The sequence below is a fragment of the Mesoplodon mirus genome (assembly GCF_964341445.2).
Source record: "Mesoplodon mirus genome assembly, chromosome: 12".
Classification (NCBI taxonomy): domain Eukaryota; kingdom Metazoa; phylum Chordata; class Mammalia; order Artiodactyla; family Ziphiidae; genus Mesoplodon; species Mesoplodon mirus.
The window spans coordinates 60264688-60408866 of NC_138988.1; the positions used below are offsets into that span (position 1 = coordinate 60264688).

General features: G+C 44.9%; 1 pseudogene across 1 annotated transcript; it reads left to right on the top strand.

Moving 5' to 3' along the window:
* The first annotated feature begins 120065 nt into the window (after positions 1 to 120065).
* Positions 120066 to 120614, top strand: LOC309813776 (malignant T-cell-amplified sequence 1-like; annotated as a pseudogene). The gene has a single exon. The product of its transcript is annotated as a malignant T-cell-amplified sequence 1-like (transcript).
* Positions 120615 to 144179: the final 23565 nt, after the last annotated feature.

Here is a 144179-nt window from a genome sequence, read left to right on the forward strand (position 1 = left end):
TCTCTTTTCCAGAGGGAACACAGAGCATTCTCCCTGCACTTTCCCTTTGAGTTTTGTACTTCCCAGGTGCCGTAGAAGGGAGATACTTTTGCTGTTCACATTTACACGTTCTAGTGGCTTAAGGAAAGAAGGCCTCCATTGCCCTTCTTTTGGCATATATATTGTCCTCTAGTGAATGTGCCTTACAGGTCCCAGTAGTGTCAGGCAGTCCGTCGTTTACATGTTGCATCCTAGTGCAGAGGCTCATGGCCTAAGACACCGTAAAAGCTTCCTGCATTTAAAGAACTGCTTTGACACACGCTGCCTTGGACCTGCGGCCTGCCCCTCTGTGTGATGAGAAACAGAGAGCTTGAGCTCGATGCAAGTTGTCCCATGTGCTTTACCTATTCACTAACAATCCTTAGTGAATCCCTTCAAACCCTGTTTTCCAAAGGGACCACAAAGCACTCTCCCTTTGCCTTCCTGCGGTCTTTGGGGCTTCCCGGTGCTGTAGAAGGTAGATATTTCTGTTGTTCACATTGACACCTTCTAGTGGCTTCCGAAAACGCTGAACGTTTTCAGGTCAGTTTTCAAGCCCTATTCTCCACAAGGACCACAGTGCATTCCCCCTGCGCCTTCGTTCTGTGTTTTGTACTTCCCAGGTGCGGTAGAAGGGAGATACATCTGCTGTTCACATTTAGAGCTTCTAGTGGCTTAAGAAAAGAAGGTCTCCATTGCCCTTCTTTTGGCATATAGTTCTTCTCAACTGAACGTGGCTTACCGGTCCCAGAAGTGTCGGGCACTCCGTCGCCTACATCTTAGAATCTAGTGCACAGCATACTGGCCTATGACATCATAAACGCATGCTGCAGTTTAAGCACCACTTTGAAACAGGCTGCCTTGGACCTGGGGCCTGCCTCTTTCTGGGACGAGAAATGGATTGTGTTAAGAAGAGAAGATATGGCACAACAGTGATTCCCTGCCACAATTGAGCCTGCAACGCTCTAAATCCCAGTGAGGAAAAAATGTTTCCCTTCAAGCTCTCTTTTCCATAGGGAACACAGAGCATTCTCCCTGCACTTTCCCTTTGAGTTTTGTACTTCCCAGGTGCGGTAGAAGGGAGATACTTTTGCTGTTCACATTTACACGTTCTAGTGGCTTAAGGAAAGAAGGCCTCCATTGCCCTTCTTTTGGCATATATATTGTCCTCAACTGAAAGTGGCTTATAGGTCCCAGTAGTGTCAGGCAGTCCGTCGTTTACATGTTGCATCCTAGTGCAGAGGCTCATGGCCTAAGACACCGTAAAAGCTTCCTGCTTTTAAAAAACTGCTTTGACACACGCTGCCTTGGACCTGTGGCCTGCCTCACTGTGTGACGAGAAACAGAGAGGTTGAGCTCGATGCAAGTCGTCCCATGTGGTTTACCTATTCACTAACAATCCTTAGTGAATCCCTTCAAACCCTGTTTTCCAAAGGGACCACAAAGCACTCTCCCTTTGCCTTCCTGCGGTCTTTGGGGCTTCCCGGTGCTGTAGAAGGTAGATACATCTGTTGTTCACATTGACACTTTCTACTGGCTTCCGAAAATGCTGAACGTTTTCAGGTCAGTTTTCAAGCCCTATTCTCCACAAGGACCACAGAGCATTCCCCCTGCGCCTTCGTTCTCTGTTTTGTACTTCCCAGGTGCGGTAGAAGGGAGATACATCTGCTGTTCACATTTAGAGCTTCTAGTGGCTTAAGAAAAGAAGGTCTCCATTGCCCTTCTTTTGGCATATAGTTCTCCTCAACTGAACGTGGCTTACCGGTCCCAGAAGTGTCGGGCACTCCGTCGCCTACATCTTAGAATCTAGTGCACAGCCTAGTGGCCTATGACATCATAAACGCATGCTGGAGTTTCAGCACCGTTTTGAATCAGGCTGCCTTGGACCTGGGGCCTGCCTCTTTCTGGGACGAGAAATGGATTGTGTTAAGAAGAGGATATGGCACAGCAGTGTTTCCCTGCCACAATTGAGCCTGCAACGCTCTAAATCCCAGTGAGGAAAAAAAGGTTCCCTTCAAGCTCTCTTTTCCAGAGGGAACACAGAGCATTCTCCCTGCAATTTCCCTTTGAGTTTTGTACTTCCCAGGTGCGGTAGAAGGGAGATACTTTTGCTGTTCACATTTACACGTTCTAGTGGCTTAAGGAAAGAAGGCCTCCATTGCCCTTCTTTTGGCATATATATTGTCCTCAACTGAAAGTGGCTTACAGGTCCCAGTAGTGTCAGGCAGTCCGTCGTTTACATGTTGCATCCTACTGCAGAGGCTCATGGCCTAAGACACCGTAAAAGCTTCCTGCATTTAAAAAACTGCTTTGACACACGCTGCCTTGGACCTGTGGCCTGCCTCTCTGTGTGACGAGAAACAGAGAGCTTGAGCTCGATGCAAGTCATCCCATGTGGTTTACCTATTCACTAACAATCCTTAGTGAATCCCTTCAAACCCTGTTTTCCAAAGGGACCACAAAGCACTATCCCTTTGCCTTCCTGCTGTCTTTGGGGCTTCCCGGTGCTGTAGAAGGTAGATACTTCTGTTGTTCACATTGACACTTTCTAGTGGCTTCCGAAAATGCTGAATGTTTTCAGGTGTTTTCAAGCCCTATTCTCCACAAGGACCACAGAGCATTCCCCCTGCGCCTTCGTTCTGTGTTTTGTACTTCCCAGGTGCGGTAGAAGGGAGATACATCTGCTGTTCACATTTAGAGCTCCTAGTGGCTTAAGAAAAGAAGGTCTCCATTGCCCTTCTTTTGGCATATAGTTCTCCTCAACTGAACGTGGCTTACCGGTCCCAGGAGTGTCGCGCACTCCGTCGCCTACATCTTAGAATCTAGTGCACAGCCTAGTGGCCTATGACATCATAAACGCATGCTGGTGTTTCAGCACCGCTTTGAAACAGGCTGCCTTGTACCTGGGGCCTGCCTCTTTCTGGGACGAGAAATGGATTGTGTTAAGAAGAGAAGATATGGCACAGCAGTGTTTCCCTGCCACAATTGAGCCTGCAACGCTCTAAATCCCAGTGAGGAAAAAAAGGTTCCGTTCAAGCTCTCTTTTCCAAAGGGAACACGGAGCATTCCCCCTGCACTTTCCCTTTGAGTTTTGTACTTCCCAGGTGCGGTAGAAGGGAGATACTTTTGCTGTTCACATTTACACGTTCTAGTGGCTTAAGGAAAGAAGGCCTCCATTGCCCTTCTTTTGGCATATATATTGTCCTCAACTGAAAGTGGCTTATAGGTCCCAGTAGTGTCAGGCAGTCCGTCGTTTACATGTTGCATCCTAGTGCAGAGGCTCATGGCCTAAGACACCGTAAAATCTTCCTGCTTTTAAAAAACTGCTTTGACACACGCTGCCTTGGACCTGTGGCCTGCCTCACTGTGTGACGAGAAACAGAGAGGTTGAGCTCGATGCAAGTCGTCCCATGTGGTTTACCTATTCACTAACAATCCTTAGTGAATCCCTTCAAACCCTGTTTTCCAAAGGGACCACAAAGCACTCTCCCTTTGCCTTCCTGCGGTCTTTGGGGCTTCCCGGTGCTGTAGAAGGTAGATACATCTGTTGTTCACATTGACACTTTCTACTGGCTTCCGAAAATGCTGAACGTTTTCAGGTCAGTTTTCAAGCCCTATTCTCCACAAGGACCACAGAGCATTCCCCCTGCGCCTTCGTTCTCTGTTTTGTACTTCCCAGGTGCGGTAGAAGGGAGATACATCTGCTGTTCACATTTAGAGCTTCTAGTGGCTTAAGAAAAGAAGGTCTCCATTGCCCTTCTTTTGGCATATAGTTCTCCTCAACTGAACGTGGCTTACCGGTCCCAGAAGTGTCGGGCACTCCGTCGCCTACATCTTAGAATCTAGTGCACAGCCTAGTGGCCTATGACATCATAAACGCATGCTGGAGTTTCAGCACCGTTTTGAATCAGGCTGCCTTGGACCTGGGGCCTGCCTCTTTCTGGGACGAGAAATGGATTGTGTTAAGAAGAGGATATGGCACAGCAGTGTTTCCCTGCCACAATTGAGCCTGCAACGCTCTAAATCCCAGTGAGGAAAAAAAGGTTCCCTTCAAGCTCTCTTTTCCAGAGGGAACACAGAGCATTCTCCCTGCAATTTCCCTTTGAGTTTTGTACTTCCCAGGTGCGGTAGAAGGGAGATACTTTTGCTGTTCACATTTACACGTTCTAGTGGCTTAAGGAAAGAAGGCCTCCATTGCCCTTCTTTTGGCATATATATTGTCCTCAACTGAAAGTGGCTTACAGGTCCCAGTAGTGTCAGGCAGTCCGTCGTTTACATGTTGCATCCTACTGCAGAGGCTCATGGCCTAAGACACCGTAAAAGCTTCCTGCATTTAAAAAACTGCTTTGACACACGCTGCCTTGGACCTGTGGCCTGCCTCTCTGTGTGACGAGAAACAGAGAGCTTGAGCTCGATGCAAGTCATCCCATGTGGTTTACCTATTCACTAACAATCCTTAGTGAATCCCTTCAAACCCTGTTTTCCAAAGGGACCACAAAGCACTATCCCTTTGCCTTCCTGCTGTCTTTGGGGCTTCCCGGTGCTGTAGAAGGTAGATACTTCTGTTGTTCACATTGACACTTTCTAGTGGCTTCCGAAAATGCTGAATGTTTTCAGGTCAGTTTTCAAGCCCTATTCTCCACAAGGACCACAGAGCATTCCCCCTGCGCCTTCGTTCTCTGTTTTGTACTTCCCAGGTGCGGTAGAAGGGAGATACATCTGCTGTTCACATTTAGAGCTCCTAGTGGCTTAAGAAAAGAAGGTCTCCATTGCCCTTCTTTTGGCATATAGTTCTCCTCAACTGAACGTGGCTTACCGGTCCCAGGAGTGTCGCGCACTCCGTCGCCTACATCTTAGAATCTAGTGCACAGCCTAGTGGCCTATGACATCATAAACGCATGCTGGTGTTTCAGCACCGCTTTGAAACAGGCTGCCTTGTACCTGGGGCCTGCCTCTTTCTGGGACGAGAAATGGATTGTGTTAAGAAGAGAAGATATGGCACAGCAGTGTTTCCCTGCCACAATTGAGCCTGCAACGCTCTAAATCCCAGTGAGGAAAAAAAGGTTCCGTTCAAGCTCTCTTTTCCAAAGGGAACACGGAGCATTCCCCCTGCACTTTCCCTTTGAGTTTTGTACTTCCCAGGTGCGGTAGAAGGAAGATACTTTTGCTGTTCACATTTACACGTTCTAGTGGCTTAAGGAAAGAAGGTCTCCATTGCCCTTTTATTGGCATATAGTTGTCCTCAACTGAAAGTGGCTTACAGGTCCCAGTAGTGTCAGGCAGTCCGTCGTTTACATGTTGCATCCTAGTGCAGAGGCTCATGGCCTAAGACACCGTAAAAGCTTCCTGCATTTAAAGCACCGCTTTGACACACGCTGCCTTGGACCTGCAGCCTGCCTCTCTGTGTGTCGAGAAACAGACAGCTTGAGCTCGATGCAAGACGTCCCATGTGGTTTACCTATTCATTAACAATCCTTAGTGAATCCCTTCACACCCTGTTTTCCAAAGGGACCACAAAGCACTCTCCCTTTGCCTTCCTGCGGTCTTTGGGTCTTCCCGGTGCTGTAGAAGGTAGATACTTCTGTTGTTCACATTGACACCTTCTAGAAGCTTCCGAAACGCTGAACGTTTTCAGGTCAGTTTTCAAGCCCTATTCTCCACAAGGACCACAGAGCATTCCCCCTGCGCCTTCGTTCTGTGTTTTGTACTTCCCAGGTGCGGTAGAAGGGAGATACATCTGATGTTCACATTTAGAGCTCCTAGTGGCTTAAGAAAAGAAGGTCTCCATTGCCCTTCTTTTGGCATATAGTTCTCCTCAACTGAACGTGGCTTACCGGTCCCAGAAGTGTCGGGCACTCCGTCGCCTACATCTTAGAATCTAGTGCACAGCCTAGTGGCCTATGACATCATAAACGCATGCTGGAGTTTAAGCACCGCTTTGAAAGAGGCTGCCTTGGACCTGGGGCCTGCCTCTTTCTGGGACGAGAAATGGATTGTGTTAAGAAGAGAAGATATGGCACAGCAGTGTTTCCCTGCCACAATTGAGCCTGCAACGCTCTAAATCCCAGTGAGGAAAAAAAGGTTCCCTTCAAGCTCTCTTTTCCAAAGGGAACACGGAGCATTCTCCCTGCACTTTCCCTTTGACTTTTGTACTTCCCAGGTGCGGTAGAAGGGAGATACTTTTGCTGTTCACATTTACACGTTCTAGTGGCTTAAGGAAAGAAGGTCTCCATTGCCCTTCTATTGGCATATTGGTGTCCTCAACTGAAAGTGGCTTACAGGTCCCAGTAGTGTCAGGCAGTCCGTCGTTTACATGTTCCATCCTAGTGCAGAGGCTCATGGCCTAAGACACCGTAAAAGCTTCCTGCATTTAAAGCACCGCTTTGACACACGCTTCCTTGGACCTGCGGCCTGCCTCTCTGTGTGTCAAGAAACACAGAGCTTGAGCTCGATGCAAGACGTCCCATGTGGTTTACCTATTCACTAACAATCCTTAGTGAATCCCTTCAAACCCTGTTTTCCAAAGGGACCACAAAGCACTCTCCCTTTGCCTTCCTGCGGTCTTTGGGGCTTCCCGGTGCTGTAGAAGGTAGATACTTCTGTTGTTCACATTGACACCTTCTAGTGGCTTCCGAAAACGCTGAACGATTTCAGGTCAGTTTTCAAGCCCTATTCTCCACAAGGACCACAGAGCATTCCCCCTGCGCCTTCGTTCTGTGTTTTGTACTTCCCAGGTGCGGTAGAAGGGAGATATATCTGCTGTTCACATTTAGAGCTTCTTGTGGCTTAAGAAAAGAGGGTCTCCATTGCCCTTCTTTTGGCATATAATTCTCCTCAACTGAACGTGGCTTACCGGTCCCAGAAGTGTCGGGCACTCCGTCGCCTACATCTTAGAATCTAGTGCACAGCCTAGTGGCCTATGACATCATAAACGCATGCTGGAGTTTAAGCACCGCTTTGAAACAGGCTGCCTTGGACCTGGGGCCTGCCTCTTTCTGGGACGAGAAATGGATTGTGTTAAGAACAGAAGATATGGCACAGCAGTGTTTCCCTGCCACAATTGAGCCTGCAACGCTCTAAATCCCAGTGAGGAAAAAAAGGTTCCCTTCAAGCTCTCTTTTCCAGAGGGAACACAGAGCATTCTCCCTGCACTTTCCCTTTGAGTTTTGTACTACCCAGGTGCGGTAGAAGGGAGATACATTTGCTGTTCACATTTACACGTTCTAGTGGCTTAAGAAAAGAAGGCCTCCATTGCCCTTCTTTCGGCATATTGTTGTCCTCAACGGAAAGTGGCTTACAGTTCCCAATAGTGTCAGGCAGTCCGTCCTTTACATGTTGCATCCTAGTGCAGAGGCTCATGGCCTAAGACACCGTAAAAGCTTCCTGCATTTAAAGCACCGCTTTGACACACGCTGCCTAGGACCTGCGGCCTGCCTCTCTGTGTGATGAGAAACAGAGAGCTTGAGCTCGATGCAAGTCGTCCCATGTGGTTTACCTATTCACTAACAATCCTTAGTGAATCCCTTCAAACCCTGTTTTCCAAAGGGACCACAAATCTCTCTCCCTTTGCCTTCCTGCGGTCTTTGGGGCTTCCCGGTGCTGTAGAAGGTAGATACTTCTGTTGTTCACATTGACACTTTCTCCTGGCTTCCGAAAATGCTGAACGTTTTCAGGTCAGTTTTCAAGCCCTATTCTCCACAAGGACCACAGAGCATTCCCCCTGCGTCTTCGTTCTGTGTTTTGTACTTCCCAGGTGCGGTAGAAGGGAGATACATCTGCTGTTCACATTTAGAGCTCCTAGTGGCTTAAGAAAAGAAGGTCTCCATTGCCCTTCTTTTGGCATATAGTTCTCCTCAACTGAACGTGGCTTACCGGTCCCAGGAGTGTCGCGCACTCCGTCGCCTACATCTTAGAATCTAGTGCACAGCCTAGTGGCCTATGACATCATAAACGCATGCTGGTGTTTCAGCACCGCTTTGAAACAGGCTGCCTTGTACCTGGGGCCTGCCTCTTTCTGGGACGAGAAATGGATTGTGTTAAGAAGAGAAGATATGGCACAGCAGTGTTTCCCTGCCACAATTGAGCCTGCAACGCTCTAAATCCCAGTGAGGAAAAAAAGGTTCCGTTCAAGCTCTCTTTTCCAAAGGGAACACGGAGCATTCCCCCTGCACTTTCCCTTTGAGTTTTGTACTTCCCAGGTGCGGTAGAAGGGAGATACTTTTGCTGTTCACATTTACACGTTCTAGTGGCTTAAGGAAAGAAGGTCTCCATTGCCCTTTTATTGGCATATAGTTGTCCTCAACTGAAAGTGGCTTACAGGTCCCAGTAGTGTCAGGCAGTCCGTTGTTTACATGTTGCATCCTAGTGCAGAGGCTCATGGCCTAAGACACCGTAAAAGCTTCCTGCATTTAAAGCACCGCTTTGACACACGCTGCCTTGGACCTGCAGCCTGCCTCTCTGTGTGTCGAGAAACAGACAGCTTGAGCTCGATGCAAGACGTCCCATGTGGTTTACCTATTCATTAACAATCCTTAGTGAATCCCTTCACACCCTGTTTTCCAAAGGGACCACAAAGCACTCTCCCTTTGCCTTCCTGCGGTCTTTGGGTCTTCCCGGTGCTGTAGAAGGTAGATACTTCTGTTGTTCACATTGACACCTTCTAGAAGCTTCCGAAACGCTGAACGTTTTCAGGTCAGTTTTCAAGCCCTATTCTCCACAAGGACCACAGAGCATTCCCCCTGCGCCTTCGTTCTGTGTTTTGTACTTCCCAGGTGCGGTAGAAGGGAGATACATCTGATGTTCACATTTAGAGCTCCTAGTGGCTTAAGAAAAGAAGGTCTCCATTGCCCTTCTTTTGGCATATAGTTCTCCTCAACTGAACGTGGCTTACCGGTCCCAGAAGTGTCGGGCACTCCTTCGCCTACATCTTAGAATCTAGTGCACAGCCTAGTGGCCTATGACATCATAAACGCATGCTGGAGTTTCAGCACCGCTTTGAAACAGGCTGCCTTGGACCTGGGGCCTGCCTCTTTCTGGGACGAGAAATGGATTGTGTTAAGAAGAGAAGATATGGCACAGCAGTGTTTCCCTGCCACAATTGAGCCTGCAACGCTCTAAATCCCAGTGAGGAAAAAAAGGTTCCCTTCAAGCTCTCTTTTCCAGAGGGAACACAGAGCATTCTCCCTGCACTTTCCCTTTGAGTTTTGTACTTCCCAGGTGCCGTAGAAGGGAGATACTTTTGCTGTTCACATTTACACGTTCTAGTGGCTTAAGGAAAGAAGGCCTCCATTGCCCTTCTTTTGGCATAGATATTGTCCTCAACGGAAAGTGGCTTACAGGTCCCAGTAGTGTCAGGCAGTCCCTCTTTTACATGTTGCATCCTAGTGCAGAGGCTCATGGCCTAAGACACCGTAAAAGCTTCCTGCATTTGAAGCACCGCTTTGACACACGCTGCCTTGGACCTGCGGCCTGCCTCTCTGTGTGACGAGAAACAGAGAGTTTGAGCTCGATGCAAGACGTCCCATGTGGTTTACCTATTCACTAACAATCCTTAGTGAATCCCTTCAAACCCTGTTTTCCAAAGGGACCACAAAGCACTCTCCCTTTGCCTTCCTGCGGTCTTTGGGGCTTCCCGGTGCTGTAGAAGGTAGATACTTCTGTTGTTCACATTGACACCTTCTAGTGGCTTCCGAAAACGGTGAACGTTTTCAGGTCAGTTTTCAAGCCCTATTCTCCACAAGGACCACAGAGCATTCCCCCTGTGCCTTCGTTCTGTGTTTTGTACTTCCGAGGTGCGGTAGAAGGGAGATACATCTGCTGTTCACATTTAGAGCTTCTAGTGGCTTAAGAAAAGAAGGTCTCCATTGCCCTTCTTTTGGCATATAGTTCTCCTCAACTGAACGTGGCTTACTGGTCCCAGAAGTGTCGGGCACTCCGTCGCCTACATCTTAGAATCTAGTGCACAGCCTGGTGGCCTATGACATCATAAACGCATGCTGGAGTTTCAGCACCGCTTTGAAACAGGTTGCCTTGGACCTGGGGCCTGCCTCTTTCTGGGACGAGAAATGGATTGTGTTAAGAAGAGAAGATATGGCACAACAGTGTTTCCCTGCCACAATTGAGCCTGCAACGCTCTAAATCCCAGTGAGGAAAAAAAGGTTCCCTTCAAGCTCTGTTTTCCAGAGGGAACACAGAGCATTCTCCCTGCACTTTCCCTTTGAGTTTTGTACTTCCCAGGTGCCGTAGAAGGGAGATACTTTTGCTGTTCACATTTACACGTTCTAGTGGCTTAAGGAAAGAAGGCCTCCATTGCCCTTCTTTTGGCATATATATTGTCCTCTAGTGAAAGTGGCTTACAGGTCCCAGTAGTGTCAGGCAGTCCGTCGTTTACATGTTGCATCCTACTGCAGAGGCTCATGGCCTAAGACACCGTAAAAGCTTCCTGCATTTAAAAAACTGCTTTGACACACGCTGCCTTGGACCTGTGGCCTGCCTCTCTGTGTGACGAGAAACAGAGAGCTTGAGCTCGATGCAAGTCGTCCCATGTGGTTTACCTATTCACTAACAATCCTTAGTGAATCCCTTCAAACCCTGTTTTCCAAAGGGACCACAAAGCACTATCCCTTTGCCTTCCTGCTGTCTTTGGGGCTTCCCGGTGCTGTAGAAGGTAGATACTTCTGTTGTTCACATTGACACTTTCTAGTGGCTTCCGAAAATGCTGAATGTTTTCAGGTCAGTTTTCAAGCCCTATTCTCCACAAGGACCACAGAGCATTCCCCCTGCGCCTTCGTTCTGTGTTTTGTACTTCCCAGGTGCGGTAGAAGGGAGATACATCTGCTGTTCACATTTAGAGCTCCTAGTGGCTTAAGAAAAGAAGGTCTCCATTGCCCTTCTTTTGGCATATAGTTCTCCTCAACTGAACGTGGCTTACCGGTCCCAGGAGTGTCGCGCACTCCGTCGCCTACATCTTAGAATCTAGTGCACAGCCTAGTGGCCTATGACATCATAAACGCATGCTGGTGTTTCAGCACCGCTTTGAAACAGGCTGCCTTGTACCTGGGGCCTGCCTCTTTCTGGGACGAGAAATGGATTGTGTTAAGAAGAGAAGATATGGCACAGCAGTGTTTCCCTGCCACAATTGAGCCTGCAACGCTCTAAATCCCAGTGAGGAAAAAAAGGTTCCGTTCAAGCTCTCTTTTCCAAAGGGAACACGGAGCATTCCCCCTGCACTTTCCCTTTGAGTTTTGTACTTCCCAGGTGCGGTAGAAGGGAGATACTTTTGCTGTTCACATTTACACGTTCTAGTGGCTTAAGGAAAGAAGGTCTCCATTGCCCTTTTATTGGCATATAGTTGTCCTCAACTGAAAGTGGCTTACAGGTCCCAGTAGTGTCAGGCAGTCCGTCGTTTACATGTTGCATCCTAGTGCAGAGGCTCATGGCCTAAGACACCGTAAAAGCTTCCTGCATTTAAAGCACCGCTTTGACACACGCTGCCTTGGACCTGCAGCCTGCCTCTCTGTGTGTCGAGAAACAGACAGCTTGAGCTCGATGCAAGACGTCCCATGTGGTTTACCTATTCATTAACAATCCTTAGTGAATCCCTTCACACCCTGTTTTCCAAAGGGACCACAAAGCACTCTCCCTTTGCCTTCCTGCGGTCTTTGGGTCTTCCCGGTGCTGTAGAAGGTAGATACTTCTGTTGTTCACATTGACACCTTCTAGAAGCTTCCGAAACGCTGAACGTTTTCAGGTCAGTTTTCAAGCCCTATTCTCCACAAGGACCACAGAGCATTCCCCCTGCGCCTTCGTTCTGTGTTTTGTACTTCCCAGGTGCGGTAGAAGGGAGATACATCTGATGTTCACATTTAGAGCTCCTAGTGGCTTAAGAAAAGAAGGTCTCCATTGCCCTTCTTTTGGCATATAGTTCTCCTCAACTGAACGTGGCTTACCGGTCCCAGAAGTGTCGGGCACTCCGTCGCCTACATCTTAGAATCTAGTGCACAGCCTAGTGGCCTATGACATCATAAACGCATGCTGGAGTTTAAGCACCGCTTTGAAAGAGGCTGCCTTGGACCTGGGGCCTGCCTCTTTCTGGGACGAGAAATGGATTGTGTTAAGAAGAGAAGATATGGCACAGCAGTGTTTCCCTGCCACAATTGAGCCTGCAACGCTCTAAATCCCAGTGAGGAAAAAAAGGTTCCCTTCAAGCTCTCTTTTCCAAAGGGAACACGGAGCATTCTCCCTGCACTTTCCCTTTGACTTTTGTACTTCCCAGGTGCGGTAGAAGGGAGATACTTTTGCTGTTCACATTTACACGTTCTAGTGGCTTAAGGAAAGAAGGTCTCCATTGCCCTTCTATTGGCATATTGGTGTCCTCAACTGAAAGTGGCTTACAGGTCCCAGTAGTGTCAGGCAGTCCGTCGTTTACATGTTCCATCCTAGTGCAGAGGCTCATGGCCTAAGACACCGTAAAAGCTTCCTGCATTTAAAGCACCGCTTTGACACACGCTTCCTTGGACCTGCGGCCTGCCTCTCTGTGTGTCAAGAAACACAGAGCTTGAGCTCGATGCAAGACGTCCCATGTGGTTTACCTATTCACTAACAATCCTTAGTGAATCCCTTCAAACCCTGTTTTCCAAAGGGACCACAAAGCACTCTCCCTTTGCCTTCCTGCGGTCTTTGGGGCTTCCCGGTGCTGTAGAAGGTAGATACTTCTGTTGTTCACATTGACACCTTCTAGTGGCTTCCGAAAACGCTGAACGATTTCAGGTCAGTTTTCAAGCCCTATTCTCCACAAGGACCACAGAGCATTCCCCCTGCGCCTTCGTTCTGTGTTTTGTACTTCCCAGGTGCGGTAGAAGGGAGATATATCTGCTGTTCACATTTAGAGCTTCTAGTGGCTTAAGAAAAGAGGGTCTCCATTGCCCTTCTTTTGGCATATAGTTCTCCTCAACTGAACGTGGCTTACCGGTCCCAGAAGTGTCGGGCACTCCGTCGCCTACATCTTAGAATCTAGTGCACAGCCTAGTGGCCTATGACATCATAAACGCATGCTGGAGTTTAAGCACCGCTTTGAAACAGGCTGCCTTGGACCTGGGGCCTGCCTCTTTCTGGGACGAGAAATGGATTGTGTTAAGAAGAGAAGATATGGCACAGCAGTGTTTCCCTGCCACAATTGAGCCTGCAACGCTCTAAATCCCAGTGAGGAAAAAAAGGTTCCCTTCAAGCTCTCTTTTCCAGAGGGAACACAGAGCATTCTCCCTGCACTTTCCCTTTGAGTTTTGTACTACCCAGGTGCGGTAGAAGGGAGATACATTTGCTGTTCACATTTACACGTTCTAGTGGCTTAAGAAAAGAAGGCCTCCATTGCCCTTCTTTCGGCATATTGTTGTCCTCAACGGAAAGTGGCTTACAGTTCCCAATAGTGTCAGGCAGTCCGTCCTTTACATGTTGCATCCTAGTGCAGAGGCTCATGGCCTAAGACACCGTAAAAGCTTCCTGCATTTAAAGCACCGCTTTGACACACGCTGCCTTGGACCTGCGGCCTGCCTCTCTGTGTGATGAGAAACAGAGAGCTTGAGCTCGATGCAAGTCATCCCATGTGGTTTACCTATTCACTAACAATCCTTAGTGAATCCCTTCAAACCCTGTTTTCCAAAGGGACCACAAATCTCTCTCCCTTTGCCTTCCTGCGGTCTTTGGGGCTTCCCGGTGCTGTAGAAGGTAGATACTTCTGTTGTTCACATTGACACTTTCTCCTGGCTCCCGAAAATGCTGAACGTTTTCAGGTCAGTTTTCAAGCCCTATTCTCCACAAGGACCACAGAGCATTCCCCCTGCGCCTTCGTTCTGTGTTTTGTACTTCCCAGGTGCGGTAGAAGGGAGATACATCTGCTGTTCACATTTAGAGCTCCTAGTGGCTTAAGAAAAGAAGGTCTCCATTGCCCTTCTTTTGGCATATAGTTCTCCTCAACTGAACGTGGCTTACCGGTCCCAGGAGTGTCGCGCACTCCGTCGCCTACATCTTAGAATCTAGTGCACAGCCTAGTGGCCTATGACATCATAAACGCATGCTGGTGTTTCAGCACCGCTTTGAAACAGGCTGCCTTGTACCTGGGGCCTGCCTCTTTCTGGGACGAGAAATGGATTGTGTTAAGAAGAGAAGATATGGCACAGCAGTGTTTCCCTGACACAATTGAGCCTGCAACGCTCTAAATCCCAGTGAGGAAAAAAAGGTTCCGTTCAAGCTCTCTTTTCCAAAGGGAACACGGAGCATTCCCCCTGCACTTTCCCTTTGAGTTTTGTACTTCCCAGGTGCGGTAGAAGGGAGATACTTTTGCTGTTCACATTTACACGTTCTAGTGGCTTAAGGAAAGAAGGTCTCCATTGCCCTTTTATTGGCATATAGTTGTCCTCAACTGAAAGTGGCTTACAGGTCCCAGTAGTGTCAGGCAGTCCGTTGTTTACATGTTGCATCCTAGTGCAGAGGCTCATGGCCTAAGACACCGTAAAAGCTTCCTGCATTTAAAGCACCGCTTTGACACACGCTGCCTTGGACCTGCAGCCTGCCTCTCTGTGTGTCGAGAAACAGACAGCTTGAGCTCGATGCAAGACGTCCCATGTGGTTTACCTATTCATTAACAATCCTTAGTGAATCCCTTCACACCCTGTTTTCCAAAGGGACCACAAAGCACTCTCCCTTTGCCTTCCTGCGGTCTTTGGGTCTTCCCGGTGCTGTAGAAGGTAGATACTTCTGTTGTTCACATTGACACCTTCTAGAAGCTTCCGAAACGCTGAACGTTTTCAGGTCAGTTTTCAAGCCCTATTCTCCACAAGGACCACAGAGCATTCCCCCTGCGCCTTCGTTCTGTGTTTTGTACTTCCCAGGTGCGGTAGAAGGGAGATACATCTGATGTTCACATTTAGAGCTTCTAGTGGCTTAAGAAAAGAAGGTCTCCATTGCCCTTCTTTTGGCATATAGTTCTCCTCAACTGAACGTGGCTTACCGGTCCCAGAAGTGTCGGGCACTCCGTCGCCTACATCTTAGAATCTAGTGCACAGCCTAGTGGCCTATGACATCATAAACGCATGCTGGAGTTTCAGCACCGCTTTGAAACAGGCTGCCTTGGACCTGGGGCCTGCCTCTTTCTGGGACGAGAAATGGATTGTGTTAAGAAGAGAAGATATGGCACAGCAGTGTTTCCCTGCCACAATTGAGCCTGCAACGCTCTAAATCCCAGTGAGGAAAAAAAGGTTCCCTTCAAGCTCTCTTTTCCAGAGGGAACACAGAGCATTCTCCCTGCACTTTCCCTTTGAGTTTTGTACTTCCCAGGTGCCGTAGAAGGGAGATACTTTTGCTGTTCACATTTACACGTTCTAGTGGCTTAAGGAAAGAAGGCCTCCATTGCCCTTCTTTTGGCATAGATATTGTCCTCAACGGAAAGTGGCTTACAGGTCCCAGTAGTGTCAGGCAGTCCCTCTTTTACATGTTGCATCCTAGTGCAGAGGCTCATGGCCTAAGACACCGTAAAAGCTTCCTGCATTTGAAGCACCGCTTTGACACACGCTGCCTTGGACCTGCGGCCTGCCTCTCTGTGTGACGAGAAACAGAGAGTTTGAGCTCGATGCAAGACGTCCCATGTGGTTTACCTATTCACTAACAATCCTTAGTGAATCCCTTCAAACCCTGTTTTCCAAAGGGACCACAAAGCACTCTCCCTTTGCCTTCCTGCGGTCTTTGGGGCTTCCCGGTGCTGTAGAAGGTAGATACTTCTGTTGTTCACATTGACACCTTCTAGTGGCTTCCGAAAACGGTGAACGTTTTCAGGTCAGTTTTCAAGCCCTATTCTCCACAAGGACCACAGAGCATTCCCCCTGTGCCTTCGTTCTGTGTTTTGTACTTCCCAGGTGCGGTAGAAGGGAGATACATCTGCTGTTCACATTTAGAGCTTCTAGTGGCTTAAGAAAAGAAGGTCTCCATTGCCCTTCTTTTGGCATATAGTTCTCCTCAACTGAACGTGGCTTACTGGTCCCAGAAGTGTCGGGCACTCCGTCGCCTACATCTTAGAATCTAGTGCACAGCCTGGTGGCCTATGACATCATAAACGCATGCTGGAGTTTCAGCACCGCTTTGAAACAGGTTGCCTTGGACCTGGGGCCTGCCTCTTTCTGGGACGAGAAATGGATTGTGTTAAGAAGAGAAGATATGGCACAACAGTGTTTCCCTGCCACAATTGAGCCTGCAACGCTCTAAATCCCAGTGAGGAAAAAAAGGTTCCCTTCAAGCTCTGTTTTCCAGAGGGAACACAGAGCATTCTCCCTGCACTTTCCCTTTGAGTTTTGTACTTCCCAGGTGCCGTAGAAGGGAGATACTTTTGCTGTTCACATTTACACGTTCTAGTGGCTTAAGGAAAGAAGGCCTCCATTGCCCTTCTTTTGGCATATATATTGTCCTCTAGTGAAAGTGGCTTACAGGTCCCAGTAGTGTCAGGCAGTCCGTCGTTTACATGTTGCATCCTACTGCAGAGGCTCATGGCCTAAGACACCGTAAAAGCTTCCTGCATTTAAAAAACTGCTTTGACACACGCTGCCTTGGACCTGTGGCCTGCCTCTCTGTGTGATGAGAAACAGAGAGCTTGAGCTCGATGCAAGTCGTCCCATGTGGTTTACCTATTCACTAACAATCCTTAGTGAATCCCTTCAAACCCTGTTTTCCAAAGGGACCACAAAGCACTCTCCCTTTGCCTTCCTGCGGTCTTTGGGGCTTCCCGGTGCTGTAGAAGGTAGATACTTCTGTTGTTCACATTGACACTTTCTAGTGGCTTCCGAAAATGCTGAATGTTTTCAGGTCAGTTTTCAAGCCCTATTCTCCACAAGGACCACAGAGCATTCCCCCTGCGCCTTCGTTCTGTGTTTTGTACTTCCCAGGTGCGGTAGAAGGGAGATACATCTGCTGTTCACATTTAGAGCTCCTAGTGGCTTAAGAAAAGAAGGTCTCCATTGCCCTTCTTTTGGCATATAGTTCTCCTCAACTGAACGTGGCTTACCGGTCCCAGGAGTGTCGCGCACTCCGTCGCCTACATCTTAGAATCTAGTGCACAGCCTAGTGGCCTATGACATCATAAACGCATGCTGGTGTTTCAGCACCGCTTTGAAACAGGCTGCCTTGTACCTGGGGCCTGCCTCTTTCTGGGACGAGAAATGGATTGTGTTAAGAAGAGAAGATATGGCACAGCAGTGTTTCCCTGCCACAATTGAGCCTGCAACGCTCTAAATCCCAGTGAGGAAAAAAAGGTTCCGTTCAAGCTCTCTTTTCCAAAGGGAACACGGAGCATTCCCCCTGCACTTTCCCTTTGAGTTTTGTACTTCCCAGGTGCGGTAGAAGGGAGATACTTTTGCTGTTCACATTTACACGTTCTAGTGGCTTAAGGAAAGAAGGTCTCCATTGCCCTTTTATTGGCATATAGTTGTCCTCAACTGAAAGTGGCTTACAGGTCCCAGTAGTGTCAGGCAGTCCGTCGTTTACATGTTGCATCCTAGTGCAGAGGCTCATGGCCTAAGACACCGTAAAAGCTTCCTGCATTTAAAGCACCGCTTTGACACACGCTGCCTTGGACCTGCAGCCTGCCTCTCTGTGTGTCGAGAAACAGACAGCTTGAGCTCGATGCAAGACGTCCCATGTGGTTTACCTATTCATTAACAATCCTTAGTGAATCCCTTCACACCCTGTTTTCCAAAGGGACCACAAAGCACTCTCCCTTTGCCTTCCTGCGGTCTTTGGGTCTTCCCGGTGCTGTAGAAGGTAGATACTTCTGTTGTTCACATTGACACCTTCTAGAAGCTTCCGAAACGCTGAACGTTTTCAGGTCAGTTTTCAAGCCCTATTCTCCACAAGGACCACAGAGCATTCCCCCTGCGCCTTCGTTCTGTGTTTTGTACTTCCCAGGTGCGGTAGAAGGGAGATACATCTGATGTTCACATTTAGAGCTCCTAGTGGCTTAAGAAAAGAAGGTCTCCATTGCCCTTCTTTTGGCATATAGTTCTCCTCAACTGAACGTGGCTTACCGGTCCCAGAAGTGTCGGGCACTCCGTCGCCTACATCTTAGAATCTAGTGCACAGCCTAGTGGCCTATGACATCATAAACGCATGCTGGAGTTTAAGCACCGCTTTGAAAGAGGCTGCCTTGGACCTGGGGCCTGCCTCTTTCTGGGACGAGAAATGGATTGTGTTAAGAAGAGAAGATATGGCACAGCAGTGTTTCCCTGCCACAATTGAGCCTGCAACGCTCTAAATCCCAGTGAGGAAAAAAAGGTTCCCTTCAAGCTCTCTTTTCCAAAGGGAACACGGAGCATTCTCCCTGCACTTTCCCTTTGACTTTTGTACTTCCCAGGTGCGGTAGAAGGGAGATACTTTTGCTGTTCACATTTACACGTTCTAGTGGCTTAAGGAAAGAAGGTCTCCATTGCCCTTCTATTGGCATATTGGTGTCCTCAACTGAAAGTGGCTTACAGGTCCCAGTAGTGTCAGGCAGTCCGTCGTTTACATGTTCCATCCTAGTGCAGAGGCTCATGGCCTAAGACACCGTAAAAGCTTCCTGCATTTAAAGCACCGCTTTGACACACGCTTCCTTGGACCTGCGGCCTGCCTCTCTGTGTGTCAAGAAACACAGAGCTTGAGCTCGATGCAAGACGTCCCATGTGGTTTACCTATTCACTAACAATCCTTAGTGAATCCCTTCAAACCCTGTTTTCCAAAGGGACCACAAAGCACTCTCCCTTTGCCTTCCTGCGGTCTTTGGGGCTTCCCGGTGCTGTAGAAGGTAGATACTTCTGTTGTTCACATTGACACCTTCTAGTGGCTTCCGAAAACGCTGAACGATTTCAGGTCAGTTTTCAAGCCCTATTCTCCACAAGGACCACAGAGCATTCCCCCTGCGCCTTCGTTCTGTGTTTTGTACTTCCCAGGTGCGGTAGAAGGGAGATATATCTGCTGTTCACATTTAGAGCTTCTAGTGGCTTAAGAAAAGAGGGTCTCCATTGCCCTTCTTTTGGCATATAGTTCTCCTCAACTGAACGTGGCTTACCGGTCCCAGAAGTGTCGGGCACTCCGTCGCCTACATCTTAGAATCTAGTGCACAGCCTAGTGGCCTATGACATCATAAACGCATGCTGGAGTTTAAGCACCGCTTTGAAAGAGGCTGCCTTGGACCTGGGGCCTGCCTCTTTCTGGGACGAGAAATGGATTGTGTTAAGAACAGAAGATATGGCACAGCAGTGTTTCCCTGCCACAATTGAGCCTGCAACGCTCTAAATCCCAGTGAGGAAAAAAAGGTTCCCTTCAAGCTCTCTTTTCCAGAGGGAACACAGAGCATTCTCCCTGCACTTTCCCTTTGAGTTTTGTACTACCCAGGTGCGGTAGAAGGGAGATACTTTTGCTGTTCACATTTACACGTTCTAGTGGCTTAAGAAAAGAAGGCCTCCATTGCCCTTCTTTCGGCATATTGTTGTCCTCAACGGAAAGTGGCTTACAGTTCCCAATAGTGTCAGGCAGTCCGTCCTTTACATGTTGCATCCTAGTGCAGAGGCTCATGGCCTAAGACACCGTAAAAGCTTCCTGCATTTAAAGCACCGCTTTGACACACGCTGCCTTGGACCTGCGGCCTGCCTCTCTGTGTGATGAGAAACAGAGAGCTTGAGCTCGATGCAAGTCGTCCCATGTGGTTTACCTATTCACTAACAATCCTTAGTGAATCCCTTCAAACCCTGTTTTCCAAAGGGACCACAAAGCACTCTCCCTTTGCCTTCCTGCGGTCTTTGGGGCTTCCCGGTGCTGTAGAAGGTAGATACTTCTGTTGTTCACATTGACACTTTCTCCTGGCTTCCGAAAATCCTGAACGTTTTCAGGTCAGTTTTCAAGCCCTATTCTCCACAAGGACCACAGAGCATTCCCCCTGCGCCTTCGTTCTGTGTTTTGTACTTCCCAGGTGCGGTAGAAGGGAGATACATCTTCTGTTCACATTTAGAGCTTCTAGTGGCTTAAGAAAAGAAGGTCTCCATTGCCCTTCTTTTGGCATATAGTTCTCCTCAACTGAACGTGGCTTACCGGTCCCAGAAGTGTCGGGCACTCCGTCGCCTACATCTTAGAATCTAGTGCACAGCCTAGTGGCCTATGACATCATAAACGCATGCTGGAGTTTCAGCACCGCTTTGAAACAGGCTGCCTTGGACCTGGGGCCTGCCTCTTTCTGGGACGAGAAATGGATTGTGTTAAGAAGAGAAGATATGGCACAGCAGTGTTTCCCTGCCACAATTGAGCCTGCAACGCTCTAAATCCCAGTGAGGAAAAAAAGGTTCCCTTCAAGCTCTCTTTTCCAGAGGGAACACAGAGCATTCTCCCTGCACTTTCCCTTTGAGTTTTGTACTTCCCAGGTGCCGTAGAAGGGAGATACTTTTGCTGTTCACATTTACACGTTCTAGTGGCTTAAGGAAAGAAGGCCTCCATTGCCCTTCTTTTGGCATAGATATTGTCCTCAACGGAAAGTGGCTTACAGGTCCCAGTAGTGTCAGGCAGTCCCTCTTTTACATGTTGCATCCTAGTGCAGAGGCTCATGGCCTAAGACACCGTAAAAGCTTCCTGCATTTAAAGAACTGCTTTGACACACGCTGCCTTGGACCTGTGGCCTGCCTCTCTGTGTGATGAGAAACAGAGAGCTTGAGCTCAATGCAAGTCGTCCCATGTGGTTTACCTATTCACTAACAATCCTTAGTGAATCCCTTCAAACCCTGTTTTCCAAAGGGACCACAAAGCACTCTCCCTTTGCCTTCCTGCGGTCTTTGGGGCTTCCCGGTGCTGTAGAAGGTAGATACTTCTGTTGTTCACATTGACACTTTCTACTGGCTTCCGAAAATGCTGAACGTTTTCAGGTCAGTTTTCAAGCCCTATTCTCCACAAGGACCACAGAGCATTCCCCCTGCGCCTTCGTTCTGTGTTTTGTACTTCCCAGGTGCGGTAGAAGGGAGATACATCTGCTGTTCACATTTAGAGCTTCTAGTGGCTTAAGAAAAGAAGGTCTCCATTGCCCTTCTTTTGGCATATAGTTCTCCTCAACTGAACGTGGCTTACCGGTCCCAGAAGTGTCGGGCACTCTGTCGCCTACATCTTAGAATCTAGTGCACAGCCTACTGGCCTATGACATCATAAACGCATGCTGGAGTTTCAGCACCGCTTTGAAACAGGCTGCCTTGGACCTGGGGCCTGCCTCTTTCTGGGACGAGAAATGGATTGTGTTAAGAAGAGAAGATATGGCACAGCAGTGTTTCCCTGCCACAATTGAGCCTGCAACGCTGTAAATCCCAGTGAGGAAAAAAGGGTTCCCTTCAAGCTCTCTTTTCCAGAGGGAACACAGATCATTCTCCCTGCACTTTCCCTTTGAGTTTTGTACTTCCCAGGTGCGGTAGAAGGGAGATACTTTTGCTGTTCACATTTACTCGTTCTAGCGGCTTAAGGAAAGAAGGCCTCCATTGCCCTTCTTTTGGCATATATATTGTCCTCAACTGAAAGTGGCTTACAGGTCCCAATAGTGGCAGTCAGTCCGTGGTTTACATGTTGCATCCTAGTGCAGAGGCTCATGGCCTAAGACACCGTAAAAGCTTCCTGCATTTGAAGCACCGCTTTGACACACGCTGCCTTGGACCTGCGGCCTGCCTCTCTGTGTGACGAGAAACAGAGAGTTTGAGCTCGATGCAAGACGTCCCATGTGGTTTACCTATTCACTAACAATCCTTAGTGAATCCCTTCAAACCCTGTTTTCCAAAGGGTCCACAAAGCACTCTCCCTTTGCCTTCCTGCGGTCTTTGGGGCTTCCCGGTGCTGTAGAAGGTAGATACTTCTGTTGTTCACATTCACACCTTCTAGTGGCTTCCGAAAATGCTGAACGTTTTCAGGTCAGTTTTCAAGCCCTATTCTCCACAAGGACCACAGAGCATTCCCCCTGCGCCTTCGTTCTGTGTTTTGTACTTCCCAGGTGCGGTAGAAGGGAGATACATCTGCTGTTTACATTTAGAGCTTCTAGTGGCTTAAGAAAAGAAGGTCTCCATTGCCCTTCTTTTGGCATATAGTTCTCCTCAACTGAACGTGGCTTACTGGTCCCAGAAGTGTCGGGCACTCCGTCGCCTACATCTTAGAATCTAGTGCACAGCCTGGTGGCCTATGACATCATAAACGCATGCTGGAGTTTCAGCACCGCTTTGAAACAGGTTGCCTTGGACCTGGGGCCTGCCTCTTTCTGGGACGAGAAATGGATTGTGTTAAGAAGAGAAGATATGGCACAACAGTGTTTCCCTGCCACAATTGAGCCTGCAACGCTCTAAATCCCAGTGAGGAAAAAAAGGTTCCCTTCAAGCTCTGTTTTCCAGAGGGAACACAGAGCATTCTCCCTGCACTTTCCCTTTGAGTTTTGTACTTCCCAGGTGCCGTAGAAGGGAGATACTTTTGCTGTTCACATTTACACGTTCTAGTGGCTTAAGGAAAGAAGGCCTCCATTGCCCTTCTTTTGGCATATATATTGTCCTCTAGTGAAAGTGGCTTACAGGTCCCAGTAGTGTCAGGCAGTCCGTCGTTTACATGTTGCATCCTAGTGCAGAGGCTCATGGCCTAAGACACCGTAAAAGCTTCCTGCATTTAAAGAACTGCTTTGACACACGCTGCCTTGGACCTGCGGCCTGCCCCTCTGTGTGATGAGAAACAGAGAGCTTGAGCTCGATGCAAGTCGTCCCATGTGGTTTACCTATTCACTAACAATCCTTAGTGAATCCCTTCAAACCCTGTTTTCCAAAGGGACCACAAAGCACTCTCCCTTTGCCTTCCTGCGGTCTTTGGGGCTTCCCGGGGCTGTAGAAGGTAGATACTTCTGTTGTTCACATTGACACTTTCTAGTGGCTTCCGAAAATGCTGAATGTTTTCAGGTCAGTTTTCAAGCCCTATTCTCCACAAGGACCACAGAGCATTACCCCTGCGCCTTCGTTCTGTGTTTTGTACTTCCCAGGTGCAGTAGAAGGGAGATACATCTGCTGTTTACATTTAGAGCTTCTAGTGGCTTAAGAAAAGAAGGTCTCCATTGCCCTTCTTTTGGCATATAGTTCTCCTCAACTGAACGTGGCTTACCGGTCCCAGAAGTGTCGGGCACTCCGTCGCCTACATCTTAGAATCTAGTGCACAGCCTAGTGGCCTATGACATCATAAACGCATGCTGGAGTTTAAGCACCGCTTTGAAAGAGGCTGCCTTGGACCTGGGGCCTGCCTCTTTCTGGGACGAGAAATGGATTGTGTTAAGAAGAGAAGATATGGCACAGCAGTGTTTCCCTGCCACAATTGAGCCTGCAATGCTCTAAATCCCAGTGAGGAAAAAATGGTTCCGTTCAAGCTCTCTTTTCCAAAGGGAACGCAGAGCATTCTCCCTGCACTTTCCCTTTGAGTTTTGTACTACCCAGGTGCGGTAGAAGGGAGATACTTTTGCTGTTCACATTTACACGTTCTAGTGGCTCAAGAAAAGAAGGTCTCCATTGCCCTTCTTTTGGCATATAGTTCTCCTCAACTGAACGTGGCTTACCGGTCCCAGAAGTGTTGGGCACTCCGTCGCCTACATCTTAGAATCTAGTGCACAGCCTAGTGGCCTATTACATCATAAACGCATACTGGAGTTTAAGCACCGTTTGGAAACAGGCTGCCTAGGACCTGGAGCCTGCCTCTTTCTGGGACGAGAAATGGATTGTGTTAAGAAGAGAAGATATGGCACAACAGTGTTTCCCTGCCAAAATTGAGCCTGCAACGCTCTAAATCCCAGTGAGGAAAAAAAGGATCCCTTCAAGCTCTCTTTTCCAGAGGGAACACAGAGCATTCTCCCTGTACTTTCCCTTTGAGTTTTGTACTTCCCTGGTGCCGTAGAAGGGAGATAATTTTGCTGTTCACATTTACACGTTCTAGTGGCTTAAGGAAAGAAGGCCTCCATTGCCCTTCTTTAGGCATATATATTGTCCTCAACTGAAAGTGGCTTACAGGTCCCAGTAGTGTCAGGCAGTCCGTCGTTTACATGTTGCATCCTAGTGCAGAGGCTCATGGCCTAAGACACCGTAAAAGCTTCCTGCATTTAAAGCACTGCTTTGACACACGCTGCCTTGGACCTGCGGCCTGCCCCTCTGTGTGATGAGAAACAGAGAGCTTGAGCTCGATGCAAGTCGTCCCATGTGCTTTACCTATTCACTAACAATCCTTAGTGAATCCCTTCAAACCCTGTTTTCCAAAGGGACCACAAAGCACTCTCCCTTTGCCTTCCTGCGGTCTTTGGGGCTTCCCGGTGCTGTAGAAGGTAGATACTTCTGTTGTTCACATTGACACTTTCTAGTGGCTCCCGAAAATGCTGAACGTTTTCAGGTCAGTTTTCAAGCCCTATTCTCCACAAGGACCACAGAGCATTACCCCTGCGCCTTCGTTTTGTGTTTTGTACTTCCCAGGTGCAGTAGAAGGGAGATACATCTGCTGTTTACATTTAGAGCTTCTAGTGGCTTAAGAAAAGAAGGTCTCCATTGCCCTTCTTTTGGCATATAGTTCTCCTCAACTGAACGTGGCTTACCGGTCCCAGAAGTGTCGGGCACTCCGTCGCCTACATCTTAGAATCTAGTGCACAGCCTAGTGGCCTATGACATCATAAACGCATGCTGGAGTTTAAGCACCGCTTTGAAAGAGGCTGCCTTGGACCTGGGGCCTGCCTCTTTCTGGGACGAGAAATGGATTGTGTTAAGAAGAGAAGATATGGCACAGCAGTGTTTCCCTGCCACAATTGAGCCTGCAATGCTCTAAATCCCAGTGAGGAAAAAATGGTTCCGTTCAAGCTCTCTTTTCCAAAGGGAACGCAGAGCATTCTCCCTGCACTTTCCCTTTGAGTTTTGTACTACCCAGGTGCGGTAGAAGGGAGATACTTTTGCTGTTCACATTTACACGTTCTAGTGGCTCAAGAAAAGAAGGTCTCCATTGCCCTTCTTTTGGCATATAGTTCTCCTCAACTGAACGTGGCTTACCGGTCCCAGAAGTGTTGGGCACTCCGTCGCCTACATCTTAGAATCTAGTGCACAGCCTAGTGGCCTATTACATCATAAACGCATACTGGAGTTTAAGCACCGTTTCGAAACAGGCTGCCTAGGACCTGGAGCCTGCCTCTTTCTGGGACGAGAAATGGATTGTGTTAAGAAGAGAAGATATGGCACAACAGTATTTCCCTGCCAAAATTGAGCCTGCAACGCTCTAAATCCCAGTGAGGAAAAAAAGGATCCCTTCAAGCTCTCTTTTCCAGAGGGAACACAGAGCATTCTCCCTGTACTTTCCCTTTGAGTTTTGTACTTCCCTGGTGCCGTAGAAGGGAGATAATTTTGCTGTTCACATTTACACGTTCTAGTGGCTTAAGGAAAGAAGGCCTCCATTGCCCTTCTTTAGGCATATATATTGTCCTCAACTGAAAGTGGCTTACAGGTCCCAGTAGTGTCAGGCAGTCCGTCGTTTACATGTTGCATCCTAGTGCAGAGGCTCATGGCCTAAGACACCGTAAAAGCTTCCTGCATTTAAAGCACTGCTTTGACACACGCTGCCTTGGACCTGCGGCCTGCCCCTCTGTGTGATGAGAAACAGAGAGCTTGAGCTCGATGCAAGTCGTCCCATGTGCTTTACCTATTCACTAACAATCCTTAGTGAATCCCTTCAAACCCTGTTTTCCAAAGGGACCACAAAGCACTCTCCCTTTGCCTTCCTGCGGTCTTTGGGGCTTCCCGGTGCTGTAGAAGGTAGATACTTCTGTTGTTCACATTGACACTTTCTAGTGGCTCCCGAAAATGCTGAACGTTTTCAGGTCAGTTTTCAAGCCCTATTCTCCACAAGGACCACAGAGCATTACCCCTGCGCCTTCGTTTTGTGTTTTGTACTTCCCAGGTGCAGTAGAAGGGAGATACATCTGCTGTTTACATTTAGAGCTTCTAGTGGCTTAAGAAAAGAAGGTCTCCATTGCCCTTCTTTTGGCATATAGTTCTCCTCAACTGAACGTGGCTTACCGGTCCCAGAAGTGTCGGGCACTCCGTCGCCTACATCTTAGAATCTAGTGCACAGCCTAGTGGCCTATGACATCATAAACGCATGCTGGAGTTTAAGCACCGCTTTGAAAGAGGCTGCCTTGGACCTGGGGCCTGCCTCTTTCTGGGACGAGAAATGGATTGTGTTAAGAAGAGAAGATATGGCACAGCAGTGTTTCCCTGCCACAATTGAGCCTGCAATGCTCTAAATCCCAGTGAGGAAAAAATGGTTCCGTTCAAGCTCTCTTTTCCAAAGGGAACGCAGAGCATTCTCCCTGCACTTTCCCTTTGAGTTTTGTACTACCCAGGTGCGGTAGAAGGGAGATACTTTTGCTGTTCACATTTACACGTTCTAGTGGCTCAAGAAAAGAAGGTCTCCATTGCCCTTCTTTTGGCATATAGTTCTCCTCAACTGAACGTGGCTTACCGGTCCCAGAAGTGTTGGGCACTCCGTCGCCTACATCTTAGAATCTAGTGCACAGCCTAGTGGCCTATTACATCATAAACGCATACTGGAGTTTAAGCACCGTTTGGAAACAGGCTGCCTAGGACCTGGAGCCTGCCTCTTTCTGGGACGAGAAATGGATTGTGTTAAGAAGAGAAGATATGGCACAACAGTGTTTCCCTGACAAAATTGAGCCTGCAACGCTCTAAATCCCAGTGAGGAAAAAAAGGATCCCTTCAAGCTCTCTTTTCCAGAGGGAACACAGAGCATTCTCCCTGTACTTTCCCTTTGAGTTTTGTACTTCCCTGGTGCCGTAGAAGGGAGATAATTTTGCTGTTCACATTTACACGTTCTAGTGGCTTAAGGAAAGAAGGCCTCCATTGCCCTTCTTTAGGCATATATATTGTCCTCAACTGAAAGTGGCTTACAGGTCCCAGTAGTGTCAGGCAGTCCGTCGTTTACATGTTGCATCCTAGTGCAGAGGCTCATGGCCTAAGACACCGTAAAAGCTTCCTGCATTTAAAGCACTGCTTTGACACACGCTGCCTTGGACCTGTGGCCTGCCTCTCTGTGTGACGAGAAACAGAGAGCTTGAGCTCGATGCAAGTCGTCCCATGTGCTTTACCTATTCACTAACAATCCTTAGTGAATCCCTTCAAACCCTGTTTTCCAAAGGGACCACAAAGCACTCTCCCTTTGCCTTCCTGCGGTCTTTGGGGCTTCCCGGTGCTGTAGATGGTAGATACTTCTGTTGTTCACATTGACACTTTCTAGTGGCTTCCGAAAATGTTGAACGTTTTCAGGTCAGTTTTCAAGCCCTATTCACCACAAGGACCAGAGAGCATTCACCCTGCGCCTTCGTTCTGTGTTTTGTACTTCCCAGGTGCGGTAGAAGGGAGATACATCTGCTGTTCACATTTAGAGCTTCTAGTGGCTTAAGAAAAGAAGGTCTCCATTGCCCTTCTTTTGGCATATACTTCTCCTCAACTGAACGTGGCTTACCGGTCCCAGAAGTGTCGGGCACTCCGTCGCCTACATCTTAGAATCTAGTGCACAGCCTAGTGGCCTATGACATCATAAACGCATGCTGGAGTTTAAGCACCGCTTTGAAACAGGCTGCCTTGGACCTGGGGCCTGCCTCTTTCTGGGACGAGAAATGGATTGTGTTAAGAAGAGAAGATATGGCACAGCAGTGTTTCCCTGCCAGAATTGAGCCTGCAACGCTCTAAATCCCAGTGAGGAAAAAAAGGTTCCCTTCAAGCTCTCTTTTCCAGAGGGAACACAGAGCATTCTCCCTGCACTTTCCCTTTGAGTTTTGTACTTCCCAGGTGCGGTAGAAGGGAGATACATTTGCTGTTCACATTTACACGTTCTAGTGGCTTAAGAAAAGAAGGCCTCCATTGCCCTTCTTTTGGCATATTGTTGTCCTCAACGGAAAGTGGCTTACAGTTCCCAATAGTGTCAGGCAGTCCGTCCTTTACATGTTGCATCCTAGTGCAGAGGCTCATGGCCTAAGACACCGTAAAAGCTTCCTGCATTTAAAGCACCGCTTTGACACACGCTGCCTTGGACCTGCGGCCTGCCTCTCTGTGTGATGAGAAACAGAGAGCTTGAGCTCGATGCAAGTCGTCCCATGTGGTTTACCTATTCACTAACAATCCTTAGTGAATCCCTTCAAACCCTGTTTTCCAAAGGGACCACAAAGCACTCTCCCTTTGCCTTCCTGCGGTCTTTGGGGCTTCCCGGTGCTGTAGAAGGTAGATACTTCTGTTGTTCACATTGACACTTTCTCCTGGCTTCCGAAAATGCTGAACGTTTTCAGGTCAGTTTTCAAGCCCTATTCTCCACAAGGACCACAGAGCATTCCCCCTGCGCCTTCGTTCTGTGTTTTGTACTTCCCAGGTGCGGTAGAAGGGAGATACATCTGCTGTTCACATTTAGAGCTTCTAGTGGCTTAAGAAAAGAAGGTCTCCATTGCCCTTCTTTTGGCATATAGTTCTCCTCAACTGAACGTGGCTTACCGGTCCCAGAAGTGTCGGGCACTCCGTCGCCTACATCTTAGAATCTAGTGCACAGCCTAGTGGCCTATGACATCATAAACGCATGCTGGAGTTTCAGCACCGCTTTGAAACAGGCTGCCTTGGACCTGGGGCCTGCCTCTTTCTGGGACGAGAAATGGATTGTGTTAAGAAGAGAAGATATGGCACAGCAGTGTTTCCCTGCCACAATTGAGCCTGCAACGCTCTAAATCCCAGTGAGGAAAAAAAGGTTCCCTTCAAGCTCTCTTTTCCAGAGGGAACACAGAGCATTCTCCCTGCACTTTCCCTTTGAGTTTTGTACTTCCCAGGTGCGGTAGAAGGGAGATACTTTTGCTGTTCACATTTACACGTTCTAGTGGCTTAAGGAAAGAAGGCCTCCATTGCCCTTCTTTTGGCATAGATATTGTCCTCAACGGAAAGTGGCTTACAGGTCCCAGTAGTGTCAGGCAGTCCGTCTTTTACATGTTGCATCCTAGTGCAGAGGCTCATGGCCTAAGACACCGTAAAAGCTTCCTGCATTTAAAGAACTGCTTTGACACACGCTGCCTTGGACCTGTGGCCTGCCTCTCTGTGTGATGAGAAACAGAGAGCTTGAGCTCAATGCAAGTCGTCCCATGTGGTTTACCTATTCACTAACAATCCTTAGTGAATCCCTTCAAACCCTGTTTTCCAAAGGGACCACAAAGCACTCTCCCTTTGCCTTCCTGCGGTCTTTGGGGCTTCCCGGTGCTGTAGAAGGTAGATACATCTGTTGTTCACATTGACACTTTCTACTGGCTTCCGAAAATGCTGAACGTTTTCAGGTCAGTTTTCAAGCCCTATTCTCCTCAAGGACCACAGATCATTCCCCCTGCGCCTTCGTTCTGTGTTTTGAACTTCCCAGGTGCGGTAGAAGGGAGATACATCTGCTGTTCACATTTAGAGCTTCTAGTGGCTTAAGAAAAGAAGGTCTCCATTGCCCTTCTTTTGGCATATAGTTCTCCTCAACTGAACGTGGCTTACCGGTCCCAGAAGTGTCGGGCACCCCGTCGCCTACATCTTAGAATCTAGTGCACAGCCTACTGGCCTATGACATCATAAACGCATGCTGGAGTTTCAGCACCGCTTTGAAACAGGCTGCCTTGGACCTGGGGCCTGCCTCTTTCTGGGACGAGAAATGGATTGCGTTAAGAAGAGAAGATATGGCACAGCAGTGTTTCCCTGCCACAATTGAGCCTGCAACGCTCTAAATCCCAGTGAGGAAAAAAGGGTTCCCTTCAAGCTCTCTTTTCCAGAGGGAACACAGATCATTCTCCCTGCACTTTCCCTTTGAGTTTTGTACTTCCCAGGTGCGGTAGAAGGGAGATACTTTTGCTGTTCACATTTACTCGTTCTAGCGGCTTAAGGAAAGAAGGCCTCCATAGCCCTTCTTTTGGCATATATATTGTCCTCAACTGAAAGTGGCTTACAGGTCCCAATAGTGTCAGTCAGTCCGTGGTTTACATGTTGCATCCTAGTGCAGAGGCTCATGGCCTAAGACACCGTAAAAGCTTCCTGCATTTGATGCACCGCTTTGACACACGCTGCCTTGGACCTGCGGCCTGCCTCTCTGTGTGACGAGAAACAGAGAGCTTGAGCTCGATGCAAGACGTCCCATGTGGTTTACCTATTCACTAACAATCCTTAGTGAATCCCTTCAAACCCTATTTTCCAAAGGGACCACAATACACTCTCCCTTTGCCTTCCTGCGGTCTTTGGGGCTTCCCGGTGCTGTAGAAGGTAGATACTTCTGTTGTTCACATTGACACCTTCTAGTGGCTTCCGAAAATGCTGAACGTTTTCAGGTCAGTTTTCAAGCCCTATTCTCCACAAGGACCACAGAGCATTCCCCCTGCGCCTTCGTTCTGTGTTTTGTACTTCCCAGGTGCAGTAGAAGGGAGATATATCTGCTGTTCACATTTAGAGCTTCTAGTGGCTTAAGAAAAGAAGGTCTCCATTGCCCTTTTTTGGCATATAGTTCTCCTCAACTGAACGTGGCTTACTGGTCCCAGAAGTGTCGGGCACTCCGTCGCCTACATCTTAGAATCTAGTGCACAGCCTGGTGGCCTATGACATCATAAACGCATGCTGGAGTTTCAGCACCGCTTTGAAACAGGCTGCCTTGGACCTGGGGCCTGCCTCTTTCTGGGACGAGAAATGGATTGTGTTAAGAAGAGAAGATATGGCACAACAGTGTTTCCCTGCCACAATTGAGCCTGCAACGCTCTAAATCCCAGTGAGGAAAAAAAGGTTCCCTTCAAGCTCTCTTTTCCAGAGGGAACACAGAGCATTCTCCCTGCACTTTCCCTTTGAGTTTTGTACTTCCCAGGTGCCGTAGAAGGGAGATACTTTTGCTGTTCACATTTACACGTTCTAGTGGCTTAAGGAAAGAAGGCCTCCATTGCCCTTCTTTTGGCATATATATTGTCCTCTAGTGAAAGTGGCTTACAGGTCCCAGTAGTGTCAGGCAGTCCGTCGTTTACATGTTGCATCCTAGTGCAGAGGCTCATGGCCTAAGACACCGTAAAAGCTTCCTGCATTTAAAGAACTGCTTTGACACACGCTGCCTTGGACCTGTGGCCTGCCTCTCTGTGTGATGAGAAACAGAGAGCTTGAGCTCGATGCAAGTCGTCCCATGTGCTTTACCTATTCACTAACAATCCTTAGTGAATCCCTTCAAACCCTGTTTTCCAAAGGGAGCACAAAGCACTCTCCCTTTGCCTTCCTGCGGTCTTTGGGGCTTCCCGGTGCTGTAGAAGGTAGATACTTCTGTTGTTCACATTGACACTTTCTAGTGGCTTCCGAAAATGCTGAACGTTTTCAGGTCAGTTTTCAAGCCCTATTCTCCACAAGGACCACAGAGCATTCCCCCTGCGCCTTCGTTCTGTGTTTTGTACTTCCCAGGTGCGGTAGAAGGGAGATACATCTGCTGTTCACATTTAGAGCTTCTAGTGGCTTAAGAAAAGAAGGTCTCCATTGCCCTTCTTTTGGCATATAGTTCTCCTCAACTGAACGTGGCTTACCGGTCCCAGAAGTGTCGGGCACTCCGTCGCCTACATCTTAGAATCTAGTGCACAGCCTACTGGCCTATGACATCATAAACGCATGCTGGAGTTTAAGCACCGCTTTGAAACAGGCTGCCTTGGACCTGGGGCCTGCCTCTTTCTGGGACGAGAAATGGATTGTGTTAAGAAGAGAAGATATGGCACAGCAGTGTTTCCCTGCCGCAATTGAGCCTGCAATGCTCTAAATCCCAGTGAGGAAAAAATGGTTCCGTTCAAGCTCTCTTTTCCAAAAGGAACGCAGAGCATTCTCCCTGCACTTTCCCTTTGAGTTTTGTACTACCCAGGTGCGGTAGAAGGGAGATACTTTTGCTGTTCACATTTACACGTTCTAGTGGCTCAAGAAAAGAAGGTCTCCATTGCCCTTTTTGTGGCATATAGTTCTCCTCAACTGAACGTGGCTTACCGGTCCCAGAAGTGTCGGGCACTCCGTCGCCTACATCTTAGAATCTAGTGCACAGCCTAGTGGCCTATTACATCATAAACGCATACTGGAGTTTAAGCACCGTTTGGAAACAGGCTGCCTAGGACCTGGAGCCTGCCTCTTTCTGGGACGAGAAATGGATTGTGTTAAGAAGAGAAGATATGGCACAACAGTGTTTCCCTGCCAAAATTGAGCCTGCAACGCTCTAAATCCCAGTGAGGAAAAAAAGGTTCCCTTCAAGCTCTCTTTTCCAGAGGGAACACAGAGCATTCTCCCTGCACTTTCCCTTTGAGTTTTGTACTTCCCAGGTGCCGTAGAAGGGAGATAATTTTGCTGTTCACATTTACACGTTCTAGTGGCTTAAGGAAAGAAGGCCTCCATTGCCCTTCTTTAGGCATATATATTGTCCTCAACTGAAAGTGGCTTACAGGTCCCAGTAGTGTCAGGCAGTCCGTCGTTTACATGTTGCATCCTAGTGCAGAGGCTCATGGCCTAAGACACCGTAAAAGCTTCCTGCATTTAAAGCACTGCTTTGACACACGCTGCCTTGGACCTGTGGCCTGCCTCTCTGTGTGACGAGAAACAGAGAGCTTGAGCTCGATGCAAGTCGTCCCATGTGCTTTACCTATTCACTAACAATCCTTAGTGAATCCCTTCAAACCCTGTTTTCCAAAGGGACAACAAAGCACTCTCCCTTTGCCTTCCTGCGGTCTTTGGGGCTTCCCGGTGCTGTAGATGGTAGATACTTCTGTTGTTCACATTGACACTTTCTAGTGGTTTCCGAAAATGTTGAACGTTTTCAGGTCAGTTTTCAAGCCCTATTCACCACAAGGACCAGAGAGCATTCCCCCTGCGCCTTCGTTCTGTGTTTTGTACTTCCCAGGTGCGGTAGAAGGGAGATACGTCTGCTGTTCACATTTAGAGCTTCTAGTGGCTTAAGAAAAGAAGGTCTCCATTGCCCTTCTTTTGGCATATATTTCTGCTCAACTGAAAGTGGCTTACCGGTCCCAGAAGTGTCGGGCACTCCGTCGCCTACATCTTAGAATCTAGTGCACAGCCTAGTGGCCTATGACATCATAAACGCATGCTGGAGTTTAAGCACCGCTTTGAAACAGGCTGCCTTGGACCTGGGGCCTGCCTCTTTCTGGGACGAGAAATGGATTGTGTTAAGAAGAGAAGATATGGCACAGCAGTGTTTCCCTGCCAGAATTGAGCCTGCAACGCTCTAAATCCCAGTGAGGAAAAAAAGGTTCCCTTCAAGCTCTCTTTTCCAAAGGGAACACAGAGCATTCTCCCTGCACTTTCCCTTTGAGTTTTGTACTTCCCAGGTGCGGTAGAAGGGAGACACTTTTGCTGTTTACATTTACATGTTCTAGTGGCTTAAGGAAAGAAAGTCTCCATTGCCCTTCTATTTGCATATAGTTGTCCTCAACTGAAAGTGGCTTACAGGTCCCAGTAGTGTCAGGCAGTCCGTCGTTTACATGTTGCATCCTAGTGCAGAGGCTCATAGCCTAAGACACCGTAAAAGCTTCCTGCATTTAAAGCACCGCTTTGACACACGCTGCCTTGGACCTGCGGCCTGCCTGTCTGTGTGACGAGAAACAGAGAGCTTGAGCTCGATGCAAGACGTCCCATGTGGTTTACCTATTCACTAACAATCCTTAGTGAATCCCTTCAAACCCTGTTTTCCAAATGGACCACAAAGAACTCTCCCTTTGCCTTCCTGCGGTCTTTGGGGCTTCCCGGTGCTGTAGAAGGTAGATACTTCTGTTGTTCACATTGACACCTTCTAGTGGCTTCCGAAAATGCTGAACGTTTTCAGGTCAGTTTTCAAGCCCTATTCTCCAAAAGGACCACAGAGCATTCCCCCTGCGCCTTCGTTCTGTGTTTTGTACTTCCCAGGTGCGGTAGAAGGGAGATACATCTGCTGTTCACATTTAGAGCTTCTAGTGGCTTAAGAAAAGAAGGTCTCCATTGCCCTTCTTTTGGCATATAGTTCTCCTCAACTGAACGTGGCTTACCGGTCCCAGAAGTGTCGGGCACTCCGTCGCCTACATCTTAGAATCTAGTGCACAGCCTAGTGGCCTATGACATCATAAACGCATGCTGGAGTTTCAGCACCGCTTTGAAACAGGCTGCCTTGGACCTGGGGCCTGCCTCTTTCTGGGACGAGAAATGGATTGTGTTAAGAAGAGAAGATATGGCACAGCAGTGTTTCCGTGCCACAATTGAGCCTGCAACGCTCTAAATCCAAGTGAGGAAAAAAAGGTTCCCTTCAAGCTCTCTTTTCCAGAGGGAACACAGAGCATTCTCCCTGCACTTTCCCTTTGAGTTTTGTACTTCCCAGGTGCGGTAGAAGGGAGATACTTTTGCTGTTCACATTTACACGTTCTAGTGGCTTAAGGAAAGAAGGCCTCCATTGCCCTTCTTTTGGCATATATATTGTCCTCAACTGAAAGTGGCTTACAGGTCCCAGTAGTGTCAGGCAGTCCGTCGTTTACATGTTGCATCCTAGTGCAGAGGCTCATGGCCTAAGACACCGTAAAAGCTTCCTGCATTTAAAGAACTGATTTGACACACGCTGCCTTGGACCTGTGGCCTGCCTCTCTGTGTGATGAGAAACAGAGAGCTTGAGCTCGATGCAAGTCGTCCCATGTGGTTTACCTATTCACTAACAATCCTTAGTGAATCCCTTCAAAACCTGTTTTCCAAAGGGACCACAAAGCACTCTCCCTTTGCCTTCCTGCGGTCTTTGGGGCTTCCCAGTGCTGTAGAAGGTAGATATTTCTGTTGTTCACATTGACACTTTCTACTGGCTTCCGAAAATGCTGAACGTTTTCAGGTGAATATTCAAGCCCTATTCTCCACAAGGACCACACAGCATTCCCCCTGCGCCTTCGTTCTGTGTTTTGTACTTCCCAGGTGCGGTAGAAGGGAGATACATCTGCTGTTCACATTTAGAGCTTCTAGTGGCTTAAGAAAAGAAGGTCTCCATTGCCCTTCGTTTGGCATATAGTTCTCCTCAACTGAACATGGCTTACCTGTCCCAGAAGTGTCGGGCACTCCGTCGCCTACATCTTAGGATCTAGTGCACAGCCTAGTGGCCTATGACATCATAAACGCATGCTGGAGTTTAAGCACCGCTTTGAAACAGGCTGCCTTGGACCTGGGGCCTGCCTCTTTCTGGGACGAGAAATGGATTGTGTTAAGAAGAGAAGATATGGCACAGCAGTGTTTCCCTGCCACAATTGAGCCTGCAACGCTCTAAATCCCAGTGAGGAAAAAAAGGTTCCCTTCATGCTCTCTTTTCCAAAGGGAACGCAGAGCATTCTCCCTGCACTTTCCCTTTGAGTTTTGTACTACCCAGGTGCGGTAGAAGGGAGATACTTTTGCTGTTCACATTTACACGTTCTAGTGGCTTAAGGAAAGAAGGCCTCCATTGCCCTTCTTTTGGCATATAGTTGTCCTCATCTGAAAGTGGCTTACAGGTCCCAGTAGTGTCAGGCAGTCCGTCTTTTACATGTTGCATCCTAGTGCAGAGGCTCATGGCCTAAGACACCGTAAAAGCTTCCTGCATTTAAAGCACCGCTTTGACACACGCTGCCTTGGACCTGCGGCCTGCCTCTCTGTGTGACGAGAAACAGAGAGCTTGAGCTCGATGCAAGTCGTCCATGCAGTTTACCTATTCACTAACAATCCTTAGTGAATCCCTTCAAACCCTGTTTTCCAAAAGGACCACAAAGCACTCTCCCTTTGCCTTCCTGCGGTCTTTGGGGCTTCCCGGTGCTGTAGAAGGTAGATACTTCTGTTGTTCACATTGACACTTTCTAGGGCTTCACAAAATGCTGAACGTTTTCAGGTCAGTTTTCAAGCCCTATTCTCCACAAGGACCACAGAGCATTCACCCTGCGCCTTCGTTCTGTGTTTTGTACTTCCCAGGTGCGGTAGAAGGGAGATACATCTTCTGTTCACATTTAGAGCTTCTAGTGGCTTAAGAAAAGAAGGTCTCCATTGCCCTTCTTTTGGCATATAGTTCTCCTCAACTGAACGTGGCTTACCGGTCCCAGAAGTGTCGGGCACTCCGTCGCCTACATCTTAGAATCTAGTGCACAGCCTACTGGCCTATGACATCATAAACGCATGCTTGAGTTTAAGCACCGCTTTGAAACAGGCTGCCTTGGACCTGGGGCCTGCCTCTTTCTGGGACGAGAAATGGATTGTGTTAAGAAGAGAAGATATGGAACAACAGTGTTTCCCTGCCACAATTGAGCCTGCAACGCTCTAAATCGCAGTGAGGAAAAATGGTTCCCTTCAAGCTCTCTTTTCCAAAGGGAACGCAGAGCATTCTCCCTGCACTTTCCCTTTGAGTTTTGTACTACCCAGGTGCGGTAGAAGGGAGATAGTTTTGCTGTTCACATTTACACGTTCTAGTGGCTTAAGTAAAGAAGGCCTCCATTGCCCTTCTTTTGGCATATAGTTGTCCTCAACTGAAAGTGGCTTACAGGTCCCAGTAGTGTCAGGCAGTCCGTCGTTTACATGTTGCATCCTAGTGCAGAGGCTCATGGCCTAAGACACCGTAAAAGCTTCCTGCATTTAAAGCACCGCTTTGACACACGCTGCCTTGGACCTGCGGCCTGCCTCTCTGTGTGACGAGAAACAGAGAGCTTGAGCTCGATTCTAGTCGTCCCATTTGGTTTACATATTCACTAACAATCCTTAATGAATACTTAAACCCTCTTTTCCAAAGGGAACACAAAGCACTCTCCCTTTGCCTTCCTGCTGTCTTTGGGGATTCCCAGTGCCGTAGAATGTAGATAGTTCTGTTGTTCACATCGACACTTTCTAGTGCCTTCCGAAAACGCTGAACGTTTTCAGGTGAATATTCAAGCCCTATTCTCCACAAGGACCACAGAGCATTCCCCCTTCCCCTTCGTTCTGTGTTTTGTACTTCCCAGGTGCGGTAGAAGGGAGATACATCTGCTGTTCACATTTAGAGCTTCCAGTGGCTTAAGAAAAGAAGGTCTCCATTGCCCTTCTTTTGGCATATACTTCTCCTCAACTGAACGTGGCTTACCGGTCCCAGAAGTGTCGGGCACTCCGTCGCCTACATCTTAGAATCTAGTGCACAGCCTAGTGGCCTATGACATCATAAACGCATGCTGGAATTTAAGCACCGCTTTGTCACAGGCTGCCTTGGACAGGAGGCCTGCCTATTTCTGTGACGAGAAATGGATTGTTTTAACAAGAGAAGATATGGCACAACAGTGTTTCCCTGCCACAATTGAGGCTGCAACGCTCTAAATCCCAGTGAGGAAAAAAAGTTTCCCTTCAAGCTCTCTTTTCCAAAGGGAACACAGAGCATTCTCCCTGCACTTTCCCTTTGAGTTTTGTAATTCCCAGGTGCGGTAGAAGGGAGATAAACATCTGCAGTTCACATTTACACGTTCTAGTGGCTTAAGGAAAGAAGGCCTCCATTTCCCTTCTTTTGGCATATAGTTCTCCTCAACTGAACGTAGCTTAGAGGTCCCAGAACTGATGGGCAGTCCTTCGCCTACATCTTAGAATCCAGTGCACAGCCTTGTGGCCTATGACACCATAAACGCTTGCTGGAGTTTACGCACCGCATTGACACAGGCTGCCTTGGATCTGGGGCCTGCCTATTTCTGTGACGAGAAATGGATTGTGTTAAGAAGAGAAGATATGGCACAACAGTGTTTCCCTGCCACAATTCAGCCTGCAACGGTGTAAATCCCAGTGAGGAAAAAAAGGTTCCCTTCAAGCTCTCTTTTCCAAAGGGAACACAGAGCATTCTCCCTGTAATTTCCCTTTGAGTTTTGTACTTCCCAGGTGCGGTAGAAGGGAGATAATTTTGCTGTTCACATTTACACGTTCTACTGGCTTAAGGAAAGAAGGCCTGCATTGCCCTTCATTTGGCATATTGTTGTCCTCAACTGAAAGTGGCTTACAGGTCCCAGTAGTGTCAGGCAGTCCGTCGTTTACATGTTGCATCCTAGTGCAGAGGTACATGGCCTAAGACACCGTAAAAGCTTCCTGCATTTAAAGCACCGCTTTGACACACGCTGCCTTGGACCTGCGGTCTGCCTCTCTGTGTGTCGAGAAACAGAGAGCTTGAGCTCGATGCTAGTCGTCCCATGTGGTTTACCTATTCACTAACAATCCTTAGTGAATCCCTTCAAACCCTGTTTTCCAAAGGGACCACAAAGCACTCTCCCTTTGCCTTCCTTCGGTCTTTGGGGCTTCCCGGTGCTGTATAAGGTAGATATTTCTGTTGTTCATATCGACACCTTCTAGTGGCTTCCGAAAATGCTGAACATTTTCAGGTCAGTTGTCAAGCCCTATTCTCCACAAGGACCACAGAGCATTCCCCCTGCGCCTTCGTTCTGTGTTTTGTACATCCCAGGTGTGGTAGAAGGGATATACATCTGCTGTTCACATTTAGAGCTTTTAGTGGCTTAAGAAAAGAAGGTCTCCATTGCCCTTCTTTTGGCATATACTTCTCCTCAACTAAACGTGGCTTACCGGTCCCAGAAGTGTAGGGCACTCCGTCACCTACATCTTAGAATCTAGTGCACAGCCTAGTGGCCTATGACATCATAAACGCATGCTGGCATTTAAGCACCGCTTTGAAACAGGCTGCCTTGGACCTGGGCCCTGCCTCTTTCTGTCAAGGGAAATGGGTTGTGTTAAGAAGAGAAGATATGGAACAACAGTGTTTCCCGGCCACAATTGAGCCTGTAATGCTCGAAGTCCCAGTGAGGAAAAAATGTTTCCCTTCAAGCTCTCTTTTCCAAAGGGAACACAGAGCATTCTCCCTGCACTTTCACTTTGAGTTTTGTACTTCCCAGGTGCGGTAGAAGGGAGATACATCTGCTGTACACATTACACGTTCTAGTGGCTTAAGAAAAGAAGGCCTCCATTGCCCTTCTTTTGGCATATAGTTGTCCTCAACTGAAAGTGACTTACAGGTCCCAGAAGTGTCAGGCAGTCCGTCGTTTACATGTTGCATCCTAGTGCAGAGGCTCGTGGCCTAAGACACCCTAAAAGCTTCCTGCATTTAAAGCACCGCTTTGACACACGCTGCCTTGGACCTGCGGCCTGCCTCTCTGTGTGACGAGAAACAGCGAGCTTGAGCTCCATGCTAGTCGTCCCATGTGGTTTACCTATGCACTAACAATCCTTAGTGTATCCCTTCAAACCCTGTTTTCCCAAGGGACCACAAAGCACTCTCCCTTTGCCTTCCTGCGGTCCTTGGGGCTTCCCGGTGCTGTAGAAGGTAGATACTTCTCTTCTTCACCTTGACACCTTGTAGTGGCTTCCGAAAACGCTGCACATTTTCAGGTCAGTTTTCAAGCCCTATTTTCCACAAGGAGCACAGAGCATTCCCCCTGCGCCTTCGTTCTGTGTTTTGTACTTCCCAGGTGCGGTAAAAGGGAGATACATCTGCTGTTCACATTTAGAGCTTCTAGTCGCTTAAGAAAAGAAGGTCTCCATTGCCCTTCTTTTGGCATATAGTTCTCTTCAACTGAACGTGGCTTACCGGTCCCAAAAGTGTCGGGCACACCGTCGCCTACATCTTAGAATCTAGTGAACAGCCTAGTGGCCTATGACATCATAAACGCATGCTGGAATTTAAGCACTGCTTTGACACAGGCTGCCTTGGACCTGGGGCCTGCCTCTTTCTGGGACGAGAAATGGATTTTGTTAAGAAGAGAAGATATGGAACAACAGTGTTTCCCTGCCACAATTGAGCCTGCATCGCTCTAAATTCCAGTGAGGAAAAAAAGTTTCCCTTCAAGCTCTCTTTTCCAAAGGGAACACAGAGCATTCTCCCTGCACTTTCCCTTTGAGTTTTGTACTTCTCAGGTGCGGTAGAAGGGAGATACATCTGCAGTTCACATTTACACGTTCTAGTGGCTTAAGGAAAGAAGGCCTCCATTGCCCTTCTTCTGGCATATAGTTCTCCTCAACCGAAGGTACCTTAGAAGTCCTAGAACTGACGAGCACTCCTTCGAATACATCTTAGGATCTAGTGCAGAGCCTACTGGCCTATGACTCCATAATCGCATGCTGGTGTTTAAGCACCGCTTTGACACAGGCTGCCTTGGATCAGGGGCCTGCCTATTTCTGTGACGAGAAATGGATTCTGTTAAGAAGAGAAGATATGGAACAACAGTGTTTCCCTGCAACAATTGAGCCTGCAACGCTCTAAATCCCAGTGAGGGAAAAAAAGTTTCCCTTCAAGCTCTCTTTTCCAAAGGGAACACAGAGCATTCTCCCTGCAATTTTCTTTTGAGTTTTGTACTTCCCAGGTGCGGTAGAAGGGAGATACTTTTGCTGTTCACATTTACACATTCTATTGGCTTAAGGAAACAAGGCCTCCATTGCCCTTTTTTGACATATAGTTGTCCTCAACTGAAAGTGGCTTACAGGTCCCAGTAGTGTCAGGCTGTCCGCCGTTTACCTGTTGCATACTAGTGCAGAGTCACATGGCCTAAGACACCGTAAAAGCTTCCTGCATTTAAAGCACCGCTTTGACACACGCTGCCTTGGACCTGCGGCCTGCCTCTATGTGTGATGAGAAACAGAGAGCTTGAGCTCGATGCTAGTCGTCCCATGTGGTTTACCTATTCACTAACAATCTTTAGTGAATCCCTTCAAATCCTCTTTTCCAAAGGGACCACAAAGCACTCTCCCTTTGCCTTCCTTCGGTCTTTGGGGCTTCCCGGTGCTGTAGAAGGTAGATACTTCTGTTGTTCACATTGACACCTTCTAGTGGCTTCCGAAAACGCTGAACGTTTTCAGGTCAGTTTTCAAGCCCTATTCTCCACAAGGACCACAGAGCATTCCCCCTGCGCCTTCGTTCTGTGTTTTGTACTTCCCAGGTGTGGTGGAAGGGAGATACATCTGCTGTTCACATTTAGAGCTTCTAGTCGCTTAAGAAAAGAAGGTCTCCATTGCCGTTCTTTTGGCATATAGTTCTCCTCAACTGAACGTGGCTTACAGGTCCCAGAAGTGTCGGGCACTCCGTCGCCTACATCTTAGAATCTAGTGCACAGCCTAGTGGCCTATGACATCATAAACGCATACTGGAGTTTCAGCACCGCTTTGAAACAGGCTGCCTTGGACCTGGGGCCTGCCTCTTTCTGGAACGAGAAATGGATTGTGTTAAGAAGAGATGATATGGCACAGCAGTGTTTCCCTGCCACAATTGAGCCTGCAACGCTCTAAATCCCAGTGAGGAAAAAAAGGTTCCCTTCAAGCTCTCTTTTCCAAAGGGAACACGGAGCATTCTCCCTGCACTTTCCCTTTGAGTTTTGTACTTCCCAGGTGCGGTAGAAGGGAGATACTTTTGCTGTTCACATTTACACGTTCTAGTGGCTTAAGGGAAGAAGGTCTCCATTGCCCTTTTATTGGCATATAGTTGTCCTCAACTGAAAGTGGCTTACAGGTCCCAGTAGTGTCAGGCTGTCCGTCGTTTACATGTTGCATCCTAGTGCAGAGGCTCATGGCCTAAGACACCGTAAAAGCTTCCTGCATTTAAAGCACCGCTTTGACACACGCTGCCTTGGACCTGCGGCCTGCCTCTCTGTGTGACGAGAAACAGAGAGCTTGAGCTCGATGCAAGTCGTCCCATGTGCTTTACCTATTCACTAACAATCCTTAGTGAATCCCTTCAAACCCTTTTTGCCAAAGGGACCACAAAGCACTCTCCCTTTGCCTTCCTGTGGTCTTTGGGGCTTCCCGGTGCTGTAGATGGTAGATACTTCTGTTGTTCACATTGACACCTTCTAGTGGCTTCCGAAAACGCTGAACGTTTTCAGGTCAGTTTTCAAGCCCTATTCTCCACAAGGACCACAGAGCATTCCCCCTGCGCCTTCGTTCTGTGTTTTGTACTTCCCAGGTGCGGTAGAAGGGAGATACATCTGCTGTTCACATTTAGAGCTTCTAGTGGCTTAAGAAAAGAAGGTCTCCATTGCCCTTCTTTTGGCATATAGTTCTCCTCAACTGAACGTGGCTTACCGGTCCCAGAAGTGTCGGGCACTCCGTCGCCTACATCTTAGAATCTAGTTCACAGCCTAGTGGCCTATGACATCATAAACACATGCTGGAGTTTAAGCACCGTTTTGAAACAGGCTGCCTTGGACCTGGAGCCTGCCTCTTTCTGGGACGAGAAATGGATTGTGTTAAGAAGAGAAGATATGGCACAACAGTGTTTCCCTGCCACAATTGTGCCTGCAACGCTCTAAATCCCAGTGAGGAAAAAAAGGTTCCCTTCAAGCTCTCTTTTCCAGGGGGAACACAGAGCATTCTCCCTGCACTTTCCCTTTGAGTTTTGTACTTCCCAGGTGCGGTAGAAGGGAGATACTTTTGCTGTTCACATTTACACGTTCTAGTGGCTTAAGGAAAGAAGGCCTCCATTGCCCTTTTTTTGGCTTATATATTGTCCTCAACTGAAAGTGGCTTACAGGTCCCAGTAGTGTCAGGCAGTCCGTCGTTTACATGTTGCATCCTAGTGCAGAGGCTCATGGCCTAAGACACCGTAAAAGCTTCCTGCATTTAAAGCACTGCTCTGACACACGCTGCCTTGGACCTGCGGCCTGCCTCTCTGTGTGACGAGAAACAGAGAGCTTGAGCTCGATGCAAGTCGTCCCATGTGCTTTACCTATTCACTAACAATCCTTAGTGAATCCCTTCAAACCCTGTTTTCCAAAGGGACCACAAAGCACTCTCCCTTTGCCTTCCTGCGGTCTTTGGGGCTTCCCGGTGCTGTAGAAGGTAGATACATCTGTTGTTCACATTGACACTTTCTAGTGGCTTCCGAAAATTTTGAAAGTTTTCAGGTCAGTTTTCAAGCCCTATCCTCCACAAGGACCAGAGAGCATTCCCCCTGCGCCTTCGTTCTGTGTTTTGTACTTCCCAGGTGCGGTAGAAGGGAGATACATCTGCTGTTCACATTTAGAGCTTCTAGTGGCTTAAGAAAAGAAGGTCTCCATTGCCCTTCTTTTGGCATATAGTTCTCCTCAACTGAACGTGGCTTACCGGTCCCAGAAGTGTCGGGCACTCCGTCGCCTACATCTTAGAATCTAGTGCACAGCCTAGTGGCCTATGACATCATAAACGCATGCTGGAGTTTAAGCACCGCTTTGAAACAGGCTGCCTTGGACCTGGGGCCTGCCTCTTTCTGGGACGAGAATTGGATTGTGTTAAGAAGAGAAGATATGGCACAGCAGTGTTTCCCTGCCACAATTGAACCTGCAACGCTCTAAATCCCAGTGAGGAAAAAAAGGTTCCCTTCAAGCTCTCTTTTCCAGAGGGAACACAGAGCATTCTCCCTGCACTTTCCCTTTGAGTTTTGTACTTCCCAGGTGCGGTAGAAGGGAGATACTTTTGCTGTTCACATTTACACGTTCTAGTGGCTTAAGGAAAGAAGGCCTCCATTGCCCTTCTTTTGGCATATATATTGTCCTCAACTGAAAGTGGCTTACAGGTCCCAATAGTGTCAGTCAGTCCGTCGTTTACATGTTGCATCCTAGTGCAGAGGCTCATGGCCTAAGACACCGTAAAAGCTTCCTGCATTTAAAGCACCGCTTTGACACACGCTGCCTTGGACCTGCGGCCTGCCTCTCTGTGTGATGAGAAACAGAGAGCTTGAGCTCGATGCAAGTCGTCCCATGTGGTTTACCTATTCACTAACCATCCTTAGGGAATCCCTTCAAACCCTGTTTTCCAAAGGGACCACAAAGCACTCTCCCTTTGCCTTCCTGCTGTCTTTGGGGCTTCCCAGTGCTGTAGAAGGTAGATATTTCTGTTGTCACATTGACACTTTCTACTGGCTTCCTAAAATGCTGAACGTTTTCAGGTCAGTTTTCAAGCCCTATTCTCCACAAGGACCACAGAGCATTCCCCCTGCGCCTTCGTTCTGTGTTTTGTACTTCCCAGGTGTGGTAGAAGGGAGATACATCTGCTGTTCACATTTAGAGCTTCTAGTGGCTTAAGAAAAGAAGGTCTCCATTGCCCTTCGTTTGGCATATAGTTCTCCTCAACTGAACGTGGCTTACCGGTCCCAGAAGTGTCGGGCACTCCGTCGCCTACATCTTAGAATCTAGTGCACAGCCTAGTGGCCTATGACATCATAAACGCATGCTGGAGATTAAGCACCGCTTTGAAACAGGCTGCCTTGGACCTGGAGCCTGCCTCTTTCTGGGACGAGAAATGGATTGTGTTAAGAAGAGAAGATATGGCACAGCAGTGTTTCCCTGCCACAATTGAGCCTGCAACGCTCTAAATCCCAGTGAGGAAAAAAAGGTTCCCTTCAAGCTCTCTTTTCCAAAGGGAACACAGAGCATTCTCCCTGCACTTTCCCTTTGTCTTTTGTACTACCCAGGTGCGGTAGAAGGGAGATACTTTTGCTGTTCACATTTACACTTTCTAGTGGCTTAAGGAAAGAAGGCCTCCATTGCCCTTCTTTTGGCATATAGTTGTCCTCAACTGAAAGTGGCTTACAGGTCCCAGTAGTGTCAGGCAGTCCGTCGTTTACATGTTGCATCCTAGTGCAGAGGCTCATGGCCTAAGACACCGTAAAAGCTTCCTGCATTTAAAGCACCGCTTTGACACACACTGCCTTGGACCTGCGGCCTGCCTCTCTGTGTGACGAGAAACAGAGAGCTTGAGCTCGATGCAAGTCGTCCATGCGGTTTACCTATTCACTAACAATCCTTAGTGAATCCCTTCAAACCCTGTTTTCCAAAGGGACAACAAAGCACTCTCCCTTTGCCTTCCTGCGGTCTTTGGGGCTTCCCGGTGCTGTAGATGGTAGATACTTCTGTTGTTCACATTGACACTTTCTAGTGGCTTCCGAAAATGTTGAACGTTTTCAGGTCAGTTTTCAAGCCCTATTCACCACAAGGACCAGAGAGCATTCACCCTGCGCCTTCGTTCTGTGTTTTGTACTTCCCAGGTGCGGTAGAAGGGAGATACATCTGCTGTTCACATTTAGAGCTTCTAGTGGCTTAAGAAAAGAAGGTCTCCATTGCCCTTCTTTTGGCATATACTTCTCCTCAACTGAACGTGGCTTACCGGTCCCAGAAGTGTCGGGCACTCCGTCGCCTACATCTTAGAATCTAGTGCACAGCCTAGTGGCCTATGACATCATAAACGCATGCTGGAGTTTAAGCACCGCTTTGAAACAGGCTGCCTTGGACCTGGGGCCTGCCTCTTTCTGGGACGAGAAATGGATTGTGTTAAGAAGAGAAGATATGGCACAGCAGTGTTTCCCTGCCAGAATTGAGCCTGCAACGCTCTAAATCCCAGTGAGGAAAAAAAGGTTCCCTTCAAGCTCTCTTTTCCAGAGGGAACACAGAGCATTCTCCCTGCACTTTCCCTTTGAGTTTTGTACTTCCCAGGTGCGGTAGAAGGGAGATACATTTGCTGTTCACATTTACACGTTCTAGTGGCTTAAGAAAAGAAGGCCTCCATTGCCCTTCTTTTGGCATATTGTTGTCCTCAACGGAAAGTGGCTTACAGTTCCCAATAGTGTCAGGCAGTCCGTCCTTTACATGTTGCATCCTAGTGCAGAGGCTCATGGCCTAAGACACCGTAAAAGCTTCCTGCATTTAAAGCACCGCTTTGACACACGCTGCCTTGGACCTGCGGCCTGCCTCTCTGTGTGATGAGAAACAGAGAGCTTGAGCTCGATGCAAGTCGTCCCATGTGGTTTACCTATTCACTAACAATCCTTAGTGAATCCCTTCAAACCCTGTTTTCCAAAGGGACCACAAAGCACTCTCCCTTTGCCTTCCTGCGGTCTTTGGGGCTTCCCGGTGCTGTAGAAGGTAGATACTTCTGTTGTTCACATTGACACTTTCTCCTGGCTTCCGAAAATGCTGAACGTTTTCAGGTCAGTTTTCAAGCCCTATTCTCCACAAGGACCACAGAGCATTCCCCCTGCGCCTTCGTTCTGTGTTTTGTACTTCCCAGGTGCGGTAGAAGGGAGATACATCTGCTGTTCACATTTAGAGCTTCTAGTGGCTTAAGAAAAGAAGGTCTCCATTGCCCTTCTTTTGGCATATAGTTCTCCTCAACTGAACGTGGCTTACCGGTCCCAGAAGTGTCGGGCACTCCGTCGCCTACATCTTAGAATCTAGTGCACAGCCTAGTGGCCTATGACATCATAAACGCATGCTGGAGTTTCAGCACCGCTTTGAAACAGGCTGCCTTGGACCTGGGGCCTGCCTCTTTCTGGGACGAGAAATGGATTGTGTTAAGAAGAGAAGATATGGCACAGCAGTGTTTCCCTGCCACAATTGAGCCTGCAACGCTCTAAATCCCAGTGAGGAAAAAAAGGTTCCCTTCAAGCTCTCTTTTCCAGAGGGAACACAGAGCATTCTCCCTGCACTTTCCCTTTGAGTTTTGTACTTCCCAGGTGCGGTAGAAGGGAGATACTTTTGCTGTTCACATTTACACGTTCTAGTGGCTTAAGGAAAGAAGGCCTCCATTGCCCTTCTTTTGGCATAGATATTGTCCTCAACGGAAAGTGGCTTACAGGTCCCAGTAGTGTCAGGCAGTCCGTCTTTTACATGTTGCATCCTAGTGCAGAGGCTCATGGCCTAAGACACCGTAAAAGCTTCCTGCATTTAAAGAACTGCTTTGACACACGCTGCCTTGGACCTGTGGCCTGCCTCTCTGTGTGATGAGAAACAGAGAGCTTGAGCTCAATGCAAGTCGTCCCATGTGGTTTACCTATTCACTAACAATCCTTAGTGAATCCCTTCAAACCCTGTTTTCCAAAGGGACCACAAAGCACTCTCCCTTTGCCTTCCTGCGGTCTTTGGGGCTTCCCGGTGCTGTAGAAGGTAGATACATCTGTTGTTCACATTGACACTTTCTACTGGCTTCCGAAAATGCTGAACGTTTTCAGGTCAGTTTTCAAGCCCTATTCTCCTCAAGGACCACAGATCATTCCCCCTGCGCCTTCGTTCTGTGTTTTGAACTTCCCAGGTGCGGTAGAAGGGAGATACATCTGCTGTTCACATTTAGAGCTTCTAGTGGCTTAAGAAAAGAAGGTCTCCATTGCCCTTCTTTTGGCATATAGTTCTCCTCAACTGAACGTGGCTTACCGGTCCCAGAAGTGTCGGGCACCCCGTCGCCTACATCTTAGAATCTAGTGCACAGCCTACTGGCCTATGACATCATAAACGCATGCTGGAGTTTCAGCACCGCTTTGAAACAGGCTGCCTTGGACCTGGGGCCTGCCTCTTTCTGGGACGAGAAATGGATTGCGTTAAGAAGAGAAGATATGGCACAGCAGTGTTTCCCTGCCACAATTGAGCCTGCAACGCTCTAAATCCCAGTGAGGAAAAAAGGGTTCCCTTCAAGCTCTCTTTTCCAGAGGGAACACAGATCATTCTCCCTGCACTTTCCCTTTGAGTTTTGTACTTCCCAGGTGCGGTAGAAGGGAGATACTTTTGCTGTTCACATTTACTCGTTCTAGCGGCTTGAGGAAAGAAGGCCTCCATAGCCCTTCTTTTGGCATATATATTGTCCTCAACTGAAAGTGGCTTACAGGTCCCAATAGTGTCAGTCAGTCCGTGGTTTACATGTTGCATCCTAGTGCAGAGGCTCATGGCCTAAGACACCGTAAAAGCTTCCTGCATTTGATGCACCGCTTTGACACACACTGCCTTGGACCTGCGGCCTGCCTCTCTGTGTGACGAGAAACAGAGAGCTTGAGCTCGATGCAAGACGTCCCATGTGGTTTACCTATTCACTAACAATCCTTAGTGAATCCCTTCAAACCCTATTTTCCAAAGGGACCACAATACACTCTCCCTTTGCCTTCCTGCGGTCTTTGGGGCTTCCCGGTGCTGTAGAAGGTAGATACTTCTGTTGTTCACATTGACACCTTCTAGTGGCTTCCGAAAATGCTGAACGTTTTCAGGTCAGTTTTCAAGCCCTATTCTCCACAAGGACCACAGAGCATTCCCCCTGCGCCTTCGTTCTGTGTTTTGTACTTCCCAGGTGCAGTAGAAGGGAGATATATCTGCTGTTCACATTTAGAGCTTCTAGTGGCTTAAGAAAAGAAGGTCTCCATTGCCCTTTTTTGGCATATAGTTCTCCTCAACTGAACGTGGCTTACTGGTCCCAGAAGTGTCGGGCACTCCGTCGCCTACATCTTAGAATCTAGTGCACAGCCTGGTGGCCTATGACATCATAAACGCATGCTGGAGTTTCAGCACCGCTTTGAAACAGGCTGCCTTGGACCTGGGGCCTGCCTCTTTCTGGGACGAGAAATGGATTGTGTTAAGAAGAGAAGATATGGCACAACAGTGTTTCCCTGCCACAATTGAGCCTGCAACGCTCTAAATCCCAGTGAGGAAAAAAAGGTTCCCTTCAAGCTCTCTTTTCCAGAGGGAACACAGAGCATTCTCCCTGCACTTTCCCTTTGAGTTTTGTACTTCCCAGGTGCCGTAGAAGGGAGATACTTTTGCTGTTCACATTTACACGTTCTAGTGGCTTAAGGAAAGAAGGCCTCCATTGCCCTTCTTTTGGCATATATATTGTCCTCTAGTGAAAGTGGCTTACAGGTCCCAGTAGTGTCAGGCAGTCCGTCGTTTACATGTTGCATCCTAGTGCAGAGGCTCATGGCCTAAGACACCGTAAAAGCTTCCTGCATTTAAAGAACTGCTTTGACATACGCTGCCTTGGACCTGTGGCCTGCCTCTCTGTGTGATGAGAAACAGAGAGCTTGAGCTCGATGCAAGTCGTCCCATGTGCTTTACCTATTCACTAACAATCCTTAGTGAATCCCTTCAAACCCTGTTTTCCAAAGGGAGCACAAAGCACTCTCCCTTTGCCTTCCTGCGGTCTTTGGGGCTTCCCGGTGCTGTAGAAGGTAGATACTTCTGTTGTTCACATTGACACTTTCTACTGGCTTCCGAAAATGCTGAACGTTTTCAGGTCAGTTTTCAAGCCCTATTCTCCACAAGGACCACAGAGCATTCCCCCTGCGCCTTCGTTCTGTGTTTTGTACTTCCCAGGTGCGGTAGAAGGGAGATACATCTGCTGTTCACATTTAGAGCTTCTAGTGGCTTAAGAAAAGAAGGTCTCCATTGCCCTTCTTTTGGCATATAGTTCTCCTCAACTGAACGTGGCTTACCGGTCCCAGAAGTGTCGGGCACTCCGTCGCCTACATCTTAGAATCTAGTGCACAGCCTTCTGGCCTATGACATCATAAACGCATGCTGGAGTTTAAGCACCGCTTTGAAACAGGCTGCCTTGGACCTGGGGCCTGCCTCTTTCTGGGACGAGAAATGGATTGTGTTAAGAAGAGAAGATATGGCACAGCAGTGTTTCCCTGCCGCAATTGAGCCTGCAATGCTCTAAATCCCAGTGAGGAAAAAATGGTTCCGTTCAAGCTCTCTTTTCCAAAAGGAACGCAGAGCATTCTCCCTGCACTTTCCCTTTGAGTTTTGTACTACCCAGGTGCGGTAGAAGGGAGATACTTTTGCTGTTCACATTTACACGTTCTAGTGGCTCAAGAAAAGAAGGTCTCCATTGCCCTTTTTGTGGCATATAGTTCTCCTCAACTGAACGTGGCTTACCGGTCCCAGAAGTGTCGGGCACTCCGTCGCCTACATCTTAGAATCTAGTGCACAGCCTAGTGGCCTATTACATCATAAACGCATACTGGAGTTTAAGCACCGTTTGGAAACAGGCTGCCTAGGACCTGGAGCCTGCCTCTTTCTGGGACGAGAAATGGATTGTGTTAAGAAGAGAAGATATGGCACAACAGTGTTTCCCTGCCAAAATTGAGCCTGCAACGCTCTAAATCCCAGTGAGGAAAAAAAGGTTCCCTTCAAGCTCTCTTTTCCAGAGGGAACACAGAGCATTCTCCCTGCACTTTCCCTTTGAGTTTTGTACTTCCCAGGTGCCGTAGAAGGGAGATAATTTTGCTGTTCACATTTACACGTTCTAGTGGCTTAAGGAAAGAAGGCCTCCATTGCCCTTCTTTAGGCATATATATTGTCCTCAACTGAAAGTGGCTTACAGGTCCCAGTAGTGTCAGGCAGTCCGTCGTTTACATGTTGCATCCTAGTGCAGAGGCTCATGGCCTAAGACACCGTAAAAGCTTCCTGCATTTAAAGCACTGCTTTGACACACGCTGCCTTGGACCTGTGGCCTGCCTCTCTGTGTGACGAGAAACAGAGAGCTTGAGCTCGATGCAAGTCGTCCCATGTGCTTTACCTATTCACTAACAATCCTTAGTGAATCCCTTCAAACCCTGTTTTCCAAAGGGACAACAAAGCACTCTCCCTTTGCCTTCCTGCGGTCTTTGGGGCTTCCCGGTGCTGTAGATGGTAGATACTTCTGTTGTTCACATTGACACTTTCTAGTGGTTTCCGAAAATGTTGAACGTTTTCAGGTCAGTTTTCAAGCCCTATTCACCACAAGGACCAGAGAGCATTCCCCCTGCGCCTTCGTTCTGTGTTTTGTACTTCCCAGGTGCGGTAGAAGGGAGATACGTCTGCTGTTCACATTTAGAGCTTCTAGTGGCTTAAGAAAAGAAGGTCTCCATTGCCCTTCTTTTGGCATATATTTCTGCTCAACTGAAAGTGGCTTACCGGTCCCAGAAGTGTCGGGCACTCCGTCGCCTACATCTTAGAATCTAGTGCACAGCCTAGTGGCCTATGACATCATAAACGCATGCTGGAGTTTAAGCACCGCTTTGAAACAGGCTGCCTTGGACCTGGGGCCTGCCTCTTTCTGGGACGAGAAATGGATTGTGTTAAGAAGAGAAGATATGGCACAGCAGTGTTTCCCTGCCAGAATTGAGCCTGCAACGCTCTAAATCCCAGTGAGGAAAAAAAGGTTCCCTTCAAGCTCTCTTTTCCAAAGGGAACACAGAGCATTCTCCCTGCACTTTCCCTTTGAGTTTTGTACTTCCCAGGTGCGGTAGAAGGGAGACACTTTTGCTGTTTACATTTACATGTTCTAGTGGCTTAAGGAAAGAAAGTCTCCATTGCCCTTCTATTTGCATATAGTTGTCCTCAACTGAAAGTGGCTTACAGGTCCCAGTAGTGTCAGGCAGTCCGTCGTTTACATGTTGCATCCTAGTGCAGAGGCTCATAGCCTAAGACACCGTAAAAGCTTCCTGCATTTAAAGCACCGCTTTGACACACGCTGCCTTGGACCTGCGGCCTGCCTGTCTGTGTGACGAGAAACAGAGAGCTTGAGCTCGATGCAAGACGTCCCATGTGGTTTACCTATTCACTAACAATCCTTAGTGAATCCCTTCAAACCCTGTTTTCCAAATGGACCACAAAGAACTCTCCCTTTGCCTTCCTGCGGTCTTTGGGGCTTCCCGGTGCTGTAGAAGGTAGATACTTCTGTTGTTCACATTGACACCTTCTAGTGGCTTCCGAAAATGCTGAACGTTTTCAGGTCAGTTTTCAAGCCCTATTCTCCAAAAGGACCACAGAGCATTCCCCCTGCGCCTTCGTTCTGTGTTTTGTACTTCCCAGGTGCGGTAGAAGGGAGATACATCTGCTGTTCACATTTAGAGCTTCTAGTGGCTTAAGAAAAGAAGGTCTCCATTGCCCTTCTTTTGGCATATAGTTCTCCTCAACTGAACGTGGCTTACCGGTCCCAGAAGTGTCGGGCACTCCGTCGCCTACATCTTAGAATCTAGTGCACAGCCTAGTGGCCTATGACATCATAAACGCATGCTGGAGTTTCAGCACCGCTTTGAAACAGGCTGCCTTGGACCTGGGGCCTGCCTCTTTCTGGGACGAGAAATGGATTGTGTTAAGAAGAGAAGATATGGCACAGCAGTGTTTCCGTGCCACAATTGAGCCTGCAACGCTCTAAATCCAAGTGAGGAAAAAAAGGTTCCCTTCAAGCTCTCTTTTCCAGAGGGAACACAGAGCATTCTCCCTGCACTTTCCCTTTGAGTTTTGTACTTCCCAGGTGCGGTAGAAGGGAGATACTTTTGCTGTTCACATTTACACGTTCTAGTGGCTTAAGGAAAGAAGGCCTCCATTGCCCTTCTTTTGGCATATATATTGTCCTCAACTGAAAGTGGCTTACAGGTCCCAGTAGTGTCAGGCAGTCCGTCGTTTACATGTTGCATCCTAGTGCAGAGGCTCATGGCCTAAGACACCGTAAAAGCTTCCTGCATTTAAAGAACTGATTTGACACACGCTGCCTTGGACCTGTGGCCTGCCTCTCTGTGTGATGAGAAACAGAGAGCTTGAGCTCGATGCAAGTCGTCCCATGTGGTTTACCTATTCACTAACAATCCTTAGTGAATCCCTTCAAAACCTGTTTTCCAAAGGGACCACAAAGCACTCTCCCTTTGCCTTCCTGCGGTCTTTGGGGCTTCCCAGTGCTGTAGAAGGTAGATATTTCTGTTGTTCACATTGACACTTTCTACTGGCTTCCGAAAATGCTGAACGTTTTCAGGTGAATATTCAAGCCCTATTCTCCACAAGGACCACACAGCATTCCCCCTGCGCCTTCGTTCTGTGTTTTGTACTTCCCAGGTGCGGTAGAAGGGAGATACATCTGCTGTTCACATTTAGAGCTTCTAGTGGCTTAAGAAAAGAAGGTCTCCATTGCCCTTCGTTTGGCATATAGTTCTCCTCAACTGAACATGGCTTACCTGTCCCAGAAGTGTCGGGCACTCCGTCGCCTACATCTTAGAATCTAGTGCACAGCCTAGTGGCCTATGACATCATAAACGCATGCTGGAGTTTAAGCACCGCTTTGAAACAGGCTGCCTTGGACCTGGGGCCTGCCTCTTTCTGGGACGAGAAATGGATTGTGTTAAGAAGAGAAGATATGGCACAGCAGTGTTTCCCTGCCACAATTGAGCCTGCAACGCTCTAAATCCCAGTGAGGAAAAAAAGGTTCCCTTCATGCTCTCTTTTCCAAAGGGAACGCAGAGCATTCTCCCTGCACTTTCCCTTTGAGTTTTGTACTACCCAGGTGCGGTAGAAGGGAGATACTTTTGCTGTTCACATTTACACGTTCTAGTGGCTTAAGGAAAGAAGGCCTCCATTGCCCTTCTTTTGGCATACAGTTGTCCTCATCTGAAAGTGGCTTACAGGTCCCAGTAGTGTCAGGCAGTCCGTCTTTTACATGTTGCATCCTAGTGCAGAGGCTCATGGCCTAAGACACCGTAAAAGCTTCCTGCATTTAAAGCACCGCTTTGACACACGCTGCCTTGGACCTGCGGCCTGCCTCTCTGTGTGACGAGAAACAGAGAGCTTGAGCTCGATGCAAGTCGTCCATGCAGTTTACCTATTCACTAACAATCCTTAGTGAATCCCTTCAAACCCTGTTTTCCAAAAGGACCACAAAGCACTCTCCCTTTGCCTTCCTGCGGTCTTTGGGGCTTCCCGGTGCTGTAGAAGGTAGATACTTCTGTTGTTCACATTGACACTTTCTAGGGCTTCACAAAATGCTGAACGTTTTCAGGTCAGTTTTCAAGCCCTATTCTCCACAAGGACCACAGAGCATTCACCCTGCGCCTTCGTTCTGTGTTTTGTACTTCCCAGGTGCGGTAGAAGGGAGATACATCTGCTGTTCACATTTAGAGCTTCTAGTGGCTTAAGAAAAGAAGGTCTCCATTGCCCTTCTTTTGGCATATAGTTCTCCTCAACTGAACGTGGCTTACCGGTCCCAGAAGTGTCGGGCACTCCGTCGCCTACATCTTAGAATCTAGTGCACAGCCTACTGGCCTATGACATCATAAACGCATGCTTGAGTTTAAGCACCGCTTTGAAACAGGCTGCCTTGGACCTGGGGCCTGCCTCTTTCTGGGACGAGAAATGGATTGTGTTAAGAAGAGAAGATATGGAACAACAGTGTTTCCCTGCCACAATTGAGCCTGCAACGCTCTAAATCGCAGTGAGGAAAAATGGTTCCCTTCAAGCTCTCTTTTCCAAAGGGAACGCAGAGCATTCTCCCTGCACTTTCCCTTTGAGTTTTGTACTACCCAGGTGCGGTAGAAGGGAGATAGTTTTGCTGTTCACATTTACACGTTCTAGTGGCTTAAGTAAAGAAGGCCTCCATTGCCCTTCTTTTGGCATATAGTTGTCCTCAACTGAAAGTGGCTTACAGGTCCCAGTAGTGTCAGGCAGTCCGTCGTTTACATGTTGCATCCTAGTGCAGAGGCTCATGGCCTAAGACACCGTAAAAGCTTCCTGCATTTAAAGCACCGCTTTGACACACGCTGCCTTGGACCTGCGGCCTGCCTCTCTGTGTGACGAGAAACAGAGAGCTTGAGCTCGATTCTAGTCGTCCCATTTGGTTTACATATTCACTAACAATCCTTAATGAATACTTAAACCCTCTTTTCCAAAGGGAACACAAAGCACTCTCCCTTTGCCTTCCTGCTGTCTTTGGGGATTCCCAGTGCCGTAGAATGTAGATAGTTCTGTTGTTCACATCGACACTTTCTAGTGGCTTCCGAAAACGCTGAACGTTTTCAGGTGAATATTCAAGCCCTATTCTCCACAAGGACCACAGAGCATTCCCCCTTCCCCTTCGTTCTGTGTTTTGTACTTCCCAGGTGCGGTAGAAGGGAGATACATCTGCTGTTCACATTTAGAGCTTCCAGTGGCTTAAGAAAAGAAGGTCTCCATTGCCCTTCTTTTGGCATATACTTCTCCTCAACTGAACGTGGCTTACCGGTCCCAGAAGTGTCGGGCACTCTGTCGCCTACATCTTAGAATCTAGTGCACAGCCTAGTGGCCTATGACATCATAAACGCATGCTGGAATTTAAGCACCGCTTTGTCACAGGCTGCCTTGGACAGGAGGCCTGCCTATTTCTGTGACGAGAAATGGATTGTTTTAACAAGAGAAGATATGGCACAACAGTGTTTCCCTGCCACAATTGAGGCTGCAACGCTCTAAATCCCAGTGAGGAAAAAAAGTTTCCCTTCAAGCTCTCTTTTCCAAAGGGAACACAGAGCATTCTCCCTGCACTTTCCCTTTGAGTTTTGTAATTCCCAGGTGCGGTAGAAGGGAGATAAACATCTGCAGTTCACATTTACACGTTCTAGTGGCTTAAGGAAAGAAGGCCTCCATTTCCCTTCTTTTGGCATATAGTTCTCCTCAACTGAACGTAGCTTAGAGGTCCCAGAACTGATGGGCAGTCCTTCGCCTACATCTTAGAATCCAGTGCACAGCCTTGTGGCCTATGACACCATAAACGCTTGCTGGAGTTTACGCACCGCATTGACACAGGCTGCCTTGGATCTGGGGCCTGCCTATTTCTGTGACGAGAAATGGATTGTGTTAAGAAGAGAAGATATGGCACAACAGTGTTTCCCTGCCACAATTCAGCCTGCAACGGTGTAAATCCCAGTGAGGAAAAAAAGGTTCCCTTCAAGCTCTCTTTTCCAAAGGGAACACAGAGCATTCTCCCTGTAATTTCCCTTTGAGTTTTGTACTTCCCAGGTGCGGTAGAAGGGAGATAATTTTGCTGTTCACATTTACACGTTCTACTGGCTTAAGGAAAGAAGGCCTGCATTGCCCTTCATTTGGCATATTGTTGTCCTCAACTGAAAGTGGCTTACAGGTCCCAGTAGTGTCAGGCAGTCCGTCGTTTACATGTTGCATCCTAGTGCAGAGGTACATGGCCTAAGACACCGTAAAAGCTTCCTGCATTTAAAGCACCGCTTTGACACACGCTGCCTTGGACCTGCGGTCTGCCTCTCTGTGTGTCGAGAAACAGAGAGCTTGAGCTCGATGCTAGTCGTCCCATGTGGTTTACCTATTCACTAACAATCCTTAGTGAATCCCTTCAAACCCTGTTTTCCAAAGGGACCACAAAGCACTCTCCCTTTGCCTTCCTTCGGTCTTTGGGGCTTCCCGGTGCTGTATAAGGTAGATATTTCTGTTGTTCATATCGACACCTTCTAGTGGCTTCCGAAAATGCTGAACATTTTCAGGTCAGTTGTCAAGCCCTATTCTCCACAAGGACCACAGAGCATTCCCCCTGCGCCTTCGTTCTGTGTTTTGTACATCCCAGGTGTGGTAGAAGGGATATACATCTGCTGTTCACATTTAGAGCTTTTAGTGGCTTAAGAAAAGAAGGTCTCCATTGCCCTTCTTTTGGCATATACTTCTCCTCAACTAAACGTGGCTTACCGGTCCCAGAAGTGTAGGGCACTCCGTCACCTACATCTTAGAATCTAGTGCACAGCCTAGTGGCCTATGACATCATAAACGCATGCTGGCATTTAAGCACCGCTTTGAAACAGGCTGCCTTGGACCTGGGCCCTGCCTCTTTCTGTCAAGGGAAATGGGTTGTGTTAAGAAGAGAAGATATGGAACAACAGTGTTTCCCGGCCACAATTGAGCCTGTAATGCTCGAAGTCCCAGTGAGGAAAAAATGTTTCCCTTCAAGCTCTCTTTTCCAAAGGGAACACAGAGCATTCTCCCTGCACTTTCACTTTGAGTTTTGTACTTCCCAGGTGCGGTAGAAGGGAGATACATCTGCTGTACACATTACACGTTCTAGTGGCTTAAGAAAAGAAGGCCTCCATTGCCCTTCTTTTGGCATATAGTTGTCCTCAACTGAAAGTGACTTACAGGTCCCAGAAGTGTCAGGCAGTCCGTCGTTTACATGTTGCATCCTAGTGCAGAGGCTCGTGGCCTAAGACACCCTAAAAGCTTCCTGCATTTAAAGCACCGCTTTGACACACGCTGCCTTGGACCTGCGGCCTGCCTCTCTGTGTGACGAGAAACAGCGAGCTTGAGCTCCATGCTAGTCGTCCCATGTGGTTTACCTATGCACTAACAATCCTTAGTGTATCCCTTCAAACCCTGTTTTCCCAAGGGACCACAAAGCACTCTCCCTTTGCCTTCCTGCGGTCCTTGGGGCTTCCCGGTGCTGTAGAAGGTAGATACTTCTCTTCTTCACCTTGACACCTTGTAGTGGCTTCCGAAAACGCTGCACATTTTCAGGTCAGTTTTCAAGCCCTATTTTCCACAAGGAGCACAGAGCATTCCCCCTGCGCCTTCGTTCTGTGTTTTGTACTTCCCAGGTGCGGTAAAAGGGAGATACATCTGCTGTTCACATTTAGAGCTTCTAGTCGCTTAAGAAAAGAAGGTCTCCATTGCCCTTCTTTTGGCATATAGTTCTCTTCAACTGAACGTGGCTTACCGGTCCCAAAAGTGTCGGGCACACCGTCGCCTACATCTTAGAATCTAGTGAACAGCCTAGTGGCCTATGACATCATAAACGCATGCTGGAATTTAAGCACTGCTTTGACACAGGCTGCCTTGGACCTGGGGCCTGCCTCTTTCTGGGACGAGAAATGGATTTTGTTAAGAAGAGAAGATATGGAACAACAGTGTTTCCCTGCCACAATTGAGCCTGCATCGCTCTAAATTCCAGTGAGGAAAAAAAGTTTCCCTTCAAGCTCTCTTTTCCAAAGGGAACACAGAGCATTCTCCCTGCACTTTCCCTTTGAGTTTTGTACTTCTCAGGTGCGGTAGAAGGGAGATACATCTGCAGTTCACATTTACACGTTCTAGTGGCTTAAGGAAAGAAGGCCTCCATTGCCCTTCTTCTGGCATATAGTTCTCCTCAACCGAAGGTACCTTAGAAGTCCTAGAACTGACGAGCACTCCTTCGAATACATCTTAGGATCTAGTGCAGAGCCTACTGGCCTATGACTCCATAATCGCATGCTGGTGTTTAAGCACCGCTTTGACACAGGCTGCCTTGGATCAGGGGCCTGCCTATTTCTGTGACGAGAAATGGATTCTGTTAAGAAGAGAAGATATGGAACAACAGTGTTTCCCTGCAACAATTGAGCCTGCAACGCTCTAAATCCCAGTGAGGGAAAAAAAGTTTCCCTTCAAGCTCTCTTTTCCAAAGGGAACACAGAGCATTCTCCCTGCAATTTTCTTTTGAGTTTTGTACTTCCCAGGTGCGGTAGAAGGGAGATACTTTTGCTGTTCACATTTACACATTCTATTGGCTTAAGGAAACAAGGCCTCCATTGCCCTTTTTTGACATATAGTTGTCCTCAACTGAAAGTGGCTTACAGGTCCCAGTAGTGTCAGGCTGTCCGCCGTTTACCTGTTGCATACTAGTGCAGAGTCACATGGCCTAAGACACCGTAAAAGCTTCCTGCATTTAAAGCACCGCTTTGACACACGCTGCCTTGGACCTGCGGCCTGCCTCTATGTGTGATGAGAAACAGAGAGCTTGAGCTCGATGCTAGTCGTCCCATGTGGTTTACCTATTCACTAACAATCTTTAGTGAATCCCTTCAAATCCTCTTTTCCAAAGGGACCACAAAGCACTCTCCCTTTGCCTTCCTTCGGTCTTTGGGGCTTCCCGGTGCTGTAGAAGGTAGATACTTCTGTTGTTCACATTGACACCTTCTAGTGGCTTCCGAAAACGCTGAACGTTTTCAGGTCAGTTTTCAAGCCCTATTCTCCACAAGGACCACAGAGCATTCCCCCTGCGCCTTCGTTCTGTGTTTTGTACTTCCCAGGTGTGGTGGAAGGGAGATACATCTGCTGTTCACATTTAGAGCTTCTAGTCGCTTAAGAAAAGAAGGTCTCCATTGCCGTTCTTTTGGCATATAGTTCTCCTCAACTGAACGTGGCTTACAGGTCCCAGAAGTGTCGGGCACTCCGTCGCCTACATCTTAGAATCTAGTGCACAGCCTAGTGGCCTATGACATCATAAACGCATACTGGAGTTTCAGCACCGCTTTGAAACAGGCTGCCTTGGACCTGGGGCCTGCCTCTTTCTGGAACGAGAAATGGATTGTGTTAAGAAGAGATGATATGGCACAGCAGTGTTTCCCTGCCACAATTGAGCCTGCAACGCTCTAAATCCCAGTGAGGAAAAAAAGGTTCCCTTCAAGCTCTCTTTTCCAAAGGGAACACGGAGCATTCTCCCTGCACTTTCCCTTTGAGTTTTGTACTTCCCAGGTGCGGTAGAAGGGAGATACTTTTGCTGTTCACATTTACACGTTCTAGTGGCTTAAGGGAAGAAGGTCTCCATTGCCCTTTTATTGGCATATAGTTGTCCTCAACTGAAAGTGGCTTACAGGTCCCAGTAGTGTCAGGCTGTCCGTCGTTTACATGTTGCATCCTAGTGCAGAGGCTCATGGCCTAAGACACCGTAAAAGCTTCCTGCATTTAAAGCACCGCTTTGACACACGCTGCCTTGGACCTGCGGCCTGCCTCTCTGTGTGACGAGAAACAGAGAGCTTGAGCTCGATGCAAGTCGTCCCATGTGCTTTACCTATTCACTAACAATCCTTAGTGAATCCCTTCAAACCCTTTTTGCCAAAGGGACCACAAAGCACTCTCCCTTTGCCTTCCTGTGGTCTTTGGGGCTTCCCGGTGCTGTAGATGGTAGATACTTCTGTTGTTCACATTGACACCTTCTAGTGGCTTCCGAAAACGCTGAACGTTTTCAGGTCAGTTTTCAAGCCCTATTCTCCACAAGGACCACAGAGCATTCCCCCTGCGCCTTCGTTCTGTGTTTTGTACTTCCCAGGTGCGGTAGAAGGGAGATACATCTGCTGTTCACATTTAGAGCTTCTAGTGGCTTAAGAAAAGAAGGTCTCCATTGCCCTTCTTTTGGCATATAGTTCTCCTCAACTGAACGTGGCTTACCGGTCCCAGAAGTGTCGGGCACTCCGTCGCCTACATCTTAGAATCTAGTTCACAGCCTAGTGGCCTATGACATCATAAACACATGCTGGAGTTTAAGCACCGTTTTGAAACAGGCTGCCTTGGACCTGGAGCCTGCCTCTTTCTGGGACGAGAAATGGATTGTGTTAAGAAGAGAAGATATGGCACAACAGTGTTTCCCTGCCACAATTGTGCCTGCAACGCTCTAAATCCCAGTGAGGAAAAAAAGGTTCCCTTCAAGCTCTCTTTTCCAGGGGGAACACAGAGCATTCTCCCTGCACTTTCCCTTTGAGTTTTGTACTTCCCAGGTGCGGTAGAAGGGAGATACTTTTGCTGTTCACATTTACACGTTCTAGTGGCTTAAGGAAAGAAGGCCTCCATTGCCCTTTTTTTGGCTTATATATTGTCCTCAACTGAAAGTGGCTTACAGGTCCCAGTAGTGTCAGGCAGTCCGTCGTTTACATGTTGCATCCTAGTGCAGAGGCTCATGGCCTAAGACACCGTAAAAGCTTCCTGCATTTAAAGCACTGCTCTGACACACGCTGCCTTGGACCTGCGGCCTGCCTCTCTGTGTGACGAGAAACAGAGAGCTTGAGCTCGATGCAAGTCGTCCCATGTGCTTTACCTATTCACTAACAATCCTTAGTGAATCCCTTCAAACCCTGTTTTCCAAAGGGACCACAAAGCACTCTCCCTTTGCCTTCCTGCGGTCTTTGGGGCTTCCCGGTGCTGTAGAAGGTAGATACATCTGTTGTTCACATTGACACTTTCTAGTGGCTTCCGAAAATTTTGAAAGTTTTCAGGTCAGTTTTCAAGCCCTATCCTCCACAAGGACCAGAGAGCATTCCCCCTGCGCCTTCGTTCTGTGTTTTGTACTTCCCAGGTGCGGTAGAAGGGAGATACATCTGCTGTTCACATTTAGAGCTTCTAGTGGCTTAAGAAAAGAAGGTCTCCATTGCCCTTCTTTTGGCATATAGTTCTCCTCAACTGAACGTGGCTTACCGGTCCCAGAAGTGTCGGGCACTCCGTCGCCTACATCTTAGAATCTAGTGCACAGCCTAGTGGCCTATGACATCATAAACGCATGCTGGAGTTTAAGCACCGCTTTGAAACAGGCTGCCTTGGACCTGGGGCCTGCCTCTTTCTGGGACGAGAATTGGATTGTGTTAAGAAGAGAAGATATGGCACAGCAGTGTTTCCCTGCCACAATTGAACCTGCAACGCTCTAAATCCCAGTGAGGAAAAAAAGGTTCCCTTCAAGCTCTCTTTTCCAGAGGGAACACAGAGCATTCTCCCTGCACTTTCCCTTTGAGTTTTGTACTTCCCAGGTGCGGTAGAAGGGAGATACTTTTGCTGTTCACATTTACACGTTCTAGTGGCTTAAGGAAAGAAGGCCTCCATTGCCCTTCTTTTGGCATATATATTGTCCTCAACTGAAAGTGGCTTACAGGTCCCAATAGTGTCAGTCAGTCCGTCGTTTACATGTTGCATCCTAGTGCAGAGGCTCATGGCCTAAGACACCGTAAAAGCTTCCTGCATTTAAAGCACCGCTTTGACACACGCTGCCTTGGACCTGCGGCCTGCCTCTCTGTGTGATGAGAAACAGAGAGCTTGAGCTCGATGCAAGTCGTCCCATGTGGTTTACCTATTCACTAACCATCCTTAGGGAATCCCTTCAAACCCTGTTTTCCAAAGGGACCACAAAGCACTCTCCCTTTGCCTTCCTGCTGTCTTTGGGGCTTCCCAGTGCTGTAGAAGGTAGATATTTCTGTTGTCACATTGACACTTTCTACTGGCTTCCTAAAATGCTGAACGTTTTCAGGTCAGTTTTCAAGCCCTATTCTCCACAAGGACCACAGAGCATTCCCCCTGCGCCTTCGTTCTGTGTTTTGTACTTCCCAGGTGTGGTAGAAGGGAGATACATCTGCTGTTCACATTTAGAGCTTCTAGTGGCTTAAGAAAAGAAGGTCTCCATTGCCCTTCGTTTGGCATATAGTTCTCCTCAACTGAACGTGGCTTACCGGTCCCAGAAGTGTCGGGCACTCCGTCGCCTACATCTTAGAATCTAGTGCACAGCCTAGTGGCCTATGACATCATAAACGCATGCTGGAGATTAAGCACCGCTTTGAAACAGGCTGCCTTGGACCTGGAGCCTGCCTCTTTCTGGGACGAGAAATGGATTGTGTTAAGAAGAGAAGATATGGCACAGCAGTGTTTCCCTGCCACAATTGAGCCTGCAACGCTCTAAATCCCAGTGAGGAAAAAAAGGTTCCCTTCAAGCTCTCTTTTCCAGAGGGAACACAGAGCATTCTCCCTGCACTTTCCCTTTGACTTTTGTACTACCCAGGTGCGGTAGAAGGGAGACACTTTTGCTGTTCACATTTACACTTTCTAGTGGCTTAAGGAAAGAAGGCCTCCATTGCCCTTCTTTTGGCATATAGTTGTCCTCAACTGAAAGTGGCTTACAGGTCCCAGTAGTGTCAGGCAGTCCGTCGTTTACATGTTGCATCCTAGTGCAGAGGCTCATGGCCTAAGACACCGTAAAAGCTTCCTGCATTTAAAGCACCGCTTTGACACACACTGCCTTGGACCTGCGGCCTGCCTCTCTGTGTGACGAGAAACAGAGAGCTTGAGCTCGATGCAAGTCGTCCATGCGGTTTACCTATTCACTAACAATCCTTAGTGAATCCCTTCAAACCCTGTTTTCCAAAAGGACCACAAAGCACTCTCCCTTTGCCTTCCTGCGGTCTTTGGGGCTTCCCGGTGCTGTAGATGGTAGATACTTCTGTTGTTCACATTGACACTTTCTAGTGGCTTCCGAAAATGTTGAACGTTTTCAGGTCAGTTTTCAAGCCCTATTCACCACAAGGACCAGAGAGCATTCACCCTGCGCCTTCGTTCTGTGTTTTGTACTTCCCAGGTGCGGTAGAAGGGAGATACATCTGCTGTTCACATTTAGAGCTTCTAGTGGCTTAAGAAAAGAAGGTCTCCATTGCCCTTCTTTTGGCATATACTTCTCCTCAACTGAACGTGGCTTACCGGTCCCAGAAGTGTCGGGCACTCCGTCGCCTACATCTTAGAATCTAGTGCACAGCCTAGTGGCCTATGACATCATAAACGCATGCTGGAGTTTAAGCACCGCTTTGAAACAGGCTGCCTTGGACCTGGGGCCTGCCTCTTTCTGGGACGAGAAATGGATTGTGTTAAGAAGAGAAGATATGGCACAGCAGTGTTTCCCTGCCAGAATTGAGCCTGCAACGCTCTAAATCCCAGTGAGGAAAAAAAGGTTCCCTTCAAGCTCTCTTTTCCAGAGGGAACACAGAGCATTCTCCCTGCACTTTCCCTTTGAGTTTTGTACTTCCCAGGTGCGGTAGAAGGGAGATACATTTGCTGTTCACATTTACACGTTCTAGTGGCTTAAGAAAAGAAGGCCTCCATTGCCCTTCTTTTGGCATATTGTTGTCCTCAACGGAAAGTGGCTTACAGTTCCCAATAGTGTCAGGCAGTCCGTCCTTTACATGTTGCATCCTAGTGCAGAGGCTCATGGCCTAAGACACCGTAAAAGCTTCCTGCATTTAAAGCACCGCTTTGACACACGCTGCCTTGGACCTGCGGCCTGCCTCTCTGTGTGATGAGAAACAGAGAGCTTGAGCTCGATGCAAGTCGTCCCATGTGGTTTACCTATTCACTAACAATCCTTAGTGAATCCCTTCAAACCCTGTTTTCCAAAGGGACCACAAAGCACTCTCCCTTTGCCTTCCTGCGGTCTTTGGGGCTTCCCGGTGCTGTAGAAGGTAGATACTTCTGTTGTTCACATTGACACTTTCTCCTGGCTTCCGAAAATGCTGAACGTTTTCAGGTCAGTTTTCAAGCCCTATTCTCCACAAGGACCACAGAGCATTCCCCCTGCGCCTTCGTTCTGTGTTTTGTACTTCCCAGGTGCGGTAGAAGGGAGATACATCTGCTGTTCACATTTAGAGCTTCTAGTGGCTTAAGAAAAGAAGGTCTCCATTGCCCTTCTTTTGGCATATAGTTCTCCTCAACTGAACGTGGCTTACCGGTCCCAGAAGTGTCGGGCACTCCGTCGCCTACATCTTAGAATCTAGTGCACAGCCTAGTGGCCTATGACATCATAAACGCATGCTGGAGTTTCAGCACCGCTTTGAAACAGGCTGCCTTGGACCTGGGGCCTGCCTCTTTCTGGGACGAGAAATGGATTGTGTTAAGAAGAGAAGATATGGCACAGCAGTGTTTCCCTGCCACAATTGAGCCTGCAACGCTCTAAATCCCAGTGAGGAAAAAAAGGTTCCCTTCAAGCTCTCTTTTCCAGAGGGAACACAGAGCATTCTCCCTGCACTTTCCCTTTGAGTTTTGTACTTCCCAGGTGCGGTAGAAGGGAGATACTTTTGCTGTTCACATTTACACGTTCTAGTGGCTTAAGGAAAGAAGGCCTCCATTGCCCTTCTTTTGGCATAGATATTGTCCTCAACGGAAAGTGGCTTACAGGTCCCAGTAGTGTCAGGCAGTCCGTCTTTTACATGTTGCATCCTAGTGCAGAGGCTCATGGCCTAAGACACCGTAAAAGCTTCCTGCATTTAAAGAACTGCTTTGACACACGCTGCCTTGGACCTGTGGCCTGCCTCTCTGTGTGATGAGAAACAGAGAGCTTGAGCTCAATGCAAGTCGTCCCATGTGGTTTACCTATTCACTAACAATCCTTAGTGAATCCCTTCAAACCCTGTTTTCCAAAGGGACCACAAAGCACTCTCCCTTTGCCTTCCTGCGGTCTTTGGGGCTTCCCGGTGCTGTTGAAGGTAGATACATCTGTTGTTCACATTGACACTTTCTACTGGCTTCCGAAAATGCTGAACGTTTTCAGGTCAGTTTTCAAGCCCTATTCTCCACAAGGACCACAGAGCATTCCCCCTGCGCCTTCGTTCTGTGTTTTGAACTTCCCAGGTGCGGTAGAAGGGAGATACATCTGCTGTTCACATTTAGAGCTTCTAGTGGCTTAAGAAAAGAAGGTCTCCATTGCCCTTCTTTTGGCATATAGTTCTCCTCAACTGAACGTGGCTTACCGGTCCCAGAAGTGTCGGGCACCCCGTCGCCTACATCTTAGAATCTAGTGCACAGCCTACTGGCCTATGACATCATAAACGCATGCTGGAGTTTCAGCACCGCTTTGAAACAGGCTGCCTTGGACCTGGGGCCTGCCTCTTTCTGGGACGAGAAATGGATTGCGTTAAGAAGAGAAGATATGGCACAGCAGTGTTTCCCTGCCACAATTGAGCCTGCAACGCTCTAAATCCCAGTGAGGAAAAAAGGGTTCCCTTCAAGCTCTCTTTTCCAGAGGGAACACAGATCATTCTCCCTGCACTTTCCCTTTGAGTTTTGTACTTCCCAGGTGCGGTAGAAGGGAGATACTTTTGCTGTTCACATTTACTCGTTCTAGCGGCTTATGGAAAGAAGGCCTCCATAGCCCTTCTTTTGGCATATATATTGTCCTCAACTGAAAGTGGCTTACAGGTCCCAATAGTGTCAGTCAGTCCGTGGTTTACATGTTGCATCCTAGTGCAGAGGCTCATGGCCTAAGACACCGTAAAAGCTTCCTGCATTTGATGCACCGCTTTGACACACGCTGCCTTGGACCTGCGGCCTGCCTCTCTGTGTGACGAGAAACAGAGAGCTTGAGCTCGATGCAAGACGTCCCATGTGGTTTACCTATTCACTAACAATCCTTAGTGAATCCCTTCAAACCCTATTTTCCAAAGGGACCACAATACACTCTCCCTTTGCCTTCCTGCGGTCTTTGGGGCTTCCCGGTGCTGTAGAAGGTAGATACTTCTGTTGTTCACATTGACACCTTCTAGTGGCTTCCGAAAATGCTGAACGTTTTCAGGTCAGTTTTCAAGCCCTATTCTCCACAAGGACCACAGAGCATTCCCCCTGCGCCTTCGTTCTGTGTTTTGTACTTCCCAGGTGCAGTAGAAGGGAGATATATCTGCTGTTCACATTTAGAGCTTCTAGTGGCTTAAGAAAAGAAGGTCTCCATTGCCCTTTTTTGGCATATAGTTCTCCTCAACTGAACGTGGCTTACTGGTCCCAGAAGTGTCGGGCACTCCGTCGCCTACATCTTAGAATCTAGTGCACAGCCTGGTGGCCTATGACATCATAAACGCATGCTGGAGTTTCAGCACCGCTTTGAAACAGGCTGCCTTGGACCTGGGGCCTGCCTCTTTCTGGGACGAGAAATGGATTGTGTTAAGAAGAGAAGATATGGCACAACAGTGTTTCCCTGCCACAATTGAGCCTGCAACGCTCTAAATCCCAGTGAGGAAAAAAAGGTTCCCTTCAAGCTCTCTTTTCCAGAGGGAACACAGAGCATTCTCCCTGCACTTTCCCTTTGAGTTTTGTACTTCCCAGGTGCCGTAGAAGGGAGATACTTTTGCTGTTCACATTTACACGTTCTAGTGGCTTAAGGAAAGAAGGCCTCCATTGCCCTTCTTTTGGCATATATATTGTCCTCTAGTGAAAGTGGCTTACAGGTCCCAGTAGTGTCAGGCAGTCCGTCGTTTACATGTTGCATCCTAGTGCAGAGGCTCATGGCCTAAGACACCGTAAAAGCTTCCTGCATTTAAAGAACTGCTTTGACACACGCTGCCTTGGACCTGTGGCCTGCCTCTCTGTGTGATGAGAAACAGAGAGCTTGAGCTCGATGCAAGTCGTCCCATGTGCTTTACCTATTCACTAACAATCCTTAGTGAATCCCTTCAAACCCTGTTTTCCAAAGGGAGCACAAAGCACTCTCCCTTTGCCTTCCTGCGGTCTTTGGGGCTTCCCGGTGCTGTAGAAGGTAGATACTTCTGTTGTTCACATTGACACTTTCTAGTGGCTTCCGAAAATGCTGAACGTTTTCAGGTCAGTTTTCAAGCCCTATTCTCCACAAGGACCACAGAGCATTCCCCCTGCGCCTTCGTTCTGTGTTTTGTACTTCCCAGGTGCGGTAGAAGGGAGATACATCTGCTGTTCACATTTAGAGCTTCTAGTGGCTTAAGAAAAGAAGGTCTCCATTGCCCTTCTTTTGGCATATAGTTCTCCTCAACTGAACGTGGCTTACCGGTCCCAGAAGTGTCGGGCACTCCGTCGCCTACATCTTAGAATCTAGTGCACAGCCTACTGGCCTATGACATCATAAACGCATGCTGGAGTTTAAGCACCGCTTTGAAACAGGCTGCCTTGGACCTGGGGCCTGCCTCTTTCTGGGACGAGAAATGGATTGTGTTAAGAAGAGAAGATATGGCACAGCAGTGTTTCCCTGCCGCAATTGAGCCTGCAATGCTCTAAATCCCAGTGAGGAAAAAATGGTTCCGTTCAAGCTCTCTTTTCCAAAAGGAACGCAGAGCATTCTCCCTGCACTTTCCCTTTGAGTTTTGTACTACCCAGGTGCGGTAGAAGGGAGATACTTTTGCTGTTCACATTTACACGTTCTAGTGGCTCAAGAAAAGAAGGTCTCCATTGCCCTTTTTGTGGCATATAGTTCTCCTCAACTGAACGTGGCTTACCGGTCCCAGAAGTGTCGGGCACTCCGTCGCCTACATCTTAGAATCTAGTGCACAGCCTAGTGGCCTATTACATCATAAACGCATACTGGAGTTTAAGCACCGTTTGGAAACAGGCTGCCTAGGACCTGGAGCCTGCCTCTTTCTGGGACGAGAAATGGATTGTGTTAAGAAGAGAAGATATGGCACAACAGTGTTTCCCTGCCAAAATTGAGCCTGCAACGCTCTAAATCCCAGTGAGGAAAAAAAGGTTCCCTTCAAGCTCTCTTTTCCAGAGGGAACACAGAGCATTCTCCCTGCACTTTCCCTTTGAGTTTTGTACTTCCCAGGTGCCGTAGAAGGGAGATAATTTTGCTGTTCACATTTACACGTTCTAGTGGCTTAAGGAAAGAAGGCCTCCATTGCCCTTCTTTAGGCATATATATTGTCCTCAACTGAAAGTGGCTTACAGGTCCCAGTAGTGTCAGGCAGTCCGTCGTTTACATGTTGCATCCTAGTGCAGAGGCTCATGGCCTAAGACACCGTAAAAGCTTCCTGCATTTAAAGCACTGCTTTGACACACGCTGCCTTGGACCTGTGGCCTGCCTCTCTGTGTGACGAGAAACAGAGAGCTTGAGCTCGATGCAAGTCGTCCCATGTGCTTTACCTATTCACTAACAATCCTTAGTGAATCCCTTCAAACCCTGTTTTCCAAAGGGACAACAAAGCACTCTCCCTTTGCCTTCCTGCGGTCTTTGGGGCTTCCCGGTGCTGTAGATGGTAGATACTTCTGTTGTTCACATTGACACTTTCTAGTGGTTTCCGAAAATGTTGAACGTTTTCAGGTCAGTTTTCAAGCCCTATTCACCACAAGGACCAGAGAGCATTCCCCCTGCGCCTTCGTTCTGTGTTTTGTACTTCCCAGGTGCGGTAGAAGGGAGATACGTCTGCTGTTCACATTTAGAGCTTCTAGTGGCTTAAGAAAAGAAGGTCTCCATTGCCCTTCTTTTGGCATATATTTCTGCTCAACTGAAAGTGGCTTACCGGTCCCAGAAGTGTCGGGCACTCCGTCGCCTACATCTTAGAATCTAGTGCACAGCCTAGTGGCCTATGACATCATAAACGCATGCTGGAGTTTAAGCACCGCTTTGAAACAGGCTGCCTTGGACCTGGGGCCTGCCTCTTTCTGGGACGAGAAATGGATTGTGTTAAGAAGAGAAGATATGGCACAGCAGTGTTTCCCTGCCAGAATTGAGCCTGCAACGCTCTAAATCCCAGTGAGGAAAAAAAGGTTCCCTTCAAGCTCTCTTTTCCAAAGGGAACACAGAGCATTCTCCCTGCACTTTCCCTTTGAGTTTTGTACTTCCCAGGTGCGGTAGAAGGGAGACACTTTTGCTGTTTACATTTACATGTTCTAGTGGCTTAAGGAAAGAAAGTCTCCATTGCCCTTCTATTTGCATATAGTTGTCCTCAACTGAAAGTGGCTTACAGGTCCCAGTAGTGTCAGGCAGTCCGTCGTTTACATGTTGCATCCTAGTGCAGAGGCTCATAGCCTAAGACACCGTAAAAGCTTCCTGCATTTAAAGCACCGCTTTGACACACGCTGCCTTGGACCTGCGGCCTGCCTGTCTGTGTGACGAGAAACAGAGAGCTTGAGCTCGATGCAAGACGTCCCATGTGGTTTACCTATTCACTAACAATCCTTAGTGAATCCCTTCAAACCCTGTTTTCCAAATGGACCACAAAGAACTCTCCCTTTGCCTTCCTGCGGTCTTTGGGGCTTCCCGGTGCTGTAGAAGGTAGATACTTCTGTTGTTCACATTGACACCTTCTAGTGGCTTCCGAAAATGCTGAACGTTTTCAGGTCAGTTTTCAAGCCCTATTCTCCAAAAGGACCACAGAGCATTCCCCCTGCGCCTTCGTTCTGTGTTTTGTACTTCCCAGGTGCGGTAGAAGGGAGATACATCTGCTGTTCACATTTAGAGCTTCTAGTGGCTTAAGAAAAGAAGGTCTCCATTGCCCTTCTTTTGGCATATAGTTCTCCTCAACTGAACGTGGCTTACCGGTCCCAGAAGTGTCGGGCACTCCGTCGCCTACATCTTAGAATCTAGTGCACAGCCTAGTGGCCTATGACATCATAAACGCATGCTGGAGTTTCAGCACCGCTTTGAAACAGGCTGCCTTGGACCTGGGGCCTGCCTCTTTCTGGGACGAGAAATGGATTGTGTTAAGAAGAGAAGATATGGCACAGCAGTGTTTCCGTGCCACAATTGAGCCTGCAACGCTCTAAATCCAAGTGAGGAAAAAAAGGTTCCCTTCAAGCTCTCTTTTCCAGAGGGAACACAGAGCATTCTCCCTGCACTTTCCCTTTGAGTTTTGTACTTCCCAGGTGCGGTAGAAGGGAGATACTTTTGCTGTTCACATTTACACGTTCTAGTGGCTTAAGGAAAGAAGGCCTCCATTGCCCTTCTTTTGGCATATATATTGTCCTCAACTGAAAGTGGCTTACAGGTCCCAGTAGTGTCAGGCAGTCCGTCGTTTACATGTTGCATCCTAGTGCAGAGGCTCATGGCCTAAGACACCGTAAAAGCTTCCTGCATTTAAAGAACTGATTTGACACACGCTGCCTTGGACCTGTGGCCTGCCTCTCTGTGTGATGAGAAACAGAGAGCTTGAGCTCGATGCAAGTCGTCCCATGTGGTTTACCTATTCACTAACAATCCTTAGTGAATCCCTTCAAAACCTGTTTTCCAAAGGGACCACAAAGCACTCTCCCTTTGCCTTCCTGCGGTCTTTGGGGCTTCCCAGTGCTGTAGAAGGTAGATATTTCTGTTGTTCACATTGACACTTTCTACTGGCTTCCGAAAATGCTGAACGTTTTCAGGTGAATATTCAAGCCCTATTCTCCACAAGGACCACACAGCATTCCCCCTGCGCCTTCGTTCTGTGTTTTGTACTTCCCAGGTGCGGTAGAAGGGAGATACATCTGCTGTTCACATTTAGAGCTTCTAGTGGCTTAAGAAAAGAAGGTCTCCATTGCCCTTCGTTTGGCATATAGTTCTCCTCAACTGAACATGGCTTACCTGTCCCAGAAGTGTCGGGCACTCCGTCGCCTACATCTTAGAATCTAGTGCACAGCCTAGTGGCCTATGACATCATAAACGCATGCTGGAGTTTAAGCACCGCTTTGAAACAGGCTGCCTTGGACCTGGGGCCTGCCTCTTTCTGGGACGAGAAATGGATTGTGTTAAGAAGAGAAGATATGGCACAGCAGTGTTTCCCTGCCACAATTGAGCCTGCAACGCTCTAAATCCCAGTGAGGAAAAAAAGGTTCCCTTCATGCTCTCTTTTCCAAAGGGAACGCAGAGCATTCTCCCTGCACTTTCCCTTTGAGTTTTGTACTACCCAGGTGCGGTAGAAGGGAGATACTTTTGCTGTTCACATTTACACGTTCTAGTGGCTTAAGGAAAGAAGGCCTCCATTGCCCTTCTTTTGGCATACAGTTGTCCTCATCTGAAAGTGGCTTACAGGTCCCAGTAGTGTCAGGCAGTCCGTCTTTTACATGTTGCATCCTAGTGCAGAGGCTCATGGCCTAAGACACCGTAAAAGCTTCCTGCATTTAAAGCACCGCTTTGACACACGCTGCCTTGGACCTGCGGCCTGCCTCTCTGTGTGACGAGAAACAGAGAGCTTGAGCTCGATGCAAGTCGTCCATGCAGTTTACCTATTCACTAACAATCCTTAGTGAATCCCTTCAAACCCTGTTTTCCAAAAGGACCACAAAGCACTCTCCCTTTGCCTTCCTGCGGTCTTTGGGGCTTCCCGGTGCTGTAGAAGGTAGATACTTCTGTTGTTCACATTGACACTTTCTAGGGCTTCACAAAATGCTGAACGTTTTCAGGTCAGTTTTCAAGCCCTATTCTCCACAAGGACCACAGAGCATTCACCCTGCGCCTTCGTTCTGTGTTTTGTACTTCCCAGGTGCGGTAGAAGGGAGATACATCTGCTGTTCACATTTAGAGCTTCTAGTGGCTTAAGAAAAGAAGGTCTCCATTGCCCTTCTTTTGGCATATAGTTCTCCTCAACTGAACGTGGCTTACCAGTCCCAGAAGTGTCGGGCACTCCGTCGCCTACATCTTAGAATCTAGTGCACAGCCTACTGGCCTATGACATCATAAACGCATGCTTGAGTTTAAGCACCGCTTTGAAACAGGCTGCCTTGGACCTGGGGCCTGCCTCTTTCTGGGACGAGAAATGGATTGTGTTAAGAAGAGAAGATATGGAACAACAGTGTTTCCCTGCCACAATTGAGCCTGCAACGCTCTAAATCGCAGTGAGGAAAAATGGTTCCCTTCAAGCTCTCTTTTCCAAAGGGAACGCAGAGCATTCTCCCTGCACTTTCCCTTTGAGTTTTGTACTACCCAGGTGCGGTAGAAGGGAGATAGTTTTGCTGTTCACATTTACACGTTCTAGTGGCTTAAGTAAAGAAGGCCTCCATTGCCCTTCTTTTGGCATATAGTTGTCCTCAACTGAAAGTGGCTTACAGGTCCCAGTAGTGTCAGGCAGTCCGTCGTTTACATGTTGCATCCTAGTGCAGAGGCTCATGGCCTAAGACACCGTAAAAGCTTCCTGCATTTAAAGCACCGCTTTGACACACGCTGCCTTGGACCTGCGGCCTGCCTCTCTGTGTGACGAGAAACAGAGAGCTTGAGCTCGATTCTAGTCGTCCCATTTGGTATACATATTCACTAACAATCCTTAATGAATACTTAAACCCTCTTTTCCAAAGGGAACACAAAGCACTCTCCCTTTGCCTTCCTGCTGTCTTTGGGGATTCCCGGTGCCGTAGAATGTAGATAGTTCTGTTGTTCACATCGACACTTTCTAGTGGCTTCCGAAAACGCTGAACGTTTTCAGGTGAATATTCAAGCCCTATTCTCCACAAGGACCACAGAGCATTCCCCCTTCCCCTTCGTTCTGTGTTTTGTACTTCCCAGGTGCGGTAGAAGGGAGATACATCTGCTGTTCACATTTAGAGCTTCCAGTGGCTTAAGAAAAGAAGGTCTCCATTGCCCTTCTTTTGGCATATACTTCTCCTCAACTGAACGTGGCTTACCGGTCCCAGAAGTGTCGGGCACTCCGTCGCCTACATCTTAGAATCTAGTGCACAGCCTAGTGGCCTATGACATCATAAACGCATGCTGGAATTTAAGCACCGCTTTGTCACAGGCTGCCTTGGACAGGAGGCCTGCCTATTTCTGTGACGAGAAATGGATTGTTTTAACAAGAGAAGATATGGCACAACAGTGTTTCCCTGCCACAATTGAGGCTTCAACGCTCTAAATCCCAGTGAGGAAAAAAAGTTTCCCTTCAAGCTCTCTTTTCCAAAGGGAACACAGAGCATTCTCCCTGCACTTTCCCTTTGAGTTTTGTAATTCCCAGGTGCGGTAGAAGGGAGATACATCTGCAGTTCACATTTACACGTTCTAGTGGCTTAAGGAAAGAAGGCCTCCATTGCCCTTCTTCTGGAATATAGTTCTCCTCAACCGAAGGTACCTTAGAGGTCCTAGAACTGACGGGCACTCCTTCGAGTACATCTTAGGATCTAGTGCAGAGCCTACTGGCCTATGACTCCATAATCGCATGCTGGTGTTTAAGCACCGCTTTGACACAGGCTGCCTTGGATCAGGGGCCTGCCTATTTCTGTGACGAGAAATGGATTCTGTTAAGAAGAGAAGATATGGAACAACAGTGTTTCCCTGCAACAATTGAGCCTGCAACGCTCTAAATCCCAGTGAGGAAAAAAAAGTTTCCCTTCAAGCTCTCTTTTCCAAAGGGAACACAGAGCATTCTCCCTGCAATTTTCTTTTGAGTTTTGTACTTCCCAGGTGCGGTAGAAGGGAGATACATTTGCTGTTCACATTTACACATTCTATTGGCTTAAGGAAAGAAGGCCTCCATTGCCCTTCTTTTGGCATATAGTTGTCCTCAACTGAAAGTGACTTACAGGTCCCAGTAGTGTCAGGCAGTCCGTCGTTTACATGTTGCATCCTAGTGCAGAGGCTCATGGCCTAAGATTCCCTAAAAGCTTCCTGCATTTAAAGCACCGCTTTGACACACGCTGCCTTGGACCTGAGGTTTGCCTATCTGTGTGACGCGAAACAGAGAGCTTGAGCTCGATGCTAGTCGTCCCAGGTGGATTACGAATTCACTAAGAATCCTTAGTGAATCCCTTCCAACCCTGTTTTCCAAAGGGACCACAAAGCACTCTCCCTTTGCCTTCCTTCGGTCTGTGGGTCTTCCCGGTGCTGTAGAAGGTAGATACTTCTGTTGTTCACATTGACACCTTGTAGTGGTTTCCGAAAACTGTGAACGTTTTCAGGTCAGTTTTCAAGCCCTATTTTCCAAAACTACCAGAGATCATTATCCCTGTGCCTTCGTTTTGTGTTTTGTTCTTCCCAGGTGCGGTAGAAGGGAGATACATCTGCTGTTCACATTTAGAGGTTCTAGTGGCTAAAGAAAAGAAGGTCTCCATTGCCCTTCTTTTGGCACATAGTTCTCCTCAACTGAACGTTGCTTACAGGACTCATAAGTGTCGGGCACTCCGCCGCCTACATCTGAGAATGTAGTGCACAGCCTAGTGGCCTATGACATCATAAACGCTTGCTGGTGTTTAAGCACCGCTTTGCCACAGGCTGCCTTGGATCTGGGGCCTGCCAATTTCTGTGACGAGAAATGGATTGTGTTAAGAAGAGAAGATATGGAACAACAGTGTTTCCCTGCCACAATTGAGCCTGCAACCCTCTAAATCCCACTGAGGATAAAAGTTTCCCTTCAAGCTGTCTTTTCCAAAGGGAACACAGAGCATTCTCCCTGCACTTTCCTTTTGAGTTTTGTACTTCCCAGGTGCGGTAGAAGGGAGATACATCTGCTGTACACATTTACACGTTCTACGGGCTTAAGGAAAGAAGGCCTCCATTGCCCTTTTTTGGCATATAGTTGTCCTCAACTGAAAGTGGCTTACAGGTCCCAGTAGTGTCAGGCAGTCCGCCGTTTATCTGTTGCATCCTAGTGCAGAGTCACATGGCCTAAGACACCGTAAAAGCTTCCTGCATTTAAAGCACCGCTTTGACACACGCTGCCTTGGACCTGCGGCCTGCCTCTATGTGTGATGAGAAACAGAGAGCTTGAGCTCGATGCTAGTCGTCCCATGTGGTTTACCTATTCACTAACAATCTTTAGTGAATCCCTTCAAACCCTGTTTTCCAAAGGGACCACAAAGCACTCTCCCTTTGCCTTCCTTCGGTCTTTGTGGCTTCCCAGTGCTGTAGAAGGTAGATACTTCTGTTGTTCACATTGACACCTTCTAGTGGCTTCCGAAAACGCTGAACGTTTTCAGGTCAGTTTTCAAGCCCTATTCTCCACAAGGACCACAGAGCATTCCCCCTGCGCCTTCGTTCTGTGTTTTGTACTTCCCAGGTGCGGTGGAAGGGAGATACATCTGCTGTTCACATTTAGAGCTTCTAGTCGCTTAAGAAAAGAAGGTCTCCATTGCCGTTCTTTTGGCATATAGTTCTCCTCAACTGAACGTGGCTTACAGGTCCCAGAAGTGTCGGGCGCTCCGTCGCCTACATCTTAGAATCTAGTGCACAGCCTAGTGGCCTATGACATCATAAACGCTTGCTGGAATTTAAGCACCGCTTAGACATAGGCTGCCTTGTATCTGGGGCCTGCCTCTTTCTGTGATGAGAAATGGATGGTGTTAAGAAGAGACGATATGGAACAACAGTGATTCCCTGCCACAATTGAGCCTGCAACGCTCTAAATCCCAGTGAGGAAAAAACGTTTGCTTCAATCTCTTTTCCAAAGGGAACACAGAGCATTCTCCCTGCACTTTCCCTTTGAGTTTTGTACTTCCCAGGTGCGGTAGAAGGGAGATAATTTTGCTGTTCACATTTACACGTTCTAGTGGCTTAAGGGAAGAAGGTCTCCATTGCCCTTTTATTGGCATATAAGTGTCCTCAACTGAAAGTGGCTTACAGGTCCCAGTAGTGTCAGGCAGTCCGTCGTTTACTTGTTGCATCCTAGTGCAGAGGCACATGGCCTCAGACACCGTAAATGCTTTCTGCATTTAAAGCACCGCTTTGACACACGCTGCCTTGGACCTGCGGCCTGCCTCTCTGTGTGACGAGAAACAGAGAGCTTGAGCTCGATGCTAGTCGTCCCATATGGTTTACCTATTCACTAACAATCCTTAGTGAATCCCTTCAAACCCTGTTTTCCAAAGGGACCACAAAGCACTCTCCCTTTGCCTTCCTGCGGTCTTTGGGGCTTCCCGGTGCTGTAGAAGGTAGATACTTCTGTTGTTCACATTGACATGTTCTAGTGGCTTCCGAAAACGCTGAACGTTTTCAGGTCAGTTTTCAAGCCCTATTCTCCACAAGGACCACAGAGCATTCCCCCTGCGCCTTCGTTCTGTGTTTTGTACTTCCCAGGTGCAGTGGAAGGGAGATATATCTGCTGTTCACATTTAGAGCTTCCAGTGGCTTAAGAAAAGAAGGCCTCCATTGCCCTTCTTTTGGCATATAGTTCTCCTCAACTGAACGTGGCTTACCGGTCCCAGAAGTTTCGGGCACTCCGTCTCCTACATCTTAGAATCTAGTGCACGGCCTAGTGGCCTATGACATCATAAAAGCTTGTTAGAGTTTAAGCACCGCTTTCACACAGGCTGCCTTGGACCTGGGGCCTGCCTATTTCTGTGACAAGAAATGGATTGTGTTAAGAAGAGAAAATATGGAACAACAGTGATTCCCTGCCACAATTGAGCTTGCAACGCTGTAAATTGCAGTGAGGACAAAACGTTTCCTTCAAGCTCTTTTCCAAAGGGAACACAGAGCATTCTCCCTGAAATTTCCCTTTGAGTTTTGTACTTCCCAGGTGCGGTAGAAGGGAGATACAGCTGCTGTTCACATTTACACGTTCTAGTGGCTTAAGAAAGAAGGCCTCCATTGCCGTTCTTTTGGCTTATAGTTCTCCTCAACCGAACGTGGCTTACAGGTCCCAGAAGTGATGGGCAGTCCTTCGCCTACATTTTAGAAACTAGTGCACAGCCTAGTGGCATATGACAGCATAAACGCTTGCTGGAGTTTAAGAACCGCTTTGACACAGGCTGCCTTGGATCTGGGGCCTGCCTATTTCTGTGACGAGAAATGGATTTTGTTAAGAAGAGAAGATATGGAACAACAGTGTTTCCTCGCCACAATTGAGCCTGCAACGCTCTAAATCCCAGTGAGGATAAAAGTTTCTCTTCAAGCTCTCTTTTGCAAAGGAAACACAGAGCATTCTCCCTGCACTTTCCCTTTGAGATTTGTACTTCCCAGGTGCGGTAGAGGGGAGCTACATATGCTGTTCACATTTACAAGTTCTAATGGCTTAAGGAAAGAAGGCCTCCATTGCCCTTCTTTTGGCATATAATTGTCCTCAACTGAAAATGGCTTACAGGTCCCAGTATTGTCAGGCAGTCCATCGTTTACTTTTTGCATCCTAGTGCAGAGGCACATGGCCTCAGACACCGTAAAAGTTTCCTGCATTTAAAGTACCGCTTTGACACACGCTGCCTTGGACCTGCGGCCTACCTATTTCTGTGACGAGAAACGGATTGTGTTAAGAAGAGAAGATATGGAACAACAGTGTTTCCCTGCCACAATTGAGCCTGCAACGCTGTAAATTCCAGTGAGGAAAAAACGTTTCCTTTAAGCTCTTTTCCTAAGGGAACACAGAGCATTCTCCCTGCACTTTCCCTTTGAGTTTTGTACTTCCCAGGTGCGGTAGAAGGGAGATACATCTGCAGTTCACATTTACACGTTCTAGTAGCGTAACGAAAGAAGCCCTCCATTACCCTTCTTTTGGCTTATTGTTCTTCTAAACCGAACGTGGCTTACAGGTCCCAAAAATGACGGGCAATCCTTCGCCTACATCTTAGAATCTAGTGCACAGCCTAGTGGCCTATGACACCATAAAAGCTTGCCTGAGTTTAAGCACCGCTTTGACATAGGCTGCCTTGCATCTGGGGTCAGCCTATTTCTGTGACGAGAAATGGATTGTGTTAAGAAGAAAAATATGGAACAACAGTGTTTCCCTGCCACAGTTGAGCATGTAACACTCTAAATCCCAGTGAGGAAAAAAAAGTTTCCCTTCAAGCTCTCTTTTCCAAAGGGAACACTGAGCATTCTCCCTGCATTTTCCTTTTGAGTTTTGTACTTCCCAGGTGCGGTAGAAGGGACATTCTTTTGCTGTTCATATTTAAGCGTTCTAGTGTCTTAAGGAAAGAAGGCCTCCATTGCCCTTCTTTTGGGATATAGATGTCCTCAACTGAAAGTGGCTTACAGGTCCCAGTAGTGTCAGGCAGTCCGTCGTTTACATGTTGCATCTTAGTGCAGAGGCATATGGCCTAAGACACCGTAAAAGCTTCCTGCATTTAAAGCACCGCTTTGACACACGCTGCCATGGACCTGTGGCCTGCCTATCTGTGTGACGAGAAACAGAGAGCTTGAGCTCGATGCTAGGCGTCCCATGTGGTTTACCTATTCACTAACTATCCTTAGTGAATCCCTTCAAACCCTGTTTTCCAAACGGACCACAAAGCACTCTCCCTTTTCCTTCCTTCGGTCTTCGGGGCTTCCCGGTGCTGTAGAAGGTAGATACTTCTGTTGTTCACATTGACACCTTCTAGTGTCTTCCGAAAACGCTGAACGTTTTCAGGTCAGTTTTCAAACCCTATTCTCCAAAAGGACCACAGAGAATTCCCCCTGCGCCTTCGTTCTGTGTTTTGTACTTCTCAGGTGCGGTAGAAGGGAGATACATCTGCTGTTCACATTTACAACTTCTAGTGGCTTAAGAAAAGAAGGTCTCCATTGCCCTTCTTTTGGCATATAGTTCTCCTCAACTGAACGTGGCTTACCGGTCCCAGAAGTGTCAGGCACTCCGTCGCCTATATCTTAGAATCTAGTGCACAGCCTAGTGGCCTATGACATCATAAACGCTTGCTGGAGTTTAAGCACCGCTTTGACACACGCTGCCTTGGAACTGGGGCCTCCCTATTTCTATGACGAGAAATTGATTGTGTTAAGAAGAGAAGATATGGAACAACAGTGTTTCCCTGCCACAATTGAGCCTGCAACGCTGTAAATTCCAGTGAGGAAAAAAACGTTTCCCTTCAAGCTCTTTTCCAAAGGGAACACAGAGCATTCTCCCTGCAGTTTCCTTTTGAGTTTTGTACTTCCCAGGTGCGGTAAAAGGGAGATACAGCTGCTGTTCACATTTACACGTTCTAGTGGCTTAAGGAAAGAAGGCCTCCATTGCCCTTCTTCTGGCACATAGTTCTCCTCAACTGATCGTGGCTTACAGGACACAGAACTGACGGGCAGTCCTTTGCCTACTTCTTAGAATCTAGTACACAACCTAGTGGCCTATGACACCATAAACACTTGCTGGAGTTTAAGCACCGCTTTGACACAGGCTGCCTTGGACCTGCGGCCTGCCTAATCTGTGTGACAGGAAACAGAGAGCTTGCGTTTATAGGAGTCGTCCCATGTGTTCTACCTCTTCACTAAAAATCCTTAGTGAATCCCTTCAAACCCTGTTTCCCAAAGGGACCACAAAGCACTCTCCTTTTGCCTTCCTTCTGTCTTTGGGGCTTCCCGGTGGTGTAGAAGTTAGATACTTTTCTTTTTCACATTGACACCTTCTAGTGGCTTCCGAATCCGCTGAACATTTTGAGGTCAGTTTTCAAGCCCTATTCTCCACAAGGACCACAGAGCATTCCCCCTACGCCTTCGTTCTGTGTTTTGTACTTCCCAGGTGCGGTAGAAGGGAGATACATCTGCTTTTCACTTTTCCACCATCTAGTGGCTTAAGGAAAGAAGGCCTCCATTGCCCTTCTTTTGGAATATAGTTCTCCTAAACTGAACGTGGCTTACAGGTCCCAGAAGTGTCGGGCACTCCGTCGCCTGCATCTTAGAATCTAGTGCACAGTGTAGTAGCCTATGACATCATAAACACTTGCTGGAGTTTAACCACCGCTTTGACACAGCCTGCCTTGGACATGGGGACTGCCTATTCCTGTGACGAGAAATGGATTGTGTTAAAAAAGAAGATATGGAGCAACAGTGTTTCCCTGCGACAATTTAGCCTGCAACGCTCTAAATCCCAGTGAGGAAAATGTTTCCCTTCAAGCTCTCTTTTCCAAAGGGATCTCAGACCATTTTCCCTGCACTTTCACTTTGAGTTTTGTACTTCTCAGGTGCGGTAGAAGGGATATACATCTGCTGTTCACATTTACACGTTCTAGTGGCTTGAGGAAAGAAGGCCTCCATTGCCCTTCATTTGGCATATTGTTCTCCTCAACCGAACGTAGCTTACAGGTCCCAGAACTGATGGGCAGTCCTTCGCCTACATCTTAGAATCTAGTGCACAGCCTAGTGGCCTATGATACCATAAATGTGTGCTGGAGTTTAAGCACCGCTTTGAGACAGTCTGCCTTGGATCTGGGGCCTTCCTATTTCTGTGACGAGAAATGGATTGTGTTAGGAAGAGTGGATATGGAACAACAGTGTTTCCCTTCCACAATTGAGCCTGCAATGCTCTAAATCCCAGTGAGGAATATAAGTTTCCCTTCAAGCTCTCTTTTCCAAAGGGAACACAGAGCATTCTACCTGCACTTTCTTTTTGAGTTTTATACTTCCCAGGTGCGGTAGAAGGGAGATACTTTTGCTGTTCACATTTACACGTTCTAGTGGCTTAAGGAAAGAAGGCCTCCATTGCCCTTCTTTTGGCCTATAGTTGTCCTCAACTGAAAGTGGCTTACAGGTCACAGAAGTGTTAGGCAGTCCGCCGTTTACATGTTGCATCCTAGTGCAGAGGCACATGGCCTAAAACACCGTAAACGCTTCCTGCATTTAAAACACCGCTTTGACAAACGCTGCCTTAGACCCGCGGCCTGCCTATCTGTGTTACGAGAAACAGAGAGCTTGAGCTCGAGGCTAGTCGTCTCATGTGGTTTACCTCTTCACTAACAATCCTTAGTGCATCCCTTCAAACCCTGTTTTCCAAAGGGACCATAAAGCACTCTCCCTTTGCCTTCTTTCGTTCTTTGGTGCTTCCCTGTGCTGTAGAAGGTAGATACTTCTGTTGTTCACATTGACACATTCGAGTGGCTTCCGAACACGCTGAAAGTTTTCAGGTCAGTTTGTAAGCCCTATTCTCCACAAGGAAGACAGAGAATTCCCCCTGCGCCTTCGTTCTGTGTTTTGTACTTCGCAGGTGCTGTAGAAGGGAGATACATCTGCTGTTCACATTTACCCCATCTAGTGGCTTAAGAAAAGAAGGCCTCCTTGGCCCTTCTTTTGGCATATAGTTCTCCTCAACTGAACGTGGCTTACAGGTCCCAGAAGTGACCGGCCGTCCGTCACCTACATCTTAGAATCTAGTGCACAGCCTAGTGGCCTTTTACACCATAAACGCTTCCTGGAGTTAAAGCACCACTTTGACACATGCTGCCTTCGACCCGGGGCTTGCCTATTTCTGTGACGAGAAATGGATTGTGTTAAGAAGAGAAGATATGGAACAACAGTGTTTCTCTGGCACAATTGAGCCTGAATCGCTCTAAATCCCAGTGAGGAAAAAAACGTTTCCCTTCAAGCTCTCTTTTCCAAAGGGAACACAGAGCATTCTCCCTGCACTTTCCTTTTGAATTTTGTACTTCCCAGGTGCGGTAGAAAGGAGATACATCTGCTGATCACATTTACACCATCTAGTGTCTTAAGAAAAGACGGTCTCCATTGCCCTTTTTTGGTATGTAGTTGTCCTCAAATGAACGTGGCTTACACTTCCCAGAAGTGTCGGGCAGTCCGTCGTTTACATGTTGCATCCTGGTGCAGAGGCCCATGGCCTACGACACCGTAAATGCTTCCTGTATTTAAAGCACCACTTTGACACACGCTGTCTTGGACCTGCGGCCTGCCTCTCTGTGTGATGAGAAACAGAGAGCTTGAGCTCGAGGCTAGTCATCCCATGTGGTTTACCTATTCACTAACAATCCTTCCTGAATCCCTTCAAACCCTGTTTTCCAAAGAAACCACAAAGCACTCTCCCTTTGCCTTCCTTCTGTCTTTGGGGCTTCCCAGTGCCGTGGAAGTTAGATACCTCTCTTATTCACATTGACACTTTTTAGTGGCTTCCAAACACGCTGAACGTTTTCAGGTCAGTTTTCGAGCCCTATTCTCCACAAGGAACACAGAGCATTACCCCTGCACCTTCGTTGTGTGTTTTGTACTTCCCAGGTGCTGTAGAAGGGAGATACATCTGCTGTTTATATTTACACCTTCTAGTGGCTAAGAAAAGAAGGCCTCCATTGCCCTTCTTTTGGCAAATAGTTGTCCTCAACTGAACGTGGCTTAGAGGTCCCAGAAGTGATGGGCAGTCCGTCACCTACATCTTAGAATCTAGTGCACAGCCTAGTGGCCTATGACACGATAAACGCTTCCTGGTGTTAAAGCACCTCTTTGACACATGCTGCCTGCGACCCGTGGCTTGCATATTTCTTTGACGAGAAATGGACTGTGTTAAGAAGAGAAGATATGGAAAAACAGTGTTTACCTGCCACAATTGAGCCTACAATGCTCTAAATCTCAGTGAGGAAATAAATGTTTCCCTTCAAGCTCTGTTTTCCAAAGGGAACACAGAGAATTCTCCCTGCACTTTCCCTTTGAGTTTTATACTTCCCAGGTGCGGTAGAAGGGAGATACATTTGCTGGTCACATTTAAACCTTCTAGTGGCTTAAGGAATGGCCTCCATTGCACTTCTTTTGGCATATAGTTTTCCTCAACTGAACGTGGCTTACACATCCCAGAAGTCTCGGGCAGTCCGTCGTTAACATGTTGCATCCTAGTGCAGAGTCCCATGGCCTAAGACACCGTAAACGCTTCCTGCATTTAAAGCCACTCTTTGACACAGGATGCCTTGGACTTGTGGCCTGCCTATCTGTGTGACGAGAAAACGAGAGCTTGAACTCTTGGCTAGTCGTCCCATGTGGTTTACCTATTCAATAACAATCCTTAGTGAATCCCTTCAAACCATGTTTTCCAAAGGCACCATAAAGCACTCTCCTTTTGCCTTCCTTCTGTCTTTGGGGCTTCCCGGTGCTGTAGAAGGTAGATACTTCTGTTGTTCACATTGACACCTTTTAGTGGCTTCCGAACACGCTGAAAGTTTTCAGGTCAGTTTTCAAGCCCTATTCTCCCCAAGGACCACAGAGCATTCCCCCTGCACCTTCGTTCTCTGTTTTATACTTCCCAGGTGTGATAGAAGGGAGATACATCTGCTCTTCACAATTACACCTTCTAGTGGCTTAAGAAAAGAAGTGCTCCATTGCCCTTCTTTTGGCATATAGTTGTCCTCAACTGAACGTGGCTTACAGGTCCAAGAAGTGACGGGCAGTCCGTCGCCTACATCTTAGAATCTAGTGCACAGCCTAGTGGCCTATGACACCATAAACACTTCCGGGAGTTAAAGAACCACTTTGACACATGCTGCCTTCGACCCGGGGCTTGCCTATTTCTGTGACGAGAAATGGATAGTGTTAAGCAGAGAAGATATGGAACAACAGTGTTTCCCTGCCACAATTGAGCCTGCAACGCTCTAAATCCCAGTGAGGAAAAAAATGTTTCCCTTCAAGCTCTCATTTCCATATCGAACACAGAGAATTCTCCCTGCACTTTCCTTTTGAGTTTTGTACTTCCCAGGTGCGGTAGAAGGGAGATACTTTTGCTGGTCACATTTGAACCTTCTAGTGGCTTAAGGAAAGGCCTCCATTGTCCTTCTTTTGGCATATAGTTGTCCTCACCTGAACGTGGCTTAAACGTCCCAGTAGTGTCATGCAGTCCGTCGTTTACATGTTGCATCCTAGTGCAGATGCCCATGGCCTAAGACACCGTAAACGCTTCCTGCATTTAAAGCACCGCTTTGACACAGGCTCCTTGGACCTGCGGCCTTCCTATCTGTGTGATGAGAAAAAGAGAGCTTGAAATCGAGGCTAGTCGTCCCATATGGTTTACCTATTCACTAACAATCCTTAGTGAATCCCTTCAAACCCATTTTCCAAAGGGACCATAAACACTGTCCCTTTGCCTTCCTTTGGTCTTTGGGGCTTCCCGGTTCTCTAGAAGGTAGATACATCTGTTGTTCACATTGACACCTTCTAGTCACTTAAGAAAAGAAGTCCTCCATTGCCCTTTTTTGCCATATAGTTGTCCTCAACTGAACGTGGCTTACAGGTCCCAGAAGTGTCGGGCACTCCGTCGCCTACATCTTAGAATCTTGTGCACAGCCTAGTGGCCTATGTCATCATAAACGCTTCCTGGAGTTAAAGCACCACTTTGACACATGCTGCTTTCGACCCGGGGCTTGTCTATTTCTGTGATGAGAAATGGATTGTGTTAAGAAGAGAAGATATGGAACAACAGTGTTTACCTGCCACAATTGAGCCTGCAACGCTCTAAATAGCATTGAGAAAAAAAACGTTTCCCTTCAAGCTCTCTTTTCCAAAGGGAACACAGAGCATTCTCCCTGCAATTTCCTTTTGAGTTTTGTACTGCCCAGGTGTGTAGAACGGAGATACATCTGCTGTTCACATTTACACCATCTAGTGACTTAAAATAAGAAGGCCTCCATTGCCCTTCTTTTGGCATATAGTTGTCCTCAACTGAACGTGGCTTACAATTCCCAGAAGTGTCCTGCAGTCTGTCGTTTACATGTTTCATCCTTATGCAGAGGCCCATGGCCTAAGACACCGTAAACACTTCCTGCATTTAAAGCAGCGCTTTGACACACGCTGCTTTGGACCTGCTGTCTGCCTATCTGTGTGATGAGAAAAAGAGATCTTGAATTCGAGGTCAGTCGTCCCACGTGCTTTACCTATTGACTAACAATCCTTAGTGAATCCCTTCAAACCCTGTTTTCCAAAGGGAACACAAAGCCCTCTCCCTTTTCCTTCCTTCGGTCTTTTGTGCTTCCCGGTTGTGTAGAAGGTAGATGCTTCTGTTTTTCACATTGACACATTCTCCTGGCTTCAGAAAATGTTGAACGTTTTCAGGTCAGTTTTCAAACCCTATTCTCCACAAGGACCACAGAGCATTCCCCCTGTGCCTTCGTTCTGTGTTTTGTACTTCCCAGGTGCGGTAGAAGGGAGATACATCTGCTGTTCACATTTACACGTTCTAGTGGCTTAAGAAAAGAAGGCCTCCATTGCCCTTCTTTTGGCATATAGTTCTCAACTACTGAACGTGGCTTACAGGTCCCAGAAGTGACGGGCAGTCCGTTGCCTACATCTTAGAATCTAGTGCACATTCTAGTGGCCTATGACATCATAAACGCTTCCTGGAGTTAAAGCACTCTTTGACACAGGCTGCTTTGGACCTGCGGCCTTCCTATTTCTGTGACGAGAAATGGATTGTGTTAAGGAGAGAATATATGGAACAACAGTGTTTCCCTACCAGAATTGAGCCTGCAAAGCTCTAAGTCCCAGTGAGGAAAAAAACGTTTCCCTTCAAGCTCTCTTTTCCAAAGGTAACACAGAGCAATCTCTCTGCGCTTTCCTTTCTACTTTTTTACTTCCCAGATGCGGCAGAAGGGAGATAATTCTGTTGTTCATATTTATACCTTCTAGTGGCTTAAGGATAGAAGGCATACATTGCCCTTATTTTGGCATATAGTTGTCCTCAACTGAACGTGGCTTACGGGTCCCAGAAGTGAGGGTCAGGCCTTTGCCTACATCTTCGATCCTAGAGCACAGCCTAGTACCCTATGACAACATAAACGCTTCCTGTAGTTAAAGTACCACTTTGACACATGCTGCCTTGGACCTGGGCCCTGCCTATTTCTTTGATGTGAAAGGGACTGTGTTAAGAAGAGAAGCTATGGAACAACAGTGTTCCCTGGGCAGAATTGAGCCTGCAATGCTCTAAATCCCTGTGAAGTAAAGAATGTGTCCCTTCTAGCTCTCTTTTCCAAAGTGAACCCAGAGCATTCTCCCTGCACTTTCTTTGTGAGTTTTGTATTTCCAGGTTTGGTAGAAGGGTGATAATTCTACCGTTCACATTTACACCTTCTAGTGGCTTAAGGAAAGAAGGTCTACATTGCCCTTCTCTTTGCATATAGTTGTCTTCAACTGAACATGGCTTACAGGTCCCAAAAGTGAGGGACAGTCCGTCGCCTACATCTTGGATCCTAGTGCACAGCCTAGTGGCTTAAGACAACATAAACGCTTCCTGGAGTTAAGTCACTGCTTTGACCCATGCTGCCTTGGACCTGGCAACTGGCTATTTCTGTGACGAAAAAGGGATTGTGTTAAGAAGAGAAACTATGGAACAACAGTGTTTCCCGGGCAGAACTGTGCGTGCAATGCTCTAGATCCCAGTGAGGAAAAGAAAGATTCCTTTCATGCTCTCTTTTCCGAAGGGAACACAGAGCATTCTCCCTGCATTTTCCTCTTGAGTTTTGTACTTCCCACGTGCGGTAGAAGGGAGATACTTCTGCTGTTCCCATTTACAACTTCTAGTGGCTTAAGGAAAGAAGGCCTACATTGCCCTTCTTTGGCATATAGTTTTCCTCTACTGAACCTGGCTTACACCTCCCAGAAGTGAAGGGAAGTCCATCGCCTACATCTTGGATCGTAGTGCAGAGCCTAGAGGCCTAAGACAACATAAACACTTCCTGGAGTTAAAGCACTCCTTTGACACATGCTGCCTTGGACCTGTGGACTGCCTATTTCTTTGACGAGAAATGGATTGTGTTAGGAAGAGAAGCTATGGAACACCAGTGTTTCCCGGGCAGAATTGAGCCTGCAACTCTCTAAATCCCAGTGAGGAAAACAAAGTTTCCCTTCAAGCCCTATTTTCCAAAGGGACCACAGATCATTCTTCCTGCACTTTCTTCCAGTGTTTTCTATCTCTCAGGTGTGGTAGAAGGGAGATTCTTCTGTTGTTCATATTTACAACATGTAGTGGCTTAATAAAGAAGGCTTTCATTTCCATTCTTTTGGCATATAGTTTTCCTCAACTAAACAGGGCTTACAAGTCCCAGAACTGACAGGTAGTCTATCGTTTACATCTTGGATCCTCCTTCAGAGACCCGTGGTGTGAGACACCATTAACAATCCTGGATTTAAAGAACTGCCTTGACACAGGCTGCCTTGGACCTGTGGCCTGCCTAGCTCTGTAACGAGAAAAAGAGAGCATTAGCTCGAGGCCAGTCCTCCAGTGTGGTTGCCTTATTCAGTAGCAATCGTTGAGGGATGAGGAGCTAGTAGGAATTCATAGCCAAGTGTTGTTTCACAGAATATAACTTGTCCTCCCAACACCATTGTGCCACAAAGAGAAGATGGGCCAGAACAGTGTTTACCAAGGACAACGGAGGTGGTGAATCAGCACTTTCCAATGAGGACAATAAAGTTCCCCAGGAAGCCTCACTTCCCAGCAGGACCAAGCGGCGTATTACCCAGTCGCTTCTGACCCTCCCCTGCACATCCTGTGGACACAGTGGGTCATGACATTAGGAACCATTGCCATGCTGAGATTCATGATGCTTGTGTAAGGATATCTAGGTGATGGATTATTTAGGCCTAGGGGACTGCGTTTCTCCAGAATACCTCTCAGTTAATGGAAACGCAGAATGTTCGGAAGCTGGAGCTAAAGTGTTGTTGCCGCTTGACATAGACCGAGGTCACAGAATCGCTCCCAGAAGCCCTGGTAGGCTAACTGCATGTTGCAGTTCAGCTCACACTTTCTCATGAGTGCAGATACCTTTGCATGATGGAAAGCATGGAACGTTGACAACTGTGTTTGCTTTCAAGCTATCGCAATCCAGGTGTCTAAACAACGAAGCCCTTCACTGCCCATCACTGGCAATCTAGTTGTTCCCAACGGTAGATGGCTCTCAGCTCCCCGAAGACAGAGGAAGTCCTTTAGTTTGTTTCGGAACCTAGTGCAGAATGGTGTGTCAAAAGAGAGCTGATATGCTTCCTCCAGTTCAAGAGCCACGGAGACTAAGGCTCTGTGGTATCTGTTGCATGCTTACTTGTGTACCGAGAAACGCTGAGGGTGAGCTTGAGGCTAGATGTCCCATGTGATACGCTTTCTAGAGTTCAAGAACCACAGGGAATAAGGCTCGGTGGTATCTGTTGCATGCTTACTTCTCTCCGGAGAAACGCTGAACGTTAGCTTGAGGCTAGAGGTCCCGTGTGTTTGGCCCATTTCCTGAAGATTACCGAACGATGAGCAACAAGCCAGGAATGGCAACCTCCAGGTTTATTTCCTAGAAACTCAGGTCATCACACTGGCAATTGTGTTATGAAAAGAAGATGTGTAACAACTGTGTTTCCCAGGCAGAATTGAGCCTGCAACTCTCTAAATCCCAGTGAGGAAAACAAAGTTTCCCTTCAAGACCTATTTTCCAACGGGCCCACAGAGCATTCTCCATGCACTTTCCTTCTGTGTTTTGTACTTCCCCGGTGCGGTAGAAGGGAGATACTTCTCTTGTTCACATGTACACCTTCTAATGGCTTAACCAAAGAAGGCCTCAATTGCCCTTCTTTTGGCATATAGTTGTCCTCAACTGAACAGGGCTTACAAGTCCCAGAAGTGACGGGCAGTCTGTCATTTACATCTTGAATCCTCCTTCAGAGCCCTGTGGCCTGAGACACCATAAACAAGTCCTGGATTTAAAGAAACGCTTTGACACAGGCTGCCTTGGACATGCGGCATGGCTATCTCTGTAACGAGAAAAAGAGATCATTAGCTCGAGGCCAGTCTGCTGGTGTGGTTGGCCTATTCACTAACAATCGTTGAGGGATGAGGAGCTAGCAGAAATTCAAAGCCAAGTGTCATTTCAGGGAAAATAACATCCTCACAAAGACCGTTGTTCCACAAAGAGAAGGTGGGCCACAACAGTATTTACCAGGGAACAAGGAGGCCGTGAGGCAGCACTTTCCAATGAGGACAATAAACCTTCCCATGAAGCCTCAATTTCCAGCAGGACCAAGGGGCGTATTACTCAGTTGCTTCTGTCCCACGCTTGCACATCCAGTGGACACAGTGGGTCGTGACGTTAGTAAATTTGCTATGCTGGGATTCGTGATGCTTTTATAAGGATATCTGGGTGATGGTTTATGAAGGTCAACGGGACAGTGTTTCTCCAGAATACCTCTCAGTTAAGGGAAACACTGAATGTTCGGAAGCTGGACCTAAAGTGTAGTTGCCGCTTGATGTAGACTGTGGTCATGGATTAGTTCCCAGAAGCCATGGTAAGCTAATTGCATTTTTCAGTGCAGCTCAGGGTTTCTCAAAAGGGCAGACACACTTTGCATGATGGAAAGCATGGAACGTTGACAACTGTGTTTGCTTTAAAGCTATCGAAATCCAGGTCTCTAAACAAGGAAGCCCTTCACTGCCTATCCCTGGGCATCTAGTTGTTCCCAATGGTAGAAAGCTCTCAGCTCCCCGAAGACACAGGCAGTCCTTTAGTTTGTTTCAGAAACTAGTGAAGAATAGTATGTGAAAAGAGAGGTGATATGTTTTCTAGAGTTCAAGAGCCCTGGGGACTAAGGCTGTGTGGTATCTGTTGCATGCTTTCTTCTGTCCGGAGAAAGGCTGAACGTTAGCTTGAGGCTAGAGGTCCCGTGTGTTTGGCACATTTCCTGAAGATTACCGAATGACGAGCACCCAGCCACGAATGGCAACCTCCAAGTTTCTTTCCTAGAAACTCAAGTCATCACACTGGCAATTGTGTTATGAAGAGAAGATGTGTAACAACAGTGTTTCCTGGACAGAATTGAGCCTGCAACTCTCTAAATCCCAGTGAGGAAAAGAAAGTTTCCCTTCAAGCCCTATTTTCCAAAGAGACCAGAGAGCATTCTCCCTGCACTTTCCTCCTGTGTTTTGTATGTCCCAGGTGTGGTAGAAGGGAGATATTTCTGCTGTTCACATTTACACCATCTAGTGGCTTAAGAAAAGAAGGCCTCAATTGCCTTTCTTTTGGCGTATACTTGTCCTCAACTGAACATTGCTTCCAAGTCTCAGAAGTGATGAGCAGTACATCGTTTACATCTTGGATCCTAGGGCAGAGCCTCGTGGCCTAAGACACTGCAAACGCTTCCTGGATTTCAAACACCGCTTTGACACACGCTGCCTTGGACCTGCGGCCTGCCTATCTCTGTGATGAGAAAAAGAGAGCTTTAGCTCGAGGTCAGTCGTCCCATGGGGTTGGCCTATTCACTAACAATCGTTGACGGATGAGGAGCTAGCAGGAATTCAAAGCCAAGTGTCATTTCACGGAAAATAACTTGTCCTCACAAAGACCATTGTGCCACAAAGAGAAGATGGGCCACAACAGTGTTTACCACGGACAACGGAGGTGGTGAGTCAGCACTTTCCAATGCGGACAATAAAGTTTCCCAGGAAGCCTCAATTTCCAGCAGGACCAAGCGGCGTATTACCCAGTCGCTTCTGACCCTCCACTGCACATTCCGTGGACACAGTGGGTCGTGACGTTAGTAAACATTGCCATGCTGGGATTCGTGATGCTTGCTTAAGGATATCTAGCTGATGGCTTATGTAAGCCTAGGGGACTCTGTTTCTACAGAATACCTCTCAGTTAATGGAAAGGCAGAATGTTCAGAAGCTGGACCTAAATTGTAGTTGCCGCTTGACATAGACCGAGGTCACAGATTCGTTCCCAGAGGGCATGGTAGGCTAACTGCATTTTTCAGTACAGCTCAGAGTTTCTAATGAGGGCAGACACATTTTCACGATGGAAAGCATGGAAAGTTGACAACTGTGTTTGTTTTCAAGCTATAGCAATCCAGGTGTCTAAACAACGAAGCCCTTCACTGCCCATCCTGTGGCATCTATTTTTTCCCAATGGTAGATGGCTCTAAGCTCCCCGAAGACACAGGCAGTCCTTTAGTTCATTTCGGAACATAGTGCAGACCGGCGAGTCAAAAGAGCAGATACGCTTCCTAGAGTTCAAGAACCACAGGGAATAAGGCTCGGTGGTATCTGTTGCATGCTTACTTCTGTCCGGAGAAATGCTGAACGTTAGCTTGAGGCTAGAGGTCCCGTGTGTTTGGCCCATTTCCTGAAGATTACCGAACAACGAGCACCCAGCCAGGAATGGCAACCTCCAAGTTTCTTTCCTAGAAACTCAGGTCATCACACTGGCAATTGTGTTATGAAAAGAAGCTGTGTAACAACAGTGTTTCCCGGGAAGAATTGAGCCTGCAACTCTCTAAATCCCAGTGAGGAAAAGAAAGTTTCCATTCAAGCCCTATTTTCCAAAGGGACCACAGAGCATTCTTGCTGATCTTTCCTCCTATGTTTTGTACCTCCCAGGTGTGGTAGAAGGGAGATAATTCTGCTGTTCTCATTTACACCTTCTAGTGGCTTAACAAAAGGCCTCAATTGCCCTTCTTTTGGCATATAGTTGTCTTCAACTGAACATTGTTTCCAAGTCGCAGAAGTGACGGGCTGTCCGTCGTTAACTTCTTGGATCCTAGAGCATAGCCCTGTGGCCTAAGACACCATAAACGCTTCCCGGATTTAAAGCACCACGTTGAAACACACTGCCTTGCACCTGCGGGCTGCCTATCACTGTGATGAGAAAAAGAAAGCGTTAGCTCGAGGCCAGTCATCCCATGTGGTTGGCCTCTTCACTAACAATTGTTGAGGGAAGAGGAGATAGCAGGAATTCAAAGCCAAGTGTCGTTTCATGGAAAATAACTTGTCCTCACAAAGACCGTTGTGCCACAAAGAGAAGGTGGGCCACAACAGTGTTTACCAGGGAACACGGAGTCCGTGAGTTAACTCTTTCCAATGAAGACAATAAACTTTCCTGGGAAGCCTCAATTTCCAGCAGGACCAAAGGGTGTATTACCCAGTCGCTTCTGACCCACCCTTGCACATCCAGTGGACACAGTGGGTCATGACGTTAGTAACATTTGCCATGCTGGGATTTGTGATGCTTGTGTAAGGATATCTAGGTGATGGCTTATGTAGGCCTAGGGGACAGTGTTTCTGCACATTATCTATCAGTTAAGGGAAACGCTGAAAGTTCGGAAGCAGGACCTAAAGTGAAGTTGCCCCTTGATGTAGACCATGGTCATGGATTCATTCCCATAAGCCACGGTAGGCTAATTGCATTTTTCAGTGCAGCTCAGGGTTTCTCAAGAGGGCAGACAGCCTTTGCATGATGGAAAGCATGGAACGTTGACAACTGTGTTTGCTTCCAAGCTATCGCAACACAGGTGTATAAACAACGAAGCCCTTCACTGCCCATCCCTGGGCATCTAGTAGTTCCCAATGGTAGAAGGATCTCAGCTCCCCGAAGACACAGGTAGTCCTTTTGTTCATTTCGGAACATAGTGCAGACCGTCGAGTCAAAAGAGACTGATATGCTTCCTAGAGTTCAAGAACCACAGGGACTAAGGCTGTGGTATATATTGCATGCTTTCTTCTGTCCCGAGAAACACTGAACATTAGATTGAGGCTAGAGGTCCCGTGTGTTTGGCCCATTTCCTGAAGATTACTGAATGACGAGCACCCAGCCAGGAATGGCAACCTCCAAGTTTCTTTCCTAGAAACTCAGGTCATCACACTGGCAATTGTGTTATGAAGAGAAAATGTGTAACAACAGTGTTTCCCAGGCAGAATTGAGCCTGCAACTCTCTAAAGCTCAGTGAGGAAAAGAAAGATTCCCTTCAAGCCTTATTTTCCAAAAGGGAACACAGAGCATTCTTCATGTGCTTTCCTTCTGTGTTTTGTACCTCCCACGTGAGGTAGAAGGCAGATACTTCTGCTGTTCACATTTACACCTTCTAGTGGCTTAACAGAAGAAGGCCTTCATTGCCCTTCTTTTGGCATATAGTAGTCCTCAAATGAACATGGGTTACAAGTCCCAGAAGTGATAGGCAGTCCGTCGTTTACTTCTTGGATCCTAGTGCAGAGCCCCATGGCCTAAAACACTGTAAACACTTCCTGGATTTAAAGCAACACGTTCAAACATGCTGACTTGGACCTGCGGGCTGCCTATCACTGTGATGAGAAAAAGAGAGCATTAGCTCGAGGCCAGTCATCCCATATGGTTGGCCTATTCACCAACAATCGTTGAGGGATGAGGAGCCAGCAGGAATTCACAGCCAAGTGTCATTTCACAGAAAATAACTTGTCCTCACAAAGACCGTTGTGCCACAAAGAGAAGATGGGACACAAGAGTGTTTACCAGGGAATACAGAGGCCATGAGTCGGCACTTTCCAATGAGGACAATAAACCTTCCCATGAAGCCTCAATTTCCAGCAGGACCAAGGGGCGTATTACTCCGTCGCTTCTGACACACGCTTGCAAATCCAGTGGACACAGTGTGTCATGACGTTAGTAAACTTTGCTATGCTGGAATTCGTGATGCTTGTGTAAGGATATCTAAGTGATGGCTTATGAAGGTCAACGGGACAGTGTTTCTCCAGAATACCTCTCAGTTAAGGGAAACGCTGAATGTTCGGAAGCTGGACCTAAAGTGTAGTTGCCGCTTGATGTAGACTGTGGTCATGGATTCGTTCCCAGAAGCCATGGTAAGCTAATTGCATTTTCCAGTGCAGCCAGGGTTTCTCAGGGGGGAAGACACCCTTGGCACGACAGAAAGCATGGAAAGTTGACAACTGTGTTTACTTTCAAGCTATCAAAATCCAGGTCTCTAAACAACGAAGCCCTTCACTGCCTATCCCTGGGCATCTTGTTGTTCCCAATGGTAGAAGGCTCTCAGTTCCCCAAAGACACAGGCAGTCCTTTAGTTTGTTTCATAACCTACTGCAGAATGGTGTGTCAAAGGAGAGCTGATATGCTTCCTAGAGTTCAAGAACCACAGGGAATAAGGCTCGGTGGTATCTGTTGCATGCTTACCACTGTCCGGAGAAACGCTGAAGGATAACTTGAGGCTAGAGATCCCGTGTGTTTGGCCCATTTCCTGAAGATTACCGAACGATGAGCACCCAGCCACGAATGGCAACCTCCAAGTTTCTTTTCTAGAAACTCACGTCATCACACTGGCAATTGTGTTATGAAGAGAAGCTGTGTAACAACAGTGTTTCCCAGGCAGAATTGAGCCTGCAACTCTCTAAATCCCAGTGAGGAAAACAAAGTTTCCCTTCAAGCCCTATTTTCCAAAGGGACCACAGAGCATTCTCCACTTGCTTTCCTTCTGTTTTTTGTACCTCCCCGGTGCGGTAGAAGGAAGATACTTCTGTTGTTCACATTTACACCTTCTAATGGCTTAACAAATGAAGGTGTCAATTGCCCTTCTTTTGGCATATTTGTCCTCAACTGAACAGGGCTTACAAGTCCCAGAAGTGACGGGCAGTCCGTCGTTTACATCTTGGATCCTCCTTCAGAGCCCCATGGCCTGAGACACTGTAAACAAGTCCTGGATTTAAAGCATCACTTTGACACAGGCTGCCTTGGACCTGCAGACTGCCTATCACTGTGATGAGAAACAGAGAGCGTTAGCTGGAGGTCAGTCACCCCATATGGATGGCCTATTCTCTAACAATCGTTGAGGGATGAGGAGCTAGCAGAAATTCAAAGTCAAGTGTCGTTTCACGGAAAATAACTTGTCCTCAGAAAGACCATTGTGCCACAAAGAGAAGATGGGCCACAACGGTTTTTACGAAGGAACACGGAGGCCGTGAGTCAGCAGTTTCGAATGAGGACAATAAAGGTTCCCAGGAAGCCTCAGTTTCCAGCAGGACCAAGCGGCATATTAACCAGTCGCTTCTGACCCTCCCCTGAACATCCAGTGGGCATAGTGTGTCGTGACCTTTGTAACGACTGCCATGCTGGGATTCGTGATGCTTGCATAAGGATACCTAGGTGATGGCTTATGTAGGCGTAGGGGACTCTGTTTCTCCAGAATACCTCTCAGTTAATGGAAACGCAGAATGTTCGGAAGCTGGACCTAAAGTGTAGTTGCCACTTGACATAGACCGAGGTCACGGATTCATTCCCAAAAGCCATGGTAGGCTAACTGCATTTCTCAGTACAGCTCAGAGTTTGTCATGAGGGCAGACACCTTTCCATGACGGAAAGCATGGGAGGTTGACAACTGTGTTTGCTTTCAAGCTATCGCAATCCATGTGTCTAAACAACGAAGCCCTTCACTGCCCATCCTGGGGCATCTATTTGTTCCCAACGGTAGATGGCTCTCAGCTCCCCGAAGACACAGGCAATCATTTAGTTTGTTTCGGAACATAGTGCAGACCGGCGAGTCAAAAGAGAGCAGATACGCTTTCTAGAGTTCAAGAACCACAGGGAATAAGGCTTGGTGGTATCTGTTGCATGCTTACTTCTGTCCGGAGAAACGCTGAATGTTAGCTTGAGGCTAGAGGTCCCGTGTGTTTGGCCCATTTCCTGAAGATTACCGAACAACGAGCACCCAGCCAGGAATGGCAACCTCCAAGTTTCTTTCCTAGAAACTCAGGTCATCACACTGGCAATTGTGTTATGAAGAGAAGATGTGTAACAACAGTGTTTCCAGGGAAGAATTGAGTCTGCAACTCTCTAAATCCCAGTGAAGAAAAGAAAGTTTCCCTTCAAGTCCTATTTTCCAAAGGGACCACAGAGCATTCTTGCTGCACTTTCCTCTTATGTTTTGCACTTCCCAGGTGCAGTAGAAGGGAGATAATTCTGCTGTTCTCTTTTACGCCTTCTAGTGGCTTAACCAAAGAAGGCCTCAATTGCCCTTCTTTTGGCATATAGTTGTCCTCAACTGAACATTGCTTCCCAGTCCCAGAAGTGATGGGCAATCCGTTGTTTACTTCTTGGATCCTAGTGCAGAGCCCCGTGGCCTAAGACACCATAAACGCTTCCTTGATTTAAAGTACCGCTTTGACACATGCTGCCTTGGACCTGCGGCCTGCCTATCTCTGTGAGGAGAAAAAGAGATCGTTAGCTTGAGTTCAGTCGTCCCATGTGTTTGGCCTATTCACTAACAATCGTTGAGGGATGAGGAGCTAGGAGGAATTCAAAGCCAAGTGTCGTTTCATGGAAAATAACTTGTCCTCACAAAACCATTGTGCCATGAAGAGAAGATTGGCCACAACAGTGTTTACCCGGGAACTCGGAGGCTGTAAGTCTGCACTTTCCAATGAGGATAATAAAGTTTCCCAGGAAGCCTCAATTTCCAGCAGGACCAGGTGGCGTATTATTCAGTTGCTTCTGACCCTCCCTTGCACATCCAGTGGAAACAGTGGGCCGTGATGTTAGGAACCATTGCCATGCTGGGATTCGTGATACTTGTGTAAGGATATCTAGGTGATGGCTTATGTTAGCCTAGGGGACAGTGTTTCTCCAGAATACCTATCAGTTATGGGAAACGGTGAAATGGTGGAAGCTGGACCTAAAGTGTAGTTGCTGCTTGATGTAGACCGAGGTCATGGATTCGTTCCCAGAAGCCATGGTAGGCTAATTGCATTTTTCAGTGCAGCTCACGGTTTCTCAAGAGAGCAGACACCCTTTAAACGATGGAAAGAATGGAATGTTGACAACTGTGTTTGCTTTCAAGCTATCGCAATCCAGGTGTCTAAACAATGAAGCCCTTCTCTGCACATCCCTGGGCATCTAGTTGTTTCCAACGGTAGATTGCTCTCAGCTTCCTGAAGACACAGGCAGTCCTTTAGTTTGTTTCAGAAGCTAGTGCAGACTGGCGAGTCAAAAGAGATCTTATATGCTTCCTAGAGTTCAAGAACCATATGGACTAATGCTGTATGGTAAGTGTTGCATATTTACTTCTGTTATGAAAATCCTGGACGTTAGCTTGAGGCTAATGGTCTCATGTGTTTGGCCCATTCCCTGAAGATTACTGAAGTATGAGCACCCAGCCAGGACTGGCAACCTCCAAGTTTCTTTTTTAGAAACTCACGTCATCAAAATGGCAATTGTGTTATGAAGAGAAGGTTTGCAACAACAGTGATTCTTGGGGAGAATTGAGCCTGCAACTCTGTGCATCCCAATGAGAAAAATAAAGTTTCCCTTCAAGCCTTGTATTCTAAAGGGACAACAGAGCATTCTCCCTGTGCTTTCTTTCTCTGTTTTGTATCTGCAAGGTGCGGTAGAAGGGACATACTTCTGTTGTTTCAACTTTCCACCTTCTAGAGCTTTTATGGTTTTAATCTTTAGACTTGAGCACATTCTGTCCATTTTGCTCCTGAATTTGGGTTGACCATCAGTTTTACTGAGTTATTTGAGATGTTGCATGAAGCTATGAATGAGGGTGTTAAAAGTGACAGCTGTTTCATTGCATGTAGGTACTTAACAAAAGCATTCTACTTCATTTCTTCGATCTTATTTCCATTCCATAGTCCAGAGAGCAATAGCCATCAGAACAACATAGTCATGCCCTTGGCTATATAGTTTCTTTGGTATTAAATCACTATAGGTGGAATGTGGCTTTTTTCAAAGCTTTCATCCTTGGGTCTTCTGAAATGGGGAATATCCAGAGCAAGACTCAGCCAGCCATAGTTACACCTAAAATCTCTCAGAGGCTTAAGCCCCTTTATGTAGCTTTTTATGTGACAGAATTCTCATTTGTATCTGTCCACAGATCCCAAATACATAGTTAATGTTACCTGAGTCACAGGAATTAGCTCTATATTATCAAGGATTTGGACATATTTAAACCCATTTATGTGGTTTAATTAACATAAAACAACCACCTGTTAAAGGCCTGCAGAACAAGTTAAGTCTTCTTGGTCAACTGACTCTGTGACTATAACCTGGGAGAATGTCTCTAAGGGAACTGTCTTCCTGCTGGCCATTTGATACTTTGAGAGGAGCGGTTCAAATATGGGTTTGTGTTTCCAATTAACACTTACTTTAAGTAATGAAGTATAAAGCAAAGTTGAGATCCATTAGTATCTTTGTGGGAAACAGAGTCGTTACTGAATGACCACATATTCTACGGATGCAGTGTGGAAAGTGCCCCATAGTGCACACACCAAGGCTGAGAGAATCTACCCCATGACAGTCAGTTGAGGAGATTACATTTCCCACATCACCAAATTTATCATCCACTCAATGGTCATTCTCTCACAGCAGACCCAAGACTGCTCATGGATGTTTTACAGGGTAACAGAACCAGGGCCTAATAAGACCTGCACTAGTCCTACAGGTGCATAGACTTTATCCATCAGCAAAAGCATCCTGATGTGAAAGATGCATAGCCTAGTAGAATAACTACATGTTTAATCTATTTTGAATATACCCTCACAACAAAACCTACAATCTATGGATGAGCCAGCAAACACTATCTTTCAATGTGTGCATGAGAAGGATGTGGACCCAGATGGCTCATAGTTGACTCACATGACTGTGAGAATTAAAATGACATGGAGAGATGTTCAGTAGCAGGTCAGCCACACATTCAGAGATATTTTAGTTTCTCTGAATATTTATATGAGCCTGTTCCAAAGCTTAACCCACAAATAACGAATTGACTTAGTAGTGCTTACAAAAGGAAGCAAGAAATCACTCTGTTAGTGTCTAGGTATCTCACAATCTCCCCAGAAGTCAAATAAGTTATTCAATACATTATTTGCATATGATTTGAAAGAATGTGATTCCAGGGATAAAAGAATATAAATGATGTCTTTATTACTTTGGACATACTCAGAGAGCATAGTCTCCAGAAATGGCTAAACATTAAATGCACTTGGAGAACATATATATATATATATATATATATATATATATATATATATATATATATATATATATATATATATATATATATATATATATAAATTGTGTGTCACCCCTCACTACTGGGTCAGAACCTGAGAAGAGGGAAGTGCCAAGAAATTTGTGGGGATTTTTTGTGTTTTGTTTTGTTTTGTTTTGTTTTTTGCAGTACGCGGGCCTATCATTGTTGTGGCCTCTCCTGTTGCAGAGCAACAGGCTCCAGACACGTAGGCTCAGCGTCCATGGCTCACGGGCCTAGCTGCTCTGCGGCATGTGGGATCTTCCCGGACCGGAGCATGAACCCGTGTCCCCTGCATCAGCAGGCGGACTCTCAACCACTGCACCACCAGGGAAGCCTGAAATTTGTGTTTTTGGAAGTTTTTAAGGAAATTCCCAGGTGATTCTCATGACCACTCAAGTTTTGGGATGCAGTATGAAGGCAGCACTTCTCCAACCTAAATGTGCAGTGGAATCACCTGGGGTGTGTTAGACTGAAGATTCTGAGTCACACAGTATGGAGTAAGGCATGAGATTCAGAGTATCCATGAGCTGCCTAGGTCAGGTGAGGCTGGAAAATGGTGTGGGCAGAGGCGGAGATCAAGAAAGGCTTCATGGACCAGCTGATATCTGAGATGGGTCTCCAAGTGTAAGTTATTGATTAGGCAGGGCCCAGCTCTGAGTAAGACTCAAATACATGATGAATGAATGAAAGAATGAATGAACATCTCCCCCAAGAAGAGCAAGCTGGGGCAGTCTGTCCAGGCCAAAGCTTGGAAACACAGGGAACACTGGGGGAACAGTGGAGGGAACAGTGAAGAAAGGCTGTGGCATGATGTTTGCCTCACCCCTGTCATGGTTGTCTTGCTGACTCAATATCCTTTATTCTGGCTGCTCAGGAGCCCTTGTCTGTCCTCTGCTCTGGGACACTGCTCATTAGCAACACCCAACTCAGTATTCCCATGTGCAGTTGCACTCACCTCGAGGGGGTTATGTGAAGAAGGGGAGGTCAGTGTGCAGTTCAAGGATGAAAAGGGGAAGGAGAGGATGCTGGAAATTCCCACAGCACTGGGGTCATGGGTTGGGAACCTGCTGGGGTGGGTTAGAGAGTTTTTGCAGCTCAAGGATCCAGCTGGTTGTGGCTTTCCTCACAGAGAGGGATATCAGCAAGAGAAGACCGTCATGGGTAAGGGCTGAACTGAGTTTGGGAAGAGATGACTTTGAGAGGCTTGGGAGACATGGGGCAGAGATGTCTGGGAGGAGTTGGATGTAGAGGATAAAGGTGGAAAGGAGGGTCAGGGTTGAAGCTTGTAACTCATATGAGATGTGGAGGGGTACAGTGGGAGGGATGTGAGGATGTTGAGAAAGTTGCTTAAGTGAGGTCCTCAAGGTGAAGACACATCAATGTTCATTTCACAGCCTCCTGGTGCCTAACACCTCCCAGCTCAGGAAGGCCACTCAGTAAACATTGACCCAAATTCACCTATATTTCTTTGAATCACTGGAATATAATTTGCTGAATTCAACAGATTGGTCACCCAAACTCAGGTGAATTAGCTAGGAAAGTGAAATCAAGGTTTATAAATAAAAGCATACATAGAGACTCAAACAAAACTAAGACTCGGCATTAAAAACTAAGACTCTCAACCTCATAAACTAAAAACTAAGCCCACTGTAGTAGTTATATATTTCTTTTTTTAAGGAACCTCCATACTGTTCTCCATAATGGTCATACCAATTTACATTCCCACCAACAGTGTAGGAGGTTTCTCTTTTATCCACACCCTCTCCAGCATTTATTGTTTGTAGAGTTTTTGATGATGACCATTCTGACTGGTGTGAGATGATACCTCATAGTAGTTTTGATTTACGTTTCTCTAATAATTAGATATGTAGAGCATCTTTTCATGTGCTTTTTGGATATCTGTATGTCCTCTTTGGAAAAAATGTCTGTTTAGGTCTTCTGCCATTTTCTGATTGGGTTGTTTTTTTGAAATTGAGCTGCATATGCTGTTTGTATATTTTGGAGATTAATCCCTTGTCAGTTGCTTCATTTGAAAATATTTTCTCCCAGTCTCTGGATTGTCTTTTCATTTATTTATGGTTTCCTTTGTTGTGCAAAAGCTTTTAAGTTTAATTATGTCCCATTTGTTTTGTTTTTTTCTTATTAGTCATTAATTTTGTACACATCAGTGTATACATGTCAAGCCCAATCGCACAATTCATCACACAACCACCCCCAACACCCCACTGCTTTCCCTGATTGGTGCCCAAACGTTTGTTCTTTACATCTGTGTCTCAATTTCTGCCTTGCAAACTGGTTCATCTGTACCATTTTTCTAGGTTCCACATATATGCATTAATATATGATATGTGTTTTTCTTTCTGACTTACTTCACTCTGTATGTCAGTCTCTAAATCCATCCACGTCTCAACAAATGACCCAATTTCATTCCTTTTTATGGTTGAGTAATATTCCATTGTATATATGCACTACATCTTCTTTATCCATTCGCCTGTTGATGAACATTTAGGTTGCTTCCATGACCTGGCTATTGTAAATAGTGTTTCAATGAACATTGGGGTGCATGTGTCTTTTTTTCTTTTTGTGTGGTACGTGGGCCTCTCACTGTTGTGGCCTCTCCCATTGTGGAGCACAGGCTCTGGATGTGCAGCCTCAGAGGCCATGGCTTACAGGCCCAGCCACTGCACAGCATGTGGGATCTTCCCAGACAAGGACACAAACACGTGTCCCCTGCATCGGCAGGTGGACTCTCAACCACTGTGCCAACAGGGAAGCCCGCATGTGTGTTTCTGAATTATGATTTCTCTGGGTGTATGCCCAGTAGTGGGATTGCTGGATCATATGGTAATTCTATTTTTAGTTTTTTAAGGAACCTCCATACTGTTCTCCATAGTGGCTATATCAATTTACACTCCCACCAACAGTGCAAGAGGGTTCCCTTTTCTCCACACTCTCCCCAGTATTTGTTGTTTATAGGTTTTCTGATGATGTCCATTCTAAATGGTGTGAGGAGATATCTAATTTTAGCTTTGATTTGCATTTCTATAATAATTAATGATGTTGAGCAGCTTTTCATGTGCTTATTGGCCATCTGTATGTCTTCTTTGGAGAAATGTCTATTTAGGTCATCTGCCCATTTTTGGATTGGGTTGTTTGTTTTTTAATATTAAGCTTCATGAACTATTTATATATTTTGGAGATTAATCCATTGTCCGTTGATTCACTTGCAAATATTTTCTCCCATTCTGAGGGTTGTCTTTTTTTCTTGTTTATGGTTTCCTTTGCTGTGAAAAAGCTTTGAAGTGTCATTAGGTCCCATTTGTTTATTTTTGTTTTTATTTCCATTACTCTAGGAGGTGGATAAAAAAAGAACTTGCTGTGATTTATGTCAAAGAGTCTTCTTCCTATATTTTCCTCTAAGAGTTTTATAGTGTCCGGTCTTACATTTAGGTTTTTAATCCATTTTGAGTTTATTTTTGTGTATGGTGTTAAGGAGTGTGCTAATTTCATTCTTTTACATGTAGCTGTCCAGTTTTCCCAGCACCACTTACTGAAGAGGCTGTGTTTTCTCCAATGTATATCCTTGTCTCCTTTGTCAGAGATTAGTTGACCATAGGTGCATTGGTATATCTCTGGGCTTTCAATCTTGTTCCATTGATCTATGTTTATGTTTTTGTGACAGTACCATATTGTCTTGATTACTGTAGCTTTATAGCATAGTCTGAAGTCAGGGAGAGTGATTCTTCCAGCTCTGTTTTTGTTTTTTTTGTTTTTTTTTTTTCCCCTAAAGACCGCTTTGGATATTCAGGGTCTTTTGTGTCTCCATGTAAATTAAAAAAAATTTTTTCTAGTTCCGTAAAAATGCCATTGGTAATTTGATAGAGATTGCACTGAATATGTAGATTGCTTTGGGTAGTATAGACATTTTCACAATATTGATTCTTCCAATCCAAGAACACGGTATATCTCTCCATCTGTTGGTATTGTCTTTAATTTATTTCATCAGTGTCTTATAGGTTTCTACATACAGGTCTTTTGTCTCCCTAGATAGGTTAATACCTAGGTGTTTTATTCTTTTTGTTGCAATAGTAAATGGGTGTGTTTCCTTAATTTCTCTTTCAGATTTTTCATCATTAGTGTATAGGAATGCAAGACATTTCTGTGCATTGATTTTGTATCCTGCAACTTTACCAAATTCATTGATTAACTCTAGTAGATTTCTGGTGGCATCTTTAGGATTCTCTATGTATAGTATCATGTCATCTGCAAACAGTGACAATTTTACTTCTTTTTTTTCCAATTTAAATGCCTTTTATTTCTTTTTCTTCTCTGATTGCTGTGGCTACGACTTCCAAAACTATGTTTAATAACAGTGGTGAGAGTGGACATCCTTGTCTTGTTCCTGATCTTAGAGAAAATGTTTCAGTTTTTCAAAATTGATAATGATGTTTGCTGTGGGTGTGTCGTATATGACCTTTATTATGTTGAGGTAGGTTCACTCTATGCCCACTTTCTGGAGAAAGAAAATTCATTTATTTTATAAATAAATTTATTTTTTATCATAAATGGGTGTTGAATTTTGTCAAAACTTTTTCTACATCTATTGAGATGATCATATGATTTTTATTCTTCAATTTGTTAATATGATGTAACACATTGATTGATTTGCATATATTGAAGAATCCTTGCATCCCTGGGATAAATCCCACTTAATCATTGTGTGTGATCCTTTTAATGTGTTGTTGAATTCTGTTTGCTAGTACTTGGTTGAGGATTTTTGCATCTATATTCATCAGTGATATTGGTCTGTAATTTTCCTTTTTTGTAGTATCTTTGTCAGGTTTTAGTATTAGGGTGATGGTGGCCTCATAGAATGAGGCTGAGAGTGTTCCTTCTTCTGCAATATTTTGGAAGAGTTTGAGAAGAATGGGTGTTAGCTCTTTTCTAAATGTTTGATAGAATTCACCTGTGAAACCATCTGGGCCTGGACTTTTGTTTGTTGGAAGATTTTTAATCCCAGTTTCAATTTCATTACTTGTGATAGGTCTGTTCATATTTTCTATTTCTTCCTGGTTCAGTTTTGGAAGGCTATACCTTTCATTTCTTTCTTTTTTTTTTTTTTATTGGAGTATAATTGCTTCACAATGGTGTATTAGTTTCTGCTTTATAACAAAGTGAATCAGTTATACATATATATCTGTTCCCATATCCCTTCACTCTTGCGTCTCCCTCCCTCCGACCCTCCCTATCCCACCCCTCCAGGAGGTCACAAAGCACCGAGCTGTTCTCCCTGTGCTATGCGGCTGCTTCCCACTAGCTATCTACCTTATGTTTGGTAGTGTATATATGACCATGCCTCTCTCTCGTTTTGTCACAACTTACCGTTCCCCTTCCCCACATCCTCAAGTCCATTCTCAAGTAGATCTGTGGCTTTATTCCTGTTTTACCACTAGGTTCTTCATGACTTTTTTATTTCTTAAATTCCAAATATATGTGTTAGCATATGGTATTTGCCTTTCTTTTTCTGACTTACTCCACTCTGTATGACAGACTCTAGGTCTATCCACCTCATTACAAATAGCTCAATTTCATTTCTTTTTATTGCTGAGTAATATTCCATCATATACATGTGCCACATCTTCTTTATCCATTCATCCGATGATGGACACTTAGGTTGTTTCCATCTCCGGGCTATTGTAAATAGAACTGCAATGAACATTTTGGTACATGACTCTTTTTCAATTATGGTTTTCTCAGGGTATATGCCCAGTAGTGGGATTGCTGGGTCATATGGTAGTTGTATTTGTAGTATTTTAAGGAACCTCCATACTGTTCTCCACAGTGGCTGTATCAATTCACATTCCCATCAGCAGTGCAAGAGTGTTCCCTTTTCTCCACACCCTCTCCAGCATTTATTGTTTCTAGATTTTTTGAGGATGGCCGTTATGACTGGTGTGAGATGATATCTCATTGTAGTTTTGATTTGCATTTCTCTAATGATTAATGATGTTGAGCATTCTTTCATGTGTTTGTTGGCAGTCTGTATATCTTCTTTGGAGAAATGTCTATTTAGGTTTTCTGCCCATTTTTGGATTGGATTGTTTGTTTTTTGCTATTGAGTTGCATGAGCTGCTTATAAATTTTGGAGATTAATCCTCTGTCAGTTGCTTCATTTGCAAATATTTTCTCCCATTCTGAGGGTTGTCTTTTCATCTTGTTTATGGTTTCCTTTGCTGTGAAAAAGGTTTGAAGTTTCATTAGGTCCCATTTGTTTATTTTTGTTTTTGTTTCCATTTCTCTAGGATGTGGGTCAAAAAGGAACTTGCTGTGATTTATGTCATAGAGTGTTCTGCATATGTTTTCCTCTAATAGTGTGATAGTTTCTGGGCTTACCTTTAGGTCTTTAATCCATTTTGAGCTTATTTTTGTGTATGGTGTTAGGGAGTGATCTAATCTCATACTTTTAGATGTACCTGTCCAGTATTCGCAGCACAATTTATTGAAGAGGCTGTCCTTTCTCCACTATATGTTCCTGCTTCCTTTATCAAAGGTAAGGTTACCATATGTGCATGGGTTTATCTCTGGGCTTTCTATCCTGTTCCATTGATCTATCTTTCTGTTTTTGTGCCAGTATCATACTGTCTTGAATACTGTAGCTTTGTAGTGTAGTCTGAAGTCAGGGAGCCTGATTCCTCCAGCTCCATGTTTCATTCTCAAGAATGTTTTGTCTATTCGGTGTCTTTTGTGTTTCCATACAAATTGTGAAATTTTGTGTTCTAGTTCTGTGAAAAATGCCAGTGGTAGTTTGATAGGGATTGCACTGAATCTGTAGATTGCTTTGGGTAGTAGAGTCATTTTCACAATATTGATTCTTCCAATCCAGGAGCATGGTATATCTCTCCATCTATTTGTATCATCTTTAATTTCTTTCATCCGTGTCTTATACTTTTCTGCATAGAGCTCTTTTGTCTCCTTAGGTAGGTTTATTCCTAGATATTTTATTTTTTTTGTTGCAATGGTAAATGGGAGTGTTTTCTTGATTTCACTTTCAGATTTTTCATTATTAGTGTACAGGAATTCCAGAGATTTCTGTGCCTAAATTTGTATCCTACTACTTTACCAAATTCATTGATTAGATCTAGTAGATTTCTGGTAGCATCTATAGGATTCTCTATGTATAGTATCATGTCATTTGCAAACAGTGACAGCTTTACTTCTTCTTTTCTGATTTGGATTCCTTTTATTTCCTTTTCTTCTCTGATTGTTGTAGCTAAAACTTCCAAAACTATGTTGAATAAGAGGGTTGAGAATGGGCAACCTTGTCTTGTTCCTGATCTTAGTGGAAATGGTTTCAGTTTCTCACCATTGAGGACCATGTTGACTGTGGGTTTGTTATATATGGCCTTTATTATGTTGAGGAAAGTTCCCTCTGTGCCTACGTTCTTCAGGGTTTCTATCATAAATGGGTGTTGAATTTTGTCGAAAGCTTTCTCTGCATCTATTGAGATGATCATATGTTTTTTTTCCTTCAATTTGTTAATATGGTGTATCACGTTGATTGATTTGTGTGCATTGAAGAATCCTTGCATTCCTTGTATAAACCCCAGTTGACCATGGTGTATGATCCTTTTAATGTGCTGTTGGATTCTGTTTGCTAGTATTTTGTTGAGGATTTTTGCATCTATGTTCATCGGTGATATTGGCCTGTAGTTTTCTTTCTTTGTGATATCCTTTTCTGGTTTTGTTATCAAGGTGATGGTGGCCTCATAGAATGAGTTTGGGAGTGTTCCTCCCTCTGCAATATTCTGGAAGAGTTTGAGAAGGATAGGTGTTAGCTCTTCTCTAAAACTTTGATAAAATTCGCCTGTGAAGCCATCTGGTCCTGGGCTTTTGTTTGTTGGAAGATTTTTAATCACAGTTTCAATTTCAGTGCTTGTGATTGGCCTGTTCATATTTTCTATTTCTTCCTGATTCAGTCTTGGCAGGTTGTGCATTTCTAAGAATTTGTCCATTTCTTCCAGGTTGTCCATTTTATTGGCATAGAGTTGCTTGTAGTAATCTCTCATGATCTTTTGTATTTCTGCAGTGTCAGTTGTTACTTCTACTTTTCCATTTCTAATTCTTCTGATTTGAGTCTTCTCCCTTTTTTTCTTGCTGAGTCTGGCTAATGGTTTATCAATTTTGTTTATATTCTCAAAGAACCAGCTTTTAACTTTATTTATCTTTGCTCTCATTTCCTTCATTTCTTTTTCATTTATTTCTGAGCTGATTTTTATGATTTCTTTCCTTCTGCTAACTTTGGGTTTTTTTTTTTGTTCTTCTTTCTCTACTTGCTTTAGGTACAAGTTCAGGTTGTTTACTCGAGATGTTTCCTGTTTCTTAAGGTGGGATTATATTGCTATAAACTTCCCTCTTAAAACTGCTTTTGCTGCATCCCATAGGTTTTGGGTCGTCGTGTCTCCATTGTCATTTGTTTCTAGGTATTTTTTTATTTCCTGTTTGATTTCTTCAGGGATCACTTCGTTATTATGTAGTGTATTGTTTAGCCTCCATGTGTTTGTATTTTTTACAGATCTTTCCTGTAATTGATATCTAGTCTCATAGAGTTGTGGTTGGAAATGATACTTGATACAATTTCCATTTTCTTAAATTTACCAACGCTTGATTTGTGACCCAAGATATGATCTATCCTGGAGAATGTTCCATGAGCACTTGAGAAAAATGTGTATACTGTTGTTTTTTGATGGAATGTCCTATAAATATCAATTAAGTGCATCTCATTTAATGTATCATTTAAAGCTGGTGTTTCTTATTTATTTTCACTTTGGATGATCTGTCCATTGGTGAAAGTGGGGTGTTGAAGTCCCCTACTATGAATGTGTTACTGTCGATTTCCCCTTTTATGGCTGTTAGTATTTTCCTCATATATTGAGGTGGTCCTATGTTGGGTGCATAAATATTTACAATTGTTATATCTTCCTCTTGGATCAATCCCTTGATCATTATATAGTGTCCTTCTTTGTCTCTTTTAATAATCTTTATTTTAAAGTATTATGTCTGATATGAGAATTGTTACTCCAGCTTTCTTTTGATATCCATTTGCGTGGAATATCTTTTTCCATTGTCTAACTTTCAGTCTGTATGTGTCTCTAGGTCTGAAGTGGGTCTCTTGTAGACAGCATTTATTTGGGTCTTGCTTTTGTATCCATTCAGCCAATCTGTGTCTTTTGGTGGGAGCCTTTAGTCCATTTACATGTAAGGTAATTATCAATATGTATGTTCCTATTCCCATTTTCTTAATTTTTTGGGTTCGTTATTTTAGGTCTTTTCCTTCTGCTGTGTTTCTTGCCTAGAGAAGTTCGTTTAGCATTTGTTGTAAAGCTGGTTTGGTGGTGCTGAACTCTCTCAGCTTTTGCTTGTCTGTAAACACTTTAATTTCTCCATGAAATCTGAATGAGATCCTTGCTGGGTAGAGTAATCTTGGTTGCAGGTTTTTCTCCTTCATCACTTTAAATATGTCCTGCCAGTCCCTTCTGGCTTGTAGAGTTTCTGCTGAAAGGTTAGCTGTTAACCTGATGGGGATTCCCTTGTGTGTTATTTGTTGTTTTTTCCTTGCTGCTTTTAATATGTTTTCTTTGTGTTTAATTTTTGACAGTTTGATTAATATGTGTCTTGGCGTGTTTCTCCTTGGATTTATCCTGTATGGGACTCTCTGTGCCTCCTGGACTTGATTAACTATTTCCTTTCCCATATTAGGGAAGTTTTCAACTATAATTTCTTCAAATATTTTCTCAGTCCCTTTCTTTTTCTCTTCTTCTTCTGGAACCCCTATAATTCGGATGTTGGTGTGTTTAATGTTGTCCCAGAGGTCTCTGAGACTCTCCTCAGTTCTTTTCATTCATCTTTCTTTATTCTGCTCTGCAGCAGTTTTTTCCACTATTTTATCTTCCATGTGACTTATCCGTTCTTCTGCCTGAGTTATTATGCTATTGATCCCATCTAGAGTATTTATAATTTCATTTATTGTGTTGCTCATCATTGCTTGATTCATCTTTAGGTCTTCTAGGTCCTTGTTAACTGTTTCTTGCATTTTGTCTATTCTATTTCCAAGATTTTGGATCATCTTTACTATCATTTTTCTGAATTATTTTTCAGGTAGACTGCCTATTTCCTCTTCATTTGTTAAGTCTGGTGGGTTTTTATCTTGCTCCTTCATCTGCTGTGTGTTTTTCTGTCTTCTCATTTTGCTTATGTTACTGTGTTTGGGGTCTCCTTTTTGCAGGCTGCAGGTTTGTAGTTCCTTTTGTTTTTGGTGTCTGTTCCTAGTGGCTAAGGTTTGTTCAGTGGGTTGTGTAGGCTCCCTGGTGGAGGAGACTGTGCCTGTGTTCTGGTGGATGAGGCTGGATCTTGTCTTTTGGGGGGACACGTCCACGTCTGGTGGTGTGATTTGGGGTGTTTGTGGCCTTATTATGATTTTAGACAGCCTCTCTGCTAATGGTTGGGGTTGTGTTCCTGTCTTGCTAGTTGTTTGGCATAGTGTGTCCAGCACTGTAGCTTGCTGGTCGTTGAGTGAAGCTGGGTGCTGGTGTTGAGATGGAGATTTCTGGGAGATTTTCACCATTTGATATTATGTGGAGCTGGGAGGTCTCTTGTGGACCAGTGTCCTGAAGTTGGCTCTCCCACCTCAGAGGCACAGCACTGACTCCTGGCTGCAGCACTATGAGCATTTCATCCACAAGGCTCAAAATAAAGGTGAGAAAATATAGAAAGAAAGAATTAGTAGAAGTAGAAAGAGAGAAAGAAAGAAGGAAAGAAAGAAAGAAAGAAAGGAGGGAGGGAGGAGGGAAGGTAGGAAAAAAAGAAAGAAGATAAAGTAAAATAGAATATCATATGATAAAATATAATAAAGTTATTAAAATAAAAATATAATTATTAAAAAAACCAGACAGATAGAACCCTGGGACAAATGGTGGAAGCAAAGCTATAGAGACAAAATCTCACACAGAAGCATACACATACACATTCACAAAAAGAGGAAGAGGGGAGAAAATCATAAATCTTGCCCTCAAAGTCCACCTACTCAATTTGGGATGATTCGTTGTCTAAAGGAGGGAAGGAAAGAAAGAAAGAAAGAAGATAAAGTAAAATAAAATAAAGATAAAATAAATTGTTATTAAAATAAAAAAAAATATTTATTAAGAAAAAAATTTTTAAAAAAATATGGATGAATAGTACCCTAGGAGAAATGGTGGAAGCAAAGCTGTACAGGCAAAATCTCACACAGAAGCATATACATACACACTCACAAAAAGAGGAAAAGGGGAAAATATCATAAATCTTGTTCTCAAAGTCCACCTCCTCACTTTGGGATGATTCTTTGTCTATTCATGTATTCCACAGATGCAGGGTACATCAAGTTGATTGTGGAGCTTTAATCCGCTGCTTCTGAGACTGCTGGGAGAGATTTCCTTTTCTCTTCTTTATTCTCACAGCTCCCAGGTCTCAGCTTTGGATTTGGCCCTGCCTCTGAGTGTAGATCGCCGGAGGGCGTCTGTTCTTTGTTCAGACAGGACGGGGTTAAAGGAGCAGCCGCTTCGGGTACTTTGGCTCACTCAGGCCTGGGAGAGTGAGGGGTATGGAGTGCAGGGCGAGCCTGTGGCAGCAAAGGCCAGCGTGACGTTGCACCAGCCTGAGGGGCGCTGTGCTATCTCCTGGGGAAGCCATCCCTGGATCCTGGGACCCCGGCAGTGGTGGGCTGCACAGGCTTCCCGGAAAGGGGGCATGGACAGTGACCTGAGCTCACACACAGGCCTCGTGGCTCTGGCAGCAGCAGCCCCAGCATCCCACGCCCATCTCTGTTGTCTGTGCTTTTAGCTGCGGCTCGCGCCCGTCTCTGGAGCTCCTTTAAGCAGTGCTCTTAATCCCCTCTCCTCATGCACCAGGAAACAAAAAGGGAAGAAAATGTCTCTTGCCTCTTCGGCAGGTCCAGGCTTTTTCCCAGACTCCCTCCCAGCTAGCCATGGTTCACTAACCCCCTGCAGGCTGTGTTCACACTGTGAACCACAGTCTTCTCCCTGCGCTCTGACTGAAGCCCGAGCCTCAGCTCCCAGCCCCATCCGCCCCGGTGGCTGAGCAGACAAGCCTCTTGGGCTGGTAAGTACTGGTTGGCACTGATCCTCTGTGTAGGAATCTCTCCACTTTGCCCTCCACATCCCTGTTTTTGTGCTCTCCTTCACTACTCTGAAGCTTTCCCCCTCCGCCCGTGAAGGGGCTTCCTAGTGTGTGGAAACGTTTCCTCCTTCATGGCTCCCTCCCACTGGGGCAGGTCCCGTCCCTATCCTTTTGTCTCTGTTTATTCTTTTTTCTTTTGCCCTACCCCGGTACGTGGGGAGTTTCTTGCCTTTTGGGGGGTATGAGGTCTTCTGCCAGTCTTCAGTTGGTGTTCTGTAGTAGTTGTTCCACGTGTAGATGAATTTCTGGTGTATCTGTGGGGAGGAAGGTGATTTCTGTGTCTTACTCTTCCGCCATCTTCCCCTGAGCTCCCCAGAAGGTTATACCTTTCTAGAATTTGTCCATTTCTTCCTGGTTGTCCATTTTATTGGCATAGAGTTGCTTGTAGTAGTCTCTTAGAATGCTTTGTATTTCTGTGGTGTCTGTTGTAACTTCTCCTTTTCATTTCTAATTTTATTGATTTGAGTCCTCTCCCTCTTTTTCTTGATGAGTCTGGCTAATGGCTTATCAATTTTGTTTATCTTCTCAGAGAACCAGCTTTTAGTTTTATTGATCTTTATTATTGTTTTCTTTGTTTCTATTTCATTTCTTTCTGCTCTGATCTTTATGATTTCTTTCCTTCAGCTAACTTTGGGTTTTGTTTATTATTCTTTCTCTAGTTCCTTCAGCTGTAAGGTTAGATTTTTTATTTGAGATTTTTCTTGTTTCTTGAGGTAGGCTTGTATAGCTATAAACTTCCCTCTTAGAACTGCTTTTGTTGCATCCCATAGGTTTTGGATTGTCATGTTTCCATTATCATTTTTCTCTAGGTTTTTTTTTGATTTCCTCTTTGATTTCATCAGTGATCTCTTGGTTATTTAGTAATTTATTGTTTAGCCTCCATGTATTTGTGTTCTTTTACGTTTTTTTATCCCTGTAATTGATTTCTAATCTCATTGCATTTTGGTCATGCTCGATATGATTTCAATTTTCTTAAATTTACTAAGGCTTGATTTGTGGCCCAAGACGTGATCTATCCTGGAGAATGTTCCATGCTCACTTGAGAAGAAAGTGTAATCTGCTGTTTTGGGATGGAATGTCCTAAAAATATCAACTGAATCTATCTGGTCTATTGTGTCATTTAAAGCTTCTGTTTCCTTAGTTACTTTCATTTTGGATGATCTGTCTATTTTTGTAAGTGGGGTGTTAAAGTCCCCCACTATTATTGTGCTACTGTCAATTTCCTCTTTTATAGCTCTTAACAGTTGCCTTATGTATTGAGGTGCTCCTATGTTGGGAGCATATATATTTATAATTGTTATATCTTCTTCTTGGGTTGATCCCCTGATCATTATGTAGTGTCCTTCCTTGTCTCTTTTAACATTCTTTATTTTAAAGTCTATTTTATCTGGTATGAGAATTGCTAATCCAGCTTTCTTTTGATCTCCATTTGCATGGAATATCTTTTTCCATCCCCTCTCTTTCAGTCTGAATGTGTCCCTAGGTCTGAAGTGGGTCTCTTTTAGACAGCATATATATGGATCTTGTTTTTGTATCCTTTAAGCAAGCCTGTGTCTTTTGGTTGCAGCATTTAATCCATTCATGTTTAAGGTAATTATCGATATGTATTTTCCTATGACCATTTTCTTAATTGTTTTGGGTTTGTTTTTGTAGGCCCTTTTCTTCTCTTGTGTTTCCCACTTAGAGAAATTCCTTTAGCATTTGTTGTAGAGCTGGTTTGGTGATGCTGAATTCTCTTAGCTTTTGCTTGTCTGTAAAGCTTTTGATTTCTCCATCAAATCTGAATGAGATCCTTGCCAGATACAGTAATCTTGGTTGTAGTTTCTTCCCTTTCAACACTTTAAGTATATCATGCCACTGCCTTCTGGTTTATAGAGTTTCTGCTGAGAAATCAGCTGTTAACCTTATAGGATTTCCCTTGTATGTTATTTGTTGTTTTTCCTTGCTGCTCTTAATAATTTTTCTTTGTCTTTGTTTTTTGCCAATTTGATGACTATGTGTGTTGGCATGTTTCTCCTTGGGCTTATCCTGTATGGGACTCTCTGCACTTGCTGGACTTGGGTGGCTATTTCCTTTCTCATGTCAGGGAAATTTTCGACTATAATTTCTTCAAATATTTTCTCTGCTCCTTTCTCTCTCTCTTCTCCTTCTGGGACCCCTATAATGAGAATGTTGTTGCATTTAATCTTGTCCCAGTGGTCTCTTAGGCTGTCTCCATTTCTTTTCAATCTTTTTTTTCTTTATTCTGTTCCACAGCAGTGAATTCCACCATTCTGTCTTCCAGATCACTTATCCATTCTTCTGCCTCAGTTATTCTGCTATTGATTCCTTCTAGTGTAGTTTTCATTTCAGTTATTGTATTGTTTATCTCTGTTTGTTTGTTCTTTAATTCTTCTAGGTCTTTGTTAAACATTTCTTACATCTTCTTGATCTTTATCTCCATTCTTTTTCCGAGGTCCTGGATCATCTTCACTATCATTATTCTGAATTCTTTTTCTGGAACGTTTCCTATCTCCACTTCATTTAGTTGTTTTTCTGGGGTTTTATCTTGTTCCTTCATCTGGTACACAGCCCTCTGCCTTTTCCTCTTGTCTATCTTTCTTTGAATGTGGTTTTTGTTCCACAGGCTGCAGGATTGTAGTTCTTCTTGCTTCTGCTGTCTGCCCTCTCTCCAATTTGTTTATTTTTGTTTTTATTTTCATTAGTCTAGGAGGTGGGTCAAAAAGGATCTTGCTGTGATTTATGTCAGAGAGTGTTCTCCCTGTTTTCCTCTTAGAGTTTTATAGTATCCGGCCTTACATTTAGGTCTTTATTCCATTTTTAGTTTAGTTTTGTGTATAGTGTTAGAGAATATTCTAATTTCATACTTTTACCTTGTAGCTGTCCAGTTTTCCCAGAACCACTTATTGAAGAGACTGCCTTTTCTTCACTGTATATTGCTGCCTCTTTTGTCACAGATTAGTAGTCCATAGGTGTGTGGGTTTATCTCTGGGTTTTCTATCCTGTTCCATTGATCTATATTTCTGTTTTTGTGCCAGTACCATACTGTTTTATGACTGTAGCTTTGTAATATAGTCCGAAGTCAGGGATCCTGATTCCTCCAGCTTCGTTTTTCTTTCTCAAGATTGCTTTGGCTCTTCAGGGTCTTTTGTGTCTCCATATAAATTGTATTTTTTTGTTCTAATTCTGTGAAAAATGTCATTTGTTGTTTGATAAGGATTACACTGAATCTGTAGATAGCTTTGGGTAGTATAGTCATTTTGACAATATTGATTCTTACAGTCCAAGAACATGGTGTATCTTTCCATCTGTTTCTGTCATGTTCAATTTCTTTCATCAGCATCTTATAGTTTTCTGGGTATAGGTCTTTTGCTTCCTTAGGTGAGTTTATTCCTAAGTATTTGATTTTTTTTCATGTGATGGTAAATGAGATTGTTTCCTTAGTTTCTCTTTCTGACGTTTTGTTGTTAGTGTATAGGAATGCAAATATTCCTGTGTATTAATTCAGTTTCCTGCAACTTTACCAAATTTATTGATGAGCTCCAGTAGTTTTCTGGCAGCGTTTTTAGGATTTTCTATGCATGTCATCTGCAAACAGTGACAGTTTTACTTTTTTTCCCATTTGGTTTCCTTTTATTTCTTTTTCTTCTCTGATTGCTGTGACTAGGACTTCCAAAACTATTTTGAACAAAAGTGGTTACAGTGGGCATCCTTGTATTCTTCCTGATCGTAGAGGAAATACTTTCAGTTTTCACCATTGACAATGATGTTAGCTGTGGGTTTGTCATATATGACCTTTATTATGCTGAGGTAGGTTTCCTCTATGCTCACTTTCTGGAGAGTTTTTATCATAAATGGGTGTTGAATTTTGTCAGAAGCTTTTTCTCCATCTATTGTGAGCATCATATGGTTTTTATTTTTCAGTTTGTTAATGTGGAAATGTGGACCCCAATGCTCATTGCAGCATTATTTAAAATAGTGAGACATGGAAACAACCTAAATTTTTATCGACAGAAAAATAGATAAAGAAGACATGGTATATATATATATATATATATATATATATATATATATAGCTATTACTCAGCCAGAAAAAAAGAATGAAATAATGCCTTTTACAGCAACATGGATGGACTAGAGATTATCATACTAACTGAAGTAAGTCAAACAGGGAAAGTCAAATATCACATGATATCATTTATATGTGGACTCTATTAAAAATGATACAAATGAACATCTTTACAAAACAGAAACAGACACACAGATCTAGAAATTAAACTTATGATTATCAAAGGAGAAACATGGAGGGAAATGATAAATTAGGAGATTGGAGTTAACCTATACACACTACTATATACCAAATGCATAACAACTAATAAGGACTTACTGTATAGCAAAAGGACCTCTACTCAATATTATGTAATAACCTATATAGAAAAGAATCTGAAAAAGAATATATATATATATATATATATATATATATATATATATATATATCTTATTCACTTTGCTGTATACATGAACTTAACACAGCACTGTAAATTAACTATACTCCAAAATTAAAAAAAATAAAAAAATAAACCCAAAAATCAAAACAAAACTAAGCCCACTATGGCACTCAGGGCCTTTGCATTTGCTGTTTTCTCAGTCTGGAATAATCTGCCCACTGTATTTCTTGATTTCTAAACACATTCTGAAATTTGCTCAAATGTCCCTCCTCACTTTATTTTTCTCCATGGCACATAGCACTGCCTGACTTTGTGTACATTTTATGTTTTTCTCTGGGTCCCTCATGAGTATGTCATCTGCATAAGAATGGGTACCTCCCTCCTTCTGCTTAACCACTGCTGTGTCCCAGTGTCTGGAAAGGGCCTGGCACATTGTAGGGCTTCAGTAAATATGTGCTGGTTGAAGGAACATTGAGTGTGTAGTGGAGACAGCTGGATTCATCAAACATAGTCCCAGATCAAGAATGAAGGGGTCAGAGGACAACATGCTGAAGATCTTGGCTTCTTGTTCTGGAAATGTCTCATTGTTATTGCAAAGATGCAGCATCACACCCAGGAAAAGCAGCTGCTCTGTGTTTTGCACAGTCCTAAATATAATAACCCACTACCTCCCACAGCTGGAATCAGAAGGCTGGGTGTGTTGTCCAAGGTTCTCAGAAACATTTTGCATCCTCCCACTTTCTTCTGTTATCTCCCTACAAAACTCTTATGTCTCAGGACACCTCCAACCAATACCATCCATTTGGTGGGAGCTGAGCTGTCAATATTTCCAGCTTAGAATGACCATAGCCTGTGTTTTGGAACATGGAAAACATTCCCATCTATTCCCAGCCAATCCAAATCTCAACTGCTCCTCAGCTCCTGCAGCCCAAAGATATCTTCTGAGTCTCATTCAGCAGATGTGCTCCTATAAGTGTTGCGTACTGAGGCTCCTCCAATCACCATAATACACCCAACCCTACATGAAGAGTCCATGGTCCTCTGTGAGTGGAGGGGCCCCTCCCATGCACTTCTTCTGGGACTGTTGCTGGAACTCCTTCCTCTTTGAGCCAGTGCAAGGAGCTTGACTTCTCCATGCCTGTGAGTGTGGAAGTGTAGGAGAGGACAAGTGGCTTAAAGAGTCCAGTCCATTCTGCATCATGTGAGCCCATGATCCTGGTGAGTGGAAGCAAAGTGGATAGTTGGAACATTGGGTCGGGGGGACTTGGCCTGCTTAGTGGGTCAGGATTTAGGGCATATTCAAATGGAGGCTGAACCTACTGGAAAATGTTGATGGTCAACAAACTCTTTCTGCATCTCCATATATAAACACTCTTACTTCTGGCAACAGGGGGAGGGCAAATTATGTTCCAGAAAACTCCTCTCTAACCTCTGGGGAACATTTTGACAGTGTCTATGAAGATGCAACAAACCTCTGCTTTGGTTAAGAAGAAATTGGATGATTTGAATATTGGCTTCAAAGGTACATTTTGGTAATGTACTACAGTATTTCCAAATTAAATCCTATTTTATTATTTAGAACCTACTGTACTAAAAGGACTGATAAATTATTTAACTCAGGCATTGGTAAAAATAAAAGCTAAGAGCTGAACAGTTTTAACATCAATTTCTATTTTTATAAATTTTACATTTTAGTCTACAACTGGGGCATGCATATCTATTTATCTATCTACTTTTCTCCCTCTCCCTCTCTCTGTAGTTCTAAGACGGGTGTCACTATTTGATAGGTGCCTATTCTCCTGCAACATACAGGCTTCATTCTTTAGGTGAAGTTATAATATTTGCTCATAACTGTGTAACTGAGGAAGTGATGTATGAGTGGTCTGGGGCCACTGAGATGTGGTGAAAGAAGGTAGGGAGTTGCCCAGGGAGGCTGGGCCCTGGCCTCTGGGCTCCTGCTTTGCCTGGACACTTGGGGCACCCTGATTCACTATTGATGCAGTAAGAGGGGATCAAGAGGAGCAGTGTGAGCAGCCCTAGCTGATGTCTTCCATATACCTCTCTCCATTTACATCATGGGCAAAGAGATCTCTCAAAGGTCTTAAAAGTTATGGATTCTTCTGTTTTCCTTAGTCTTCATTAGTCTTCTCGCCAAGGATGTCACTAACTTAACCAGTCTATGTATTATTAACATTAATATATATTATTTATATAAATATTCTATTAATATAAAATAGCATATCATATTTTATATACCCTTTTACATTTTGTATACATATTGTATTAATTTGCTATAATAAATTAAATTAATTAATATAAATTAATTAGTATAATAGTGTTAATATGTATTACACCTGGGAGTCAGCCCTTTGCCTCTTGTATGGTCAGCTTCTGCCCAATGAGCCACAATTTCTTTGTCTGAAAAAATGAAGACTTGATGCCAAAGTGAAATGGGAGGAGGGGGCAGGCAGAGAAGATCTTGCGATTACAGTGATGACACCACAACTGAATCACTCATGTGGAACACGAAGTATGTTCTCAAGAGCAACTTGAACTACAGAGTCTTAGGGTAGTGGATGCAAACCACCTTGCCCACCCCATGTACCCCATCTGGAGTGGGGAGTGAAGAGGAGGAAACATCCTTCAGGTACTTCTTCTTAGGACCTTCTCTGCCCTTCCCAGTCATTGTTTGAATATTATTTTTTTGCCATCTGGAGGTCAATTTACTGCCCTACCACTGTTCTCCTCTTTCTTGTCTCTTTTTTATTTCCCTTCCTTGATTTTCTCAGGTCTGATGTCAGTCAGGCTCGGGCCCACAACCAATCTTAAGAACCCTTCTTTCAAGTCAGCAAGGTGTCTATGTTGTTCTTCTTCCTCCTTTCAGAGTCTGGCTGCTCAGTACCTTCTGTGACTGCAAAGTCTTTCCCTACTTTAAGTTTCCTCCCCTCAGATCATCAGATCTGCAGGAAAACTAAGAGCATTTCTGAATTTACCTGAGTATGAGTGCTAGAGTAGATTAGATGTTGTTAATGCTTTCCACTTAAGCATGGGCAGTGAAATAAGAAAAAAAAAAAAACTCCCTTAATAAGATTATCATGACTAAATATATTCAAATTTGAGTGAGCCGATTCTCATATACTCAATTATCTATAGTTTTACAATAAGAGATTTCTAACTTCAGAACTGCAAAGATTGGTCATTGGGAAATTTATTAGATGTCTTTTTTTCAGAAGGCAGACTAAACAAAGGACTTAATGTAAAAAACACTTGTAAAATACCTAATTTGGTCAAAATTGTCCATCTACTTTTAAAGTGTTATTGTGTAACCATCCAGACAAATGTGAATTGCCAAAGGAAAGTCAAATAGAGACCTCTTTTTGTTCAGCCGAAAAGATGACAGTAAGAGGTAAGGAGAGGAAGCTGGCCCAACGTGAATGGTGGGATCAGGCAGTTTCAAACCTTATGGAGGAAGCAGTGGTGACAGCTTTGCCAGTTCCTCCCCAGTGCTGGTCTCTAAGACCCCCACATGGGCAGGTTTTCTTGGTAAACTCAGGGTAAGTATATCAGCCATTCATTAGGCACTTCTTTAGCTTCATGCATGAGCTTCTAGGTTGACAAATTAGAGTCTCTGTCAGTCACTAGGTTGTGCTTTGTTCTTTCCTCAACTGAGGTTTATTCTGGTGCTTACACTTCCCGAGTGTACAGGTTGACAGAGGTATTACTTGAGACTGGGCTGTGACATTCCAGTGTCTGGCATATAGCAGGCATTCCAAGGACATTTATTGGGGACAAGGAGGGCTAAATTGTACAAGCATATACTCCTAAGCTGATTTGCATAGCTTGTGACTGCAACGTAGCTCCAAAGATCTCTCTCCCTGCAGTGGGCACTATAAGCTCTCACAGTTTGTTTTATCTACATGCACTTTTTCCCTCTGATAATAACACTCATGAGAGAAACTGAATCATGTGGGTACTAACTTTCAACAAGAGTTGTCTCAGTACCACTCAGCTCAACATGTTTATTCACTTTCTGCATAAAGGTTTTAGTCAAATACTCTGTTTAAAAAAGTACAAAATTTATATTGTCTAAAGTTAAAACTATTTGCTCTTGCTCTGCAAGAGCAATTTCTCCACCTGGACACTAAAGAGATTCTGCGCTGGATGATATTTTGGTATGGAGGCTGTCTTATGAGTTGTGGGATGTTGAGCAACACACATGGTGTCTATCCACTAGCATCTCCTCAGTTGTGATAACCCAAAATATATCCAGACACTGCCACTTGTTGCTTGGGGGTGGTGGATTGAGGCAGGATTGCCCCAGTTGAAAATCACTTCTTAAGTGGCACCAGCAGATTGCAAGGAAAAGCAAAGTTTCTCTTCCTTACAGAGAAGCTAACTGACAGGTGGAAAAGCAGTGATGCAAGGGATTTTGGAGCCACACTGCCTCCCATTTAGCTGACAACAAGAACCTCTTCATGGGCTAGGTGGAGTACCCATAGTGTCTGAAATAGGTGGTGGTCCAGCTGCCAAAACTCTCACAGATGACAGGATAGTAATTTCTAGTCACCACTGAAACAAGCAGAGGGGCTTCCAGGTAGAAAGAAAGCAGAAAAAGCTGAAAACCACACACTGACCCAGGGTTTGTTAGTCACAGTAGCCAAGCTCCAAGCTCTACACAAAGTTAGTCACCCACCCACGAGATGTCTGCTAGGCTGTGGGAGGTTAGGGATGCGAGGGAGACCCTAAAACCTGGTAGAAGAATTCAGGTGGATGCCTCTGAACTTTGAACCCCAGGCTCTTCTGACCCCTCTGAGCCTTCATTTGTTCAACCATCCTTATTAAGAACAGGTGCTGTCCCTCCTTTCTCTTCTTGCAACTAGAATGATTGCTCCATCCCTTCAACTTTTCAACTTCCACTCTGGAGAGAAATTGGTAACCACAAACAGCCCCCCAAAGTGCCACAGTGTTCACATGAGTAGTCAAAGGAAGTAGTTGGAGGAGCAGAAGTAGTCAGATTTCCCTAGAGGCCCTAAACTGTGGCCAGCTATCTAACTTCCAGATAGCAACAGCAGCTGTGACTATCCCTTTGGCATTCCAGGTGTAGGGGGTTTGCTGGGCCTTTACTAATTCTATTTTTCCCCATTCCCAACTCTTCCCTTTCATTATCCCTTCACCTTGAATCATGTTCAAGAAATGTAATAAAAAAAGAAAATGTGTCTAATTGCATCCAGTTTAAAACCTGTTATTAAAGGTCTTAAGAACCAGTAGAGCAATTCCTAGGCATTGAACCATGCTTTAATCAAATCATGCTTAAGAAGGATCTAGTTAAAATAGTGGGATGCCATGTACATATAGAAATTCTTACAGTGAATGGAGAGTTACTTTATTTAGAAAAAGAGAAGGACCTTTTTATCCAACCCTAAGGTTACTTCACAAATAGAGACAAAAAATCCCCTTCTTGCTACACCAGCAGGTTGATAAAGGAGTCATCAAATTTGTACTCAGAGGAGCAGACATCATATGTCTAGGCTTAACTTCTCCAGGAGCTAAGCTTTACTCTGCTGCAGTAGATATGATTGTTGGAATCATGGCAGAAAGAAAATAGCTTGCTCTGTGTGTTGAAATCATGAAGACGTCTGTAGATGATACTGTGAAAGTCAACAAGGGAATTGACATTTAAAATATCCATTATTTAAGTGATGGGCTGTGGCATATGAAAACATATAAATAAGTCTCAGAAGGAATGCACTTGGGCTCAATATGGATAGAGTGCTGTATCTGTGTTTGTGTGATAGCATGAAGATAATAACTCTGTGATTATGTAGAATAAATTCAACAGATGCTAAAAAGAAAACAACAAGAAGTGTTGCCACCTTGCTTGGAGACAATGAAGATGTTTCTCTACAAGACAATATCCTTTCCTTTAACACCTGTCCCTGTCTCCTCTCCTGGCCAACAGGTTATTATAACTCTCCCAAAAGAATTTCATGACCCAGCCAGAGTGTGCTAGTGGGAGCCGAGAGAAGACAAATGGGACTGAATTCTAAGGCTCAATCCAGGGCCAGATCATAAAGTTGAACAGGAGAGTTCACTGATTTGTGTGCTCTCCCATGATACAAGATTTAACACCCTGGCATATTCCCCAGGACATCATGTGACCTTGCTACTGAGGTGGCTCCAAGAAACATGGAAAAAGTGATGACCCAGGTCAAATGAAGCTGAAATGCCAGAATTACCATGGCTTACAGTGGAGGAGGAGGGACAAGAGGCCATGTGGAGTCAGTAGCATGTGCCAGAACAAGGATCACAGGTCAGACCCCTGGGGTTATGGAACAAGGCCATGTTGTCACATCAGAGGAGTATGTGCCTTTACAAAAACAACTCCTGGAGTTATAATTGGGCCCTGGTAGAGAGAGAATTCCTGTCCATGGGACACGAAGTGACCATGCATTGGGAAAGTACATCATGAGCTGAGTTCTATCAGAACCACCAAGCCATAAGGTCAGGAACCACCAGTGGCAGGTACACTGTTGGAATCAGGCACAAACAACCAGAGGGTACAGGCAGCTGCATGAACAGGTGGCCCAGACCCCCAAGTTACCTACCCCTGCTGCACTAGCACCCTGCCTGAGCCAACATCTACTGCTATAGGGAGGATTCCTTATTACCAACCTTGGCTTATGGGTGGGCTGGCTAAATTTGTGGGTGTGCAAGCCAAAATTCAGATGTCAACTTCGCTGGAGCCTCACTCAGCAGTGTCTGCAAAAGACAGTGATGAGAGAAAATGCTTTCCAATAGGGGATTTACCAGGTCATCAACCTTGTGTAGAAGAAGTGGGTCAGGGTTAACTACTTACTGACACATGAGAATTGTGAATTACATGGTTTGCTTTTCAGGAGCCTGGAAGTTTGGGAACAAGGTCTGAGCTACTGGTTTGTGGTTGGATGACCAGGAATGTGTGCAGATTGCTGTGTCACATTCATGTCCACCAGAGAGCTCCAAGAACAGAAGAGGAACTAAAGGACTATGTAGGACAGGTGATGTTGGCCAGTCTTTGTCACAGGCCACCTCAGTGCTAACAGGATGGACACACAAGCCGAATGGCTACAGTGTGAAAGATGGAGCTCAACAATGTGTACTATTACTGATTAAGGCTGATTTAGCTACTGTCATTGCTGAATGTCTAGCCTGCATGCAAGACAAACATCCTGAGCCACCTGTAAGCATCACTCTGAGGAGACCAGCAAGATACCCACTTATCTATAAGCTGTTTCACAGATATAGACAATTACTCTGGGTTTGTTTGCCTCCCTAACTGCAGGGACTCGGGCAGCACCACTCTCTGAAGCTTATGGAATGTTCCACTGGTATGAGTGTCACAGAGCACAGCACCAGACCAGAAGAGCCAACTCCACAACAAAGGAAGTGCAGGAGTGGTCTCTTGACCCAGGACCCTCTGACTGAGTCACACACAGCATCTTCAGTAGCTGACGAAGTGTTGGGAAGGTCCGTGGTTTCGGTAGCCCCGGGTTGGAAGTGTGCTCCATGAGGATGGACATTGTCTTCTGATTCACAGTGTACACTCGGTACTTAGAATAACAATCTGGAAGCTCTCTGCAATTCAGCAATTTGAAAGCTAAAGCAATTTTCTCTGAAAATCATAACTAAACATCTAAACAGTGTCTCCCCACCCCAGACACTGACAGAACAGATCATTCATTATTTTGGAGGAGAGGAGGTATGGGGGTGAGTGTGTGAAGAATGGGGAGAGGAGGGGTTCAGTGTTTAGCAGCTCACAAGTCCTGCTCCAGGTGCTGTTCTCAAGGGCTCGGCACCATCAGTGCTGCTGACCTCAGCACAGGGGGTCCCTCAAGGCTAAGGTTTTGGGCATGATAATTAACTCATTTAAATGAATGAGTTGCACTCACTAACCTTCTCAGTGAGAGAGCCTGAGGATTGTTAAAAAGACCACACTGGGTTTTAATGATACAGAGTCAAAGCAACATTCTAAGCAGACTCTTGGGATAGGTGGAGACAACGTACATGATGCTACTTCAGTTCTGCCACCTTTAAAGTATTGGAGGCAGTGACACATGATGGAAATGCATTTTCTATGCTCAGGTACTAATGACTATTGTAAAGGTAACTGCTGAATTATCTCCACAGTATAGAGGAAGCGTTTTTGAATTCTGTCTCCCCAGGTGCCCTGGAGAAGATCCACTTTCATCTGCCTCATATGAACAAGGAGAAGTAGAAAATTTTCCACTGCTAACATCTGGAAATCTTTGAGGGAGTGGTGAAATCAGTGAAATAATGTAATGATTCTATAGAGTAACATTAAAAGGAATAAAAATGAAAACACATGAAGGTTCATATGTGCCCAATGCTACATATTAAATTTCAATTTCAGTTCCTTCTGAATTGTTTGTGAACTGAATTGAATGTTGTGTTGGGTATGGCAGGGAAGGAAAGAGATGATATTGGCCAAAGATTGTTGAATTATGTTTTAAAGACATAATTTTTAAAAAAATGAAAATTCTCTCCAATAATTAGAAAAACACTTACTAATTTACAGACATTTCCCCAAAGTTTAAAAATTCTTTAAGAGCAATAGTCTAGGGGTTTTTTGGGGAAGATGAAGCAACGAGGGTCTGAAGTTTTAATAGCCAGTTCAGGGACACTTCTCAGCTGAGGTCTCGCTGCATGTGAATGTCTGGAATAGGACTGAGTGGGGAAAAGGTCAGGTTTTCAGGGCACATTTACTGGCTCACTTTGTTCTCTTCCCACATCTCTGCCTACTCAGAGCTCCCCTCTCACTCCTTCATGGTAGAGAGGGGAAACAGAGGAGGCTCCTCAAGCCTCTACACACAGAGAGGCAGCTACTGGCTCCTGCAGGCTTCAAAACCCTAATGTTATGAACTGACTCATAATAACTTTGTTTTTATCATTAATGTGCTGGATATTTTTATTACAATTAATCTGAAAACTGGTTATTACCACCAATTTCAGTAATAGAATTAGCTGCAGGAGATACTTGAAAGCCTAAAGTTTAACCTAAACTTCTGATTTTCTACTTTTCTTTAAGAAACTTGTTACAATGAAGTTTTTGCCTCAAAATTTTAAGGAATTCAAGACAAGACTAGAATACGTTAAGATAGCACAGAAACTGCCCAGTGACTGGGTTTTACTCACTTTAAATAAAATTCATATCTGAAAAATTAGAAAATTTCAATAATTATGTGGTTCTAGGGAAAGCTTTTTCCCTGTTATGATATAGCAGTAGAAAACCCCAAAACAGGAAATGGTGATACCTCAAAGTCATGCTGTTTCATGAAAAGGCAAGTTGCAAAGTAACACATAGAATTTATTTAACAGAATTAAAAATGAATCTATATTATCCGTGTGTGTAAATAAATATATATTTGAAAAAAAATTTAAGTTGGAGGAATTTATACAAATGACCTATGTATACCTTGACAGTGGTGAAAGAGAAATTTTACTTTTACTCATTATTATTTATTTTTTGTGTACTTGTAACTCTGGATGAACTTGAACGAGAGTGTACACTGTTTATATTTTTAAAAAGCAACTTTACATGTGATTGTATAGAACTATCTTGTCATAAAGCCAGCCAACGTATTTCAGAGTCAAACAAAAGGTAAGTTATGCGGAAGGCAATGGATCTTTATTTAAGGATTAAATACAGACCATAGTCACAGCACAAATAGTGAAACTCTGGTTACACACTACTGTATACTCTAGTTTTTAGAACATTCCTTGAACACTCCCTGGGTTTAAGCCGGCCTTGAAATCAGTTATTTGCCCAAAGCAAGTCAAAATTTATGCCAGGTTCATAAAAAAACACGTTTTAAACTAATTTGGCTATGAGTATATCTCAGGGGAAGAATATGTACATTTTATTCTCAAAACTTGTTTGGGCCTGTTCTAGCATGGATTGTTCCATTAAAAACAAAACACCCAAATCAATATTAAAAAACATCACTTTTGGGTTTCCCTGGTAGTGCAGTGGTTGAGAGTCCGCCTGCCGATGCAGGGGACACAGGTTCATGCCCCAGTGTGGGAAGATCCCACATGCCATGGATCAGCTAAGCCTGTGAGCCATGGCCACTGAACCTGCACATCCGGAGCCTGTGGTCTGCAACAGGAGAGGTCACAACAGTGAGAGGCCCGTGTACCGCAAAGAAAAAAAGAAAAAAAACCACTTTTGCATACCTGAAAACATCCTCCGTTTAGTGCTTTCTCTTTTTCTGTCATCTGTCAAACACCATATAAAATAAATAATAAAGTCGACCCCACAGAAGAAGATCAAGAAGGTCTAGTAATAAGATAAAATATTCTGAAGAGGGTGGAATCAGGGCATTTAATCTTATCTGAATAAAATCTTGTGTACAAACACATTTTATACGTGACTTCAGGGATACCCCAGGAAACTGGAAGCTCCCTATGCCCCTCAGATTAATACCTTCTGGCCTGAGAGGTGAAAGAACACAAAGGTATTTCTGCCATCTTCCTCACTCAGACCTCTGGTTCCATCATAGCCACACCCATGAGAAGGAAGATCACACTCAGCACACACATACTGCCCCAACTTCACTGCAGTCATATGTGTTATAAAGAGCAGGCCTGCCAAACTGTGCCTCTGCTTCCTACCTCCTGCTGGGCATTGTGAGATGGCCCAGGAGATTTAGAAAACGCACAAAGGAGAGTGCCAAGTCATCAGAGCAGGCCCAAAGCACAAGGGAGTGAAGAAACAGGAAGCAAGACTCGGCCCAAAGAATGACACTTCTGATGGTCTTTTTGCTAACAGATGTGAGTGAAACCATCCTGCTTCCTGCTGACAACATCTCTGCATCTGAAGGCAACTTCTGTTTGCCTCACAATGAAATGCAACTGCTTGTCAAAAAGCGGATCTCAACAAGTACATCAAGAATACATCTACAAATGGAACTATTCTCACAGAACACCCCTGAACTCTAGTGGAAGACCTAAGACACCTAAAATGATGAAAAATCCCCATACAACTGGGTAGGACAAAAGATAGAAAAGAGGAAGTGGGAAGGGTTCAGCACCTATAGCAGGAAGCTGAAGGAGAGGAGAGGTTCCCACACTCAGAGAAGACCCTTCATGGTGGGGAAAACAGGTGGGGCAGAGAAGGAGCTTCAGAGGACCAGAGGGGAATGCAACAACCAGTCTATGGAAGGCAAGACAGAGTAAAATCTGCACACATGATCTGTGCCATAGTCCCGAACACCCTAGTGTGTTTCCTCATGTGTCTCCTGGTGTGGAGTGGGGCTGGGTGCTGGGAAGTGGGGTTTGGAGGGCAGACCCAGGGAGGGTACAGCTGTTGTCTGTGAAGAGACAGTCTGAAGGGACAGGAGTAAGGAGCTCCACCATTGGAAAAGTTTACAGAAAAGTCCTGGGCCACAATAGAGGCAAGGAGCCATTGGAGAGTGGCGTGCAAGGAGTGGGGCCACCTTTGTAACCACCTTCCCCACCAGCAGGTCCATTCCTCCATGAGCACTTGGAGGGGCATCCATCTGAGCAGTCTCGTCCACCCTCAAGACAAAGCCTCCTCCATCCACGCAAGCATTGGGGTCCTGAGTGCTGTCCCTGCCAAAGCCTACTTGGTAATCAGCCCTGGGCACCCCAACCTGAGATGGGAATCTGCTAATGCTGGTGGGGGCTGAGTGCTAAAGCATGGAGTTAGGAGAGTGGACCCAGGGAGAGGACTGCTGTTGGCTGTGAGACAATGGCCTGAAGGGACAAGAGTGAGGAGCTCAGCTGAACAGAGACAACCTGAGGGGTTAGGAGTGAGGGGCCCCATGGCCAGGAATGCTCCTGGAGGAAGCATGGTCTGCCTTGGAAATGAAGCACCATTGTTGAGTAGTACACAAGGGACAGGACCACAATCCCCGACTCCCTCTCCACATGCCAGCCTCTGCCTCCACAGGCACTGAGAAGGACTCCCACCAGAGCGAGCACACTCCATTCTGTTGCAACTTCCTGATGGTCTCTGCTGCTGCAGGCACTAGAGAGGGATCCCATCAGAGTGAGTGGCCTGCCCCAGTTATGGCCACCTTATCCCTCCCTGGCCTGAGCAAGGAAGTGTACCTCAGTCATCTGCTACAGTCGCCACCCTCTCACTTGGGCAGGGAACAGACTCCTGTGGGTGGCCCACAAGCAGAGTTGGGGCCAAAATCAAAACTGAGCCCCAGGAGCTGTGTGATTAGGTATGGAAATATCTCCATGCAGCTGCACAAGCTGGAGATTAAATCCCAGTGATCAGCTTGGTAAACCCTGCATTTGTGGAATATCTGAATAGACAATGTGTTCCCACAGCTGGTACTCACCTAGCTTTAGAAGCTGTGGACTTTGGGGACAAGTACACTTGGGAATTGGGCCAGGTCAGAGTCTGAGCTGCCACTACAGTGCCCACAACAGGTCTAGAGACCTACCTAGAGGTACTGGAGGGCCTCTTGGGGAGGCAGAGGTTGGCTGTGGCTCACTGTGGGGGTAAGGACACTGAGAGCAGAGGCCTCAAAAAATTTTGATTTTCTTTTGTTTTGTTCTATTCTTGTTTTATTTGTTATTATTATTATTTTATTTATATTTTCTGGCTTAAAAAATTTAATACATTTTTAATTTTTCTATTTTTCTATTTATTTTTTGCGTGTTTCCTTTTTGCTTTATTTGGTTTATTTTACCTTTTTTAAAATCATTTTTGTGTTTTATTTATTTAAGTTTGCTTTCTTTTTTTGTTTTTTTTGTTTGTTTTCACTTCGGGGTTCTTTGTCTGTTTGGTTGGTTTCTTGTTTTCTATTTTCTTTGGGATTTTTTGCCTTTTCTTGGTTTGTTTTTGTTTGTTTAGTTTTGTTTTTATCATTTGCCTTGGGTTTTGTTTGTTTTCTTTTCCCCTTTTTTTCTTTTTTCTTTTTTTTTTTTTTTGACTGTGCTGTGCAGCTTGCAGGGTCTTGGTTTTCCAGCCAGAAGTCGGACCTGAGCACCCAAGGTGGGAGTACCAAGTACAGGATTCTGGACCACCAGAGAATTCCCAACCCCAGGGATTATTAACCACCATGGTCTCTCCTGGAGGTCTCCATCTCGACACAAAGACCCAGCACCACCCAACTGCCTGTAGGCTCCAGTGCTGGACGCCTCAAGCCAGACAACCAGCAAGACAGAAACAGAGCCAAACCCATCACCAGACAGGCTGCCTAAAGTTGTACTAAGCTCACAGACACCCAAAAACACACCACCTGACACCGCCCTGCCCATCAAAGGGACAAGACTCAGCTCCACCTCCCAGAATGCAGGCACAAGTCCCTCCCACTAGGAAGCCTACACAAGCCCCAGGACCAACCTCACCCACCAGGGGTTGGACACCAGAAGCAAAAGGAATTACAATCCTGCAGAAAGGAGACCATAAACACAGTAAGTTAGACAAAATGAGAAGACAGAAAAATATGTTGCAGACGAAGGAACAAAGTAAAAACCCACAAGACCAAATACATGAGAGGAAACAAGCAATCTACATGAAAAAGAATTCAGTGTAATTATAGTAAAGGTGATCCAAGGTCTAGGAAATAGAACAGAGGCAGAAATGTATCATAAAGATACAAGAAATATTTAACAAGGACCTAGAATAACTAAAGAACAAACACAATAACTGAAATGAACAATACACTAGATCAAATCAATAGCAGAATAACTGAGACAAAAGAATGGATAAGTGAGCTGGAAGACAGAATGGTGGAAATAACTACCAAGGAGCAGAATAAAGAAAAAGAATGAAAAGAAATGGGGAAAGTCTCAGAGACCACTGGGACAACATTAAACACACCAACATTTGAATTATAGGGGTCCCAGAAGAAGAAAAGAAAGGGAAAGGGCCTGAGAAAATATTTGAAGAGATTATAGTTGAAAAATTCCCTAACAACATGGTAAAGAAAATAGCCACCCAAGTCCAGGAAACACAGAGAGTCCCATATAGGATAAAGCCAAGGAGAAACACACCAAAACACATATTAATCAAACTGACAAAAATTAAATTCAAAGAAAAATATTAAAAACAGCAAAGGAAAAGCAACAAATAACATACAAGGGAATTGTCATAAGGTTATCATCTGATTTTTCAGCAGAAACTCTGCAGGCCAGAAGGGAGTGGCATGATATATTTAAAGTGATGAAAGGGAAAAATCTACAACCAAGATTACTCTACCCAGCAAGGATCTCATTCAGATTTGATGGAGAAATCAAAGCTTTACAGACAAGCAAAAGCTAAGAGAATTCAGCACCACCAACCAGCTTTCAACAAATGCCAAAGGAACTTCACTAGGCGGGAAACACAAGAGAAGAAAAAGACATACAAAAATAATCCCAAAACAATTAAGAAAATGGCAATAGGAACATACATATCAATAATTACCTTAAGTATAAATGGATTAAATGCTCCAACCAAAAGACACAGGCTTGCTGAATGGATACAAAAACAAGACCTGTATAATATGCTGTATACAAGAGACCTACTTCGGACCTACAGACACATACACCCTGAAAGAGAGGCGATGGAAAAGTATTTCCATGCAAATGGAAATCAAAAGAAACCTGGAGTGGCAATACTCATCAGACAAAATAGACTTTAAAATGAAGACTGTTATAAGAGACAAGGAAGAAGAGACACTACATAATAATCAAGGGATCAATACAAGAAGAAGATATAACAACTGTAAATATTTATGCAACCAACATAGGGGCACCTCAATACAAAGGCAAATGCTAACAGCCATAAATAAAGGAGAAATTGATAGTAACACAATAATAGTGGGGACATTAACACCTCACTGACACCAATGGACAGATCTTCCAGACAGAAAATTAATGAGAAAACACAAGAGTTAAATGACACATTAGACCAGATTGAATTTGTTGATATTTATAGGACATTTCACCTGAAAACAGTAGAATACACTTTCTTCTCAAGCACACATGGAACATTCTCCAGGATAGATCACATCTTGGGTCACAATCAAGCCTTGATAAATTTAAGAAAATTGAAATCATATCAAGCATCTTTTCAGACCACAACACTATGAGATTATAAATCAATTACAGGAAAAAAACTGTAAAAAATTACAAAAGCATGGAGGCTAAACAATATGCTACTAAATAACCAATGGATCACTGAAGAAATCAAAGAGGAAATCAAAAAATACCTAGAAACAAATGACAACAAAACACGATGACCCCAAACTTGTGGGAAGCAGCAAAAGCAGTTCTGAGAAGGAAGTTTACAGCAATATATTCTTACCTGAATAAACAAGAAAATTCTCAAATAAACAATGTAACCTTACAGTTAAAGCAACTAGAGAAAAAAGAACAAACAAAACCCACAGTTAGTAGAAGGAAAGAAATCGTAAAGATCAGAGCAGAAAGAAGTGAAATAGAAATGAAGAGATCAATCAAACTAAAAGCTGGGGCTTCCCTGGTGACGCACTGGTTGAGAGTCTGCCTGCCAATGCAGGTGACATGTGTTCATGCCCTGGTCCGGGAAGATCCCACCTGCGATGGAGCAGCTAGACCCGTGAGCCATGGCAACTGAGCCTGCACGTCCGGAGCCTGTGCTCCACAATGGGAGAGGCCACAACAGTGAGAGCCCTGCATACAGGAAAAAAAAAAAAAAAAAAAAAAAGCTGGTTCTTTGAGAAGATAAACAAAATTGAGAAAGCTTTAGCCAGATTCATCAATACTAAAAGGAAGAGGACTCAACTCAATCAAATTAGAAATGAAAAAGGAGAAGTTACAACTGACAGCACAGAAATACAGAGGATCATAAGAGACTACTACAAGCAACTCTATGCCAATAAAATGGACAACCTGGAAGAAATGGACAAGTATTTAGAAAGGTACAACCTTCCAAGACTGAACCAGGAAGAAATAGAGAATATGAACAGACCAATCACAAGTAAGGAAATTAAAACAGATTTAAAACATCCAAAATAAAATAGTCCAGGGCCAGATGACTTCACAAGTGAATTCTATCAAACATTTAAAGAAGAGTTAACACCTATCCTTCTGAAACTCTTCCAAAAAATTGCAGAGGAAGGAACACTCCCAAGGTTATTCTATGATGCCACCATCACCCTGATAATAAAACCAGACAAAGATATCACAAAAAAAGAAAATTACAGGCCAATATCACTGATGAACATAGACACAGAAATCCTCAACAAAACACTAGCAAACTAAATCTAACAACACATTAAACGCTCATACACCATCATCAAGTGGGATTTATTCCATTGATGCAAGGATTCTTCAATATACACAAATCAATCAATGTGATATACCATATTTACAAATTGAAGAATAAAAATCATATGATCATCTCAATAGATGCAGAAAAGTTTTCGACAAAATTCAACACCCGTTTATGATAAAAACTCTCCAGAAACTGGGCATAGAGAGAACATACCTCAACATAATAAAGTCCATATATGACAAACCCACAGTGAAAAATATAAAATATTTCCTCTAAGATAAGGAACAAGAGAAGGAGGTCGACCCTTGCCACTATTAGTCAACAGAGTTTTGCAGATCCTAGCCAGAGCAATCAGAGAAGAAGAAGAAATGAAAGGAATCCAAATTGGAAAGGAAGAAGTAAAGCTGTCATTGTTTGCAGATGACATGATACTATAAATAGAAAATACTAAGGGTGCCACCAGAAAACTACTAGAGCTAATCAATGAATTTGGTAAAGTTGAAGGATACAAAATTAATGCACATAAATCTCTTGCTTTCCTATACACTAACAATGAAACATCAGAAAGAGAAATTAAGGAAACAATCCCATTTACCATTGCAATGAAAATAATAAAATAAACCTACCTAAGGAGGTGAAAGACCTGTACTCAGAAAACTATAAAATACTGATGAAAGAAATCAAAGACAACACAGACAGATGGAGAGATATACCATGCCCTTGGATTAGAAGAATCAATATTGTCAAAATGATTATACTTCCCAAAGCAGTCTACAGATTCAATGCAATCCTTATCAAAGTACCAAAGGTATTTTTCACAGAATTAGAGCAAAAAATTTTATAAGTTGTATGGAAACACAAAAGACCCCTAATAGTCAAAACAATCTTGAGTTAGAAAAACAGAGCTGGAGGAATCAGGCTCTCTGACTTCAGAGTATACTACAAAAGTACAGTAATCAAAACATTATGGTACTGGAACAAAATCAGAAATATAGATCTCTGGAACAGGATAGAATTCCCAGAGAAAAACCCATACACCTATGGTCAACTAATCTATGACAAAAGGGGCAGGAATATACAGTGGAGAAAAGACAGTCTCTTCAATAAGTGGTGCTGGGAAAACTAGACAGCTACATGTAAAAGAATGAAATTTGGACACTCTCTAACACCATACACAAAAATAAACTCAAAATGGATTAAAGACATAAAGGTAAGGACAGACACTATAAAAGTTTTAAAGGAAAACATAGGCAGAACACTCTCTGACATAAACTGCAGCAAGATCTTTTTTGACCCACCTCCTAGAGTAATGGAAATAAAAACAAAAGTAAACAAATGGGACCTAATGAAACTTCAAAGCTTCTGAACACCAAAAGAAACCATAAACAAGATGAAAAGACAACCCTCAGAATGGGAAAATAATGTTTGAAATTGAAGTAACTGACAAAGGATTAATATCCAAAATATACAAGCAGCTAATGCAGCTCAGTATCAAAAAAAAACAAACAACCCAATAAAGAAATGGGCATATGAATTAAATAGACATTTCTCCAGAGAAGACATACAGATTGACAACAAACAAATGAAAAGATGCTCAATATCACTAATTATTAGAGTCTTGATTTTAACAAATCAAAACTATAGTGAGGTATCACCTCAACCAGTCAGAATGGTCATCATCAAAAAATCTACATACAATAAGTGATGGAGGGGGCATGGATAAAAGGGAATCCTCCTACATTGTTAGTGGGAATGTAAATTGATACAGCTGCTATGGAGAACAGTACAGGGGTTCCTTAAAAAACTAAAAATAGAACTACCATATGACCCAGCAAGCCCACTCCTGGGCATATACTCAGAGAACACTATAATTCAAAAAGGTATATGTACCCTAATGTTCACTGCAGCACTACTTACAATAGCCAGTACATGTAAGCAACCTAAATGTCCATCAACAGAGGACTGGATAAACATGTGGTACATATATACAATGGAACATTGTAAAAAGGAACAAAATTGTGCCATTTGCAGAGACGTGGATGGACCTAGAGACTGTCATACAGAGTGAAGTAAGTCAGAAAGAGAAAAACAAACATTGTATAATATTGTTTATATGTGGAACCTAGAAATATGGTATAGATTAACTTATTTTCAAAGCAGAAATAGAGACACAGATGTAGAGAACAAATATATGGATACTAAGGGGGCTTGGGCATTGGGATGAATTGGGCGATTGGGATTGACATATATACACTACTATGCATAAAATACATAATTAATGAGAACCTACTGTATAGCACAGGGGACTATACTTGATGCTCTGTGGTAACCTAAACTGGAAGGAAATCCAAAAAAGAGTGGATATATGTATCCATATATCTGACTCATTTTGCTTTGCAGCAGAAACTAACACAACATGGTAAAGCAACTATACTCCAATAAAAATTACTGAAAAGAAAAATCATAAAAAGGCGAATCTCTTCTGACATCCATAAATTGTCTCTTCCTGGATGTCACTCCTGTAGCCTATGACTATGTTGTTTATTGCACTGGCTGCTAATACTTCTATTAATGGAGATATAATTGCCAAGAGTTTGAAATCCCAGGGGTCTGTGAGGTCCCATCACCAATTAACTCCTAAGAGTCATATCTGAATTAAGTGAAAATGCTCACTACAAACTCAGGTTTGAAGGACACAGAATAAAATGAGAATCTTTAGAAAGTCTAATTTTAAAGGTATTTGTTTTCCTTTAAAATCTGATAAGAAAATTACTCTCTTGTTTATCTTAAGAATAAAGATGGAAAAGTACTTATTGAAAATAAGCTAAAACGTTTGAGACTTTGAAGAATGGAATTAAAAGAGAACGGCTCTCATACAGAGTACCTAGGCTGGATTTGAGTAGTTGAAAGGGAAAAGAACACTGGTTCAAGAAAGTATCTTATTATTGGAGCTGGGGTCAGCTGCCATTTAGTCAAATTTCTTTTTTCCAAATGCAAGATTGACTTGTACAGACACACGGATACAACGATCACATCTTTGGATTTACAGAGAGTTGTCATAGCCACCACTTCAGACCTTCACCTTGCAGGGCACTCAAGATACTCAGGATTCTGTCCTATGCTTCCTTGGGAAGTGACTCCCATAAGGTCTCTCCAATGGTCCTAGTTCTTCTATGGTTTCAAACAGCCCTTAAAATCACTCAAGAAAACTCTCTTCTCTCCCATCACATAAAATGTCCCCTCATGTGTCATAGCTCCTCAATATCAACGTGGTTGCTATTTTTTAAATCAATCTTAAGATATAGTCTTCTGACTCTAATTTTTTTATAATAAAGTCAGTGGTTTTATATAATGTTTTACTGGTGTTATTAATATGTCAGATTCAGAGAAAGAATTCAAGGATTAACACAAATAATTATCCTCCCATCCGTATGAATTATCTAAATGTTATCTCAATTGGTGATGAATGTACAGAGCCTTTGTTTAGGGAAAAAAGGGAAAGAAATGTAAGGAATATGGATCAAACTTAACTAATAACGTTAGAAGTGGTAGATGTTTTTTGAAGGGAAGAACATGAAGAATTATGAATTAGAAAACTGTCTTCCAAAGTGAAATAAAGTGAGTAAAAGCTACGAGAAAATTCTCATGAGTGGACATTTTAGGGAAATTAGATAATCTTTGGTAAAACCGACTTGACTTTCATTCAGCTGGTAGAAATAGTGCTATAATTTTAATCTTTAGGGTTTTTTTAAAAAAGTTAATGTCTTGAAATCTCTGAGAAGGTTATAATATGAGTATAAGATTCAAGAACCTAAAAATATAAAATAGTTTATATTGTGCCTCTCACTCCCTTCATTCTTGTTCAGGACCCTCTGTTTTCACAGTTAGCCACTGTGGTTGGTTTCCCAGGTATCCTTCTGAAATGTCTGTTTATGTATATACAAGCAAATATGAATATCTCTTTATCCTTCACTCCCCATTTAAAAATATGTATGGTAGTATACTAAGCACAATGTTTAATTATATCTTGTTTATAGTCAGTTGACCATACCTTGAGAAAAGTCCTCTATCAGATCACTGTTTCCTGCAAAACAGTCCACCGAGTGGATGATGCACTATAATGTACTTTACCAATTTAAATTGAAATAAACAGTAATATTCAATGATCTCTTGACATTACAAACAATGCTGCAACACATAATCTTGAAGTATGTTATTCCATTGCTGGAAAATGTATAGGAAAATTTCTAAAGGATTTGTAGCCTGAAATATTTCTAACTGAAATAGCATTTGATATGATGTTACCAGTAAGATAGCATGTTACTAAATTCTTCTGATGAACCTAGCAATGATCTTTTATCTTTCTTTTAAACTCAACCTTTCCTCTACCAGATTTCTCCCCAATCTGTGTTTTAAAACGTTCTCCAGTCTCTTATACCTTTGTAACTTAAATCTTAAGTTTGCTCTTCTTCTTAATGCTGTCCCTCATCCTCATTCTTATCACAGTCTGACTTGGTCTGTGCCTGCTGTCTCCATTACTCCCTTTGTCCATCATTGCTCAAGGTACCCCACTGGAGGTAGAATCAACATGGCTAGATATCTTGTTGAGTATAGAAAAATGGACTATGGATGATCTTGAGCCAAGATGAGAGGAGGCAGCCACAGAGGAGTTTAAAGTAGTTGGGGAAGAAGGAGAAGAGGAGAATTTAGGTTTTATCCATGGTCATCATTCATGTGAAGATTCTACTGTGCCCTGACATAACAGCAGAAGACAGGGTTGGAGACAAGTACTTGGAAGAGTAGTCCAGAAATTACAGCTGAACTGATAGGCGGAGACTCCAAAGGGAAGAGTGAGGGAGAGTCTGCTGTGAACCTGCTGTGAATGCTGGGAAGAGACACACATGCGTCCAGGAGGCAGTAAAAATGTAGGAAGGCAATAATAGGCTTCCCAAAGGAAGGAGAGATTGTCATGACAATGATGATGTGTCTGTAGTAGCATATGTCTCAGAGATGGAGGAGAATGGAAAAGAGGTAATTGGAGGGGAGATTAGAGGTCATTAAAAAGTCCTGCAAGTTGTTTCATGAGAGTCTTAAGTGCAGAAGCCAGACCATAGGATACAGTGAAGGACAGATAAAAACTGATAAATAAAAACCATACATGTTAAAACTGAGATTTTTTGTTTGTTTGTTTAAATGCTCTTTCAAGGAACATAGAAATGCAACTGCAAGTGAGAAGACATTGATACTTAGGTGACGGCTCACAAGAATAATTTCCCTACCTTAAAAGAGATTCCATCAGGAACAATTCTGTGCAGAGGCAAGCAAGGAGGCCACATGACACAGTGGTGGAGTCAAATGTGGTCAGGTAGAGACTCTGAGCCTCCTGGGGAGGAGGGTGTTTGTGCATACTACACATGTCATGTGCTGATAATGTCAAGTAGGAGCTATCTGAGTCTTTGAGAGTTACTTAACGTGAATTGAAGTTTTAACTGGAGCTATATAAAGCATAATAAAACTGATTTCAGCAACATGGGGAAGGAGTGTTGAGAGCAGGGTACACGTCTTCCACCAGAACAAAGCCTGCTGCATTTGGACAAGCCCCTTCTATTTCTGAACTGCACTTGCTATATAGTGTCTTTTTCTTTCTCTGCTTAAAATCCACACATTTCTTAAACTCTCCAAGCAGTCATACTCGTGGCTTTCTTCCATGGAAGTAGAATTTCTGGTCTAAGTATTCTATGAAGCCTTTCTATGTGAACTTCAGAAAAAAGTGAACATTCTGTTTGAGGTAATGATTCTGGAAATTTAAAACTTAATATATTTCAGCTCATACTGACCAAAAGTGCTGTACCTGGCCTTCAGCCTTCTGTGTCCTTAAGGTCCTGTGATCTCTCTAGTGCCTCAACCACTGCAGTATAACTGCTGGGACTCTCTGCTATTCCCCTATGTGGTCATGTGAAACTTAATGTGCACTATTAAGGTTGAAATGCAATTGCAAGTGAGAAGACATTCTCAGGATCACAGACTGCCAGCAGTGATCTAGGTCCTGACTCCTCCCCTTTCCTCCTCTTCCCGCCATCATTTATGGCCCTCACTCATTACTATAGAGCCACCATGTTCCTTCACCATCCAGATTTGTGCCCATCTCAAGGCCGTTGTATGTTCTCTTTCCTGTGCCTAGAATGCCCTTGCCCTAGAACTTCAAATGGCTGATGTCTTCTGCCCATTTGGATGGCAGCTCAGATGTTAGTACCTCAGAGAAGACTTCTTGGACCACCCCATTTAATACTGGCTTTTCCCTATTACTATTTTACATTACCCTGATTTGTTTCCTTCATAGCACTTCTCAAAGCTATTTTTAATTAAATTTTTATTTACAGGTGTCTGTGTACTCCACCAAGCAACAAGCAACACAAGAGCAGGATCCCTTTCTGTCTCATTTATTAATGTGTCTCCAGTGATTATAATTCTCATATTCAATAAATAATAAATATTTATTGAATAATGAATGGAAGGGACTTTAAAGTCCCTTTAACTCAAATCCATTGATTAGAAATGAGAAGGTAGACTGGTGGATAAAGATAGAGGAAGAGTAGGACATGGAGCTTACCTTCTCCCCACAGATATACCAAAAATACATCTACATGTGGAATGACTCTCATAAAACATCTACTGAATGCTGGCAGAAGAGCTCAGACCTCCAAAAGGGCAGGAAAATCTCCACATAACTGGGTAGGAAAAAAGAAAAAAGAAAAAAAAGAGTGAAAGAAAGGAAGCGGGATGGGACCTGTGCCCCTGGGAAGGAGGTGTGAAAGAGGAAAGTTCCCACATACAGGAAGTCCCCTCACTGGTGGGGAGATCAGCCAGGACAGAGGGGAAGCTTCAGAGCCTCAGAGGACAGTGCAGCAAGAGGTTTGCAGAGGGCAATGCAGAGAGAGACCTGCACAGACGATCAGTGCTGACCAGCACTCTCCTGACTTGTCTATTGAGGTGGGTGGGGCTTGGTGCTGAGGCTCGGGCTTGCGAGGTCAGACCCTAGGAAGAGGACTGGGGTTGGCTGTGCAGAGACAGTCTGAGGGGGTTAGGGTGTGGTGTGCCACAATGCAGGGAGTCTGGGAAGAAGCCTGGGACCACCAGAGAGGCAAAGCACAATTGTTGAGGTGCATGCAAGGAGAAGGGCAGGCCCACCTTAGGAGCTTCTTTCTTCATGCTATGGGAAAGGACGCAAGCTGCTCCTGCCATCTCGGACTCCAGAGGAAAGTGTGGACCGCTGCTGCTACTGAGGGTCCTGTGAGAGGTTGCAGGTCACTGCCCCCAACTTTCCAGGAGCATGTGAGAGCTGCCGACACCAAGGGTCCTGCAACATGGTGTCAACCACTGCCCCTGCCACCCTGTGGGTGAGTAGGGCCACCACCAGTGCTGAGTGTCCTGTGACCTGGTGCCAAATACTGCCCTTGCCTCCTAGGGAGGACATGCAGCCAGCTGCCTGCTCTGAGGGACCTGAATTCAGGAGCCAAATGCTGCCCCCACCTTCCTGAGAGTGTGTGTTTGGGCCATGCACTTGCACACCACTTATCAAGAGGATAATGGCCAGCACACACTGAGGAAAGAGATGGCAAACATCCAAACAAAAACAGTCCTCACGCCAAAAAAATATTAAACCCACATAAGTTACACAGGGATGCCTCTAAGACTACAGTAGACATTTGTTTTTCCTAATGTCAAAGATTAAGAGAAATGTAAGCAAAATGAAGAAGCAGAGGAACCACTCTCAGTGAAGAGACCAAGAGAATTCCCCTGAAGGAACAAACAATAATACAGACCTCTTCAGTCTAATAGACACTGACTTCAAAAAGGAGGTAATGAAAATACTCAAGAAATTGAGAAAGGTTATCAACAGAAATTCAGATTACTGTAAAAAGGAACTAGAAGCTATAAGGAGGAGCCAAGAAAAATTAGAAAGTTCATTTGCTGAGATGAAATCTGAGCTCAAGGCAATGAATAGCAGAATGAATAATGCAGAAGAAAGAATAAGTGACCTGGAAGATAGAATAATGGAAAATACCCAATCAACACAACAGACAGAAAGCCAAATGAAAAAAAAAATGAAAGCAATATAAGAGACATACAGGATAATATAAAGTGGGCCAAACTATGCATAATAGGGATTCCAGAAGGAGAAGAAGGAGAAAAGACAGTTGAAAATGCATTTGAAGAAACTATGGCCGAAAACTTCCCAAACCTAAAGAAGGAAACAGATATCCAGATACAGGAAGCACAGTAGGTCCCAAACAAGATGAAACCAAATAGACATACGCCAAGACATATCATAATAAAAATGGCAAAAGTTAAAGGTAAAGAGAGAATTCTAAAGGCAGCAAGAGAAAAACAAAGAGTTAATTACAAGAGAAACCCCATAAGGCCATCAGCTGTTTTTTTGTTTTGTTTTGTTTTTTGTGGTATGTGGGCCTCTCAATGTTGTGGCCTCTCCCGTTGTGGAGCACAGGCTCTGGATGCACAGGCTCAGCGGCCATGGCTCACAGGCCTAGCTGCTCCGTGACATGTGGAATCTTCCCAGACCGGGGCACAAACCCGTGTCCCCTGCATCGGCAGGTGGACTCTCAACCATTGCGCCACCAGGGAAGCCCTATCAGCTGTTTTCTCTACAGAAACACTGGAGGCCAGAAGGGGGTGGCAAAATACATTCAAAATTTTGAAAGAGAAAAGTCTGAAACCTAGAATGCTCTACCCAGCAAGATTATTATTTAGAATAGGAGGAGCAATAAAGAATTTCTCAGACAAGAAAAAACTAAAATAATACAAGCCTATCATAAACATATCTGAACAGAAATATTGAAAGGTCATCTCTAAACAGAAAAGAAGCAAGAAGATATAAGGAGGAGGAAATCAAAATTGTAAAGTAAATCACTTAAATTACCCAGTATACAGCTCAAAAAAAAAAAAGAAAGAAAAGAAAACCTAAAAACAAAATCCCTATATGTGAAAGCAATGATAATCACAAGGAAGGGCAAAAGGATAAAAACGAAGATGTAAAAATGGACATCAAAATCATAGTATGGGGTGAATGAGAGTAATAAAATGCAGATTCTTTTTCTTTCTTTCTTCTTTCTTTCTTTCTTTCTTTCTTTCTTCTTTCTTTCTTTCTTTCGTCAATGTGTTTGAGCCTATATGACTATCAGCCTAAAGCAAGCAGATATAGGAAGGGGTTAACATACTTGAAAAACAGAGCAACCACAAATCAAAAACAATAGATTCACCAAAACTGAAAAGAAGAGAAGACAAACATAACAAAAAAGGAGATCATCAAACCACAAAAAGAAAAACAAAAAGAACGGAACAAAGAAGAAACAAAGAATCAACTGGAAAACAGGTTTGATATGGCAATAAATATATATGTATCAGTAATTACTTTAAATGTCAGTGGACTGAATGCTCCAATCAAAAGACATACAGTGGCAGACTGGATTAAAAAAAAAAAGAGCCTACAGAATGCTGCCTACAAGAGACCCATCTTAGGGCAAAGGACACACATAGATTAAAAGTGAAGGGATGGAAAAAGATATTTCAGGAAAATTGAAATGACAAGAAAGTGGGAGTTGCAATACTCATATCAGACAAGATAAACTTTAAAGTAAAGACTATAAAGAAAGATAAAGAAGGACACTATATAATGATAAAAGGATCAATACAAGAAGAGGATTTTACACTCATCTACCCATATGCACCTAATATAGGAGCACCCAAATACATAAAACAAATACTAAAAGACATAAAGGGAGAAATTGTTGGAATTACAATAATAGTAGGAGAATTTAACACCCCAGTCACGTTAATGAACAGGTGTTCCAGACAGATAATCAATAAGTCAATATAGATCTCAAATGATACAAGAGAATGGTTAGAATTAATTGATATTTTCAGGACATTACATCAAAAACAAAACAAAACAAAACAAAACAGAATACACATTCTTTTCAAGCACATATGGAATATTCTCTAGGATTGACTACATACTAGGGCACAAACTAACCTCAACACATTTAAGAGTATAGAATTTATTTCAAGCATCTTCTCTGGCCAAAATGGCATGAAACTATAAATTAACCATGGGAAAAGAAATGAGAAAAAAAAAAAGACTACATGGAGACTAAGCAACATGCTACTAAAAAACCAACAGGTCAATGGGGAAATCAAAATGGAAATTAAAAATACCTTGAGATAAAACACAACCATACAAAAATCTATGGAATGCAGCAAAAGCAATTCTTAGAAGGAAGTTCATAGCGATACAGACTTTCATCAAAAAACAAAAAATAAGGCTTCCCTGGTGGCACAGTGGTTGAGAGTCCACATGCCGATGCAGGGGACACAGGTTCATGTCCCGGTCTGGGAAGATCCCACATGCCACGGAGTGGCTGGGCCCGTGAGCCATGGCCACTGAGCCTGTGCATCCAGAACCTGTGCTCTGCAACGGGGGAGGCCACAACAGTGAGAGGTCCATGTACTGCAAAAAAAAAAAAAAAAAAAAAAAAAAAAATCTCAAGTAAACAACATAACCTACCACCTAAAAGAATTAGAAAAATAAGAAGAAACAAAACCTAAAGTCAGCAGAAAAAAGTAAATAAAGATCAGGGAGGAAATAAATAAAATCAAGTTTAAAAATCAATAAAAAATTCAATAAATCCAAGAGCTGGTTCTTTGAAAGGGTGAACAAAATTGACAATGCTCTGTCAAGGCTCACCAAGAAGAAAAGAGAGAAAACCCAAGTAAACAAATAAGAAATTAAAAAGGAGAAATCTCATCTGATATGACAGATATACATAAAACTATAAAAGAATACTATGAAGAACTATATGTCAGAAAATTTGACAACCTAGAAGAAAAGGGCAAGTTTCTATTAACATAGAGACCACCAAAATTGAATCAAGAAGAAATAGATGATTTGAACAGACCAATCACTAGCAGTGAAATAGAATCTGTAAAAGCAAACAAACAAAACAAACTAACAAACAAAAACCTCCCTACAAACAAAAGTCCAGGACCAGATGGCTTCACAGGCGAATTCTACAAATATACAAAGAAGAACCTCCACCAATTCTTCTCAAACTCTTCCAAAAGATTGAAGAGGTGGGAACACACCCAAAGACATTCTATGAAGCTGCCATCACCCTGATACCAAAATGAGAAAAAGACACCACCAAAAAAGGAAATTACAGGCCAATATCTTTGATGAATATAGATGTAAAAATTCTCAACAAAATATTAGCAAACTGAATCCAACAATACTTAAAAACGATCATTCACCATGACCAAGTGAGATTCATCCCAAGTTCACAAGTATGGTACAACATTCACAAATCAATCAATGTAATACATCACATTAACAAAAGAAAAGTAAAAAACCACATGATCATTTCAATAGATGCAGAAAAAGCATTCAACAAAATTCAACATCCATTCATGATAAAAAAAACTCTTACCAAAATGGGAATCAAGGGAACATTAATAAAAGCCTTTTATGATAAACACACAGCCAATATAATATTCAACAGTGAAAAGCTAAAACTTAAATCTGGAACAGGACAAGGATGCCCACTCTCACCACTTCTATTCAGCATAGAATTGGAAGCCCTAGCCATAGCAATCAGACAAGAAAAAGAAATAAAAGGTATACAAATGGGAAGAAAAGAGGTAAAATTGTCACTATATGCAGATTACATGATACTATGTATATAGAAAACCCTAAGGCCTCCACACAAAAATTACTAGATCTAATAAATGAATTCAGCAAAGTAGCAGGATACAAGATCAACATTCAAAATTTTGTTGCATTTCTTTAACTAGCAATGAAATATCAGAAAGGGAATGTAAAACACACAAGAAAATGACATACCTTTTAAAATAGCACCAAAAAATTAAATTAAATTAAAACCCTAAGAATAAACCTGCGAAAGACATATATGCTGAGAATAGTAAAACATTAACAAAGAACATTAAAGAAGATTCAAAGAAATGAAAAGAAATCCCATGCTCTTGGATTGGAAGAAATAATATTGTCAAAATAGCAATACTACCCAAAGCAATCTACAGAATTAATGTGATCTGTATAAAAATACCCATGACATTTTTCACAGAGCTAGAACAAATAATCAAAAAATTTATATAAAACCATAAAAGACCCAGAATTGTCAAAGAAATCCTGAGGAAAGAAAAGAAATAAAAGCAGGTGGCATAACTCTCCCAGACTTCAGACAATACTATAAAGCCACAGTAATCAAACCAGTGTGGTATTGGTACAAACACAGACATATGGATCAATGAAACAGAATAGAGACTCCAGAGATAAACCCACATACCTATGGTCAATTAATCTTCAACAAAGAAGGCAGGAATATAAAATGGTAAAAGGACAGTCTCTTCAGCAAGTGGTGCTGGGAAAGTTGGACATCTGCTTGTAAATCAATGAAGTGAGAACACAACTTCACACCATGCACAAAAATAAACTCAAAGCAGCTTAAAGACCTAAACATAAGACATGACATCATAAAACTCCTAGAAGAGAGCATAGGCAAAACACTCCCTGATAAAAAGGCAACTTATGGAATGGGAGAAAATATTTTCAAATGATGCAACAGACAAGGGTTTAATTTCCAAAATATACAAACAGCTCATACAACTCAACAAAAACAAACAAACCAATAAAAAAATGGGCAGAAGGCCCAAATAGACATTTCTCCAAAGAAAACACACAGATGGCCAGTAGGCACATGAAAAGATGCTCAACATCACTAATTATTAGAGAAATGCAATGCAAAACTACAGAGAGGTACCACCTCACACCAGTCAGAATGACCATCATTAAAAGTCTACAAATAACAAATGCTGGAGAGGATGTGGATAAAAGGGAACCCTCCTACATTGTTGGTGGGAATGTAAGTTAGTGCAGCCACTACGGAAAATACTGTGGAAGTTCCTCAGAAAACTAAAAATAGAATT